Consider the following 144,179-nt stretch of genomic DNA (forward strand, 5'->3'; position numbering starts at 1 on the left):
AGCATGTTGGGATCAGTTAGAAGTCTCTTTCCTATAAAATTCCACCAAGCTATTATTAGGAGGTTGTACATGTGGAATTTCCCAAACATGAATTTTGGGGTTCATTTTTTGGTGCGTGAAATAATTTTCTATTTATTATAAGGTTTTCAAATTCTTTTTGCACACATGAACTCTAAAATTTTCGTTTTCTTGCGATCTTATATCTTTTTTGTTTACGAGGAAAAAAGGGAGAGTGGAAACTCAAGTTTGGATCTGAAGAAAAAAAAAATTTGAACATCCAAAATGGATTCGCACAAATGCTGAGAGAGATAATTCCAATGTATCTGTGATTTTTAAGGATAGGCGAAAAGTGGGTTGTTTTGCTCTGGTAAATATCCAACCACTTGAGAAATTAACTTTTTCTACTCCCCCTAACTTTTGGGCCACTAGGCCACTTGCATCCTCAACATGCTTGTTGCATTCACACCCCCACCACACTTAAAGCATGTTGGGATCAGTTAGAAGTCTCTTTCCTATAAAATTCCACCAAGCTATTATTAGGGGGTTGTATATGTGGAATTTCCAAAACATGGATTTCGGGGGTCATTTTTTGGTGCGTGAAATAATTTTCTATTTATTATATAGTTTTCAAATTCTTTTTGCACACATGAACTCTAAAATTTTCGTTTTGTTGCGATCTTATATCTTTTTTGTTTACGAGGAAAAATGGGAGAGTGGAAACTCAAGTTTGGATCTGAAGAAAAAAAAAATTTGAACATCCAAAATGGGAATGCACAAATCCTGAGAGGGATAATTCCAAAAAGTATCTGTGATTTTTAAGGATAGGCAAAAAGTGGGTTGTTTGGCTCTGGTAAATAGCTTACCACTAGAGAATTTAACTTTTTCTACTCCCCCTAATTTTTGGGCCACTAGGCCACTTGCATCCTCAACATGCTTGTGGGATGCACACCCCCACCACACTTAAAGCATGTTGGGATCAGTTAGAAGTCTCTTTCTTATAAAATTCCACCAAGCTATTATTAGGGGGTTGTACATGTGGAATTTCCCAAACATGGATTTTGGGGGGTTCATTTTTTGGTGCGTGAAATAATTTTCTATTTATTATATAGTTTTCAAATTCTTTTTGCACACATGAACTCTAAAATTTTCGTTTTCTTGCGATCTTATATCGTTTTTGTTTACGAGGAAAAGTGGGAGAGTGGAAACTCAAGTTCGGATGTGAAGAAAAAAAAAATTTTGAACACCCAAAATGGGAATGCACAAATGCTGAGAGAGATAATTCCAAAAAGTATCTGTGATTTTTAAGGATAGGCAAAAAGTGGGTTGTTTTGCTTTGGTAAATATCCAACCACTTGAGAATTTAACTTTTTGTACTCCCCCTAATTTTTGGGCCACTAGGCTAATTGCATCCTCAACATGCTTGTGGCATGCACACCCCCACCACACTTAAAGCATGTTGGGATCAGTTAGAAGTCTCTTTCCTATAAAATTCCACCAAGCTATTATTAGGGGGTTGTACGTGTGGAATTTCCCAAACATGGATTTTGGGGTTCATTTTTTGGTGCGTGAAATAATTTTCTATTTATTATATAGTTTTCAAAATCGTTTTGCACACATGAACTCTAAAATTTTCGTTTTGTTGTGATCTTATATCTTTTTTGTTTACGAGGAAAAATGGGAGAGCGGAAACTCAAGTTTGGATCTGAAGAAAGAAAAAATTTTGAACATCCAAAATGGGAATGCACAAATGCTGAGAGAGATGATTCCAAAAAGTATCTGTGATTTTTAAGGACGGGCAAAAAGTGGGTTGTTTGGCTCTGGTAAATAAATATCCAACCACTTGAGAATTTAACTTTTTCTACTCCCCCAAATTTTTGGGCCACTAGGCCACTTGCATCCTCAACATGCTGCACACCCCCACCACACTTAAAGCATGTTGGGATCAGTTAGAAGTCTCTTTCCTATAAAATTCCACCAAGCTATTATTAGGGGGTTGTACTTGTGGAATTTCCCAAACATGGATTTTGGGGTTCATTTTTTGGTGCGTGAAATAATTTTCTATTTATTATATAGTTTTCAAATTCCTTTTGCACACATGAACTCTAAAATTATCGTTTTGTTGCGATCTTATATCTTTTTTGTTTACGAGGAAAAGTGGGAGAGTGGAAACTCAAGTTTGGATGTGAAGAAAAAAAAAAAATTGAACATCCAAAATGGGAATACACAAATGCTGAGAGAGATAATTCCAAAGAGTATCTGTGATTTTTAAGGATAGGCAAAAAGTGGGTTGTTTTGCTTTGGTAAATATCCAACCACTTGAGAATTTAACTTTTTCTACTCCCCCTAATTTTTGGGCCACTAGGCCAATTGCATGCTCAACATGCTTGTGGCATGCACACCCCCACCACACTTAAAGCATGTTGGGATCAGTTAGAAGTCTCTTTCCTATAAAATTCCACCAAGCTATTATTAGGGGGTTGTACATGTGGAATTTCCCAAACACGGATTTTGGGGTTCATTTTTTGGTGCGTGAAATAATTTTCTATTTATTATATAGTTTTCAAATTCTTTTTGCACACATGAACTCTAAAATTTTCGTTTTCTTGCGATCTTATATCTTTTTTGTTTACGAGGAAAAAAGGGAGAGTGGAAACTCAAGTTTGGATCTGAAGAAAAAAAAAATTTGAACATCCAAAATGACTTCGCACAAATGCTGAGAGAGATAATTCCAAAAAGTATCTTTGATTTTTAAGGATAGGCGAAAAGTGGGTTGTTTGGCTCTGGTAAATATCCAACCACTTGAGAATTTAACTTTTTCTACTCCCCCTAATTTTTGGGCCACTAGGCCACTTGCATCCTCAACATGCTTGTGGCATGCACACCCCCACCACACTTAAAGCATGTTGGGATCAGTTAGAAGTCTCTTTCCTATAAAATTCCACCAAGCTATTATTAGGAGGTTGTACATGTGGAATTTCCCAAACATGAATTTTGGGGTTCATTTTTTGGTGCGTGAAATAATTTTCTATTTATTATATAGTTTTCAAATTCTTTTTGCACACATGAACTCTAAAATTTTTGTTTTCTTGCGATCTTATATCTTTTTTGTTTACGAGGAAAAAAGGGAGAGTGGAAACTCAAGTTTGGATCTGAAGAAAAAAAAAATTTGAACATCCAAAATGGATTCGCACAAATGCTGAGAGAGATAATTCCAATGTATCTGTGATTTTTAAGGATAGGCGAAAAGTGGGTTGTTTTGCTCTGGTAAATATCCAACCACTTGAGAAATTAACTTTTTCTACTCCCCCTAACTTTTGGGCCACTAGGCCACTTGCATCCTCAACATGCTTGTTGCATTCACACCCCCACCACACTTAAAGCATGTTGGGATCAGTTAGAAGTCTCTTTCCTATAAAATTCCACCAAGCTATTATTAGGGGGTTGTATATGTGGAATTTCCAAAACATGGATTTCGGGGGTCATTTTTTGGTGCGTGAAATAATTTTCTATTTATTATATAGTTTTCAAATTCTTTTTGCACACATGAACTCTAAAATTTTCGTTTTGTTGCGATCTTATATCTTTTTTGTTTACGAGGAAAAATGGGAGAGTGGAAACTCAAGTTTGGATCTGAAGAAAAAAAAAATTTGAACATCCAAAATGGGAATGCACAAATCCTGAGAGGGATAATTCCAAAAAGTATCTGTGATTTTTAAGGATAGGCAAAAAGTGGGTTGTTTGGCTCTGGTAAATAGCTTACCACTAGAGAATTTAACTTTTTCTACTCCCCCTAATTTTTGGGCCACTAGGCCACTTGCATCCTCAACATGCTTGTGGGATGCACACCCCCACCACACTTAAAGCATGTTGGGATCAGTTAGAAGTCTCTTTCTTATAAAATTCCACCAAGCTATTATTAGGGGGTTGTACATGTGGAATTTCCCAAACATGGATTTTGGGGGGTTCATTTTTTGGTGCGTGAAATAATTTTCTATTTATTATATAGTTTTCAAATTCTTTTTGCACACATGAACTCTAAAATTTTCGTTTTCTTGCGATCTTATATCGTTTTTGTTTACGAGGAAAAGTGGGAGAGTGGAAACTCAAGTTCGGATGTGAAGAAAAAAAAAATTTTGAACACCCAAAATGGGAATGCGCAAATGCTGAGAGAGATAATTCCAAAAAGTATCTGTGATTTTTAAGGATAGGCAAAAAGTGGGTTGTTTTGCTTTGGTAAATATCCAACCACTTGAGAATTTAACTTTTTGTACTCCCCCTAATTTTTGGGCCACTAGGCTAATTGCATCCTCAACATGCTTGTGGCATGCACACCCCCACCACACTTAAAGCATGTTGGGATCAGTTAGAAGTCTCTTTCCTATAAAATTCCACCAAGCTATTATTAGGGGGTTGTACGTGTGGAATTTCCCAAACATGGATTTTGGGGTTCATTTTTTGGTGCGTGAAATAATTTTCTATTTATTATATAGTTTTCAAAATCGTTTTGCACACATGAACTCTAAAATTTTCGTTTTGTTGTGATCTTATATCTTTTTTGTTTACGAGGAAAAATGGGAGAGCGGAAACTCAAGTTTGGATCTGAAGAAAGAAAAAATTTTGAACATCCAAAATGGGAATGCACAAATGCTGAGAGAGATGATTCCAAAAAGTATCTGTGATTTTTAAGGACGGGCAAAAAGTGGGTTGTTTGGCTCTGGTAAATAAATATCCAACCACTTGAGAATTTAACTTTTTCTACTCCCCCAAATTTTTGGGCCACTAGGCCACTTGCATCCTCAACATGCTGCACACCCCCACCACACTTAAAGCATGTTGGGATCAGTTAGAAGTCTCTTTCCTATAAAATTCCACCAAGCTATTATTAGGGGGTTGTACTTGTGGAATTTCCCAAACATGGATTTTGGGGTTCATTTTTTGGTGCGTGAAATAATTTTCTATTTATTATATAGTTTTCAAATTCCTTTTGCACACATGAACTCTAAAATTATCGTTTTGTTGCGATCTTATATCTTTTTTGTTTACGAGGAAAAGTGGGAGAGTGGAAACTCAAGTTTGGATGTGAAGAAAAAAAAAAAATTGAACATCCAAAATGGGAATACACAAATGCTGAGAGAGATAATTCCAAAGAGTATCTGTGATTTTTAAGGATAGGCAAAAAGTGGGTTGTTTTGCTTTGGTAAATATCCAACCACTTGAGAATTTAACTTTTTCTACTCCCCCTAATTTTTGGGCCACTAGGCCAATTGCATGCTCAACATGCTTGTGGCATGCACACCCCCACCACACTTAAAGCATGTTGGGATCAGTTAGAAGTCTCTTTCCTATAAAATTCCACCAAGCTATTATTAGGGGGTTGTACATGTGGAATTTCCGAAACACGGATTTTGGGGTTCATTTTTTGGTGCGTGAAATAATTTTCTATTTATTATAAGGTTTTCAAATTCTTTTTGCACACATGAACTCTAAAATTTTCGTTTTCTTGCGATCTTATATCTTTTTTGTTTACGAGGAAAAAAGGGAGAGTGGAAACTCAAGTTTGGATCTGAAGAAAAAAAAAATTTGAACATCCAAAATGACTTCGCACAAATGCTGAGAGAGATAATTCCAAAAAGTATCTTTGATTTTTAAGGATAGGCGAAAAGTGGGTTGTTTGGCTCTGGTAAATATCCAACCACTTGAGAATTTAACTTTTTCTACTCCCCCTAATTTTTGGGCCACTAGGCCACTTGCATCCTCAACATGCTTGTGGCATGCACACCCCCACCACACTTAAAGCATGTTGGGATCAGTTAGAAGTCTCTTTCCTATAAAATTCCACCAAGCTATTATTAGGAGGTTGTACATGTGGAATTTCCCAAACATGAATTTTGGGGTTCATTTTTTGGTGCGTGAAATAATTTTCTATTTATTATAAGGTTTTCAAATTCTTTTTGCACACATGAACTCTAAAATTTTCGTTTTCTTGCGATCTTATATCTTTTTTGTTTACGAGGAAAAAAGGGAGAGTGGAAACTCAAGTTTGGATCTGAAGAAAAAAAAAATTTGAACATCCAAAATGGATTCGCACAAATGCTGAGAGAGATAATTCCAATGTATCTGTGATTTTTAAGGATAGGCGAAAAGTGGGTTGTTTTGCTCTGGTAAATATCCAACCACTTGAGAAATTAACTTTTTCTACTCCCCCTAACTTTTGGGCCACTAGGCCACTTGCATCCTCAACATGCTTGTTGCATTCACACCCCCACCACACTTAAAGCATGTTGGGATCAGTTAGAAGTCTCTTTCCTATAAAATTCCACCAAGCTATTATTAGGGGGTTGTATATGTGGAATTTCCAAAACATGGATTTCGGGGGTCATTTTTTGGTGCGTGAAATAATTTTCTATTTATTATATAGTTTTCAAATTCTTTTTGCACACATGAACTCTAAAATTTTCGTTTTGTTGCGATCTTATATCTTTTTTGTTTACGAGGAAAAATGGGAGAGTGGAAACTCAAGTTTGGATCTGAAGAAAAAAAAAATTTGAACATCCAAAATGGGAATGCACAAATCCTGAGAGGGATAATTCCAAAAAGTATCTGTGATTTTTAAGGATAGGCAAAAAGTGGGTTGTTTGGCTCTGGTAAATAGCTTACCACTAGAGAATTTAACTTTTTCTACTCCCCCTAATTTTTGGGCCACTAGGCCACTTGCATCCTCAACATGCTTGTGGGATGCACACCCCCACCACACTTAAAGCATGTTGGGATCAGTTAGAAGTCTCTTTCTTATAAAATTCCACCAAGCTATTATTAGGGGGTTGTACATGTGGAATTTCCCAAACATGGATTTTGGGGGGTTCATTTTTTGGTGCGTGAAATAATTTTCTATTTATTATATAGTTTTCAAATTCTTTTTGCACACATGAACTCTAAAATTTTCGTTTTCTTGCGATCTTATATCGTTTTTGTTTACGAGGAAAAGTGGGAGAGTGGAAACTCAAGTTCGGATGTGAAGAAAAAAAAAATTTTGAACACCCAAAATGGGAATGCACAAATGCTGAGAGAGATAATTCCAAAAAGTATCTGTGATTTTTAAGGATAGGCAAAAAGTGGGTTGTTTTGCTTTGGTAAATATCCAACCACTTGAGAATTTAACTTTTTGTACTCCCCCTAATTTTTGGGCCACTAGGCTAATTGCATCCTCAACATGCTTGTGGCATGCACACCCCCACCACACTTAAAGCATGTTGGGATCAGTTAGAAGTCTCTTTCCTATAAAATTCCACCAAGCTATTATTAGGGGGTTGTACGTGTGGAATTTCCCAAACATGGATTTTGGGGTTCATTTTTTGGTGCGTGAAATAATTTTCTATTTATTATATAGTTTTCAAAATCGTTTTGCACACATGAACTCTAAAATTTTCGTTTTGTTGTGATCTTATATCTTTTTTGTTTACGAGGAAAAATGGGAGAGCGGAAACTCAAGTTTGGATCTGAAGAAAGAAAAAATTTTGAACATCCAAAATGGGAATGCACAAATGCTGAGAGAGATGATTCCAAAAAGTATCTGTGATTTTTAAGGACGGGCAAAAAGTGGGTTGTTTGGCTCTGGTAAATAAATATCCAACCACTTGAGAATTTAACTTTTTCTACTCCCCCAAATTTTTGGGCCACTAGGCCACTTGCATCCTCAACATGCTGCACACCCCCACCACACTTAAAGCATGTTGGGATCAGTTAGAAGTCTCTTTCCTATAAAATTCCACCAAGCTATTATTAGGGGGTTGTACTTGTGGAATTTCCCAAACATGGATTTTGGGGTTCATTTTTTGGTGCGTGAAATAATTTTCTATTTATTATATAGTTTTCAAATTCCTTTTGCACACATGAACTCTAAAATTATCGTTTTGTTGCGATCTTATATCTTTTTTGTTTACGAGGAAAAGTGGGAGAGTGGAAACTCAAGTTTGGATGTGAAGAAAAAAAAAAAATTGAACATCCAAAATGGGAATACACAAATGCTGAGAGAGATAATTCCAAAGAGTATCTGTGATTTTTAAGGATAGGCAAAAAGTGGGTTGTTTTGCTTTGGTAAATATCCAACCACTTGAGAATTTAACTTTTTCTACTCCCCCTAATTTTTGGGCCACTAGGCCAATTGCATGCTCAACATGCTTGTGGCATGCACACCCCCACCACACTTAAAGCATGTTGGGATCAGTTAGAAGTCTCTTTCCTATAAAATTCCACCAAGCTATTATTAGGGGGTTGTACATGTGGAATTTCCCAAACACGGATTTTGGGGTTCATTTTTTGGTGCGTGAAATAATTTTCTATTTATTATATAGTTTTCAAATTCTTTTTGCACACATGAACTCTAAAATTTTCGTTTTCTTGCGATCTTATATCTTTTTTGTTTACGAGGAAAAAAGGGAGAGTGGAAACTCAAGTTTGGATCTGAAGAAAAAAAAAATTTGAACATCCAAAATGACTTCGCACAAATGCTGAGAGAGATAATTCCAAAAAGTATCTTTGATTTTTAAGGATAGGCGAAAAGTGGGTTGTTTGGCTCTGGTAAATATCCAACCACTTGAGAATTTAACTTTTTCTACTCCCCCTAATTTTTGGGCCACTAGGCCACTTGCATCCTCAACATGCTTGTGGCATGCACACCCCCACCACACTTAAAGCATGTTGGGATCAGTTAGAAGTCTCTTTCCTATAAAATTCCACCAAGCTATTATTAGGAGGTTGTACATGTGGAATTTCCCAAACATGAATTTTGGGGTTCATTTTTTGGTGCGTGAAATAATTTTCTATTTATTATAAGGTTTTCAAATTCTTTTTGCACACATGAACTCTAAAATTTTTGTTTTCTTGCGATCTTATATCTTTTTTGTTTACGAGGAAAAAAGGGAGAGTGGAAACTCAAGTTTGGATCTGAAGAAAAAAAAAATTTGAACATCCAAAATGGATTCGCACAAATGCTGAGAGAGATAATTCCAATGTATCTGTGATTTTTAAGGATAGGCGAAAAGTGGGTTGTTTTGCTCTGGTAAATATCCAACCACTTGAGAAATTAACTTTTTCTACTCCCCCTAACTTTTGGGCCACTAGGCCACTTGCATCCTCAACATGCTTGTTGCATTCACACCCCCACCACACTTAAAGCATGTTGGGATCAGTTAGAAGTCTCTTTCCTATAAAATTCCACCAAGCTATTATTAGGGGGTTGTATATGTGGAATTTCCAAAACATGGATTTCGGGGGTCATTTTTTGGTGCGTGAAATAATTTTCTATTTATTATATAGTTTTCAAATTCTTTTTGCACACATGAACTCTAAAATTTTCGTTTTGTTGCGATCTTATATCTTTTTTGTTTACGAGGAAAAATGGGAGAGTGGAAACTCAAGTTTGGATCTGAAGAAAAAAAAAATTTGAACATCCAAAATGGGAATGCACAAATCCTGAGAGGGATAATTCCAAAAAGTATCTGTGATTTTTAAGGATAGGCAAAAAGTGGGTTGTTTGGCTCTGGTAAATAGCTTACCACTAGAGAATTTAACTTTTTCTACTCCCCCTAATTTTTGGGCCACTAGGCCACTTGCATCCTCAACATGCTTGTGGGATGCACACCCCCACCACACTTAAAGCATGTTGGGATCAGTTAGAAGTCTCTTTCTTATAAAATTCCACCAAGCTATTATTAGGGGGTTGTACATGTGGAATTTCCCAAACATGGATTTTGGGGGGTTCATTTTTTGGTGCGTGAAATAATTTTCTATTTATTATATAGTTTTCAAATTCTTTTTGCACACATGAACTCTAAAATTTTCGTTTTCTTGCGATCTTATATCGTTTTTGTTTACGAGGAAAAGTGGGAGAGTGGAAACTCAAGTTCGGATGTGAAGAAAAAAAAAATTTTGAACACCCAAAATGGGAATGCACAAATGCTGAGAGAGATAATTCCAAAAAGTATCTGTGATTTTTAAGGATAGGCAAAAAGTGGGTTGTTTTGCTTTGGTAAATATCCAACCACTTGAGAATTTAACTTTTTGTACTCCCCCTAATTTTTGGGCCACTAGGCTAATTGCATCCTCAACATGCTTGTGGCATGCACACCCCCACCACACTTAAAGCATGTTGGGATCAGTTAGAAGTCTCTTTCCTATAAAATTCCACCAAGCTATTATTAGGGGGTTGTACGTGTGGAATTTCCCAAACATGGATTTTGGGGTTCATTTTTTGGTGCGTGAAATAATTTTCTATTTATTATATAGTTTTCAAAATCGTTTTGCACACATGAACTCTAAAATTTTCGTTTTGTTGTGATCTTATATCTTTTTTGTTTACGAGGAAAAATGGGAGAGCGGAAACTCAAGTTTGGATCTGAAGAAAGAAAAAATTTTGAACATCCAAAATGGGAATGCACAAATGCTGAGAGAGATGATTCCAAAAAGTATCTGTGATTTTTAAGGACGGGCAAAAAGTGGGTTGTTTGGCTCTGGTAAATAAATATCCAACCACTTGAGAATTTAACTTTTTCTACTCCCCCAAATTTTTGGGCCACTAGGCCACTTGCATCCTCAACATGCTGCACACCCCCACCACACTTAAAGCATGTTGGGATCAGTTAGAAGTCTCTTTCCTATAAAATTCCACCAAGCTATTATTAGGGGGTTGTACTTGTGGAATTTCCCAAACATGGATTTTGGGGTTCATTTTTTGGTGCGTGAAATAATTTTCTATTTATTATATAGTTTTCAAATTCCTTTTGCACACATGAACTCTAAAATTATCGTTTTGTTGCGATCTTATATCTTTTTTGTTTACGAGGAAAAGTGGGAGAGTGGAAACTGAAGTTTGGATGTGAAGAAAAAAAAAAAATTGAACATCCAAAATGGGAATACACAAATGCTGAGAGAGATAATTCCAAAGAGTATCTGTGATTTTTAAGGATAGGCAAAAAGTGGGTTGTTTTGCTTTGGTAAATATCCAACCACTTGAGAATTTAACTTTTTCTACTCCCCCTAATTTTTGGGCCACTAGGCCAATTGCATGCTCAACATGCTTGTGGCATGCACACCCCCACCACACTTAAAGCATGTTGGGATCAGTTAGAAGTCTCTTTCCTATAAAATTCCACCAAGCTATTATTAGGGGGTTGTACATGTGGAATTTCCCAAACACGGATTTTGGGGTTCATTTTTTGGTGCGTGAAATAATTTTCTATTTATTATAAGGTTTTCAAATTCTTTTTGCACACATGAACTCTAAAATTTTCGTTTTCTTGCGATCTTATATCTTTTTTGTTTACGAGGAAAAAAGGGAGAGTGGAAACTCAAGTTTGGATCTGAAGAAAAAAAAAATTTGAACATCCAAAATGACTTCGCACAAATGCTGAGAGAGATAATTCCAAAAAGTATCTTTGATTTTTAAGGATAGGCGAAAAGTGGGTTGTTTGGCTCTGGTAAATATCCAACCACTTGAGAATTTAACTTTTTCTACTCCCCCTAATTTTTGGGCCACTAGGCCACTTGCATCCTCAACATGCTTGTGGCATGCACACCCCCACCACACTTAAAGCATGTTGGGATCAGTTAGAAGTCTCTTTCCTATAAAATTCCACCAAGCTATTATTAGGAGGTTGTACATGTGGAATTTCCCAAACATGAATTTTGGGGTTCATTTTTTGGTGCGTGAAATAATTTTCTATTTATTATAAGGTTTTCAAATTCTTTTTGCACACATGAACTCTAAAATTTTTGTTTTCTTGCGATCTTATATCTTTTTTGTTTACGAGGAAAAAAGGGAGAGTGGAAACTCAAGTTTGGATCTGAAGAAAAAAAAAATTTGAACATCCAAAATGGATTCGCACAAATGCTGAGAGAGATAATTCCAATGTATCTGTGATTTTTAAGGATAGGCGAAAAGTGGGTTGTTTTGCTCTGGTAAATATCCAACCACTTGAGAAATTAACTTTTTCTACTCCCCCTAACTTTTGGGCCACTAGGCCACTTGCATCCTCAACATGCTTGTTGCATTCACACCCCCACCACACTTAAAGCATGTTGGGATCAGTTAGAAGTCTCTTTCCTATAAAATTCCACCAAGCTATTATTAGGGGGTTGTATATGTGGAATTTCCAAAACATGGATTTCGGGGGTCATTTTTTGGTGCGTGAAATAATTTTCTATTTATTATATAGTTTTCAAATTCTTTTTGCACACATGAACTCTAAAATTTTCGTTTTGTTGCGATCTTATATCTTTTTTGTTTACGAGGAAAAATGGGAGAGTGGAAACTCAAGTTTGGATCTGAAGAAAAAAAAAATTTGAACATCCAAAATGGGAATGCACAAATCCTGAGAGGGATAATTCCAAAAAGTATCTGTGATTTTTAAGGATAGGCAAAAAGTGGGTTGTTTGGCTCTGGTAAATAGCTTACCACTAGAGAATTTAACTTTTTCTACTCCCCCTAATTTTTGGGCCACTAGGCCACTTGCATCCTCAACATGCTTGTGGGATGCACACCCCCACCACACTTAAAGCATGTTGGGATCAGTTAGAAGTCTCTTTCTTATAAAATTCCACCAAGCTATTATTAGGGGGTTGTACATGTGGAATTTCCCAAACATGGATTTTGGGGGGTTCATTTTTTGGTGCGTGAAATAATTTTCTATTTATTATATAGTTTTCAAATTCTTTTTGCACACATGAACTCTAAAATTTTCGTTTTCTTGCGATCTTATATCGTTTTTGTTTACGAGGAAAAGTGGGAGAGTGGAAACTCAAGTTCGGATGTGAAGAAAAAAAAAATTTTGAACACCCAAAATGGGAATGCACAAATGCTGAGAGAGATAATTCCAAAAAGTATCTGTGATTTTTAAGGATAGGCAAAAAGTGGGTTGTTTTGCTTTGGTAAATATCCAACCACTTGAGAATTTAACTTTTTGTACTCCCCCTAATTTTTGGGCCACTAGGCTAATTGCATCCTCAACATGCTTGTGGCATGCACACCCCCACCACACTTAAAGCATGTTGGGATCAGTTAGAAGTCTCTTTCCTATAAAATTCCACCAAGCTATTATTAGGGGGTTGTACGTGTGGAATTTCCCAAACATGGATTTTGGGGTTCATTTTTTGGTGCGTGAAATAATTTTCTATTTATTATATAGTTTTCAAAATCGTTTTGCACACATGAACTCTAAAATTTTCGTTTTGTTGTGATCTTATATCTTTTTTGTTTACGAGGAAAAATGGGAGAGCGGAAACTCAAGTTTGGATCTGAAGAAAGAAAAAATTTTGAACATCCAAAATGGGAATGCACAAATGCTGAGAGAGATGATTCCAAAAAGTATCTGTGATTTTTAAGGACGGGCAAAAAGTGGGTTGTTTGGCTCTGGTAAATAAATATCCAACCACTTGAGAATTTAACTTTTTCTACTCCCCCAAATTTTTGGGCCACTAGGCCACTTGCATCCTCAACATGCTGCACACCCCCACCACACTTAAAGCATGTTGGGATCAGTTAGAAGTCTCTTTCCTATAAAATTCCACCAAGCTATTATTAGGGGGTTGTACTTGTGGAATTTCCCAAACATGGATTTTGGGGTTCATTTTTTGGTGCGTGAAATAATTTTCTATTTATTATATAGTTTTCAAATTCCTTTTGCACACATGAACTCTAAAATTATCGTTTTGTTGCGATCTTATATCTTTTTTGTTTACGAGGAAAAGTGGGAGAGTGGAAACTGAAGTTTGGATGTGAAGAAAAAAAAAAAATTGAACATCCAAAATGGGAATACACAAATGCTGAGAGAGATAATTCTAAAGAGTATCTGTGATTTTTAAGGATAGGCAAAAAGTGGGTTGTTTTGCTTTGGTAAATATCCAACCACTTGAGAATTTAACTTTTTCTACTCCCCCTAATTTTTGGGCCACTAGGCCAATTGCATGCTCAACATGCTTGTGGCATGCACACCCCCACCACACTTAAAGCATGTTGGGATCAGTTAGAAGTCTCTTTCCTATAAAATTCCACCAAGCTATTATTAGGGGGTTGTACATGTGGAATTTCCCAAACACGGATTTTGGGGTTCATTTTTTGGTGCGTGAAATAATTTTCTATTTATTATAAGGTTTTCAAATTCTTTTTGCACACATGAACTCTAAAATTTTCGTTTTCTTGCGATCTTATATCTTTTTTGTTTACGAGGAAAAAAGGGAGAGTGGAAACTCAAGTTTGGATCTGAAGAAAAAAAAAATTTGAACATCCAAAATGACTTCGCACAAATGCTGAGAGAGATAATTCCAAAAAGTATCTTTGATTTTTAAGGATAGGCGAAAAGTGGGTTGTTTGGCTCTGGTAAATATCCAACCACTTGAGAATTTAACTTTTTCTACTCCCCCTAATTTTTGGGCCACTAGGCCACTTGCATCCTCAACATGCTTGTGGCATGCACACCCCCACCACACTTAAAGCATGTTGGGATCAGTTAGAAGTCTCTTTCCTATAAAATTCCACCAAGCTATTATTAGGAGGTTGTACATGTGGAATTTCCCAAACATGAATTTTGGGGTTCATTTTTTGGTGCGTGAAATAATTTTCTATTTATTATAAGGTTTTCAAATTCTTTTTGCACACATGAACTCTAAAATTTTTGTTTTCTTGCGATCTTATATCTTTTTTGTTTACGAGGAAAAAAGGGAGAGTGGAAACTCAAGTTTGGATCTGAAGAAAAAAAAAATTTGAACATCCAAAATGGATTCGCACAAATGCTGAGAGAGATAATTCCAATGTATCTGTGATTTTTAAGGATAGGCGAAAAGTGGGTTGTTTTGCTCTGGTAAATATCCAACCACTTGAGAAATTAACTTTTTCTACTCCCCCTAACTTTTGGGCCACTAGGCCACTTGCATCCTCAACATGCTTGTTGCATTCACACCCCCACCACACTTAAAGCATGTTGGGATCAGTTAGAAGTCTCTTTCCTATAAAATTCCACCAAGCTATTATTAGGGGGTTGTATATGTGGAATTTCCAAAACATGGATTTCGGGGGTCATTTTTTGGTGCGTGAAATAATTTTCTATTTATTATATAGTTTTCAAATTCTTTTTGCACACATGAACTCTAAAATTTTCGTTTTGTTGCGATCTTATATCTTTTTTGTTTACGAGGAAAAATGGGAGAGTGGAAACTCAAGTTTGGATCTGAAGAAAAAAAAAATTTGAACATCCAAAATGGGAATGCACAAATCCTGAGAGGGATAATTCCAAAAAGTATCTGTGATTTTTAAGGATAGGCAAAAAGTGGGTTGTTTGGCTCTGGTAAATAGCTTACCACTAGAGAATTTAACTTTTTCTACTCCCCCTAATTTTTGGGCCACTAGGCCACTTGCATCCTCAACATGCTTGTGGGATGCACACCCCCACCACACTTAAAGCATGTTGGGATCAGTTAGAAGTCTCTTTCTTATAAAATTCCACCAAGCTATTATTAGGGGGTTGTACATGTGGAATTTCCCAAACATGGATTTTGGGGGGTTCATTTTTTGGTGCGTGAAATAATTTTCTATTTATTATATAGTTTTCAAATTCTTTTTGCACACATGAACTCTAAAATTTTCGTTTTCTTGCGATCTTATATCGTTTTTGTTTACGAGGAAAAGTGGGAGAGTGGAAACTCAAGTTCGGATGTGAAGAAAAAAAAAATTTTGAACACCCAAAATGGGAATGCACAAATGCTGAGAGAGATAATTCCAAAAAGTATCTGTGATTTTTAAGGATAGGCAAAAAGTGGGTTGTTTTGCTTTGGTAAATATCCAACCACTTGAGAATTTAACTTTTTGTACTCCCCCTAATTTTTGGGCCACTAGGCTAATTGCATCCTCAACATGCTTGTGGCATGCACACCCCCACCACACTTAAAGCATGTTGGGATCAGTTAGAAGTCTCTTTCCTATAAAATTCCACCAAGCTATTATTAGGGGGTTGTACGTGTGGAATTTCCCAAACATGGATTTTGGGGTTCATTTTTTGGTGCGTGAAATAATTTTCTATTTATTATATAGTTTTCAAAATCGTTTTGCACACATGAACTCTAAAATTTTCGTTTTGTTGTGATCTTATATCTTTTTTGTTTACGAGGAAAAATGGGAGAGCGGAAACTCAAGTTTGGATCTGAAGAAAGAAAAAATTTTGAACATCCAAAATGGGAATGCACAAATGCTGAGAGAGATGATTCCAAAAAGTATCTGTGATTTTTAAGGACGGGCAAAAAGTGGGTTGTTTGGCTCTGGTAAATAAATATCCAACCACTTGAGAATTTAACTTTTTCTACTCCCCCAAATTTTTGGGCCACTAGGCCACTTGCATCCTCAACATGCTGCACACCCCCACCACACTTAAAGCATGTTGGGATCAGTTAGAAGTCTCTTTCCTATAAAATTCCACCAAGCTATTATTAGGGGGTTGTACTTGTGGAATTTCCCAAACATGGATTTTGGGGTTCATTTTTTGGTGCGTGAAATAATTTTCTATTTATTATATAGTTTTCAAATTCCTTTTGCACACATGAACTCTAAAATTATCGTTTTGTTGCGATCTTATATCTTTTTTGTTTACGAGGAAAAGTGGGAGAGTGGAAACTGAAGTTTGGATGTGAAGAAAAAAAAAAAATTGAACATCCAAAATGGGAATACACAAATGCTGAGAGAGATAATTCTAAAGAGTATCTGTGATTTTTAAGGATAGGCAAAAAGTGGGTTGTTTTGCTTTGGTAAATATCCAACCACTTGAGAATTTAACTTTTTCTACTCCCCCTAATTTTTGGGCCACTAGGCCAATTGCATGCTCAACATGCTTGTGGCATGCACACCCCCACCACACTTAAAGCATGTTGGGATCAGTTAGAAGTCTCTTTCCTATAAAATTCCACCAAGCTATTATTAGGGGGTTGTACATGTGGAATTTCCCAAACACGGATTTTGGGGTTCATTTTTTGGTGCGTGAAATAATTTTCTATTTATTATAAGGTTTTCAAATTCTTTTTGCACACATGAACTCTAAAATTTTCGTTTTCTTGCGATCTTATATCTTTTTTGTTTACGAGGAAAAAAGGGAGAGTGGAAACTCAAGTTTGGATCTGAAGAAAAAAAAAATTTGAACATCCAAAATGACTTCGCACAAATGCTGAGAGAGATAATTCCAAAAAGTATCTTTGATTTTTAAGGATAGGCGAAAAGTGGGTTGTTTGGCTCTGGTAAATATCCAACCACTTGAGAATTTAACTTTTTCTACTCCCCCTAATTTTTGGGCCACTAGGCCACTTGCATCCTCAACATGCTTGTGGCATGCACACCCCCACCACACTTAAAGCATGTTGGGATCAGTTAGAAGTCTCTTTCCTATAAAATTCCACCAAGCTATTATTAGGAGGTTGTACATGTGGAATTTCCCAAACATGAATTTTGGGGTTCATTTTTTGGTGCGTGAAATAATTTTCTATTTATTATAAGGTTTTCAAATTCTTTTTGCACACATGAACTCTAAAATTTTCGTTTTCTTGCGATCTTATATCTTTTTTGTTTACGAGGAAAAAAGGGAGAGTGGAAACTCAAGTTTGGATCTGAAGAAAAAAAAAATTTGAACATCCAAAATGGATTCGCACAAATGCTGAGAGAGATAATTCCAATGTATCTGTGATTTTTAAGGATAGGCGAAAAGTGGGTTGTTTTGCTCTGGTAAATATCCAACCACTTGAGAAATTAACTTTTTCTACTCCCCCTAACTTTTGGGCCACTAGGCCACTTGCATCCTCAACATGCTTGTTGCATTCACACCCCCACCACACTTAAAGCATGTTGGGATCAGTTAGAAGTCTCTTTCCTATAAAATTCCACCAAGCTATTATTAGGGGGTTGTATATGTGGAATTTCCAAAACATGGATTTCGGGGGTCATTTTTTGGTGCGTGAAATAATTTTCTATTTATTATATAGTTTTCAAATTCTTTTTGCACACATGAACTCTAAAATTTTCGTTTTGTTGCGATCTTATATCTTTTTTGTTTACGAGGAAAAATGGGAGAGTGGAAACTCAAGTTTGGATCTGAAGAAAAAAAAAATTTGAACATCCAAAATGGGAATGCACAAATCCTGAGAGGGATAATTCCAAAAAGTATCTGTGATTTTTAAGGATAGGCAAAAAGTGGGTTGTTTGGCTCTGGTAAATAGCTTACCACTAGAGAATTTAACTTTTTCTACTCCCCCTAATTTTTGGGCCACTAGGCCACTTGCATCCTCAACATGCTTGTGGGATGCACACCCCCACCACACTTAAAGCATGTTGGGATCAGTTAGAAGTCTCTTTCTTATAAAATTCCACCAAGCTATTATTAGGGGGTTGTACATGTGGAATTTCCCAAACATGGATTTTGGGGGGTTCATTTTTTGGTGCGTGAAATAATTTTCTATTTATTATATAGTTTTCAAATTCTTTTTGCACACATGAACTCTAAAATTTTCGTTTTCTTGCGATCTTATATCGTTTTTGTTTACGAGGAAAAGTGGGAGAGTGGAAACTCAAGTTCGGATGTGAAGAAAAAAAAAATTTTGAACACCCAAAATGGGAATGCACAAATGCTGAGAGAGATAATTCCAAAAAGTATCTGTGATTTTTAAGGATAGGCAAAAAGTGGGTTGTTTTGCTTTGGTAAATATCCAACCACTTGAGAATTTAACTTTTTGTACTCCCCCTAATTTTTGGGCCACTAGGCTAATTGCATCCTCAACATGCTTGTGGCATGCACACCCCCACCACACTTAAAGCATGTTGGGATCAGTTAGAAGTCTCTTTCCTATAAAATTCCACCAAGCTATTATTAGGGGGTTGTACGTGTGGAATTTCCCAAACATGGATTTTGGGGCTCATTTTTTGGTGCGTGAAATAATTTTCTATTTATTATATAGTTTTCAAAATCGTTTTGCACACATGAACTCTAAAATTTTCGTTTTGTTGTGATCTTATATCTTTTTTGTTTACGAGGAAAAATGGGAGAGCGGAAACTCAAGTTTGGATCTGAAGAAAGAAAAAATTTTGAACATCCAAAATGGGAATGCACAAATGCTGAGAGAGATGATTCCAAAAAGTATCTGTGATTTTTAAGGACGGGCAAAAAGTGGGTTGTTTGGCTCTGGTAAATAAATATCCAACCACTTGAGAATTTAACTTTTTCTACTCCCCCAAATTTTTGGGCCACTAGGCCACTTGCATCCTCAACATGCTGCACACCCCCACCACACTTAAAGCATGTTGGGATCAGTTAGAAGTCTCTTTCCTATAAAATTCCACCAAGCTATTATTAGGGGGTTGTACTTGTGGAATTTCCCAAACATGGATTTTGGGGTTCATTTTTTGGTGCGTGAAATAATTTTCTATTTATTATATAGTTTTCAAATTCCTTTTGCACACATGAACTCTAAAATTATCGTTTTGTTGCGATCTTATATCTTTTTTGTTTACGAGGAAAAGTGGGAGAGTGGAAACTGAAGTTTGGATGTGAAGAAAAAAAAAAAATTGAACATCCAAAATGGGAATACACAAATGCTGAGAGAGATAATTCTAAAGAGTATCTGTGATTTTTAAGGATAGGCAAAAAGTGGGTTGTTTTGCTTTGGTAAATATCCAACCACTTGAGAATTTAACTTTTTCTACTCCCCCTAATTTTTGGGCCACTAGGCCAATTGCATGCTCAACATGCTTGTGGCATGCACACCCCCACCACACTTAAAGCATGTTGGGATCAGTTAGAAGTCTCTTTCCTATAAAATTCCACCAAGCTATTATTAGGGGGTTGTACATGTGGAATTTCCCAAACACGGATTTTGGGGTTCATTTTTTGGTGCGTGAAATAATTTTCTATTTATTATAAGGTTTTCAAATTCTTTTTGCACACATGAACTCTAAAATTTTCGTTTTCTTGCGATCTTATATCTTTTTTGTTTACGAGGAAAAAAGGGAGAGTGGAAACTCAAGTTTGGATCTGAAGAAAAAAAAAATTTGAACATCCAAAATGACTTCGCACAAATGCTGAGAGAGATAATTCCAAAAAGTATCTTTGATTTTTAAGGATAGGCGAAAAGTGGGTTGTTTGGCTCTGGTAAATATCCAACCACTTGAGAATTTAACTTTTTCTACTCCCCCTAATTTTTGGGCCACTAGGCCACTTGCATCCTCAACATGCTTGTGGCATGCACACCCCCACCACACTTAAAGCATGTTGGGATCAGTTAGAAGTCTCTTTCCTATAAAATTCCACCAAGCTATTATTAGGAGGTTGTACATGTGGAATTTCCCAAACATGAATTTTGGGGTTCATTTTTTGGTGCGTGAAATAATTTTCTATTTATTATAAGGTTTTCAAATTCTTTTTGCACACATGAACTCTAAAATTTTCGTTTTCTTGCGATCTTATATCTTTTTTGTTTACGAGGAAAAAAGGGAGAGTGGAAACTCAAGTTTGGATCTGAAGAAAAAAAAAATTTGAACATCCAAAATGGATTCGCACAAATGCTGAGAGAGATAATTCCAATGTATCTGTGATTTTTAAGGATAGGCGAAAAGTGGGTTGTTTTGCTCTGGTAAATATCCAACCACTTGAGAAATTAACTTTTTCTACTCCCCCTAACTTTTGGGCCACTAGGCCACTTGCATCCTCAACATGCTTGTTGCATTCACACCCCCACCACACTTAAAGCATGTTGGGATCAGTTAGAAGTCTCTTTCCTATAAAATTCCACCAAGCTATTATTAGGGGGTTGTATATGTGGAATTTCCAAAACATGGATTTCGGGGGTCATTTTTTGGTGCGTGAAATAATTTTCTATTTATTATATAGTTTTCAAATTCTTTTTGCACACATGAACTCTAAAATTTTCGTTTTGTTGCGATCTTATATCTTTTTTGTTTACGAGGAAAAATGGGAGAGTGGAAACTCAAGTTTGGATCTGAAGAAAAAAAAAATTTGAACATCCAAAATGGGAATGCACAAATCCTGAGAGGGATAATTCCAAAAAGTATCTGTGATTTTTAAGGATAGGCAAAAAGTGGGTTGTTTGGCTCTGGTAAATAGCTTACCACTAGAGAATTTAACTTTTTCTACTCCCCCTAATTTTTGGGCCACTAGGCCACTTGCATCCTCAACATGCTTGTGGGATGCACACCCCCACCACACTTAAAGCATGTTGGGATCAGTTAGAAGTCTCTTTCTTATAAAATTCCACCAAGCTATTATTAGGGGGTTGTACATGTGGAATTTCCCAAACATGGATTTTGGGGGGTTCATTTTTTGGTGCGTGAAATAATTTTCTATTTATTATATAGTTTTCAAATTCTTTTTGCACACATGAACTCTAAAATTTTCGTTTTCTTGCGATCTTATATCGTTTTTGTTTACGAGGAAAAGTGGGAGAGTGGAAACTCAAGTTCGGATGTGAAGAAAAAAAAAATTTTGAACACCCAAAATGGGAATGCACAAATGCTGAGAGAGATAATTCCAAAAAGTATCTGTGATTTTTAAGGATAGGCAAAAAGTGGGTTGTTTTGCTTTGGTAAATATCCAACCACTTGAGAATTTAACTTTTTGTACTCCCCCTAATTTTTGGGCCACTAGGCTAATTGCATCCTCAACATGCTTGTGGCATGCACACCCCCACCACACTTAAAGCATGTTGGGATCAGTTAGAAGTCTCTTTCCTATAAAATTCCACCAAGCTATTATTAGGGGGTTGTACGTGTGGAATTTCCCAAACATGGATTTTGGGGTTCATTTTTTGGTGCGTGAAATAATTTTCTATTTATTATATAGTTTTCAAAATCGTTTTGCACACATGAACTCTAAAATTTTCGTTTTGTTGTGATCTTATATCTTTTTTGTTTACGAGGAAAAATGGGAGAGCGGAAACTCAAGTTTGGATCTGAAGAAAGAAAAAATTTTGAACATCCAAAATGGGAATGCACAAATGCTGAGAGAGATGATTCCAAAAAGTATCTGTGATTTTTAAGGACGGGCAAAAAGTGGGTTGTTTGGCTCTGGTAAATAAATATCCAACCACTTGAGAATTTAACTTTTTCTACTCCCCCAAATTTTTGGGCCACTAGGCCACTTGCATCCTCAACATGCTGCACACCCCCACCACACTTAAAGCATGTTGGGATCAGTTAGAAGTCTCTTTCCTATAAAATTCCACCAAGCTATTATTAGGGGGTTGTACTTGTGGAATTTCCCAAACATGGATTTTGGGGTTCATTTTTTGGTGCGTGAAATAATTTTCTATTTATTATATAGTTTTCAAATTCCTTTTGCACACATGAACTCTAAAATTATCGTTTTGTTGCGATCTTATATCTTTTTTGTTTACGAGGAAAAGTGGGAGAGTGGAAACTCAAGTTTGGATGTGAAGAAAAAAAAAAAATTGAACATCCAAAATGGGAATACACAAATGCTGAGAGAGATAATTCCAAAGAGTATCTGTGATTTTTAAGGATAGGCAAAAAGTGGGTTGTTTTGCTTTGGTAAATATCCAACCACTTGAGAATTTAACTTTTTCTACTCCCCCTAATTTTTGGGCCACTAGGCCAATTGCATGCTCAACATGCTTGTGGCATGCACACCCCCACCACACTTAAAGCATGTTGGGATCAGTTAGAAGTCTCTTTCCTATAAAATTCCACCAAGCTATTATTAGGGGGTTGTACATGTGGAATTTCCGAAACACGGATTTTGGGGTTCATTTTTTGGTGCGTGAAATAATTTTCTATTTATTATAAGGTTTTCAAATTCTTTTTGCACACATGAACTCTAAAATTTTCGTTTTCTTGCGATCTTATATCTTTTTTGTTTACGAGGAAAAAAGGGAGAGTGGAAACTCAAGTTTGGATCTGAAGAAAAAAAAAATTTGAACATCCAAAATGACTTCGCACAAATGCTGAGAGAGATAATTCCAAAAAGTATCTTTGATTTTTAAGGATAGGCGAAAAGTGGGTTGTTTGGCTCTGGTAAATATCCAACCACTTGAGAAATTAACTTTTTCTACTCCCCCTAACTTTTGGGCCACTAGGCCACTTGCATCCTCAACATGCTTGTTGCATTCACACCCCCACCACACTTAAAGCATGTTGGGATCAGTTAGAAGTCTCTTTCCTATAAAATTCCACCAAGCTATTATTAGGGGGTTGTATATGTGGAATTTCCAAAACATGGATTTCGGGGGTCATTTTTTGGTGCGTGAAATAATTTTCTATTTATTATATAGTTTTCAAATTCTTTTTGCACACATGAACTCTAAAATTTTCGTTTTGTTGCGATCTTATATCTTTTTTGTTTACGAGGAAAAATGGGAGAGTGGAAACTCAAGTTTGGATCTGAAGAAAAAAAAAATTTGAACATCCAAAATGGGAATGCACAAATCCTGAGAGAGATAATTCCAAAAAGTATCTGTGATTTTTAAGGATAGGCAAAAAGTGGGTTGTTTGGCTCTGGTAAATATCTAACCACTAGAGAATTTAACTTTTTCTACTCCCCCTAATTTTTGGGCCACTAGGCCACTTGCATCCTCAACATGCTTGTTGCATTCACACCCCCACCACACTTAAAGCATGTTGGGATCAGTTAGAAGTCTCTTTCTTATAAAATTCCACCAAGCTATTATTAGGGGGTTGTACATGTGGAATTTCCCAAACATGGATTTTGGGGGGTTCATTTTTTGGTGCGTGAAATAATTTTCTATTTATTATATAGTTTTCAAATTCTTTTTGCACACATGAACTCTAAAATTTTCGTTTTCTTGCGATCTTATATCGTTTTTGTTTACGAGGAAAAGTGGGAGAGTGGAAACTCAAGTTCGGATGTGAAGAAAAAAAAAATTTTGAACACCCAAAATGGGAATGCACAAATGCTGAGAGAGATAATTCCAAAAAGTATCTGTGATTTTTAAAGACGGGCAAAAAGTGGGTTGTTTGGCTCTGCTAAATATCCAACCACTTGAGAATTTAACTTTTTCTACTCCCCCTAATTTTTGGGCCACTAGGCCACTTGCATCCTCAACATGCTTGTGGCATGCACACCCCCACCACACTTAAAGCATGTTGGGATCAGTTAGAAGTCTCTTTCCTATAAAATTCCACCAAGCTATTATTAGGGGGTTGTACGTGTGGAATTTCCCAAACATGGATTTTAGGGTTCATTTTTTGGTGCGTGAAATAATTTTCTATTCATTATATAGTTTTCAAAATCCTTTTGCACACATGAACTCTAAAATTTTCGTTTTGTTGTGATCTTATATCTTTTTTGTTTACGAGGAAAAATGGGAGAGTGGAAACTCAAGTTTGGATCTGAAGAAAAAAAAAAATTGAACATAAAAAATGGGAATGCGCAAATGCTGAGAGAGATAATTCCAAAAAGTATCTGTGATTTTTAAAGATGGGCAAAAAGTGGGTTGTTTGGCTCTGCTAAATATCCAACCACTTGAGAATTTAACTTTTTGTACTCCCCCTAATTTTTGGGCCACTAGGCTAATTGCATCCTCAACATGCTTGTGGCATGCACACCCCCACCACACTTAAAGCATGTTGGGATCAGTTAGAAGTCTCTTTCCTATAAAATTCCACCAAGCTATTATTAGGGGGTTGTACGTGTGGAATTTCCCAAACATGGATTTTGGGGTTCATTTTTTGGTGCGTGAAATAATTTTCTATTTATTATATAGTTTTCAAAATCGTTTTGCACACATGAACTCTAAAATTTTCGTTTTGTTGTGATCTTATATCTTTTTTGTTTACGAGGAAAAATGGGAGAGCGGAAACTCAAGTTTGGATCTGAAGAAAGAAAAAATTTTGAACATCCAAAATGGGAATGCACAAATGCTGAGAGAGATGATTCCAAAAAGTATCTGTGATTTTTAAGGACGGGCAAAAAGTGGGTTGTTTGGCTCTGGTAAATAAATATCCAACCACTTGAGAATTTAACTTTTTCTACTCCCCCAAATTTTTGGGCCACTAGGCCACTTGCATCCTCAACATGCTGCACACCCCCACCACACTTAAAGCATGTTGGGATCAGTTAGAAGTCTCTTTCCTATAAAATTCCACCAAGCTATTATTAGGGGGTTGTACTTGTGGAATTTCCCAAACATGGATTTTGGGGTTCATTTTTTGGTGCGTGAAATAATTTTCTATTTATTATATAGTTTTCAAATTCCTTTTGCACACATGAACTCTAAAATTATCGTTTTGTTGCGATCTTATATCTTTTTTGTTTACGAGGAAAAGTGGGAGAGTGGAAACTCAAGTTTGGATGTGAAGAAAAAAAAAAAATTGAACATCCAAAATGGGAATACACAAATGCTGAGAGAGATAATTCCAAAGAGTATCTGTGATTTTTAAGGATAGGCAAAAAGTGGGTTGTTTTGCTTTGGTAAATATCCAACCACTTGAGAATTTAACTTTTTCTACTCCCCCTAATTTTTGGGCCACTAGGCCAATTGCATGCTCAACATGCTTGTGGCATGCACACCCCCACCACACTTAAAGCATGTTGGGATCAGTTAGAAGTCTCTTTCCTATAAAATTCCACCAAGCTATTATTAGGGGGTTGTACATGTGGAATTTCCGAAACACGGATTTTGGGGTTCATTTTTTGGTGCGTGAAATAATTTTCTATTTATTATAAGGTTTTCAAATTCTTTTTGCACACATGAACTCTAAAATTTTCGTTTTCTTGCGATCTTATATCTTTTTTGTTTACGAGGAAAAAAGGGAGAGTGGAAACTCAAGTTTGGATCTGAAGAAAAAAAAAATTTGAACATCCAAAATGACTTCGCACAAATGCTGAGAGAGATAATTCCAAAAAGTATCTTTGATTTTTAAGGATAGGCGAAAAGTGGGTTGTTTGGCTCTGGTAAATATCCAACCACTTGAGAATTTAACTTTTTCTACTCCCCCTAATTTTTGGGCCACTAGGCCACTTGCATCCTCAACATGCTTGTGGCATGCACACCCCCACCACACTTAAAGCATGTTGGGATCAGTTAGAAGTCTCTTTCCTATAAAATTCCACCAAGCTATTATTAGGAGGTTGTACATGTGGAATTTCCCAAACATGAATTTTGGGGTTCATTTTTTGGTGCGTGAAATAATTTTCTATTTATTATAAGGTTTTCAAATTCTTTTTGCACACATGAACTCTAAAATTTTCGTTTTCTTGCGATCTTATATCTTTTTTGTTTACGAGGAAAAAAGGGAGAGTGGAAACTCAAGTTTGGATCTGAAGAAAAAAAAAATTTGAACATCCAAAATGGATTCGCACAAATGCTGAGAGAGATAATTCCAATGTATCTGTGATTTTTAAGGATAGGCGAAAAGTGGGTTGTTTTGCTCTGGTAAATATCCAACCACTTGAGAAATTAACTTTTTCTACTCCCCCTAACTTTTGGGCCACTAGGCCACTTGCATCCTCAACATGCTTGTTGCATTCACACCCCCACCACACTTAAAGCATGTTGGGATCAGTTAGAAGTCTCTTTCCTATAAAATTCCACCAAGCTATTATTAGGGGGTTGTATATGTGGAATTTCCAAAACATGGATTTCGGGGGTCATTTTTTGGTGCGTGAAATAATTTTCTATTTATTATATAGTTTTCAAATTCTTTTTGCACACATGAACTCTAAAATTTTCGTTTTGTTGCGATCTTATATCTTTTTTGTTTACGAGGAAAAATGGGAGAGTGGAAACTCAAGTTTGGATCTGAAGAAAAAAAAAATTTGAACATCCAAAATGGGAATGCACAAATCCTGAGAGGGATAATTCCAAAAAGTATCTGTGATTTTTAAGGATAGGCAAAAAGTGGGTTGTTTGGCTCTGGTAAATAGCTTACCACTAGAGAATTTAACTTTTTCTACTCCCCCTAATTTTTGGGCCACTAGGCCACTTGCATCCTCAACATGCTTGTGGGATCCACACCCCCACCACACTTAAAGCATGTTGGGATCAGTTAGAAGTCTCTTTCTTATAAAATTCCACCAAGCTATTATTAGGGGGTTGTACATGTGGAATTTCCCAAACATGGATTTTGGGGGGTTCATTTTTTGGTGCGTGAAATAATTTTCTATTTATTATATAGTTTTCAAATTCTTTTTGCACACATGAACTCTAAAATTTTCGTTTTCTTGCGATCTTATATCGTTTTTGTTTACGAGGAAAAGTGGGAGAGTGGAAACTCAAGTTCGGATGTGAAGAAAAAAAAAATTTTGAACACCCAAAATGGGAATGCACAAATGCTGAGAGAGATAATTCCAAAAAGTATCTGTGATTTTTAAGGATAGGCAAAAAGTGGGTTGTTTTGCTTTGGTAAATATCCAACCACTTGAGAATTTAACTTTTTGTACTCCCCCTAATTTTTGGGCCACTAGGCTAATTGCATCCTCAACATGCTTGTGGCATGCACACCCCCACCACACTTAAAGCATGTTGGGATCAGTTAGAAGTCTCTTTCCTATAAAATTCCACCAAGCTATTATTAGGGGGTTGTACGTGTGGAATTTCCCAAACATGGATTTTGGGGTTCATTTTTTGGTGCGTGAAATAATTTTCTATTTATTATATAGTTTTCAAAATCGTTTTGCACACATGAACTCTAAAATTTTCGTTTTGTTGTGATCTTATATCTTTTTTGTTTACGAGGAAAAATGGGAGAGCGGAAACTCAAGTTTGGATCTGAAGAAAGAAAAAATTTTGAACATCCAAAATGGGAATGCACAAATGCTGAGAGAGATGATTCCAAAAAGTATCTGTGATTTTTAAGGACGGGCAAAAAGTGGGTTGTTTGGCTCTGGTAAATAAATATCCAACCACTTGAGAATTTAACTTTTTCTACTCCCCCAAATTTTTGGGCCACTAGGCCACTTGCATCCTCAACATGCTGCACACCCCCACCACACTTAAAGCATGTTGGGATCAGTTAGAAGTCTCTTTCCTATAAAATTCCACCAAGCTATTATTAGGGGGTTGTACTTGTGGAATTTCCCAAACATGGATTTTGGGGTTCATTTTTTGGTGCGTGAAATAATTTTCTATTTATTATATAGTTTTCAAATTCCTTTTGCACACATGAACTCTAAAATTATCGTTTTGTTGCGATCTTATATCTTTTTTGTTTACGAGGAAAAGTGGGAGAGTGGAAACTCAAGTTTGGATGTGAAGAAAAAAAAAAAATTGAACATCCAAAATGGGAATACACAAATGCTGAGAGAGATAATTCCAAAGAGTATCTGTGATTTTTAAGGATAGGCAAAAAGTGGGTTGTTTTGCTTTGGTAAATATCCAACCACTTGAGAATTTAACTTTTTCTACTCCCCCTAATTTTTGGGCCACTAGGCCAATTGCATGCTCAACATGCTTGTGGCATGCACACCCCCACCACACTTAAAGCATGTTGGGATCAGTTAGAAGTCTCTTTCCTATAAAATTCCACCAAGCTATTATTAGGGGGTTGTACATGTGGAATTTCCGAAACACGGATTTTGGGGTTCATTTTTTGGTGCGTGAAATAATTTTCTATTTATTATAAGGTTTTCAAATTCTTTTTGCACACATGAACTCTAAAATTTTCGTTTTCTTGCGATCTTATATCTTTTTTGTTTACGAGGAAAAAAGGGAGAGTGGAAACTCAAGTTTGGATCTGAAGAAAAAAAAAATTTGAACATCCAAAATGACTTCGCACAAATGCTGAGAGAGATAATTCCAAAAAGTATCTTTGATTTTTAAGGATAGGCGAAAAGTGGGTTGTTTGGCTCTGGTAAATATCCAACCACTTGAGAATTTAACTTTTTCTACTCCCCCTAATTTTTGGGCCACTAGGCCACTTGCATCCTCAACATGCTTGTGGCATGCACACCCCCACCACACTTAAAGCATGTTGGGATCAGTTAGAAGTCTCTTTCCTATAAAATTCCACCAAGCTATTATTAGGAGGTTGTACATGTGGAATTTCCCAAACATGAATTTTGGGGTTCATTTTTTGGTGCGTGAAATAATTTTCTATTTATTATAAGGTTTTCAAATTCTTTTTGCACACATGAACTCTAAAATTTTCGTTTTCTTGCGATCTTATATCTTTTTTGTTTACGAGGAAAAAAGGGAGAGTGGAAACTCAAGTTTGGATCTGAAGAAAAAAAAAATTTGAACATCCAAAATGGATTCGCACAAATGCTGAGAGAGATAATTCCAATGTATCTGTGATTTTTAAGGATAGGCGAAAAGTGGGTTGTTTTGCTCTGGTAAATATCCAACCACTTGAGAAATTAACTTTTTCTACTCCCCCTAACTTTTGGGCCACTAGGCCACTTGCATCCTCAACATGCTTGTTGCATTCACACCCCCACCACACTTAAAGCATGTTGGGATCAGTTAGAAGTCTCTTTCCTATAAAATTCCACCAAGCTATTATTAGGGGGTTGTATATGTGGAATTTCCAAAACATGGATTTCGGGGGTCATTTTTTGGTGCGTGAAATAATTTTCTATTTATTATATAGTTTTCAAATTCTTTTTGCACACATGAACTCTAAAATTTTCGTTTTGTTGCGATCTTATATCTTTTTTGTTTACGAGGAAAAATGGGAGAGTGGAAACTCAAGTTTGGATCTGAAGAAAAAAAAAATTTGAACATCCAAAATGGGAATGCACAAATCCTGAGAGGGATAATTCCAAAAAGTATCTGTGATTTTTAAGGATAGGCAAAAAGTGGGTTGTTTGGCTCTGGTAAATAGCTTACCACTAGAGAATTTAACTTTTTCTACTCCCCCTAATTTTTGGGCCACTAGGCCACTTGCATCCTCAACATGCTTGTGGGATCCACACCCCCACCACACTTAAAGCATGTTGGGATCAGTTAGAAGTCTCTTTCTTATAAAATTCCACCAAGCTATTATTAGGGGGTTGTACATGTGGAATTTCCCAAACATGGATTTTGGGGGGTTCATTTTTTGGTGCGTGAAATAATTTTCTATTTATTATATAGTTTTCAAATTCTTTTTGCACACATGAACTCTAAAATTTTCGTTTTCTTGCGATCTTATATCGTTTTTGTTTACGAGGAAAAGTGGGAGAGTGGAAACTCAAGTTCGGATGTGAAGAAAAAAAAAATTTTGAACACCCAAAATGGGAATGCACAAATGCTGAGAGAGATAATTCCAAAAAGTATCTGTGATTTTTAAGGATAGGCAAAAAGTGGGTTGTTTTGCTTTGGTAAATATCCAACCACTTGAGAATTTAACTTTTTGTACTCCCCCTAATTTTTGGGCCACTAGGCTAATTGCATCCTCAACATGCTTGTGGCATGCACACCCCCACCACACTTAAAGCATGTTGGGATCAGTTAGAAGTCTCTTTCCTATAAAATTCCACCAAGCTATTATTAGGGGGTTGTACGTGTGGAATTTCCCAAACATGGATTTTGGGGTTCATTTTTTGGTGCGTGAAATAATTTTCTATTTATTATATAGTTTTCAAAATCGTTTTGCACACATGAACTCTAAAATTTTCGTTTTGTTGTGATCTTATATCTTTTTTGTTTACGAGGAAAAATGGGAGAGCGGAAACTCAAGTTTGGATCTGAAGAAAGAAAAAATTTTGAACATCCAAAATGGGAATGCACAAATGCTGAGAGAGATGATTCCAAAAAGTATCTGTGATTTTTAAGGACGGGCAAAAAGTGGGTTGTTTGGCTCTGGTAAATAAATATCCAACCACTTGAGAATTTAACTTTTTCTACTCCCCCAAATTTTTGGGCCACTAGGCCACTTGCATCCTCAACATGCTGCACACCCCCACCACACTTAAAGCATGTTGGGATCAGTTAGAAGTCTCTTTCCTATAAAATTCCACCAAGCTATTATTAGGGGGTTGTACTTGTGGAATTTCCCAAACATGGATTTTGGGGTTCATTTTTTGGTGCGTGAAATAATTTTCTATTTATTATATAGTTTTCAAATTCCTTTTGCACACATGAACTCTAAAATTATCGTTTTGTTGCGATCTTATATCTTTTTTGTTTACGAGGAAAAGTGGGAGAGTGGAAACTCAAGTTTGGATGTGAAGAAAAAAAAAAAATTGAACATCCAAAATGGGAATACACAAATGCTGAGAGAGATAATTCCAAAGAGTATCTGTGATTTTTAAGGATAGGCAAAAAGTGGGTTGTTTTGCTTTGGTAAATATCCAACCACTTGAGAATTTAACTTTTTCTACTCCCCCTAATTTTTGGGCCACTAGGCCAATTGCATGCTCAACATGCTTGTGGCATGCACACCCCCACCACACTTAAAGCATGTTGGGATCAGTTAGAAGTCTCTTTCCTATAAAATTCCACCAAGCTATTATTAGGGGGTTGTACATGTGGAATTTCCGAAACACGGATTTTGGGGTTCATTTTTTGGTGCGTGAAATAATTTTCTATTTATTATAAGGTTTTCAAATTCTTTTTGCACACATGAACTCTAAAATTTTCGTTTTCTTGCGATCTTATATCTTTTTTGTTTACGAGGAAAAAAGGGAGAGTGGAAACTCAAGTTTGGATCTGAAGAAAAAAAAAATTTGAACATCCAAAATGACTTCGCACAAATGCTGAGAGAGATAATTCCAAAAAGTATCTTTGATTTTTAAGGATAGGCGAAAAGTGGGTTGTTTGGCTCTGGTAAATATCCAACCACTTGAGAATTTAACTTTTTCTACTCCCCCTAATTTTTGGGCCACTAGGCCACTTGCATCCTCAACATGCTTGTGGCATGCACACCCCCACCACACTTAAAGCATGTTGGGATCAGTTAGAAGTCTCTTTCCTATAAAATTCCACCAAGCTATTATTAGGAGGTTGTACATGTGGAATTTCCCAAACATGAATTTTGGGGTTCATTTTTTGGTGCGTGAAATAATTTTCTATTTATTATAAGGTTTTCAAATTCTTTTTGCACACATGAACTCTAAAATTTTCGTTTTCTTGCGATCTTATATCTTTTTTGTTTACGAGGAAAAAAGGGAGAGTGGAAACTCAAGTTTGGATCTGAAGAAAAAAAAAATTTGAACATCCAAAATGGATTCGCACAAATGCTGAGAGAGATAATTCCAATGTATCTGTGATTTTTAAGGATAGGCGAAAAGTGGGTTGTTTTGCTCTGGTAAATATCCAACCACTTGAGAAATTAACTTTTTCTACTCCCCCTAACTTTTGGGCCACTAGGCCACTTGCATCCTCAACATGCTTGTTGCATTCACACCCCCACCACACTTAAAGCATGTTGGGATCAGTTAGAAGTCTCTTTCCTATAAAATTCCACCAAGCTATTATTAGGGGGTTGTATATGTGGAATTTCCAAAACATGGATTTCGGGGGTCATTTTTTGGTGCGTGAAATAATTTTCTATTTATTATATAGTTTTCAAATTCTTTTTGCACACATGAACTCTAAAATTTTCGTTTTGTTGCGATCTTATATCTTTTTTGTTTACGAGGAAAAATGGGAGAGTGGAAACTCAAGTTTGGATCTGAAGAAAAAAAAAATTTGAACATCCAAAATGGGAATGCACAAATCCTGAGAGAGATAATTCCAAAAAGTATCTGTGATTTTTAAGGATAGGCAAAAAGTGGGTTGTTTGGCTCTGGTAAATAGCTTACCACTAGAGAATTTAACTTTTTCTACTCCCCCTAATTTTTGGGCCACTAGGCCACTTGCATCCTCAACATGCTTGTGGGATGCACACCCCCACCACACTTAAAGCATGTTGGGATCAGTTAGAAGTCTCTTTCTTATAAAATTCCACCAAGCTATTATTAGGGGGTTGTACATGTGGAATTTCCCAAACATGGATTTTGGGGGGTTCATTTTTTGGTGCGTGAAATAATTTTCTATTTATTATATAGTTTTCAAATTCTTTTTGCACACATGAACTCTAAAATTTTCGTTTTCTTGCGATCTTATATCGTTTTTGTTTACGAGGAAAAGTGGGAGAGTGGAAACTCAAGTTCGGATGTGAAGAAAAAAAAAATTTTGAACACCCAAAATGGGAATGCACAAATGCTGAGAGAGATAATTCCAAAAAGTATCTGTGATTTTTAAGGATAGGCAAAAAGTGGGTTGTTTTGCTTTGGTAAATATCCAACCACTTGAGAATTTAACTTTTTGTACTCCCCCTAATTTTTGGGCCACTAGGCTAATTGCATCCTCAACATGCTTGTGGCATGCACACCCCCACCACACTTAAAGCATGTTGGGATCAGTTAGAAGTCTCTTTCCTATAAAATTCCACCAAGCTATTATTAGGGGGTTGTACGTGTGGAATTTCCCAAACATGGATTTTGGGGTTCATTTTTTGGTGCGTGAAATAATTTTCTATTTATTATATAGTTTTCAAAATCGTTTTGCACACATGAACTCTAAAATTTTCGTTTTGTTGTGATCTTATATCTTTTTTGTTTACGAGGAAAAATGGGAGAGCGGAAACTCAAGTTTGGATCTGAAGAAAGAAAAAATTTTGAACATCCAAAATGGGAATGCACAAATGCTGAGAGAGATGATTCCAAAAAGTATCTGTGATTTTTAAGGACGGGCAAAAAGTGGGTTGTTTGGCTCTGGTAAATAAATATCCAACCACTTGAGAATTTAACTTTTTCTACTCCCCCAAATTTTTGGGCCACTAGGCCACTTGCATCCTCAACATGCTGCACACCCCCACCACACTTAAAGCATGTTGGGATCAGTTAGAAGTCTCTTTCCTATAAAATTCCACCAAGCTATTATTAGGGGGTTGTACTTGTGGAATTTCCCAAACATGGATTTTGGGGTTCATTTTTTGGTGCGTGAAATAATTTTCTATTTATTATATAGTTTTCAAATTCCTTTTGCACACATGAACTCTAAAATTATCGTTTTGTTGCGATCTTATATCTTTTTTGTTTACGAGGAAAAGTGGGAGAGTGGAAACTCAAGTTTGGATGTGAAGAAAAAAAAAAAATTGAACATCCAAAATGGGAATACACAAATGCTGAGAGAGATAATTCCAAAGAGTATCTGTGATTTTTAAGGATAGGCAAAAAGTGGGTTGTTTTGCTTTGGTAAATATCCAACCACTTGAGAATTTAACTTTTTCTACTCCCCCTAATTTTTGGGCCACTAGGCCAATTGCATGCTCAACATGCTTGTGGCATGCACACCCCCACCACACTTAAAGCATGTTGGGATCAGTTAGAAGTCTCTTTCCTATAAAATTCCACCAAGCTATTATTAGGGGGTTGTACATGTGGAATTTCCGAAACACGGATTTTGGGGTTCATTTTTTGGTGCGTGAAATAATTTTCTATTTATTATAAGGTTTTCAAATTCTTTTTGCACACATGAACTCTAAAATTTTCGTTTTCTTGCGATCTTATATCTTTTTTGTTTACGAGGAAAAAAGGGAGAGTGGAAACTCAAGTTTGGATCTGAAGAAAAAAAAAATTTGAACATCCAAAATGACTTCGCACAAATGCTGAGAGAGATAATTCCAAAAAGTATCTTTGATTTTTAAGGATAGGCGAAAAGTGGGTTGTTTGGCTCTGGTAAATATCCAACCACTTGAGAATTTAACTTTTTCTACTCCCCCTAATTTTTGGGCCACTAGGCCACTTGCATCCTCAACATGCTTGTGGCATGCACACCCCCACCACACTTAAAGCATGTTGGGATCAGTTAGAAGTCTCTTTCCTATAAAATTCCACCAAGCTATTATTAGGAGGTTGTACATGTGGAATTTCCCAAACATGAATTTTGGGGTTCATTTTTTGGTGCGTGAAATAATTTTCTATTTATTATAAGGTTTTCAAATTCTTTTTGCACACATGAACTCTAAAATTTTCGTTTTCTTGCGATCTTATATCTTTTTTGTTTACGAGGAAAAAAGGGAGAGTGGAAACTCAAGTTTGGATCTGAAGAAAAAAAAAATTTGAACATCCAAAATGGATTCGCACAAATGCTGAGAGAGATAATTCCAATGTATCTGTGATTTTTAAGGATAGGCGAAAAGTGGGTTGTTTTGCTCTGGTAAATATCCAACCACTTGAGAAATTAACTTTTTCTACTCCCCCTAACTTTTGGGCCACTAGGCCACTTGCATCCTCAACATGCTTGTTGCATTCACACCCCCACCACACTTAAAGCATGTTGGGATCAGTTAGAAGTCTCTTTCCTATAAAATTCCACCAAGCTATTATTAGGGGGTTGTATATGTGGAATTTCCAAAACATGGATTTCGGGGGTCATTTTTTGGTGCGTGAAATAATTTTCTATTTATTATATAGTTTTCAAATTCTTTTTGCACACATGAACTCTAAAATTTTCGTTTTGTTGCGATCTTATATCTTTTTTGTTTACGAGGAAAAATGGGAGAGTGGAAACTCAAGTTTGGATCTGAAGAAAAAAAAAATTTGAACATCCAAAATGGGAATGCACAAATCCTGAGAGAGATAATTCCAAAAAGTATCTGTGATTTTTAAGGATAGGCAAAAAGTGGGTTGTTTGGCTCTGGTAAATAGCTTACCACTAGAGAATTTAACTTTTTCTACTCCCCCTAATTTTTGGGCCACTAGGCCACTTGCATCCTCAACATGCTTGTGGGATGCACACCCCCACCACACTTAAAGCATGTTGGGATCAGTTAGAAGTCTCTTTCTTATAAAATTCCACCAAGCTATTATTAGGGGGTTGTACATGTGGAATTTCCCAAACATGGATTTTGGGGGGTTCATTTTTTGGTGCGTGAAATAATTTTCTATTTATTATATAGTTTTCAAATTCTTTTTGCACACATGAACTCTAAAATTTTCGTTTTCTTGCGATCTTATATCGTTTTTGTTTACGAGGAAAAGTGGGAGAGTGGAAACTCAAGTTCGGATGTGAAGAAAAAAAAAATTTTGAACACCCAAAATGGGAATGCACAAATGCTGAGAGAGATAATTCCAAAAAGTATCTGTGATTTTTAAGGATAGGCAAAAAGTGGGTTGTTTTGCTTTGGTAAATATCCAACCACTTGAGAATTTAACTTTTTGTACTCCCCCTAATTTTTGGGCCACTAGGCTAATTGCATCCTCAACATGCTTGTGGCATGCACACCCCCACCACACTTAAAGCATGTTGGGATCAGTTAGAAGTCTCTTTCCTATAAAATTCCACCAAGCTATTATTAGGGGGTTGTACGTGTGGAATTTCCCAAACATGGATTTTGGGGTTCATTTTTTGGTGCGTGAAATAATTTTCTATTTATTATATAGTTTTCAAAATCGTTTTGCACACATGAACTCTAAAATTTTCGTTTTGTTGTGATCTTATATCTTTTTTGTTTACGAGGAAAAATGGGAGAGCGGAAACTCAAGTTTGGATCTGAAGAAAGAAAAAATTTTGAACATCCAAAATGGGAATGCACAAATGCTGAGAGAGATGATTCCAAAAAGTATCTGTGATTTTTAAGGACGGGCAAAAAGTGGGTTGTTTGGCTCTGGTAAATAAATATCCAACCACTTGAGAATTTAACTTTTTCTACTCCCCCAAATTTTTGGGCCACTAGGCCACTTGCATCCTCAACATGCTGCACACCCCCACCACACTTAAAGCATGTTGGGATCAGTTAGAAGTCTCTTTCCTATAAAATTCCACCAAGCTATTATTAGGGGGTTGTACTTGTGGAATTTCCCAAACATGGATTTTGGGGTTCATTTTTTGGTGCGTGAAATAATTTTCTATTTATTATATAGTTTTCAAATTCCTTTTGCACACATGAACTCTAAAATTATCGTTTTGTTGCGATCTTATATCTTTTTTGTTTACGAGGAAAAGTGGGAGAGTGGAAACTCAAGTTTGGATGTGAAGAAAAAAAAAAAATTGAACATCCAAAATGGGAATACACAAATGCTGAGAGAGATAATTCCAAAGAGTATCTGTGATTTTTAAGGATAGGCAAAAAGTGGGTTGTTTTGCTTTGGTAAATATCCAACCACTTGAGAATTTAACTTTTTCTACTCCCCCTAATTTTTGGGCCACTAGGCCAATTGCATGCTCAACATGCTTGTGGCATGCACACCCCCACCACACTTAAAGCATGTTGGGATCAGTTAGAAGTCTCTTTCCTATAAAATTCCACCAAGCTATTATTAGGGGGTTGTACATGTGGAATTTCCGAAACACGGATTTTGGGGTTCATTTTTTGGTGCGTGAAATAATTTTCTATTTATTATAAGGTTTTCAAATTCTTTTTGCACACATGAACTCTAAAATTTTCGTTTTCTTGCGATCTTATATCTTTTTTGTTTACGAGGAAAAAAGGGAGAGTGGAAACTCAAGTTTGGATCTGAAGAAAAAAAAAATTTGAACATCCAAAATGACTTCGCACAAATGCTGAGAGAGATAATTCCAAAAAGTATCTTTGATTTTTAAGGATAGGCGAAAAGTGGGTTGTTTGGCTCTGGTAAATATCCAACCACTTGAGAATTTAACTTTTTCTACTCCCCCTAATTTTTGGGCCACTAGGCCACTTGCATCCTCAACATGCTTGTGGCATGCACACCCCCACCACACTTAAAGCATGTTGGGATCAGTTAGAAGTCTCTTTCCTATAAAATTCCACCAAGCTATTATTAGGAGGTTGTACATGTGGAATTTCCCAAACATGAATTTTGGGGTTCATTTTTTGGTGCGTGAAATAATTTTCTATTTATTATAAGGTTTTCAAATTCTTTTTGCACACATGAACTCTAAAATTTTCGTTTTCTTGCGATCTTATATCTTTTTTGTTTACGAGGAAAAAAGGGAGAGTGGAAACTCAAGTTTGGATCTGAAGAAAAAAAAAATTTGAACATCCAAAATGGATTCGCACAAATGCTGAGAGAGATAATTCCAATGTATCTGTGATTTTTAAGGATAGGCGAAAAGTGGGTTGTTTTGCTCTGGTAAATATCCAACCACTTGAGAAATTAACTTTTTCTACTCCCCCTAACTTTTGGGCCACTAGGCCACTTGCATCCTCAACATGCTTGTTGCATTCACACCCCCACCACACTTAAAGCATGTTGGGATCAGTTAGAAGTCTCTTTCCTATAAAATTCCACCAAGCTATTATTAGGGGGTTGTATATGTGGAATTTCCAAAACATGGATTTCGGGGGTCATTTTTTGGTGCGTGAAATAATTTTCTATTTATTATATAGTTTTCAAATTCTTTTTGCACACATGAACTCTAAAATTTTCGTTTTGTTGCGATCTTATATCTTTTTTGTTTACGAGGAAAAATGGGAGAGTGGAAACTCAAGTTTGGATCTGAAGAAAAAAAAAATTTGAACATCCAAAATGGGAATGCACAAATCCTGAGAGAGATAATTCCAAAAAGTATCTGTGATTTTTAAGGATAGGCAAAAAGTGGGTTGTTTGGCTCTGGTAAATAGCTTACCACTAGAGAATTTAACTTTTTCTACTCCCCCTAATTTTTGGGCCACTAGGCCACTTGCATCCTCAACATGCTTGTGGGATGCACACCCCCACCACACTTAAAGCATGTTGGGATCAGTTAGAAGTCTCTTTCTTATAAAATTCCACCAAGCTATTATTAGGGGGTTGTACATGTGGAATTTCCCAAACATGGATTTTGGGGGGTTCATTTTTTGGTGCGTGAAATAATTTTCTATTTATTATATAGTTTTCAAATTCTTTTTGCACACATGAACTCTAAAATTTTCGTTTTCTTGCGATCTTATATCGTTTTTGTTTACGAGGAAAAGTGGGAGAGTGGAAACTCAAGTTCGGATGTGAAGAAAAAAAAAATTTTGAACACCCAAAATGGGAATGCACAAATGCTGAGAGAGATAATTCCAAAAAGTATCTGTGATTTTTAAGGATAGGCAAAAAGTGGGTTGTTTTGCTTTGGTAAATATCCAACCACTTGAGAATTTAACTTTTTGTACTCCCCCTAATTTTTGGGCCACTAGGCTAATTGCATCCTCAACATGCTTGTGGCATGCACACCCCCACCACACTTAAAGCATGTTGGGATCAGTTAGAAGTCTCTTTCCTATAAAATTCCACCAAGCTATTATTAGGGGGTTGTACGTGTGGAATTTCCCAAACATGGATTTTGGGGTTCATTTTTTGGTGCGTGAAATAATTTTCTATTTATTATATAGTTTTCAAAATCGTTTTGCACACATGAACTCTAAAATTTTCGTTTTGTTGTGATCTTATATCTTTTTTGTTTACGAGGAAAAATGGGAGAGCGGAAACTCAAGTTTGGATCTGAAGAAAGAAAAAATTTTGAACATCCAAAATGGGAATGCACAAATGCTGAGAGAGATGATTCCAAAAAGTATCTGTGATTTTTAAGGACGGGCAAAAAGTGGGTTGTTTGGCTCTGGTAAATAAATATCCAACCACTTGAGAATTTAACTTTTTCTACTCCCCCAAATTTTTGGGCCACTAGGCCACTTGCATCCTCAACATGCTGCACACCCCCACCACACTTAAAGCATGTTGGGATCAGTTAGAAGTCTCTTTCCTATAAAATTCCACCAAGCTATTATTAGGGGGTTGTACTTGTGGAATTTCCCAAACATGGATTTTGGGGTTCATTTTTTGGTGCGTGAAATAATTTTCTATTTATTATATAGTTTTCAAATTCCTTTTGCACACATGAACTCTAAAATTATCGTTTTGTTGCGATCTTATATCTTTTTTGTTTACGAGGAAAAGTGGGAGAGTGGAAACTCAAGTTTGGATGTGAAGAAAAAAAAAAAATTGAACATCCAAAATGGGAATACACAAATGCTGAGAGAGATAATTCCAAAGAGTATCTGTGATTTTTAAGGATAGGCAAAAAGTGGGTTGTTTTGCTTTGGTAAATATCCAACCACTTGAGAATTTAACTTTTTCTACTCCCCCTAATTTTTGGGCCACTAGGCCAATTGCATGCTCAACATGCTTGTGGCATGCACACCCCCACCACACTTAAAGCATGTTGGGATCAGTTAGAAGTCTCTTTCCTATAAAATTCCACCAAGCTATTATTAGGGGGTTGTACATGTGGAATTTCCGAAACACGGATTTTGGGGTTCATTTTTTGGTGCGTGAAATAATTTTCTATTTATTATAAGGTTTTCAAATTCTTTTTGCACACATGAACTCTAAAATTTTCGTTTTCTTGCGATCTTATATCTTTTTTGTTTACGAGGAAAAAAGGGAGAGTGGAAACTCAAGTTTGGATCTGAAGAAAAAAAAAATTTGAACATCCAAAATGACTTCGCACAAATGCTGAGAGAGATAATTCCAAAAAGTATCTTTGATTTTTAAGGATAGGCGAAAAGTGGGTTGTTTGGCTCTGGTAAATATCCAACCACTTGAGAATTTAACTTTTTCTACTCCCCCTAATTTTTGGGCCACTAGGCCACTTGCATCCTCAACATGCTTGTGGCATGCACACCCCCACCACACTTAAAGCATGTTGGGATCAGTTAGAAGTCTCTTTCCTATAAAATTCCACCAAGCTATTATTAGGAGGTTGTACATGTGGAATTTCCCAAACATGAATTTTGGGGTTCATTTTTTGGTGCGTGAAATAATTTTCTATTTATTATAAGGTTTTCAAATTCTTTTTGCACACATGAACTCTAAAATTTTCGTTTTCTTGCGATCTTATATCTTTTTTGTTTACGAGGAAAAAAGGGAGAGTGGAAACTCAAGTTTGGATCTGAAGAAAAAAAAAATTTGAACATCCAAAATGGATTCGCACAAATGCTGAGAGAGATAATTCCAATGTATCTGTGATTTTTAAGGATAGGCGAAAAGTGGGTTGTTTTGCTCTGGTAAATATCCAACCACTTGAGAAATTAACTTTTTCTACTCCCCCTAACTTTTGGGCCACTAGGCCACTTGCATCCTCAACATGCTTGTTGCATTCACACCCCCACCACACTTAAAGCATGTTGGGATCAGTTAGAAGTCTCTTTCCTATAAAATTCCACCAAGCTATTATTAGGGGGTTGTATATGTGGAATTTCCAAAACATGGATTTCGGGGGTCATTTTTTGGTGCGTGAAATAATTTTCTATTTATTATATAGTTTTCAAATTCTTTTTGCACACATGAACTCTAAAATTTTCGTTTTGTTGCGATCTTATATCTTTTTTGTTTACGAGGAAAAATGGGAGAGTGGAAACTCAAGTTTGGATCTGAAGAAAAAAAAAATTTGAACATCCAAAATGGGAATGCACAAATCCTGAGAGGGATAATTCCAAAAAGTATCTGTGATTTTTAAGGATAGGCAAAAAGTGGGTTGTTTGGCTCTGGTAAATAGCTTACCACTAGAGAATTTAACTTTTTCTACTCCCCCTAATTTTTGGGCCACTAGGCCACTTGCATCCTCAACATGCTTGTGGGATGCACACCCCCACCACACTTAAAGCATGTTGGGATCAGTTAGAAGTCTCTTTCTTATAAAATTCCACCAAGCTATTATTAGGGGGTTGTACATGTGGAATTTCCCAAACATGGATTTTGGGGGGTTCATTTTTTGGTGCGTGAAATAATTTTCTATTTATTATATAGTTTTCAAATTCTTTTTGCACACATGAACTCTAAAATTTTCGTTTTCTTGCGATCTTATATCGTTTTTGTTTACGAGGAAAAGTGGGAGAGTGGAAACTCAAGTTCGGATGTGAAGAAAAAAAAAATTTTGAACACCCAAAATGGGAATGCACAAATGCTGAGAGAGATAATTCCAAAAAGTATCTGTGATTTTTAAGGATAGGCAAAAAGTGGGTTGTTTTGCTTTGGTAAATATCCAACCACTTGAGAATTTAACTTTTTGTACTCCCCCTAATTTTTGGGCCACTAGGCTAATTGCATCCTCAACATGCTTGTGGCATGCACACCCCCACCACACTTAAAGCATGTTGGGATCAGTTAGAAGTCTCTTTCCTATAAAATTCCACCAAGCTATTATTAGGGGGTTGTACGTGTGGAATTTCCCAAACATGGATTTTGGGGTTCATTTTTTGGGGTTCAAAATAATTTTCTATTTATTATATAGTTTTCAAAATCGTTTTGCACACATGAACTCTAAAATTTTCGTTTTGTTGTGATCTTATATCTTTTTTGTTTACGAGGAAAAATGGGAGAGCGGAAACTCAAGTTTGGATCTGAAGAAAGAAAAAATTTTGAACATCCAAAATGGGAATGCACAAATGCTGAGAGAGATGATTCCAAAAAGTATCTGTGATTTTTAAGGACGGGCAAAAAGTGGGTTGTTTGGCTCTGGTAAATAAATATCCAACCACTTGAGAATTTAACTTTTTCTACTCCCCCAAATTTTTGGGCCACTAGGCCACTTGCATCCTCAACATGCTGCACACCCCCACCACACTTAAAGCATGTTGGGATCAGTTAGAAGTCTCTTTCCTATAAAATTCCACCAAGCTATTATTAGGGGGTTGTACTTGTGGAATTTCCCAAACATGGATTTTGGGGTTCATTTTTTGGTGCGTGAAATAATTTTCTATTTATTATATAGTTTTCAAATTCCTTTTGCACACATGAACTCTAAAATTATCGTTTTGTTGCGATCTTATATCTTTTTTGTTTACGAGGAAAAGTGGGAGAGTGGAAACTCAAGTTTGGATGTGAAGAAAAAAAAAAAATTGAACATCCAAAATGGGAATACACAAATGCTGAGAGAGATAATTCCAAAGAGTATCTGTGATTTTTAAGGATAGGCAAAAAGTGGGTTGTTTTGCTTTGGTAAATATCCAACCACTTGAGAATTTAACTTTTTCTACTCCCCCTAATTTTTGGGCCACTAGGCCAATTGCATGCTCAACATGCTTGTGGCATGCACACCCCCACCACACTTAAAGCATGTTGGGATCAGTTAGAAGTCTCTTTCCTATAAAATTCCACCAAGCTATTATTAGGGGGTTGTACATGTGGAATTTCCGAAACACGGATTTTGGGGTTCATTTTTTGGTGCGTGAAATAATTTTCTATTTATTATAAGGTTTTCAAATTCTTTTTGCACACATGAACTCTAAAATTTTCGTTTTCTTGCGATCTTATATCTTTTTTGTTTACGAGGAAAAAAGGGAGAGTGGAAACTCAAGTTTGGATCTGAAGAAAAAAAAAATTTGAACATCCAAAATGACTTCGCACAAATGCTGAGAGAGATAATTCCAAAAAGTATCTTTGATTTTTAAGGATAGGCGAAAAGTGGGTTGTTTGGCTCTGGTAAATATCCAACCACTTGAGAATTTAACTTTTTCTACTCCCCCTAATTTTTGGGCCACTAGGCCACTTGCATCCTCAACATGCTTGTGGCATGCACACCCCCACCACACTTAAAGCATGTTGGGATCAGTTAGAAGTCTCTTTCCTATAAAATTCCACCAAGCTATTATTAGGAGGTTGTACATGTGGAATTTCCCAAACATGAATTTTGGGGTTCATTTTTTGGTGCGTGAAATAATTTTCTATTTATTATAAGGTTTTCAAATTCTTTTTGCACACATGAACTCTAAAATTTTCGTTTTCTTGCGATCTTATATCTTTTTTGTTTACGAGGAAAAAAGGGAGAGTGGAAACTCAAGTTTGGATCTGAAGAAAAAAAAAATTTGAACATCCAAAATGGATTCGCACAAATGCTGAGAGAGATAATTCCAATGTATCTGTGATTTTTAAGGATAGGCGAAAAGTGGGTTGTTTTGCTCTGGTAAATATCCAACCACTTGAGAAATTAACTTTTTCTACTCCCCCTAACTTTTGGGCCACTAGGCCACTTGCATCCTCAACATGCTTGTTGCATTCACACCCCCACCACACTTAAAGCATGTTGGGATCAGTTAGAAGTCTCTTTCCTATAAAATTCCACCAAGCTATTATTAGGGGGTTGTATATGTGGAATTTCCAAAACATGGATTTCGGGGGTCATTTTTTGGTGCGTGAAATAATTTTCTATTTATTATATAGTTTTCAAATTCTTTTTGCACACATGAACTCTAAAATTTTCGTTTTGTTGCGATCTTATATCTTTTTTGTTTACGAGGAAAAATGGGAGAGTGGAAACTCAAGTTTGGATCTGAAGAAAAAAAAAATTTGAACATCCAAAATGGGAATGCACAAATCCTGAGAGGGATAATTCCAAAAAGTATCTGTGATTTTTAAGGATAGGCAAAAAGTGGGTTGTTTGGCTCTGGTAAATAGCTTACCACTAGAGAATTTAACTTTTTCTACTCCCCCTAATTTTTGGGCCACTAGGCCACTTGCATCCTCAACATGCTTGTGGGATGCACACCCCCACCACACTTAAAGCATGTTGGGATCAGTTAGAAGTCTCTTTCTTATAAAATTCCACCAAGCTATTATTAGGGGGTTGTACATGTGGAATTTCCCAAACATGGATTTTGGGGGGTTCATTTTTTGGTGCGTGAAATAATTTTCTATTTATTATATAGTTTTCAAATTCTTTTTGCACACATGAACTCTAAAATTTTCGTTTTCTTGCGATCTTATATCGTTTTTGTTTACGAGGAAAAGTGGGAGAGTGGAAACTCAAGTTCGGATGTGAAGAAAAAAAAAATTTTGAACACCCAAAATGGGAATGCACAAATGCTGAGAGAGATAATTCCAAAAAGTATCTGTGATTTTTAAGGATAGGCAAAAAGTGGGTTGTTTTGCTTTGGTAAATATCCAACCACTTGAGAATTTAACTTTTTGTACTCCCCCTAATTTTTGGGCCACTAGGCTAATTGCATCCTCAACATGCTTGTGGCATGCACACCCCCACCACACTTAAAGCATGTTGGGATCAGTTAGAAGTCTCTTTCCTATAAAATTCCACCAAGCTATTATTAGGGGGTTGTACGTGTGGAATTTCCCAAACATGGATTTTGGGGTTCATTTTTTGGGGTTCAAAATAATTTTCTATTTATTATATAGTTTTCAAAATCGTTTTGCACACATGAACTCTAAAATTTTCGTTTTGTTGTGATCTTATATCTTTTTTGTTTACGAGGAAAAATGGGAGAGCGGAAACTCAAGTTTGGATCTGAAGAAAGAAAAAATTTTGAACATCCAAAATGGGAATGCACAAATGCTGAGAGAGATGATTCCAAAAAGTATCTGTGATTTTTAAGGACGGGCAAAAAGTGGGTTGTTTGGCTCTGGTAAATAAATATCCAACCACTTGAGAATTTAACTTTTTCTACTCCCCCAAATTTTTGGGCCACTAGGCCACTTGCATCCTCAACATGCTGCACACCCCCACCACACTTAAAGCATGTTGGGATCAGTTAGAAGTCTCTTTCCTATAAAATTCCACCAAGCTATTATTAGGGGGTTGTACTTGTGGAATTTCCCAAACATGGATTTTGGGGTTCATTTTTTGGTGCGTGAAATAATTTTCTATTTATTATATAGTTTTCAAATTCCTTTTGCACACATGAACTCTAAAATTATCGTTTTGTTGCGATCTTATATCTTTTTTGTTTACGAGGAAAAGTGGGAGAGTGGAAACTCAAGTTTGGATGTGAAGAAAAAAAAAAAATTGAACATCCAAAATGGGAATACACAAATGCTGAGAGAGATAATTCCAAAGAGTATCTGTGATTTTTAAGGATAGGCAAAAAGTGGGTTGTTTTGCTTTGGTAAATATCCAACCACTTGAGAATTTAACTTTTTCTACTCCCCCTAATTTTTGGGCCACTAGGCCAATTGCATGCTCAACATGCTTGTGGCATGCACACCCCCACCACACTTAAAGCATGTTGGGATCAGTTAGAAGTCTCTTTCCTATAAAATTCCACCAAGCTATTATTAGGGGGTTGTACATGTGGAATTTCCGAAACACGGATTTTGGGGTTCATTTTTTGGTGCGTGAAATAATTTTCTATTTATTATAAGGTTTTCAAATTCTTTTTGCACACATGAACTCTAAAATTTTCGTTTTCTTGCGATCTTATATCTTTTTTGTTTACGAGGAAAAAAGGGAGAGTGGAAACTCAAGTTTGGATCTGAAGAAAAAAAAAATTTGAACATCCAAAATGACTTCGCACAAATGCTGAGAGAGATAATTCCAAAAAGTATCTTTGATTTTTAAGGATAGGCGAAAAGTGGGTTGTTTGGCTCTGGTAAATATCCAACCACTTGAGAATTTAACTTTTTCTACTCCCCCTAATTTTTGGGCCACTAGGCCACTTGCATCCTCAACATGCTTGTGGCATGCACACCCCCACCACACTTAAAGCATGTTGGGATCAGTTAGAAGTCTCTTTCCTATAAAATTCCACCAAGCTATTATTAGGAGGTTGTACATGTGGAATTTCCCAAACATGAATTTTGGGGTTCATTTTTTGGTGCGTGAAATAATTTTCTATTTATTATAAGGTTTTTAAATTCTTTTTGCACACATGAACTCTAAAATTTTCGTTTTCTTGCGATCTTATATCTTTTTTGTTTACGAGGAAAAAAGGGAGAGTGGAAACTCAAGTTTGGATCTGAAGAAAAAAAAAATTTGAACATCCAAAATGGATTCGCACAAATGCTGAGAGAGATAATTCCAATGTATCTGTGATTTTTAAGGATAGGCGAAAAGTGGGTTGTTTTGCTCTGGTAAATATCCAACCACTTGAGAAATTAACTTTTTCTACTCCCCCTAACTTTTGGGCCACTAGGCCACTTGCATCCTCAACATGCTTGTTGCATTCACACCCCCACCACACTTAAAGCATGTTGGGATCAGTTAGAAGTCTCTTTCCTATAAAATTCCACCAAGCTATTATTAGGGGGTTGTATATGTGGAATTTCCAAAACATGGATTTCGGGGGTCATTTTTTGGTGCGTGAAATAATTTTCTATTTATTATATAGTTTTCAAATTCTTTTTGCACACATGAACTCTAAAATTTTCATTTTGTTGCGATCTTATATCTTTTTTGTTTACGAGGAAAAATGGGAGAGTGGAAACTCAAGTTTGGATCTGAAGAAAAAAAAAATTTGAACATCCAAAATGGGAATGCACAAATCCTGAGAGGGATAATTCCAAAAAGTATCTGTGATTTTTAAGGATAGGCAAAAAGTGGGTTGTTTGGCTCTGGTAAATAGCTTACCACTAGAGAATTTAACTTTTTCTACTCCCCCTAATTTTTGGGCCACTAGGCCACTTGCATCCTCAACATGCTTGTGGGATGCACACCCCCACCACACTTAAAGCATGTTGGGATCAGTTAGAAGTCTCTTTCTTATAAAATTCCACCAAGCTATTATTAGGGGGTTGTACATGTGGAATTTCCCAAACATGGATTTTGGGGGGTTCATTTTTTGGTGCGTGAAATAATTTTCTATTTATTATATAGTTTTCAAATTCTTTTTGCACACATGAACTCTAAAATTTTCGTTTTCTTGCGATCTTATATCGTTTTTGTTTACGAGGAAAAGTGGGAGAGTGGAAACTCAAGTTCGGATGTGAAGAAAAAAAAAATTTTGAACACCCAAAATGGGAATGCACAAATGCTGAGAGAGATAATTCCAAAAAGTATCTGTGATTTTTAAGGATAGGCAAAAAGTGGGTTGTTTTGCTTTGGTAAATATCCAACCACTTGAGAATTTAACTTTTTGTACTCCCCCTAATTTTTGGGCCACTAGGCTAATTGCATCCTCAACATGCTTGTGGCATGCACACCCCCACCACACTTAAAGCATGTTGGGATCAGTTAGAAGTCTCTTTCCTATAAAATTCCACCAAGCTATTATTAGGGGGTTGTACGTGTGGAATTTCCCAAACATGGATTTTGGGGTTCATTTTTTGGTGCGTGAAATAATTTTCTATTTATTATATAGTTTTCAAAATCGTTTTGCACACATGAACTCTAAAATTTTCGTTTTGTTGTGATCTTATATCTTTTTTGTTTACGAGGAAAAATGGGAGAGCGGAAACTCAAGTTTGGATCTGAAGAAAGAAAAAATTTTGAACATCCAAAATGGGAATGCACAAATGCTGAGAGAGATGATTCCAAAAAGTATCTGTGATTTTTAAGGACGGGCAAAAAGTGGGTTGTTTGGCTCTGGTAAATAAATATCCAACCACTTGAGAATTTAACTTTTTCTACTCCCCCAAATTTTTGGGCCACTAGGCCACTTGCATCCTCAACATGCTGCACACCCCCACCACACTTAAAGCATGTTGGGATCAGTTAGAAGTCTCTTTCCTATAAAATTCCACCAAGCTATTATTAGGGGGTTGTACTTGTGGAATTTCCCAAACATGGATTTTGGGGTTCATTTTTTGGTGCGTGAAATAATTTTCTATTTATTATATAGTTTTCAAATTCCTTTTGCACACATGAACTCTAAAATTATCGTTTTGTTGCGATCTTATATCTTTTTTGTTTACGAGGAAAAGTGGGAGAGTGGAAACTCAAGTTTGGATGTGAAGAAAAAAAAAAAATTGAACATCCAAAATGGGAATACACAAATGCTGAGAGAGATAATTCCAAAGAGTATCTGTGATTTTTAAGGATAGGCAAAAAGTGGGTTGTTTTGCTTTGGTAAATATCCAACCACTTGAGAATTTAACTTTTTCTACTCCCCCTAATTTTTGGGCCACTAGGCCAATTGCATGCTCAACATGCTTGTGGCATGCACACCCCCACCACACTTAAAGCATGTTGGGATCAGTTAGAAGTCTCTTTCCTATAAAATTCCACCAAGCTATTATTAGGGGGTTGTACATGTGGAATTTCCGAAACACGGATTTTGGGGTTCATTTTTTGGTGCGTGAAATAATTTTCTATTTATTATAAGGTTTTCAAATTCTTTTTGCACACATGAACTCTAAAATTTTCGTTTTCTTGCGATCTTATATCTTTTTTGTTTACGAGGAAAAAAGGGAGAGTGGAAACTCAAGTTTGGATCTGAAGAAAAAAAAAATTTGAACATCCAAAATGACTTCGCACAAATGCTGAGAGAGATAATTCCAAAAAGTATCTTTGATTTTTAAGGATAGGCGAAAAGTGGGTTGTTTGGCTCTGGTAAATATCCAACCACTTGAGAATTTAACTTTTTCTACTCCCCCTAATTTTTGGGCCACTAGGCCACTTGCATCCTCAACATGCTTGTGGCATGCACACCCCCACCACACTTAAAGCATGTTGGGATCAGTTAGAAGTCTCTTTCCTATAAAATTCCACCAAGCTATTATTAGGAGGTTGTACATGTGGAATTTCCCAAACATGAATTTTGGGGTTCATTTTTTGGTGCGTGAAATAATTTTCTATTTATTATAAGGTTTTCAAATTCTTTTTGCACACATGAACTCTAAAATTTTCGTTTTCTTGCGATCTTATATCTTTTTTGTTTACGAGGAAAAAAGGGAGAGTGGAAACTCAAGTTTGGATCTGAAGAAAAAAAAAATTTGAACATCCAAAATGGATTCGCACAAATGCTGAGAGAGATAATTCCAATGTATCTGTGATTTTTAAGGATAGGCGAAAAGTGGGTTGTTTTGCTCTGGTAAATATCCAACCACTTGAGAAATTAACTTTTTCTACTCCCCCTAACTTTTGGGCCACTAGGCCACTTGCATCCTCAACATGCTTGTTGCATTCACACCCCCACCACACTTAAAGCATGTTGGGATCAGTTAGAAGTCTCTTTCCTATAAAATTCCACCAAGCTATTATTAGGGGGTTGTATATGTGGAATTTCCAAAACATGGATTTCGGGGGTCATTTTTTGGTGCGTGAAATAATTTTCTATTTATTATATAGTTTTCAAATTCTTTTTGCACACATGAACTCTAAAATTTTCGTTTTGTTGCGATCTTATATCTTTTTTGTTTACGAGGAAAAATGGGAGAGTGGAAACTCAAGTTTGGATCTGAAGAAAAAAAAAATTTGAACATCCAAAATGGGAATGCACAAATCCTGAGAGGGATAATTCCAAAAAGTATCTGTGATTTTTAAGGATAGGCAAAAAGTGGGTTGTTTGGCTCTGGTAAATAGCTTACCACTAGAGAATTTAACTTTTTCTACTCCCCCTAATTTTTGGGCCACTAGGCCACTTGCATCCTCAACATGCTTGTGGGATGCACACCCCCACCACACTTAAAGCATGTTGGGATCAGTTAGAAGTCTCTTTCTTATAAAATTCCACCAAGCTATTATTAGGGGGTTGTACATGTGGAATTTCCCAAACATGGATTTTGGGGGGTTCATTTTTTGGTGCGTGAAATAATTTTCTATTTATTATATAGTTTTCAAATTCTTTTTGCACACATGAACTCTAAAATTTTCGTTTTCTTGCGATCTTATATCGTTTTTGTTTACGAGGAAAAGTGGGAGAGTGGAAACTCAAGTTCGGATGTGAAGAAAAAAAAAATTTTGAACACCCAAAATGGGAATGCACAAATGCTGAGAGAGATAATTCCAAAAAGTATCTGTGATTTTTAAGGATAGGCAAAAAGTGGGTTGTTTTGCTTTGGTAAATATCCAACCACTTGAGAATTTAACTTTTTGTACTCCCCCTAATTTTTGGGCCACTAGGCTAATTGCATCCTCAACATGCTTGTGGCATGCACACCCCCACCACACTTAAAGCATGTTGGGATCAGTTAGAAGTCTCTTTCCTATAAAATTCCACCAAGCTATTATTAGGGGGTTGTACGTGTGGAATTTCCCAAACATGGATTTTGGGGTTCATTTTTTGGTGCGTGAAATAATTTTCTATTTATTATATAGTTTTCAAAATCGTTTTGCACACATGAACTCTAAAATTTTCGTTTTGTTGTGATCTTATATCTTTTTTGTTTACGAGGAAAAATGGGAGAGCGGAAACTCAAGTTTGGATCTGAAGAAAGAAAAAATTTTGAACATCCAAAATGGGAATGCACAAATGCTGAGAGAGATGATTCCAAAAAGTATCTGTGATTTTTAAGGACGGGCAAAAAGTGGGTTGTTTGGCTCTGGTAAATAAATATCCAACCACTTGAGAATTTAACTTTTTCTACTCCCCCAAATTTTTGGGCCACTAGGCCACTTGCATCCTCAACATGCTGCACACCCCCACCACACTTAAAGCATGTTGGGATCAGTTAGAAGTCTCTTTCCTATAAAATTCCACCAAGCTATTATTAGGGGGTTGTACTTGTGGAATTTCCCAAACATGGATTTTGGGGTTCATTTTTTGGTGCGTGAAATAATTTTCTATTTATTATATAGTTTTCAAATTCCTTTTGCACACATGAACTCTAAAATTATCGTTTTGTTGCGATCTTATATCTTTTTTGTTTACGAGGAAAAGTGGGAGAGTGGAAACTCAAGTTTGGATGTGAAGAAAAAAAAAAAATTGAACATCCAAAATGGGAATACACAAATGCTGAGAGAGATAATTCCAAAGAGTATCTGTGATTTTTAAGGATAGGCAAAAAGTGGGTTGTTTTGCTTTGGTAAATATCCAACCACTTGAGAATTTAACTTTTTCTACTCCCCCTAATTTTTGGGCCACTAGGCCAATTGCATGCTCAACATGCTTGTGGCATGCACACCCCCACCACACTTAAAGCATGTTGGGATCAGTTAGAAGTCTCTTTCCTATAAAATTCCACCAAGCTATTATTAGGGGGTTGTACATGTGGAATTTCCGAAACACGGATTTTGGGGTTCATTTTTTGGTGCGTGAAATAATTTTCTATTTATTATAAGGTTTTCAAATTCTTTTTGCACACATGAACTCTAAAATTTTCGTTTTCTTGCGATCTTATATCTTTTTTGTTTACGAGGAAAAAAGGGAGAGTGGAAACTCAAGTTTGGATCTGAAGAAAAAAAAAATTTGAACATCCAAAATGACTTCGCACAAATGCTGAGAGAGATAATTCCAAAAAGTATCTTTGATTTTTAAGGATAGGCGAAAAGTGGGTTGTTTGGCTCTGGTAAATATCCAACCACTTGAGAATTTAACTTTTTCTACTCCCCCTAATTTTTGGGCCACTAGGCCACTTGCATCCTCAACATGCTTGTGGCATGCACACCCCCACCACACTTAAAGCATGTTGGGATCAGTTAGAAGTCTCTTTCCTATAAAATTCCACCAAGCTATTATTAGGAGGTTGTACATGTGGAATTTCCCAAACATGAATTTTGGGGTTCATTTTTTGGTGCGTGAAATAATTTTCTATTTATTATAAGGTTTTCAAATTCTTTTTGCACACATGAACTCTAAAATTTTCGTTTTCTTGCGATCTTATATCTTTTTTGTTTACGAGGAAAAAAGGGAGAGTGGAAACTCAAGTTTGGATCTGAAGAAAAAAAAAATTTGAACATCCAAAATGGATTCGCACAAATGCTGAGAGAGATAATTCCAATGTATCTGTGATTTTTAAGGATAGGCGAAAAGTGGGTTGTTTTGCTCTGGTAAATATCCAACCACTTGAGAAATTAACTTTTTCTACTCCCCCTAACTTTTGGGCCACTAGGCCACTTGCATCCTCAACATGCTTGTTGCATTCACACCCCCACCACACTTAAAGCATGTTGGGATCAGTTAGAAGTCTCTTTCCTATAAAATTCCACCAAGCTATTATTAGGGGGTTGTATATGTGGAATTTCCAAAACATGGATTTCGGGGGTCATTTTTTGGTGCGTGAAATAATTTTCTATTTATTATATAGTTTTCAAATTCTTTTTGCACACATGAACTCTAAAATTTTCGTTTTGTTGCGATCTTATATCTTTTTTGTTTACGAGGAAAAATGGGAGAGTGGAAACTCAAGTTTGGATCTGAAGAAAAAAAAAATTTGAACATCCAAAATGGGAATGCACAAATCCTGAGAGGGATAATTCCAAAAAGTATCTGTGATTTTTAAGGATAGGCAAAAAGTGGGTTGTTTGGCTCTGGTAAATAGCTTACCACTAGAGAATTTAACTTTTTCTACTCCCCCTAATTTTTGGGCCACTAGGCCACTTGCATCCTCAACATGCTTGTGGGATGCACACCCCCACCACACTTAAAGCATGTTGGGATCAGTTAGAAGTCTCTTTCTTATAAAATTCCACCAAGCTATTATTAGGGGGTTGTACATGTGGAATTTCCCAAACATGGATTTTGGGGGGTTCATTTTTTGGTGCGTGAAATAATTTTCTATTTATTATATAGTTTTCAAATTCTTTTTGCACACATGAACTCTAAAATTTTCGTTTTCTTGCGATCTTATATCGTTTTTGTTTACGAGGAAAAGTGGGAGAGTGGAAACTCAAGTTCGGATGTGAAGAAAAAAAAAATTTTGAACACCCAAAATGGGAATGCACAAATGCTGAGAGAGATAATTCCAAAAAGTATCTGTGATTTTTAAGGATAGGCAAAAAGTGGGTTGTTTTGCTTTGGTAAATATCCAACCACTTGAGAATTTAACTTTTTGTACTCCCCCTAATTTTTGGGCCACTAGGCTAATTGCATCCTCAACATGCTTGTGGCATGCACACCCCCACCACACTTAAAGCATGTTGGGATCAGTTAGAAGTCTCTTTCCTATAAAATTCCACCAAGCTATTATTAGGGGGTTGTACGTGTGGAATTTCCCAAACATGGATTTTGGGGTTCATTTTTTGGTGCGTGAAATAATTTTCTATTTATTATATAGTTTTCAAAATCGTTTTGCACACATGAACTCTAAAATTTTCGTTTTGTTGTGATCTTATATCTTTTTTGTTTACGAGGAAAAATGGGAGAGCGGAAACTCAAGTTTGGATCTGAAGAAAGAAAAAATTTTGAACATCCAAAATGGGAATGCACAAATGCTGAGAGAGATGATTCCAAAAAGTATCTGTGATTTTTAAGGACGGGCAAAAAGTGGGTTGTTTGGCTCTGGTAAATAAATATCCAACCACTTGAGAATTTAACTTTTTCTACTCCCCCAAATTTTTGGGCCACTAGGCCACTTGCATCCTCAACATGCTGCACACCCCCACCACACTTAAAGCATGTTGGGATCAGTTAGAAGTCTCTTTCCTATAAAATTCCACCAAGCTATTATTAGGGGGTTGTACTTGTGGAATTTCCCAAACATGGATTTTGGGGTTCATTTTTTGGTGCGTGAAATAATTTTCTATTTATTATATAGTTTTCAAATTCCTTTTGCACACATGAACTCTAAAATTATCGTTTTGTTGCGATCTTATATCTTTTTTGTTTACGAGGAAAAGTGGGAGAGTGGAAACTCAAGTTTGGATGTGAAGAAAAAAAAAAAATTGAACATCCAAAATGGGAATACACAAATGCTGAGAGAGATAATTCCAAAGAGTATCTGTGATTTTTAAGGATAGGCAAAAAGTGGGTTGTTTTGCTTTGGTAAATATCCAACCACTTGAGAATTTAACTTTTTCTACTCCCCCTAATTTTTGGGCCACTAGGCCAATTGCATGCTCAACATGCTTGTGGCATGCACACCCCCACCACACTTAAAGCATGTTGGGATCAGTTAGAAGTCTCTTTCCTATAAAATTCCACCAAGCTATTATTAGGGGGTTGTACATGTGGAATTTCCGAAACACGGATTTTGGGGTTCATTTTTTGGTGCGTGAAATAATTTTCTATTTATTATAAGGTTTTCAAATTCTTTTTGCACACATGAACTCTAAAATTTTCGTTTTCTTGCGATCTTATATCTTTTTTGTTTACGAGGAAAAAAGGGAGAGTGGAAACTCAAGTTTGGATCTGAAGAAAAAAAAAATTTGAACATCCAAAATGACTTCGCACAAATGCTGAGAGAGATAATTCCAAAAAGTATCTTTGATTTTTAAGGATAGGCGAAAAGTGGGTTGTTTGGCTCTGGTAAATATCCAACCACTTGAGAATTTAACTTTTTCTACTCCCCCTAATTTTTGGGCCACTAGGCCACTTGCATCCTCAACATGCTTGTGGCATGCACACCCCCACCACACTTAAAGCATGTTGGGATCAGTTAGAAGTCTCTTTCCTATAAAATTCCACCAAGCTATTATTAGGAGGTTGTACATGTGGAATTTCCCAAACATGAATTTTGGGGTTCATTTTTTGGTGCGTGAAATAATTTTCTATTTATTATAAGGTTTTCAAATTCTTTTTGCACACATGAACTCTAAAATTTTCGTTTTCTTGCGATCTTATATCTTTTTTGTTTACGAGGAAAAAAGGGAGAGTGGAAACTCAAGTTTGGATCTGAAGAAAAAAAAAATTTGAACATCCAAAATGGATTCGCACAAATGCTGAGAGAGATAATTCCAATGTATCTGTGATTTTTAAGGATAGGCGAAAAGTGGGTTGTTTTGCTCTGGTAAATATCCAACCACTTGAGAAATTAACTTTTTCTACTCCCCCTAACTTTTGGGCCACTAGGCCACTTGCATCCTCAACATGCTTGTTGCATTCACACCCCCACCACACTTAAAGCATGTTGGGATCAGTTAGAAGTCTCTTTCCTATAAAATTCCACCAAGCTATTATTAGGGGGTTGTATATGTGGAATTTCCAAAACATGGATTTCGGGGGTCATTTTTTGGTGCGTGAAATAATTTTCTATTTATTATATAGTTTTCAAATTCTTTTTGCACACATGAACTCTAAAATTTTCGTTTTGTTGCGATCTTATATCTTTTTTGTTTACGAGGAAAAATGGGAGAGTGGAAACTCAAGTTTGGATCTGAAGAAAAAAAAAATTTGAACATCCAAAATGGGAATGCACAAATCCTGAGAGGGATAATTCCAAAAAGTATCTGTGATTTTTAAGGATAGGCAAAAAGTGGGTTGTTTGGCTCTGGTAAATAGCTTACCACTAGAGAATTTAACTTTTTCTACTCCCCCTAATTTTTGGGCCACTAGGCCACTTGCATCCTCAACATGCTTGTGGGATGCACGCCCCCACCACACTTAAAGCATGTTGGGATCAGTTAGAAGTCTCTTTCTTATAAAATTCCACCAAGCTATTATTAGGGGGTTGTACATGTGGAATTTCCCAAACATGGATTTTGGGGGGTTCATTTTTTGGTGCGTGAAATAATTTTCTATTTATTATATAGTTTTCAAATTCTTTTTGCACACATGAACTCTAAAATTTTCGTTTTCTTGCGATCTTATATCGTTTTTGTTTACGAGGAAAAGTGGGAGAGTGGAAACTCAAGTTCGGATGTGAAGAAAAAAAAAATTTTGAACACCCAAAATGGGAATGCACAAATGCTGAGAGAGATAATTCCAAAAAGTATCTGTGATTTTTAAGGATAGGCAAAAAGTGGGTTGTTTTGCTTTGGTAAATATCCAACCACTTGAGAATTTAACTTTTTGTACTCCCCCTAATTTTTGGGCCACTAGGCTAATTGCATCCTCAACATGCTTGTGGCATGCACACCCCCACCACACTTAAAGCATGTTGGGATCAGTTAGAAGTCTCTTTCCTATAAAATTCCACCAAGCTATTATTAGGGGGTTGTACGTGTGGAATTTCCCAAACATGGATTTTGGGGTTCATTTTTTGGTGCGTGAAATAATTTTCTATTTATTATATAGTTTTCAAAATCGTTTTGCACACATGAACTCTAAAATTTTCGTTTTGTTGTGATCTTATATCTTTTTTGTTTACGAGGAAAAATGGGAGAGCGGAAACTCAAGTTTGGATCTGAAGAAAGAAAAAATTTTGAACATCCAAAATGGGAATGCACAAATGCTGAGAGAGATGATTCCAAAAAGTATCTGTGATTTTTAAGGACGGGCAAAAAGTGGGTTGTTTGGCTCTGGTAAATAAATATCCAACCACTTGAGAATTTAACTTTTTCTACTCCCCCAAATTTTTGGGCCACTAGGCCACTTGCATCCTCAACATGCTGCACACCCCCACCACACTTAAAGCATGTTGGGATCAGTTAGAAGTCTCTTTCCTATAAAATTCCACCAAGCTATTATTAGGGGGTTGTACTTGTGGAATTTCCCAAACATGGATTTTGGGGTTCATTTTTTGGTGCGTGAAATAATTTTCTATTTATTATATAGTTTTCAAATTCCTTTTGCACACATGAACTCTAAAATTATCGTTTTGTTGCGATCTTATATCTTTTTTGTTTACGAGGAAAAGTGGGAGAGTGGAAACTCAAGTTTGGATGTGAAGAAAAAAAAAAAATTGAACATCCAAAATGGGAATACACAAATGCTGAGAGAGATAATTCCAAAGAGTATCTGTGATTTTTAAGGATAGGCAAAAAGTGGGTTGTTTTGCTTTGGTAAATATCCAACCACTTGAGAATTTAACTTTTTCTACTCCCCCTAATTTTTGGGCCACTAGGCCAATTGCATGCTCAACATGCTTGTGGCATGCACACCCCCACCACACTTAAAGCATGTTGGGATCAGTTAGAAGTCTCTTTCCTATAAAATTCCACCAAGCTATTATTAGGGGGTTGTACATGTGGAATTTCCGAAACACGGATTTTGGGGTTCATTTTTTGGTGCGTGAAATAATTTTCTATTTATTATAAGGTTTTCAAATTCTTTTTGCACACATGAACTCTAAAATTTTCGTTTTCTTGCGATCTTATATCTTTTTTGTTTACGAGGAAAAAAGGGAGAGTGGAAACTCAAGTTTGGATCTGAAGAAAAAAAAAATTTGAACATCCAAAATGACTTCGCACAAATGCTGAGAGAGATAATTCCAAAAAGTATTTTTGATTTTTAAGGATAGGCGAAAAGTGGGTTGTTTGGCTCTGGTAAATATCCAACCACTTGAGAATTTAACTTTTTCTACTCCCCCTAATTTTTGGGCCACTAGGCCACTTGCATCCTCAACATGCTTGTGGCATGCACACCCCCACCACACTTAAAGCATGTTGGGATCAGTTAGAAGTCTCTTTCCTATAAAATTCCACCAAGCTATTATTAGGAGGTTGTACATGTGGAATTTCCCAAACATGAATTTTGGGGTTCATTTTTTGGTGCGTGAAATAATTTTCTATTTATTATAAGGTTTTCAAATTCTTTTTGCACACATGAACTCTAAAATTTTCGTTTTCTTGCGATCTTATATCTTTTTTGTTTACGAGGAAAAAAGGGAGAGTGGAAACTCAAGTTTGGATCTGAAGAAAAAAAAAATTTGAACATCCAAAATGGATTCGCACAAATGCTGAGAGAGATAATTCCAATGTATCTGTGATTTTTAAGGATAGGCGAAAAGTGGGTTGTTTTGCTCTGGTAAATATCCAACCACTTGAGAAATTAACTTTTTCTACTCCCCCTAACTTTTGGGCCACTAGGCCACTTGCATCCTCAACATGCTTGTTGCATTCACACCCCCACCACACTTAAAGCATGTTGGGATCAGTTAGAAGTCTCTTTCCTATAAAATTCCACCAAGCTATTATTAGGGGGTTGTATATGTGGAATTTCCAAAACATGGATTTCGGGGGTCATTTTTTGGTGCGTGAAATAATTTTCTATTTATTATATAGTTTTCAAATTCTTTTTGCACACATGAACTCTAAAATTTTCGTTTTGTTGCGATCTTATATCTTTTTTGTTTACGAGGAAAAATGGGAGAGTGGAAACTCAAGTTTGGATCTGAAGAAAAAAAAAATTTGAACATCCAAAATGGGAATGCACAAATCCTGAGAGGGATAATTCCAAAAAGTATCTGTGATTTTTAAGGATAGGCAAAAAGTGGGTTGTTTGGCTCTGGTAAATAGCTTACCACTAGAGAATTTAACTTTTTCTACTCCCCCTAATTTTTGGGCCACTAGGCCACTTGCATCCTCAACATGCTTGTGGGATGCACGCCCCCACCACACTTAAAGCATGTTGGGATCAGTTAGAAGTCTCTTTCTTATAAAATTCCACCAAGCTATTATTAGGGGGTTGTACATGTGGAATTTCCCAAACATGGATTTTGGGGGGTTCATTTTTTGGTGCGTGAAATAATTTTCTATTTATTATATAGTTTTCAAATTCTTTTTGCACACATGAACTCTAAAATTTTCGTTTTCTTGCGATCTTATATCGTTTTTGTTTACGAGGAAAAGTGGGAGAGTGGAAACTCAAGTTCGGATGTGAAGAAAAAAAAAATTTTGAACACCCAAAATGGGAATGCACAAATGCTGAGAGAGATAATTCCAAAAAGTATCTGTGATTTTTAAGGATAGGCAAAAAGTGGGTTGTTTTGCTTTGGTAAATATCCAACCACTTGAGAATTTAACTTTTTGTACTCCCCCTAATTTTTGGGCCACTAGGCTAATTGCATCCTCAACATGCTTGTGGCATGCACACCCCCACCACACTTAAAGCATGTTGGGATCAGTTAGAAGTCTCTTTCCTATAAAATTCCACCAAGCTATTATTAGGGGGTTGTACGTGTGGAATTTCCCAAACATGGATTTTGGGGTTCATTTTTTGGTGCGTGAAATAATTTTCTATTTATTATATAGTTTTCAAAATCGTTTTGCACACATGAACTCTAAAATTTTCGTTTTGTTGTGATCTTATATCTTTTTTGTTTACGAGGAAAAATGGGAGAGCGGAAACTCAAGTTTGGATCTGAAGAAAGAAAAAATTTTGAACATCCAAAATGGGAATGCACAAATGCTGAGAGAGATGATTCCAAAAAGTATCTGTGATTTTTAAGGACGGGCAAAAAGTGGGTTGTTTGGCTCTGGTAAATAAATATCCAACCACTTGAGAATTTAACTTTTTCTACTCCCCCAAATTTTTGGGCCACTAGGCCACTTGCATCCTCAACATGCTGCACACCCCCACCACACTTAAAGCATGTTGGGATCAGTTAGAAGTCTCTTTCCTATAAAATTCCACCAAGCTATTATTAGGGGGTTGTACTTGTGGAATTTCCCAAACATGGATTTTGGGGTTCATTTTTTGGTGCGTGAAATAATTTTCTATTTATTATATAGTTTTCAAATTCCTTTTGCACACATGAACTCTAAAATTATCGTTTTGTTGCGATCTTATATCTTTTTTGTTTACGAGGAAAAGTGGGAGAGTGGAAACTCAAGTTTGGATGTGAAGAAAAAAAAAAAATTGAACATCCAAAATGGGAATACACAAATGCTGAGAGAGATAATTCCAAAGAGTATCTGTGATTTTTAAGGATAGGCAAAAAGTGGGTTGTTTTGCTTTGGTAAATATCCAACCACTTGAGAATTTAACTTTTTCTACTCCCCCTAATTTTTGGGCCACTAGGCCAATTGCATGCTCAACATGCTTGTGGCATGCACACCCCCACCACACTTAAAGCATGTTGGGATCAGTTAGAAGTCTCTTTCCTATAAAATTCCACCAAGCTATTATTAGGGGGTTGTACATGTGGAATTTCCGAAACACGGATTTTGGGGTTCATTTTTTGGTGCGTGAAATAATTTTCTATTTATTATAAGGTTTTCAAATTCTTTTTGCACACATGAACTCTAAAATTTTCGTTTTCTTGCGATCTTATATCTTTTTTGTTTACGAGGAAAAAAGGGAGAGTGGAAACTCAAGTTTGGATCTGAAGAAAAAAAAAATTTGAACATCCAAAATGACTTCGCACAAATGCTGAGAGAGATAATTCCAAAAAGTATCTTTGATTTTTAAGGATAGGCGAAAAGTGGGTTGTTTGGCTCTGGTAAATATCCAACCACTTGAGAATTTAACTTTTTCTACTCCCCCTAATTTTTGGGCCACTAGGCCACTTGCATCCTCAACATGCTTGTGGCATGCACACCCCCACCACACTTAAAGCATGTTGGGATCAGTTAGAAGTCTCTTTCCTATAAAATTCCACCAAGCTATTATTAGGAGGTTGTACATGTGGAATTTCCCAAACATGAATTTTGGGGTTCATTTTTTGGTGCGTGAAATAATTTTCTATTTATTATAAGGTTTTCAAATTCTTTTTGCACACATGAACTCTAAAATTTTCGTTTTCTTGCGATCTTATATCTTTTTTGTTTACGAGGAAAAAAGGGAGAGTGGAAACTCAAGTTTGGATCTGAAGAAAAAAAAAATTTGAACATCCAAAATGGATTCGCACAAATGCTGAGAGAGATAATTCCAATGTATCTGTGATTTTTAAGGATAGGCGAAAAGTGGGTTGTTTTGCTCTGGTAAATATCCAACCACTTGAGAAATTAACTTTTTCTACTCCCCCTAACTTTTGGGCCACTAGGCCACTTGCATCCTCAACATGCTTGTTGCATTCACACCCCCACCACACTTAAAGCATGTTGGGATCAGTTAGAAGTCTCTTTCCTATAAAATTCCACCAAGCTATTATTAGGGGGTTGTATATGTGGAATTTCCAAAACATGGATTTCGGGGGTCATTTTTTGGTGCGTGAAATAATTTTCTATTTATTATATAGTTTTCAAATTCTTTTTGCACACATGAACTCTAAAATTTTCGTTTTGTTGCGATCTTATATCTTTTTTGTTTACGAGGAAAAATGGGAGAGTGGAAACTCAAGTTTGGATCTGAAGAAAAAAAAAATTTGAACATCCAAAATGGGAATGCACAAATCCTGAGAGGGATAATTCCAAAAAGTATCTGTGATTTTTAAGGATAGGCAAAAAGTGGGTTGTTTGGCTCTGGTAAATAGCTTACCACTAGAGAATTTAACTTTTTCTACTCCCCCTAATTTTTGGGCCACTAGGCCACTTGCATCCTCAACATGCTTGTGGGATGCACACCCCCACCACACTTAAAGCATGTTGGGATCAGTTAGAAGTCTCTTTCTTATAAAATTCCACCAAGCTATTATTAGGGGGTTGTACATGTGGAATTTCCCAAACATGGATTTTGGGGGGTTCATTTTTTGGTGCGTGAAATAATTTTCTATTTATTATATAGTTTTCAAATTCTTTTTGCACACATGAACTCTAAAATTTTCGTTTTCTTGCGATCTTATATCGTTTTTGTTTACGAGGAAAAGTGGGAGAGTGGAAACTCAAGTTCGGATGTGAAGAAAAAAAAAATTTTGAACACCCAAAATGGGAATGCACAAATGCTGAGAGAGATAATTCCAAAAAGTATCTGTGATTTTTAAGGATAGGCAAAAAGTGGGTTGTTTTGCTTTGGTAAATATCCAACCACTTGAGAATTTAACTTTTTGTACTCCCCCTAATTTTTGGGCCACTAGGCTAATTGCATCCTCAACATGCTTGTGGCATGCACACCCCCACCACACTTAAAGCATGTTGGGATCAGTTAGAAGTCTCTTTCCTATAAAATTCCACCAAGCTATTATTAGGGGGTTGTACGTGTGGAATTTCCCAAACATGGATTTTGGGGTTCATTTTTTGGTGCGTGAAATAATTTTCTATTTATTATATAGTTTTCAAAATCGTTTTGCACACATGAACTCTAAAATTTTCGTTTTGTTGTGATCTTATATCTTTTTTGTTTACGAGGAAAAATGGGAGAGCGGAAACTCAAGTTTGGATCTGAAGAAAGAAAAAATTTTGAACATCCAAAATGGGAATGCACAAATGCTGAGAGAGATGATTCCAAAAAGTATCTGTGATTTTTAAGGACGGGCAAAAAGTGGGTTGTTTGGCTCTGGTAAATAAATATCCAACCACTTGAGAATTTAACTTTTTCTACTCCCCCAAATTTTTGGGCCACTAGGCCACTTGCATCCTCAACATGCTGCACACCCCCACCACACTTAAAGCATGTTGGGATCAGTTAGAAGTCTCTTTCCTATAAAATTCCACCAAGCTATTATTAGGGGGTTGTACTTGTGGAATTTCCCAAACATGGATTTTGGGGTTCATTTTTTGGTGCGTGAAATAATTTTCTATTTATTATATAGTTTTCAAATTCCTTTTGCACACATGAACTCTAAAATTATCGTTTTGTTGCGATCTTATATCTTTTTTGTTTACGAGGAAAAGTGGGAGAGTGGAAACTCAAGTTTGGATGTGAAGAAAAAAAAAAAATTGAACATCCAAAATGGGAATACACAAATGCTGAGAGAGATAATTCCAAAGAGTATCTGTGATTTTTAAGGATAGGCAAAAAGTGGGTTGTTTTGCTTTGGTAAATATCCAACCACTTGAGAATTTAACTTTTTCTACTCCCCCTAATTTTTGGGCCACTAGGCCAATTGCATGCTCAACATGCTTGTGGCATGCACACCCCCACCACACTTAAAGCATGTTGGGATCAGTTAGAAGTCTCTTTCCTATAAAATTCCACCAAGCTATTATTAGGGGGTTGTACATGTGGAATTTCCGAAACACGGATTTTGGGGTTCATTTTTTGGTGCGTGAAATAATTTTCTATTTATTATAAGGTTTTCAAATTCTTTTTGCACACATGAACTCTAAAATTTTCGTTTTCTTGCGATCTTATATCTTTTTTGTTTACGAGGAAAAAAGGGAGAGTGGAAACTCAAGTTTGGATCTGAAGAAAAAAAAAATTTGAACATCCAAAATGACTTCGCACAAATGCTGAGAGAGATAATTCCAAAAAGTATCTTTGATTTTTAAGGATAGGCGAAAAGTGGGTTGTTTGGCTCTGGTAAATATCCAACCACTTGAGAATTTAACTTTTTCTACTCCCCCTAATTTTTGGGCCACTAGGCCACTTGCATCCTCAACATGCTTGTGGCATGCACACCCCCACCACACTTAAAGCATGTTGGGATCAGTTAGAAGTCTCTTTCCTATAAAATTCCACCAAGCTATTATTAGGAGGTTGTACATGTGGAATTTCCCAAACATGAATTTTGGGGTTCATTTTTTGGTGCGTGAAATAATTTTCTATTTATTATAAGGTTTTCAAATTCTTTTTGCACACATGAACTCTAAAATTTTCGTTTTCTTGCGATCTTATATCTTTTTTGTTTACGAGGAAAAAAGGGAGAGTGGAAACTCAAGTTTGGATCTGAAGAAAAAAAAAATTTGAACATCCAAAATGGATTCGCACAAATGCTGAGAGAGATAATTCCAATGTATCTGTGATTTTTAAGGATAGGCGAAAAGTGGGTTGTTTTGCTCTGGTAAATATCCAACCACTTGAGAAATTAACTTTTTCTACTCCCCCTAACTTTTGGGCCACTAGGCCACTTGCATCCTCAACATGCTTGTTGCATTCACACCCCCACCACACTTAAAGCATGTTGGGATCAGTTAGAAGTCTCTTTCCTATAAAATTCCACCAAGCTATTATTAGGGGGTTGTATATGTGGAATTTCCAAAACATGGATTTCGGGGGTCATTTTTTGGTGCGTGAAATAATTTTCTATTTATTATATAGTTTTCAAATTCTTTTTGCACACATGAACTCTAAAATTTTCGTTTTGTTGCGATCTTATATCTTTTTTGTTTACGAGGAAAAATGGGAGAGTGGAAACTCAAGTTTGGATCTGAAGAAAAAAAAAATTTGAACATCCAAAATGGGAATGCACAAATCCTGAGAGGGATAATTCCAAAAAGTATCTGTGATTTTTAAGGATAGGCAAAAAGTGGGTTGTTTGGCTCTGGTAAATAGCTTACCACTAGAGAATTTAACTTTTTCTACTCCCCCTAATTTTTGGGCCACTAGGCCACTTGCATCCTCAACATGCTTGTGGGATGCACACCCCCACCACACTTAAAGCATGTTGGGATCAGTTAGAAGTCTCTTTCTTATAAAATTCCACCAAGCTATTATTAGGGGGTTGTACATGTGGAATTTCCCAAACATGGATTTTGGGGGGTTCATTTTTTGGTGCGTGAAATAATTTTCTATTTATTATATAGTTTTCAAATTCTTTTTGCACACATGAACTCTAAAATTTTCGTTTTCTTGCGATCTTATATCGTTTTTGTTTACGAGGAAAAGTGGGAGAGTGGAAACTCAAGTTCGGATGTGAAGAAAAAAAAAATTTTGAACACCCAAAATGGGAATGCACAAATGCTGAGAGAGATAATTCCAAAAAGTATCTGTGATTTTTAAGGATAGGCAAAAAGTGGGTTGTTTTGCTTTGGTAAATATCCAACCACTTGAGAATTTAACTTTTTGTACTCCCCCTAATTTTTGGGCCACTAGGCTAATTGCATCCTCAACATGCTTGTGGCATGCACACCCCCACCACACTTAAAGCATGTTGGGATCAGTTAGAAGTCTCTTTCCTATAAAATTCCACCAAGCTATTATTAGGGGGTTGTACGTGTGGAATTTCCCAAACATGGATTTTGGGGTTCATTTTTTGGTGCGTGAAATAATTTTCTATTTATTATATAGTTTTCAAAATCGTTTTGCACACATGAACTCTAAAATTTTCGTTTTGTTGTGATCTTATATCTTTTTTGTTTACGAGGAAAAATGGGAGAGCGGAAACTCAAGTTTGGATCTGAAGAAAGAAAAAATTTTGAACATCCAAAATGGGAATGCACAAATGCTGAGAGAGATGATTCCAAAAAGTATCTGTGATTTTTAAGGACGGGCAAAAAGTGGGTTGTTTGGCTCTGGTAAATAAATATCCAACCACTTGAGAATTTAACTTTTTCTACTCCCCCAAATTTTTGGGCCACTAGGCCACTTGCATCCTCAACATGCTGCACACCCCCACCACACTTAAAGCATGTTGGGATCAGTTAGAAGTCTCTTTCCTATAAAATTCCACCAAGCTATTATTAGGGGGTTGTACTTGTGGAATTTCCCAAACATGGATTTTGGGGTTCATTTTTTGGTGCGTGAAATAATTTTCTATTTATTATATAGTTTTCAAATTCCTTTTGCACACATGAACTCTAAAATTATCGTTTTGTTGCGATCTTATATCTTTTTTGTTTACGAGGAAAAGTGGGAGAGTGGAAACTCAAGTTTGGATGTGAAGAAAAAAAAAAAATTGAACATCCAAAATGGGAATACACAAATGCTGAGAGAGATAATTCCAAAGAGTATCTGTGATTTTTAAGGATAGGCAAAAAGTGGGTTGTTTTGCTTTGGTAAATATCCAACCACTTGAGAATTTAACTTTTTCTACTCCCCCTAATTTTTGGGCCACTAGGCCAATTGCATGCTCAACATGCTTGTGGCATGCACACCCCCACCACACTTAAAGCATGTTGGGATCAGTTAGAAGTCTCTTTCCTATAAAATTCCACCAAGCTATTATTAGGGGGTTGTACATGTGGAATTTCCGAAACACGGATTTTGGGGTTCATTTTTTGGTGCGTGAAATAATTTTCTATTTATTATAAGGTTTTCAAATTCTTTTTGCACACATGAACTCTAAAATTTTCGTTTTCTTGCGATCTTATATCTTTTTTGTTTACGAGGAAAAAAGGGAGAGTGGAAACTCAAGTTTGGATCTGAAGAAAAAAAAAATTTGAACATCCAAAATGACTTCGCACAAATGCTGAGAGAGATAATTCCAAAAAGTATCTTTGATTTTTAAGGATAGGCGAAAAGTGGGTTGTTTGGCTCTGGTAAATATCCAACCACTTGAGAATTTAACTTTTTCTACTCCCCCTAATTTTTGGGCCACTAGGCCACTTGCATCCTCAACATGCTTGTGGCATGCACACCCCCACCACACTTAAAGCATGTTGGGATCAGTTAGAAGTCTCTTTCCTATAAAATTCCACCAAGCTATTATTAGGAGGTTGTACATGTGGAATTTCCCAAACATGAATTTTGGGGTTCATTTTTTGGTGCGTGAAATAATTTTCTATTTATTATAAGGTTTTCAAATTCTTTTTGCACACATGAACTCTAAAATTTTCGTTTTCTTGCGATCTTATATCTTTTTTGTTTACGAGGAAAAAAGGGAGAGTGGAAACTCAAGTTTGGATCTGAAGAAAAAAAAAATTTGAACATCCAAAATGGATTCGCACAAATGCTGAGAGAGATAATTCCAATGTATCTGTGATTTTTAAGGATAGGCGAAAAGTGGGTTGTTTTGCTCTGGTAAATATCCAACCACTTGAGAAATTAACTTTTTCTACTCCCCCTAACTTTTGGGCCACTAGGCCACTTGCATCCTCAACATGCTTGTTGCATTCACACCCCCACCACACTTAAAGCATGTTGGGATCAGTTAGAAGTCTCTTTCCTATAAAATTCCACCAAGCTATTATTAGGGGGTTGTATATGTGGAATTTCCAAAACATGGATTTCGGGGGTCATTTTTTGGTGCGTGAAATAATTTTCTATTTATTATATAGTTTTCAAATTCTTTTTGCACACATGAACTCTAAAATTTTCGTTTTGTTGCGATCTTATATCTTTTTTGTTTACGAGGAAAAATGGGAGAGTGGAAACTCAAGTTTGGATCTGAAGAAAAAAAAAATTTGAACATCCAAAATGGGAATGCACAAATCCTGAGAGGGATAATTCCAAAAAGTATCTGTGATTTTTAAGGATAGGCAAAAAGTGGGTTGTTTGGCTCTGGTAAATAGCTTACCACTAGAGAATTTAACTTTTTCTACTCCCCCTAATTTTTGGGCCACTAGGCCACTTGCATCCTCAACATGCTTGTGGGATGCACACCCCCACCACACTTAAAGCATGTTGGGATCAGTTAGAAGTCTCTTTCTTATAAAATTCCACCAAGCTATTATTAGGGGGTTGTACATGTGGAATTTCCCAAACATGGATTTTGGGGGGTTCATTTTTTGGTGCGTGAAATAATTTTCTATTTATTATATAGTTTTCAAATTCTTTTTGCACACATGAACTCTAAAATTTTCGTTTTCTTGCGATCTTATATCGTTTTTGTTTACGAGGAAAAGTGGGAGAGTGGAAACTCAAGTTCGGATGTGAAGAAAAAAAAAATTTTGAACACCCAAAATGGGAATGCACAAATGCTGAGAGAGATAATTCCAAAAAGTATCTGTGATTTTTAAGGATAGGCAAAAAGTGGGTTGTTTTGCTTTGGTAAATATCCAACCACTTGAGAATTTAACTTTTTGTACTCCCCCTAATTTTTGGGCCACTAGGCTAATTGCATCCTCAACATGCTTGTGGCATGCACACCCCCACCACACTTAAAGCATGTTGGGATCAGTTAGAAGTCTCTTTCCTATAAAATTCCACCAAGCTATTATTAGGGGGTTGTACGTGTGGAATTTCCCAAACATGGATTTTGGGGTTCATTTTTTGGTGCGTGAAATAATTTTCTATTTATTATATAGTTTTCAAAATCGTTTTGCACACATGAACTCTAAAATTTTCGTTTTGTTGTGATCTTATATCTTTTTTGTTTACGAGGAAAAATGGGAGAGCGGAAACTCAAGTTTGGATCTGAAGAAAGAAAAAATTTTGAACATCCAAAATGGGAATGCACAAATGCTGAGAGAGATGATTCCAAAAAGTATCTGTGATTTTTAAGGACGGGCAAAAAGTGGGTTGTTTGGCTCTGGTAAATAAATATCCAACCACTTGAGAATTTAACTTTTTCTACTCCCCCAAATTTTTGGGCCACTAGGCCACTTGCATCCTCAACATGCTGCACACCCCCACCACACTTAAAGCATGTTGGGATCAGTTAGAAGTCTCTTTCCTATAAAATTCCACCAAGCTATTATTAGGGGGTTGTACTTGTGGAATTTCCCAAACATGGATTTTGGGGTTCATTTTTTGGTGCGTGAAATAATTTTCTATTTATTATATAGTTTTCAAATTCCTTTTGCACACATGAACTCTAAAATTATCGTTTTGTTGCGATCTTATATCTTTTTTGTTTACGAGGAAAAGTGGGAGAGTGGAAACTCAAGTTTGGATGTGAAGAAAAAAAAAAAATTGAACATCCAAAATGGGAATACACAAATGCTGAGAGAGATAATTCCAAAGAGTATCTGTGATTTTTAAGGATAGGCAAAAAGTGGGTTGTTTTGCTTTGGTAAATATCCAACCACTTGAGAATTTAACTTTTTCTACTCCCCCTAATTTTTGGGCCACTAGGCCAATTGCATGCTCAACATGCTTGTGGCATGCACACCCCCACCACACTTAAAGCATGTTGGGATCAGTTAGAAGTCTCTTTCCTATAAAATTCCACCAAGCTATTATTAGGGGGTTGTACATGTGGAATTTCCGAAACACGGATTTTGGGGTTCATTTTTTGGTGCGTGAAATAATTTTCTATTTATTATAAGGTTTTCAAATTCTTTTTGCACACATGAACTCTAAAATTTTCGTTTTCTTGCGATCTTATATCTTTTTTGTTTACGAGGAAAAAAGGGAGAGTGGAAACTCAAGTTTGGATCTGAAGAAAAAAAAAATTTGAACATCCAAAATGACTTCGCACAAATGCTGAGAGAGATAATTCCAAAAAGTATCTTTGATTTTTAAGGATAGGCGAAAAGTGGGTTGTTTGGCTCTGGTAAATATCCAACCACTTGAGAATTTAACTTTTTCTACTCCCCCTAATTTTTGGGCCACTAGGCCACTTGCATCCTCAACATGCTTGTGGCATGCACACCCCCACCACACTTAAAGCATGTTGGGATCAGTTAGAAGTCTCTTTCCTATAAAATTCCACCAAGCTATTATTAGGAGGTTGTACATGTGGAATTTCCCAAACATGAATTTTGGGGTTCATTTTTTGGTGCGTGAAATAATTTTCTATTTATTATAAGGTTTTCAAATTCTTTTTGCACACATGAACTCTAAAATTTTCGTTTTCTTGCGATCTTATATCTTTTTTGTTTACGAGGAAAAAAGGGAGAGTGGAAACTCAAGTTTGGATCTGAAGAAAAAAAAAATTTGAACATCCAAAATGGATTCGCACAAATGCTGAGAGAGATAATTCCAATGTATCTGTGATTTTTAAGGATAGGCGAAAAGTGGGTTGTTTTGCTCTGGTAAATATCCAACCACTTGAGAAATTAACTTTTTCTACTCCCCCTAACTTTTGGGCCACTAGGCCACTTGCATCCTCAACATGCTTGTTGCATTCACACCCCCACCACACTTAAAGCATGTTGGGATCAGTTAGAAGTCTCTTTCCTATAAAATTCCACCAAGCTATTATTAGGGGGTTGTATATGTGGAATTTCCAAAACATGGATTTCGGGGGTCATTTTTTGGTGCGTGAAATAATTTTCTATTTATTATATAGTTTTCAAATTCTTTTTGCACACATGAACTCTAAAATTTTCGTTTTGTTGCGATCTTATATCTTTTTTGTTTACGAGGAAAAATGGGAGAGTGGAAACTCAAGTTTGGATCTGAAGAAAAAAAAAATTTGAACATCCAAAATGGGAATGCACAAATCCTGAGAGGGATAATTCCAAAAAGTATCTGTGATTTTTAAGGATAGGCAAAAAGTGGGTTGTTTGGCTCTGGTAAATAGCTTACCACTAGAGAATTTAACTTTTTCTACTCCCCCTAATTTTTGGGCCACTAGGCCACTTGCATCCTCAACATGCTTGTGGGATCCACACCCCCACCACACTTAAAGCATGTTGGGATCAGTTAGAAGTCTCTTTCTTATAAAATTCCACCAAGCTATTATTAGGGGGTTGTACATGTGGAATTTCCCAAACATGGATTTTGGGGGGTTCATTTTTTGGTGCGTGAAATAATTTTCTATTTATTATATAGTTTTCAAATTCTTTTTGCACACATGAACTCTAAAATTTTCGTTTTCTTGCGATCTTATATCGTTTTTGTTTACGAGGAAAAGTGGGAGAGTGGAAACTCAAGTTCGGATGTGAAGAAAAAAAAAATTTTGAACACCCAAAATGGGAATGCACAAATGCTGAGAGAGATAATTCCAAAAAGTATCTGTGATTTTTAAGGATAGGCAAAAAGTGGGTTGTTTTGCTTTGGTAAATATCCAACCACTTGAGAATTTAACTTTTTGTACTCCCCCTAATTTTTGGGCCACTAGGCTAATTGCATCCTCAACATGCTTGTGGCATGCACACCCCCACCACACTTAAAGCATGTTGGGATCAGTTAGAAGTCTCTTTCCTATAAAATTCCACCAAGCTATTATTAGGGGGTTGTACGTGTGGAATTTCCCAAACATGGATTTTGGGGTTCATTTTTTGGTGCGTGAAATAATTTTCTATTTATTATATAGTTTTCAAAATCGTTTTGCACACATGAACTCTAAAATTTTCGTTTTGTTGTGATCTTATATCTTTTTTGTTTACGAGGAAAAATGGGAGAGCGGAAACTCAAGTTTGGATCTGAAGAAAGAAAAAATTTTGAACATCCAAAATGGGAATGCACAAATGCTGAGAGAGATGATTCCAAAAAGTATCTGTGATTTTTAAGGACGGGCAAAAAGTGGGTTGTTTGGCTCTGGTAAATAAATATCCAACCACTTGAGAATTTAACTTTTTCTACTCCCCCAAATTTTTGGGCCACTAGGCCACTTGCATCCTCAACATGCTGCACACCCCCACCACACTTAAAGCATGTTGGGATCAGTTAGAAGTCTCTTTCCTATAAAATTCCACCAAGCTATTATTAGGGGGTTGTACTTGTGGAATTTCCCAAACATGGATTTTGGGGTTCATTTTTTGGTGCGTGAAATAATTTTCTATTTATTATATAGTTTTCAAATTCCTTTTGCACACATGAACTCTAAAATTATCGTTTTGTTGCGATCTTATATCTTTTTTGTTTACGAGGAAAAGTGGGAGAGTGGAAACTCAAGTTTGGATGTGAAGAAAAAAAAAAAATTGAACATCCAAAATGGGAATACACAAATGCTGAGAGAGATAATTCCAAAGAGTATCTGTGATTTTTAAGGATAGGCAAAAAGTGGGTTGTTTTGCTTTGGTAAATATCCAACCACTTGAGAATTTAACTTTTTCTACTCCCCCTAATTTTTGGGCCACTAGGCCAATTGCATGCTCAACATGCTTGTGGCATGCACACCCCCACCACACTTAAAGCATGTTGGGATCAGTTAGAAGTCTCTTTCCTATAAAATTCCACCAAGCTATTATTAGGGGGTTGTACATGTGGAATTTCCGAAACACGGATTTTGGGGTTCATTTTTTGGTGCGTGAAATAATTTTCTATTTATTATAAGGTTTTCAAATTCTTTTTGCACACATGAACTCTAAAATTTTCGTTTTCTTGCGATCTTATATCTTTTTTGTTTACGAGGAAAAAAGGGAGAGTGGAAACTCAAGTTTGGATCTGAAGAAAAAAAAAATTTGAACATCCAAAATGACTTCGCACAAATGCTGAGAGAGATAATTCCAAAAAGTATCTTTGATTTTTAAGGATAGGCGAAAAGTGGGTTGTTTGGCTCTGGTAAATATCCAACCACTTGAGAATTTAACTTTTTCTACTCCCCCTAATTTTTGGGCCACTAGGCCACTTGCATCCTCAACATGCTTGTGGCATGCACACCCCCACCACACTTAAAGCATGTTGGGATCAGTTAGAAGTCTCTTTCCTATAAAATTCCACCAAGCTATTATTAGGAGGTTGTACATGTGGAATTTCCCAAACATGAATTTTGGGGTTCATTTTTTGGTGCGTGAAATAATTTTCTATTTATTATAAGGTTTTCAAATTCTTTTTGCACACATGAACTCTAAAATTTTCGTTTTCTTGCGATCTTATATCTTTTTTGTTTACGAGGAAAAAAGGGAGAGTGGAAACTCAAGTTTGGATCTGAAGAAAAAAAAAATTTGAACATCCAAAATGGATTCGCACAAATGCTGAGAGAGATAATTCCAATGTATCTGTGATTTTTAAGGATAGGCGAAAAGTGGGTTGTTTTGCTCTGGTAAATATCCAACCACTTGAGAAATTAACTTTTTCTACTCCCCCTAACTTTTGGGCCACTAGGCCACTTGCATCCTCAACATGCTTGTTGCATTCACACCCCCACCACACTTAAAGCATGTTGGGATCAGTTAGAAGTCTCTTTCCTATAAAATTCCACCAAGCTATTATTAGGGGGTTGTATATGTGGAATTTCCAAAACATGGATTTCGGGGGTCATTTTTTGGTGCGTGAAATAATTTTCTATTTATTATATAGTTTTCAAATTCTTTTTGCACACATGAACTCTAAAATTTTCGTTTTGTTGCGATCTTATATCTTTTTTGTTTACGAGGAAAAATGGGAGAGTGGAAACTCAAGTTTGGATCTGAAGAAAAAAAAAATTTGAACATCCAAAATGGGAATGCACAAATCCTGAGAGGGATAATTCCAAAAAGTATCTGTGATTTTTAAGGATAGGCAAAAAGTGGGTTGTTTGGCTCTGGTAAATAGCTTACCACTAGAGAATTTAACTTTTTCTACTCCCCCTAATTTTTGGGCCACTAGGCCACTTGCATCCTCAACATGCTTGTGGGATCCACACCCCCACCACACTTAAAGCATGTTGGGATCAGTTAGAAGTCTCTTTCTTATAAAATTCCACCAAGCTATTATTAGGGGGTTGTACATGTGGAATTTCCCAAACATGGATTTTGGGGGGTTCATTTTTTGGTGCGTGAAATAATTTTCTATTTATTATATAGTTTTCAAATTCTTTTTGCACACATGAACTCTAAAATTTTCGTTTTCTTGCGATCTTATATCGTTTTTGTTTACGAGGAAAAGTGGGAGAGTGGAAACTCAAGTTCGGATGTGAAGAAAAAAAAAATTTTGAACACCCAAAATGGGAATGCACAAATGCTGAGAGAGATAATTCCAAAAAGTATCTGTGATTTTTAAGGATAGGCAAAAAGTGGGTTGTTTTGCTTTGGTAAATATCCAACCACTTGAGAATTTAACTTTTTGTACTCCCCCTAATTTTTGGGCCACTAGGCTAATTGCATCCTCAACATGCTTGTGGCATGCACACCCCCACCACACTTAAAGCATGTTGGGATCAGTTAGAAGTCTCTTTCCTATAAAATTCCACCAAGCTATTATTAGGGGGTTGTACGTGTGGAATTTCCCAAACATGGATTTTGGGGTTCATTTTTTGGTGCGTGAAATAATTTTCTATTTATTATATAGTTTTCAAAATCGTTTTGCACACATGAACTCTAAAATTTTCGTTTTGTTGTGATCTTATATCTTTTTTGTTTACGAGGAAAAATGGGAGAGCGGAAACTCAAGTTTGGATCTGAAGAAAGAAAAAATTTTGAACATCCAAAATGGGAATGCACAAATGCTGAGAGAGATGATTCCAAAAAGTATCTGTGATTTTTAAGGACGGGCAAAAAGTGGGTTGTTTGGCTCTGGTAAATAAATATCCAACCACTTGAGAATTTAACTTTTTCTACTCCCCCAAATTTTTGGGCCACTAGGCCACTTGCATCCTCAACATGCTGCACACCCCCACCACACTTAAAGCATGTTGGGATCAGTTAGAAGTCTCTTTCCTATAAAATTCCACCAAGCTATTATTAGGGGGTTGTACTTGTGGAATTTCCCAAACATGGATTTTGGGGTTCATTTTTTGGTGCGTGAAATAATTTTCTATTTATTATATAGTTTTCAAATTCCTTTTGCACACATGAACTCTAAAATTATCGTTTTGTTGCGATCTTATATCTTTTTTGTTTACGAGGAAAAGTGGGAGAGTGGAAACTCAAGTTTGGATGTGAAGAAAAAAAAAAAATTGAACATCCAAAATGGGAATACACAAATGCTGAGAGAGATAATTCCAAAGAGTATCTGTGATTTTTAAGGATAGGCAAAAAGTGGGTTGTTTTGCTTTGGTAAATATCCAACCACTTGAGAATTTAACTTTTTCTACTCCCCCTAATTTTTGGGCCACTAGGCCAATTGCATGCTCAACATGCTTGTGGCATGCACACCCCCACCACACTTAAAGCATGTTGGGATCAGTTAGAAGTCTCTTTCCTATAAAATTCCACCAAGCTATTATTAGGGGGTTGTACATGTGGAATTTCCGAAACACGGATTTTGGGGTTCATTTTTTGGTGCGTGAAATAATTTTCTATTTATTATAAGGTTTTCAAATTCTTTTTGCACACATGAACTCTAAAATTTTCGTTTTCTTGCGATCTTATATCTTTTTTGTTTACGAGGAAAAAAGGGAGAGTGGAAACTCAAGTTTGGATCTGAAGAAAAAAAAAATTTGAACATCCAAAATGACTTCGCACAAATGCTGAGAGAGATAATTCCAAAAAGTATCTTTGATTTTTAAGGATAGGCGAAAAGTGGGTTGTTTGGCTCTGGTAAATATCCAACCACTTGAGAATTTAACTTTTTCTACTCCCCCTAATTTTTGGGCCACTAGGCCACTTGCATCCTCAACATGCTTGTGGCATGCACACCCCCACCACACTTAAAGCATGTTGGGATCAGTTAGAAGTCTCTTTCCTATAAAATTCCACCAAGCTATTATTAGGAGGTTGTACATGTGGAATTTCCCAAACATGAATTTTGGGGTTCATTTTTTGGTGCGTGAAATAATTTTCTATTTATTATAAGGTTTTCAAATTCTTTTTGCACACATGAACTCTAAAATTTTCGTTTTCTTGCGATCTTATATCTTTTTTGTTTACGAGGAAAAAAGGGAGAGTGGAAACTCAAGTTTGGATCTGAAGAAAAAAAAAATTTGAACATCCAAAATGGATTCGCACAAATGCTGAGAGAGATAATTCCAATGTATCTGTGATTTTTAAGGATAGGCGAAAAGTGGGTTGTTTTGCTCTGGTAAATATCCAACCACTTGAGAAATTAACTTTTTCTACTCCCCCTAACTTTTGGGCCACTAGGCCACTTGCATCCTCAACATGCTTGTTGCATTCACACCCCCACCACACTTAAAGCATGTTGGGATCAGTTAGAAGTCTCTTTCCTATAAAATTCCACCAAGCTATTATTAGGGGGTTGTATATGTGGAATTTCCAAAACATGGATTTCGGGGGTCATTTTTTGGTGCGTGAAATAATTTTCTATTTATTATATAGTTTTCAAATTCTTTTTGCACACATGAACTCTAAAATTTTCGTTTTGTTGCGATCTTATATCTTTTTTGTTTACGAGGAAAAATGGGAGAGTGGAAACTCAAGTTTGGATCTGAAGAAAAAAAAAATTTGAACATCCAAAATGGGAATGCACAAATCCTGAGAGGGATAATTCCAAAAAGTATCTGTGATTTTTAAGGATAGGCAAAAAGTGGGTTGTTTGGCTCTGGTAAATAGCTTACCACTAGAGAATTTAACTTTTTCTACTCCCCCTAATTTTTGGGCCACTAGGCCACTTGCATCCTCAACATGCTTGTGGGATGCACACCCCCACCACACTTAAAGCATGTTGGGATCAGTTAGAAGTCTCTTTCTTATAAAATTCCACCAAGCTATTATTAGGGGGTTGTACATGTGGAATTTCCCAAACATGGATTTTGGGGGGTTCATTTTTTGGTGCGTGAAATAATTTTCTATTTATTATATAGTTTTCAAATTCTTTTTGCACACATGAACTCTAAAATTTTCGTTTTCTTGCGATCTTATATCGTTTTTGTTTACGAGGAAAAGTGGGAGAGTGGAAACTCAAGTTCGGATGTGAAGAAAAAAAAAATTTTGAACACCCAAAATGGGAATGCACAAATGCTGAGAGAGATAATTCCAAAAAGTATCTGTGATTTTTAAGGATAGGCAAAAAGTGGGTTGTTTTGCTTTGGTAAATATCCAACCACTTGAGAATTTAACTTTTTGTACTCCCCCTAATTTTTGGGCCACTAGGCTAATTGCATCCTCAACATGCTTGTGGCATGCACACCCCCACCACACTTAAAGCATGTTGGGATCAGTTAGAAGTCTCTTTCCTATAAAATTCCACCAAGCTATTATTAGGGGGTTGTACGTGTGGAATTTCCCAAACATGGATTTTGGGGTTCATTTTTTGGTGCGTGAAATAATTTTCTATTTATTATATAGTTTTCAAAATCGTTTTGCACACATGAACTCTAAAATTTTCGTTTTGTTGTGATCTTATATCTTTTTTGTTTACGAGGAAAAATGGGAGAGCGGAAACTCAAGTTTGGATCTGAAGAAAGAAAAAATTTTGAACATCCAAAATGGGAATGCACAAATGCTGAGAGAGATGATTCCAAAAAGTATCTGTGATTTTTAAGGACGGGCAAAAAGTGGGTTGTTTGGCTCTGGTAAATAAATATCCAACCACTTGAGAATTTAACTTTTTCTACTCCCCCAAATTTTTGGGCCACTAGGCCACTTGCATCCTCAACATGCTGCACACCCCCACCACACTTAAAGCATGTTGGGATCAGTTAGAAGTCTCTTTCCTATAAAATTCCACCAAGCTATTATTAGGGGGTTGTACTTGTGGAATTTCCCAAACATGGATTTTGGGGTTCATTTTTTGGTGCGTGAAATAATTTTCTATTTATTATATAGTTTTCAAATTCCTTTTGCACACATGAACTCTAAAATTATCGTTTTGTTGCGATCTTATATCTTTTTTGTTTACGAGGAAAAGTGGGAGAGTGGAAACTCAAGTTTGGATGTGAAGAAAAAAAAAAAATTGAACATCCAAAATGGGAATACACAAATGCTGAGAGAGATAATTCCAAAGAGTATCTGTGATTTTTAAGGATAGGCAAAAAGTGGGTTGTTTTGCTTTGGTAAATATCCAACCACTTGAGAATTTAACTTTTTCTACTCCCCCTAATTTTTGGGCCACTAGGCCAATTGCATGCTCAACATGCTTGTGGCATGCACACCCCCACCACACTTAAAGCATGTTGGGATCAGTTAGAAGTCTCTTTCCTATAAAATTCCACCAAGCTATTATTAGGGGGTTGTACATGTGGAATTTCCGAAACACGGATTTTGGGGTTCATTTTTTGGTGCGTGAAATAATTTTCTATTTATTATAAGGTTTTCAAATTCTTTTTGCACACATGAACTCTAAAATTTTCGTTTTCTTGCGATCTTATATCTTTTTTGTTTACGAGGAAAAAAGGGAGAGTGGAAACTCAAGTTTGGATCTGAAGAAAAAAAAAATTTGAACATCCAAAATGACTTCGCACAAATGCTGAGAGAGATAATTCCAAAAAGTATCTTTGATTTTTAAGGATAGGCGAAAAGTGGGTTGTTTGGCTCTGGTAAATATCCAACCACTTGAGAATTTAACTTTTTCTACTCCCCCTAATTTTTGGGCCACTAGGCCACTTGCATCCTCAACATGCTTGTGGCATGCACACCCCCACCACACTTAAAGCATGTTGGGATCAGTTAGAAGTCTCTTTCCTATAAAATTCCACCAAGCTATTATTAGGAGGTTGTACATGTGGAATTTCCCAAACATGAATTTTGGGGTTCATTTTTTGGTGCGTGAAATAATTTTCTATTTATTATAAGGTTTTCAAATTCTTTTTGCACACATGAACTCTAAAATTTTCGTTTTCTTGCGATCTTATATCTTTTTTGTTTACGAGGAAAAAAGGGAGAGTGGAAACTCAAGTTTGGATCTGAAGAAAAAAAAAATTTGAACATCCAAAATGGATTCGCACAAATGCTGAGAGAGATAATTCCAATGTATCTGTGATTTTTAAGGATAGGCGAAAAGTGGGTTGTTTTGCTCTGGTAAATATCCAACCACTTGAGAAATTAACTTTTTCTACTCCCCCTAACTTTTGGGCCACTAGGCCACTTGCATCCTCAACATGCTTGTTGCATTCACACCCCCACCACACTTAAAGCATGTTGGGATCAGTTAGAAGTCTCTTTCCTATAAAATTCCACCAAGCTATTATTAGGGGGTTGTATATGTGGAATTTCCAAAACATGGATTTCGGGGGTCATTTTTTGGTGCGTGAAATAATTTTCTATTTATTATATAGTTTTCAAATTCTTTTTGCACACATGAACTCTAAAATTTTCGTTTTGTTGCGATCTTATATCTTTTTTGTTTACGAGGAAAAATGGGAGAGTGGAAACTCAAGTTTGGATCTGAAGAAAAAAAAAATTTGAACATCCAAAATGGGAATGCACAAATCCTGAGAGAGATAATTCCAAAAAGTATCTGTGATTTTTAAGGATAGGCAAAAAGTGGGTTGTTTGGCTCTGGTAAATAGCTTACCACTAGAGAATTTAACTTTTTCTACTCCCCCTAATTTTTGGGCCACTAGGCCACTTGCATCCTCAACATGCTTGTGGGATGCACACCCCCACCACACTTAAAGCATGTTGGGATCAGTTAGAAGTCTCTTTCTTATAAAATTCCACCAAGCTATTATTAGGGGGTTGTACATGTGGAATTTCCCAAACATGGATTTTGGGGGGTTCATTTTTTGGTGCGTGAAATAATTTTCTATTTATTATATAGTTTTCAAATTCTTTTTGCACACATGAACTCTAAAATTTTCGTTTTCTTGCGATCTTATATCGTTTTTGTTTACGAGGAAAAGTGGGAGAGTGGAAACTCAAGTTCGGATGTGAAGAAAAAAAAAATTTTGAACACCCAAAATGGGAATGCACAAATGCTGAGAGAGATAATTCCAAAAAGTATCTGTGATTTTTAAGGATAGGCAAAAAGTGGGTTGTTTTGCTTTGGTAAATATCCAACCACTTGAGAATTTAACTTTTTGTACTCCCCCTAATTTTTGGGCCACTAGGCTAATTGCATCCTCAACATGCTTGTGGCATGCACACCCCCACCACACTTAAAGCATGTTGGGATCAGTTAGAAGTCTCTTTCCTATAAAATTCCACCAAGCTATTATTAGGGGGTTGTACGTGTGGAATTTCCCAAACATGGATTTTGGGGTTCATTTTTTGGTGCGTGAAATAATTTTCTATTTATTATATAGTTTTCAAAATCGTTTTGCACACATGAACTCTAAAATTTTCGTTTTGTTGTGATCTTATATCTTTTTTGTTTACGAGGAAAAATGGGAGAGCGGAAACTCAAGTTTGGATCTGAAGAAAGAAAAAATTTTGAACATCCAAAATGGGAATGCACAAATGCTGAGAGAGATGATTCCAAAAAGTATCTGTGATTTTTAAGGACGGGCAAAAAGTGGGTTGTTTGGCTCTGGTAAATAAATATCCAACCACTTGAGAATTTAACTTTTTCTACTCCCCCAAATTTTTGGGCCACTAGGCCACTTGCATCCTCAACATGCTGCACACCCCCACCACACTTAAAGCATGTTGGGATCAGTTAGAAGTCTCTTTCCTATAAAATTCCACCAAGCTATTATTAGGGGGTTGTACTTGTGGAATTTCCCAAACATGGATTTTGGGGTTCATTTTTTGGTGCGTGAAATAATTTTCTATTTATTATATAGTTTTCAAATTCCTTTTGCACACATGAACTCTAAAATTATCGTTTTGTTGCGATCTTATATCTTTTTTGTTTACGAGGAAAAGTGGGAGAGTGGAAACTCAAGTTTGGATGTGAAGAAAAAAAAAAAATTGAACATCCAAAATGGGAATACACAAATGCTGAGAGAGATAATTCCAAAGAGTATCTGTGATTTTTAAGGATAGGCAAAAAGTGGGTTGTTTTGCTTTGGTAAATATCCAACCACTTGAGAATTTAACTTTTTCTACTCCCCCTAATTTTTGGGCCACTAGGCCAATTGCATGCTCAACATGCTTGTGGCATGCACACCCCCACCACACTTAAAGCATGTTGGGATCAGTTAGAAGTCTCTTTCCTATAAAATTCCACCAAGCTATTATTAGGGGGTTGTACATGTGGAATTTCCGAAACACGGATTTTGGGGTTCATTTTTTGGTGCGTGAAATAATTTTCTATTTATTATAAGGTTTTCAAATTCTTTTTGCACACATGAACTCTAAAATTTTCGTTTTCTTGCGATCTTATATCTTTTTTGTTTACGAGGAAAAAAGGGAGAGTGGAAACTCAAGTTTGGATCTGAAGAAAAAAAAAATTTGAACATCCAAAATGACTTCGCACAAATGCTGAGAGAGATAATTCCAAAAAGTATCTTTGATTTTTAAGGATAGGCGAAAAGTGGGTTGTTTGGCTCTGGTAAATATCCAACCACTTGAGAATTTAACTTTTTCTACTCCCCCTAATTTTTGGGCCACTAGGCCACTTGCATCCTCAACATGCTTGTGGCATGCACACCCCCACCACACTTAAAGCATGTTGGGATCAGTTAGAAGTCTCTTTCCTATAAAATTCCACCAAGCTATTATTAGGAGGTTGTACATGTGGAATTTCCCAAACATGAATTTTGGGGTTCATTTTTTGGTGCGTGAAATAATTTTCTATTTATTATAAGGTTTTCAAATTCTTTTTGCACACATGAACTCTAAAATTTTCGTTTTCTTGCGATCTTATATCTTTTTTGTTTACGAGGAAAAAAGGGAGAGTGGAAACTCAAGTTTGGATCTGAAGAAAAAAAAAATTTGAACATCCAAAATGGATTCGCACAAATGCTGAGAGAGATAATTCCAATGTATCTGTGATTTTTAAGGATAGGCGAAAAGTGGGTTGTTTTGCTCTGGTAAATATCCAACCACTTGAGAAATTAACTTTTTCTACTCCCCCTAACTTTTGGGCCACTAGGCCACTTGCATCCTCAACATGCTTGTTGCATTCACACCCCCACCACACTTAAAGCATGTTGGGATCAGTTAGAAGTCTCTTTCCTATAAAATTCCACCAAGCTATTATTAGGGGGTTGTATATGTGGAATTTCCAAAACATGGATTTCGGGGGTCATTTTTTGGTGCGTGAAATAATTTTCTATTTATTATATAGTTTTCAAATTCTTTTTGCACACATGAACTCTAAAATTTTCGTTTTGTTGCGATCTTATATCTTTTTTGTTTACGAGGAAAAATGGGAGAGTGGAAACTCAAGTTTGGATCTGAAGAAAAAAAAAATTTGAACATCCAAAATGGGAATGCACAAATCCTGAGAGAGATAATTCCAAAAAGTATCTGTGATTTTTAAGGATAGGCAAAAAGTGGGTTGTTTGGCTCTGGTAAATAGCTTACCACTAGAGAATTTAACTTTTTCTACTCCCCCTAATTTTTGGGCCACTAGGCCACTTGCATCCTCAACATGCTTGTGGGATGCACACCCCCACCACACTTAAAGCATGTTGGGATCAGTTAGAAGTCTCTTTCTTATAAAATTCCACCAAGCTATTATTAGGGGGTTGTACATGTGGAATTTCCCAAACATGGATTTTGGGGGGTTCATTTTTTGGTGCGTGAAATAATTTTCTATTTATTATATAGTTTTCAAATTCTTTTTGCACACATGAACTCTAAAATTTTCGTTTTCTTGCGATCTTATATCGTTTTTGTTTACGAGGAAAAGTGGGAGAGTGGAAACTCAAGTTCGGATGTGAAGAAAAAAAAAATTTTGAACACCCAAAATGGGAATGCACAAATGCTGAGAGAGATAATTCCAAAAAGTATCTGTGATTTTTAAGGATAGGCAAAAAGTGGGTTGTTTTGCTTTGGTAAATATCCAACCACTTGAGAATTTAACTTTTTGTACTCCCCCTAATTTTTGGGCCACTAGGCTAATTGCATCCTCAACATGCTTGTGGCATGCACACCCCCACCACACTTAAAGCATGTTGGGATCAGTTAGAAGTCTCTTTCCTATAAAATTCCACCAAGCTATTATTAGGGGGTTGTACGTGTGGAATTTCCCAAACATGGATTTTGGGGTTCATTTTTTGGTGCGTGAAATAATTTTCTATTTATTATATAGTTTTCAAAATCGTTTTGCACACATGAACTCTAAAATTTTCGTTTTGTTGTGATCTTATATCTTTTTTGTTTACGAGGAAAAATGGGAGAGCGGAAACTCAAGTTTGGATCTGAAGAAAGAAAAAATTTTGAACATCCAAAATGGGAATGCACAAATGCTGAGAGAGATGATTCCAAAAAGTATCTGTGATTTTTAAGGACGGGCAAAAAGTGGGTTGTTTGGCTCTGGTAAATAAATATCCAACCACTTGAGAATTTAACTTTTTCTACTCCCCCAAATTTTTGGGCCACTAGGCCACTTGCATCCTCAACATGCTGCACACCCCCACCACACTTAAAGCATGTTGGGATCAGTTAGAAGTCTCTTTCCTATAAAATTCCACCAAGCTATTATTAGGGGGTTGTACTTGTGGAATTTCCCAAACATGGATTTTGGGGTTCATTTTTTGGTGCGTGAAATAATTTTCTATTTATTATATAGTTTTCAAATTCCTTTTGCACACATGAACTCTAAAATTATCGTTTTGTTGCGATCTTATATCTTTTTTGTTTACGAGGAAAAGTGGGAGAGTGGAAACTCAAGTTTGGATGTGAAGAAAAAAAAAAAATTGAACATCCAAAATGGGAATACACAAATGCTGAGAGAGATAATTCCAAAGAGTATCTGTGATTTTTAAGGATAGGCAAAAAGTGGGTTGTTTTGCTTTGGTAAATATCCAACCACTTGAGAATTTAACTTTTTCTACTCCCCCTAATTTTTGGGCCACTAGGCCAATTGCATGCTCAACATGCTTGTGGCATGCACACCCCCACCACACTTAAAGCATGTTGGGATCAGTTAGAAGTCTCTTTCCTATAAAATTCCACCAAGCTATTATTAGGGGGTTGTACATGTGGAATTTCCGAAACACGGATTTTGGGGTTCATTTTTTGGTGCGTGAAATAATTTTCTATTTATTATAAGGTTTTCAAATTCTTTTTGCACACATGAACTCTAAAATTTTCGTTTTCTTGCGATCTTATATCTTTTTTGTTTACGAGGAAAAAAGGGAGAGTGGAAACTCAAGTTTGGATCTGAAGAAAAAAAAAATTTGAACATCCAAAATGACTTCGCACAAATGCTGAGAGAGATAATTCCAAAAAGTATCTTTGATTTTTAAGGATAGGCGAAAAGTGGGTTGTTTGGCTCTGGTAAATATCCAACCACTTGAGAATTTAACTTTTTCTACTCCCCCTAATTTTTGGGCCACTAGGCCACTTGCATCCTCAACATGCTTGTGGCATGCACACCCCCACCACACTTAAAGCATGTTGGGATCAGTTAGAAGTCTCTTTCCTATAAAATTCCACCAAGCTATTATTAGGAGGTTGTACATGTGGAATTTCCCAAACATGAATTTTGGGGTTCATTTTTTGGTGCGTGAAATAATTTTCTATTTATTATAAGGTTTTCAAATTCTTTTTGCACACATGAACTCTAAAATTTTCGTTTTCTTGCGATCTTATATCTTTTTTGTTTACGAGGAAAAAAGGGAGAGTGGAAACTCAAGTTTGGATCTGAAGAAAAAAAAAATTTGAACATCCAAAATGGATTCGCACAAATGCTGAGAGAGATAATTCCAATGTATCTGTGATTTTTAAGGATAGGCGAAAAGTGGGTTGTTTTGCTCTGGTAAATATCCAACCACTTGAGAAATTAACTTTTTCTACTCCCCCTAACTTTTGGGCCACTAGGCCACTTGCATCCTCAACATGCTTGTTGCATTCACACCCCCACCACACTTAAAGCATGTTGGGATCAGTTAGAAGTCTCTTTCCTATAAAATTCCACCAAGCTATTATTAGGGGGTTGTATATGTGGAATTTCCAAAACATGGATTTCGGGGGTCATTTTTTGGTGCGTGAAATAATTTTCTATTTATTATATAGTTTTCAAATTCTTTTTGCACACATGAACTCTAAAATTTTCGTTTTGTTGCGATCTTATATCTTTTTTGTTTACGAGGAAAAATGGGAGAGTGGAAACTCAAGTTTGGATCTGAAGAAAAAAAAAATTTGAACATCCAAAATGGGAATGCACAAATCCTGAGAGAGATAATTCCAAAAAGTATCTGTGATTTTTAAGGATAGGCAAAAAGTGGGTTGTTTGGCTCTGGTAAATAGCTTACCACTAGAGAATTTAACTTTTTCTACTCCCCCTAATTTTTGGGCCACTAGGCCACTTGCATCCTCAACATGCTTGTGGGATGCACACCCCCACCACACTTAAAGCATGTTGGGATCAGTTAGAAGTCTCTTTCTTATAAAATTCCACCAAGCTATTATTAGGGGGTTGTACATGTGGAATTTCCCAAACATGGATTTTGGGGGGTTCATTTTTTGGTGCGTGAAATAATTTTCTATTTATTATATAGTTTTCAAATTCTTTTTGCACACATGAACTCTAAAATTTTCGTTTTCTTGCGATCTTATATCGTTTTTGTTTACGAGGAAAAGTGGGAGAGTGGAAACTCAAGTTCGGATGTGAAGAAAAAAAAAATTTTGAACACCCAAAATGGGAATGCACAAATGCTGAGAGAGATAATTCCAAAAAGTATCTGTGATTTTTAAGGATAGGCAAAAAGTGGGTTGTTTTGCTTTGGTAAATATCCAACCACTTGAGAATTTAACTTTTTGTACTCCCCCTAATTTTTGGGCCACTAGGCTAATTGCATCCTCAACATGCTTGTGGCATGCACACCCCCACCACACTTAAAGCATGTTGGGATCAGTTAGAAGTCTCTTTCCTATAAAATTCCACCAAGCTATTATTAGGGGGTTGTACGTGTGGAATTTCCCAAACATGGATTTTGGGGTTCATTTTTTGGTGCGTGAAATAATTTTCTATTTATTATATAGTTTTCAAAATCGTTTTGCACACATGAACTCTAAAATTTTCGTTTTGTTGTGATCTTATATCTTTTTTGTTTACGAGGAAAAATGGGAGAGCGGAAACTCAAGTTTGGATCTGAAGAAAGAAAAAATTTTGAACATCCAAAATGGGAATGCACAAATGCTGAGAGAGATGATTCCAAAAAGTATCTGTGATTTTTAAGGACGGGCAAAAAGTGGGTTGTTTGGCTCTGGTAAATAAATATCCAACCACTTGAGAATTTAACTTTTTCTACTCCCCCAAATTTTTGGGCCACTAGGCCACTTGCATCCTCAACATGCTGCACACCCCCACCACACTTAAAGCATGTTGGGATCAGTTAGAAGTCTCTTTCCTATAAAATTCCACCAAGCTATTATTAGGGGGTTGTACTTGTGGAATTTCCCAAACATGGATTTTGGGGTTCATTTTTTGGTGCGTGAAATAATTTTCTATTTATTATATAGTTTTCAAATTCCTTTTGCACACATGAACTCTAAAATTATCGTTTTGTTGCGATCTTATATCTTTTTTGTTTACGAGGAAAAGTGGGAGAGTGGAAACTCAAGTTTGGATGTGAAGAAAAAAAAAAAATTGAACATCCAAAATGGGAATACACAAATGCTGAGAGAGATAATTCCAAAGAGTATCTGTGATTTTTAAGGATAGGCAAAAAGTGGGTTGTTTTGCTTTGGTAAATATCCAACCACTTGAGAATTTAACTTTTTCTACTCCCCCTAATTTTTGGGCCACTAGGCCAATTGCATGCTCAACATGCTTGTGGCATGCACACCCCCACCACACTTAAAGCATGTTGGGATCAGTTAGAAGTCTCTTTCCTATAAAATTCCACCAAGCTATTATTAGGGGGTTGTACATGTGGAATTTCCGAAACACGGATTTTGGGGTTCATTTTTTGGTGCGTGAAATAATTTTCTATTTATTATAAGGTTTTCAAATTCTTTTTGCACACATGAACTCTAAAATTTTCGTTTTCTTGCGATCTTATATCTTTTTTGTTTACGAGGAAAAAAGGGAGAGTGGAAACTCAAGTTTGGATCTGAAGAAAAAAAAAATTTGAACATCCAAAATGACTTCGCACAAATGCTGAGAGAGATAATTCCAAAAAGTATCTTTGATTTTTAAGGATAGGCGAAAAGTGGGTTGTTTGGCTCTGGTAAATATCCAACCACTTGAGAATTTAACTTTTTCTACTCCCCCTAATTTTTGGGCCACTAGGCCACTTGCATCCTCAACATGCTTGTGGCATGCACACCCCCACCACACTTAAAGCATGTTGGGATCAGTTAGAAGTCTCTTTCCTATAAAATTCCACCAAGCTATTATTAGGAGGTTGTACATGTGGAATTTCCCAAACATGAATTTTGGGGTTCATTTTTTGGTGCGTGAAATAATTTTCTATTTATTATAAGGTTTTCAAATTCTTTTTGCACACATGAACTCTAAAATTTTCGTTTTCTTGCGATCTTATATCTTTTTTGTTTACGAGGAAAAAAGGGAGAGTGGAAACTCAAGTTTGGATCTGAAGAAAAAAAAAATTTGAACATCCAAAATGGATTCGCACAAATGCTGAGAGAGATAATTCCAATGTATCTGTGATTTTTAAGGATAGGCGAAAAGTGGGTTGTTTTGCTCTGGTAAATATCCAACCACTTGAGAAATTAACTTTTTCTACTCCCCCTAACTTTTGGGCCACTAGGCCACTTGCATCCTCAACATGCTTGTTGCATTCACACCCCCACCACACTTAAAGCATGTTGGGATCAGTTAGAAGTCTCTTTCCTATAAAATTCCACCAAGCTATTATTAGGGGGTTGTATATGTGGAATTTCCAAAACATGGATTTCGGGGGTCATTTTTTGGTGCGTGAAATAATTTTCTATTTATTATATAGTTTTCAAATTCTTTTTGCACACATGAACTCTAAAATTTTCGTTTTGTTGCGATCTTATATCTTTTTTGTTTACGAGGAAAAATGGGAGAGTGGAAACTCAAGTTTGGATCTGAAGAAAAAAAAAATTTGAACATCCAAAATGGGAATGCACAAATCCTGAGAGAGATAATTCCAAAAAGTATCTGTGATTTTTAAGGATAGGCAAAAAGTGGGTTGTTTGGCTCTGGTAAATAGCTTACCACTAGAGAATTTAACTTTTTCTACTCCCCCTAATTTTTGGGCCACTAGGCCACTTGCATCCTCAACATGCTTGTGGGATGCACACCCCCACCACACTTAAAGCATGTTGGGATCAGTTAGAAGTCTCTTTCTTATAAAATTCCACCAAGCTATTATTAGGGGGTTGTACATGTGGAATTTCCCAAACATGGATTTTGGGGGGTTCATTTTTTGGTGCGTGAAATAATTTTCTATTTATTATATAGTTTTCAAATTCTTTTTGCACACATGAACTCTAAAATTTTCGTTTTCTTGCGATCTTATATCGTTTTTGTTTACGAGGAAAAGTGGGAGAGTGGAAACTCAAGTTCGGATGTGAAGAAAAAAAAAATTTTGAACACCCAAAATGGGAATGCACAAATGCTGAGAGAGATAATTCCAAAAAGTATCTGTGATTTTTAAGGATAGGCAAAAAGTGGGTTGTTTTGCTTTGGTAAATATCCAACCACTTGAGAATTTAACTTTTTGTACTCCCCCTAATTTTTGGGCCACTAGGCTAATTGCATCCTCAACATGCTTGTGGCATGCACACCCCCACCACACTTAAAGCATGTTGGGATCAGTTAGAAGTCTCTTTCCTATAAAATTCCACCAAGCTATTATTAGGGGGTTGTACGTGTGGAATTTCCCAAACATGGATTTTGGGGTTCATTTTTTGGTGCGTGAAATAATTTTCTATTTATTATATAGTTTTCAAAATCGTTTTGCACACATGAACTCTAAAATTTTCGTTTTGTTGTGATCTTATATCTTTTTTGTTTACGAGGAAAAATGGGAGAGCGGAAACTCAAGTTTGGATCTGAAGAAAGAAAAAATTTTGAACATCCAAAATGGGAATGCACAAATGCTGAGAGAGATGATTCCAAAAAGTATCTGTGATTTTTAAGGACGGGCAAAAAGTGGGTTGTTTGGCTCTGGTAAATAAATATCCAACCACTTGAGAATTTAACTTTTTCTACTCCCCCAAATTTTTGGGCCACTAGGCCACTTGCATCCTCAACATGCTGCACACCCCCACCACACTTAAAGCATGTTGGGATCAGTTAGAAGTCTCTTTCCTATAAAATTCCACCAAGCTATTATTAGGGGGTTGTACTTGTGGAATTTCCCAAACATGGATTTTGGGGTTCATTTTTTGGTGCGTGAAATAATTTTCTATTTATTATATAGTTTTCAAATTCCTTTTGCACACATGAACTCTAAAATTATCGTTTTGTTGCGATCTTATATCTTTTTTGTTTACGAGGAAAAGTGGGAGAGTGGAAACTCAAGTTTGGATGTGAAGAAAAAAAAAAAATTGAACATCCAAAATGGGAATACACAAATGCTGAGAGAGATAATTCCAAAGAGTATCTGTGATTTTTAAGGATAGGCAAAAAGTGGGTTGTTTTGCTTTGGTAAATATCCAACCACTTGAGAATTTAACTTTTTCTACTCCCCCTAATTTTTGGGCCACTAGGCCAATTGCATGCTCAACATGCTTGTGGCATGCACACCCCCACCACACTTAAAGCATGTTGGGATCAGTTAGAAGTCTCTTTCCTATAAAATTCCACCAAGCTATTATTAGGGGGTTGTACATGTGGAATTTCCGAAACACGGATTTTGGGGTTCATTTTTTGGTGCGTGAAATAATTTTCTATTTATTATAAGGTTTTCAAATTCTTTTTGCACACATGAACTCTAAAATTTTCGTTTTCTTGCGATCTTATATCTTTTTTGTTTACGAGGAAAAAATGGAGAGTGGAAACTCAAGTTTGGATCTGAAGAAAAAAAAAATTTGAACATCCAAAATGACTTCGCACAAATGCTGAGAGAGATAATTCCAAAAAGTATCTTTGATTTTTAAGGATAGGCGAAAAGTGGGTTGTTTGGCTCTGGTAAATATCCAACCACTTGAGAATTTAACTTTTTCTACTCCCCCTAATTTTTGGGCCACTAGGCCACTTGCATCCTCAACATGCTTGTGGCATGCACACCCCCACCACACTTAAAGCATGTTGGGATCAGTTAGAAGTCTCTTTCCTATAAAATTCCACCAAGCTATTATTAGGAGGTTGTACATGTGGAATTTCCCAAACATGAATTTTGGGGTTCATTTTTTGGTGCGTGAAATAATTTTCTATTTATTATAAGGTTTTCAAATTCTTTTTGCACACATGAACTCTAAAATTTTCGTTTTCTTGCGATCTTATATCTTTTTTGTTTACGAGGAAAAAAGGGAGAGTGGAAACTCAAGTTTGGATCTGAAGAAAAAAAAAATTTGAACATCCAAAATGGATTCGCACAAATGCTGAGAGAGATAATTCCAATGTATCTGTGATTTTTAAGGATAGGCGAAAAGTGGGTTGTTTTGCTCTGGTAAATATCCAACCACTTGAGAAATTAACTTTTTCTACTCCCCCTAACTTTTGGGCCACTAGGCCACTTGCATCCTCAACATGCTTGTTGCATTCACACCCCCACCACACTTAAAGCATGTTGGGATCAGTTAGAAGTCTCTTTCCTATAAAATTCCACCAAGCTATTATTAGGGGGTTGTATATGTGGAATTTCCAAAACATGGATTTCGGGGGTCATTTTTTGGTGCGTGAAATAATTTTCTATTTATTATATAGTTTTCAAATTCTTTTTGCACACATGAACTCTAAAATTTTCGTTTTGTTGCGATCTTATATCTTTTTTGTTTACGAGGAAAAATGGGAGAGTGGAAACTCAAGTTTGGATCTGAAGAAAAAAAAAATTTGAACATCCAAAATGGGAATGCACAAATCCTGAGAGAGATAATTCCAAAAAGTATCTGTGATTTTTAAGGATAGGCAAAAAGTGGGTTGTTTGGCTCTGGTAAATAGCTTACCACTAGAGAATTTAACTTTTTCTACTCCCCCTAATTTTTGGGCCACTAGGCCACTTGCATCCTCAACATGCTTGTGGGATGCACACCCCCACCACACTTAAAGCATGTTGGGATCAGTTAGAAGTCTCTTTCTTATAAAATTCCACCAAGCTATTATTAGGGGGTTGTACATGTGGAATTTCCCAAACATGGATTTTGGGGGGTTCATTTTTTGGTGCGTGAAATAATTTTCTATTTATTATATAGTTTTCAAATTCTTTTTGCACACATGAACTCTAAAATTTTCGTTTTCTTGCGATCTTATATCGTTTTTGTTTACGAGGAAAAGTGGGAGAGTGGAAACTCAAGTTCGGATGTGAAGAAAAAAAAAATTTTGAACACCCAAAATGGGAATGCACAAATGCTGAGAGAGATAATTCCAAAAAGTATCTGTGATTTTTAAGGATAGGCAAAAAGTGGGTTGTTTTGCTTTGGTAAATATCCAACCACTTGAGAATTTAACTTTTTGTACTCCCCCTAATTTTTGGGCCACTAGGCTAATTGCATCCTCAACATGCTTGTGGCATGCACACCCCCACCACACTTAAAGCATGTTGGGATCAGTTAGAAGTCTCTTTCCTATAAAATTCCACCAAGCTATTATTAGGGGGTTGTACGTGTGGAATTTCCCAAACATGGATTTTGGGGTTCATTTTTTGGTGCGTGAAATAATTTTCTATTTATTATATAGTTTTCAAAATCGTTTTGCACACATGAACTCTAAAATTTTCGTTTTGTTGTGATCTTATATCTTTTTTGTTTACGAGGAAAAATGGGAGAGCGGAAACTCAAGTTTGGATCTGAAGAAAGAAAAAATTTTGAACATCCAAAATGGGAATGCACAAATGCTGAGAGAGATGATTCCAAAAAGTATCTGTGATTTTTAAGGACGGGCAAAAAGTGGGTTGTTTGGCTCTGGTAAATAAATATCCAACCACTTGAGAATTTAACTTTTTCTACTCCCCCAAATTTTTGGGCCACTAGGCCACTTGCATCCTCAACATGCTGCACACCCCCACCACACTTAAAGCATGTTGGGATCAGTTAGAAGTCTCTTTCCTATAAAATTCCACCAAGCTATTATTAGGGGGTTGTACTTGTGGAATTTCCCAAACATGGATTTTGGGGTTCATTTTTTGGTGCGTGAAATAATTTTCTATTTATTATATAGTTTTCAAATTCCTTTTGCACACATGAACTCTAAAATTATCGTTTTGTTGCGATCTTATATCTTTTTTGTTTACGAGGAAAAGTGGGAGAGTGGAAACTCAAGTTTGGATGTGAAGAAAAAAAAAAAATTGAACATCCAAAATGGGAATACACAAATGCTGAGAGAGATAATTCCAAAGAGTATCTGTGATTTTTAAGGATAGGCAAAAAGTGGGTTGTTTTGCTTTGGTAAATATCCAACCACTTGAGAATTTAACTTTTTCTACTCCCCCTAATTTTTGGGCCACTAGGCCAATTGCATGCTCAACATGCTTGTGGCATGCACACCCCCACCACACTTAAAGCATGTTGGGATCAGTTAGAAGTCTCTTTCCTATAAAATTCCACCAAGCTATTATTAGGGGGTTGTACATGTGGAATTTCCGAAACACGGATTTTGGGGTTCATTTTTTGGTGCGTGAAATAATTTTCTATTTATTATAAGGTTTTCAAATTCTTTTTGCACACATGAACTCTAAAATTTTCGTTTTCTTGCGATCTTATATCTTTTTTGTTTACGAGGAAAAAATGGAGAGTGGAAACTCAAGTTTGGATCTGAAGAAAAAAAAAATTTGAACATCCAAAATGACTTCGCACAAATGCTGAGAGAGATAATTCCAAAAAGTATCTTTGATTTTTAAGGATAGGCGAAAAGTGGGTTGTTTGGCTCTGGTAAATATCCAACCACTTGAGAATTTAACTTTTTCTACTCCCCCTAATTTTTGGGCCACTAGGCCACTTGCATCCTCAACATGCTTGTGGCATGCACACCCCCACCACACTTAAAGCATGTTGGGATCAGTTAGAAGTCTCTTTCCTATAAAATTCCACCAAGCTATTATTAGGAGGTTGTACATGTGGAATTTCCCAAACATGAATTTTGGGGTTCATTTTTTGGTGCGTGAAATAATTTTCTATTTATTATAAGGTTTTCAAATTCTTTTTGCACACATGAACTCTAAAATTTTCGTTTTCTTGCGATCTTATATCTTTTTTGTTTACGAGGAAAAAAGGGAGAGTGGAAACTCAAGTTTGGATCTGAAGAAAAAAAAAATTTGAACATCCAAAATGGATTCGCACAAATGCTGAGAGAGATAATTCCAATGTATCTGTGATTTTTAAGGATAGGCGAAAAGTGGGTTGTTTTGCTCTGGTAAATATCCAACCACTTGAGAAATTAACTTTTTCTACTCCCCCTAACTTTTGGGCCACTAGGCCACTTGCATCCTCAACATGCTTGTTGCATTCACACCCCCACCACACTTAAAGCATGTTGGGATCAGTTAGAAGTCTCTTTCCTATAAAATTCCACCAAGCTATTATTAGGGGGTTGTATATGTGGAATTTCCAAAACATGGATTTCGGGGGTCATTTTTTGGTGCGTGAAATAATTTTCTATTTATTATATAGTTTTCAAATTCTTTTTGCACACATGAACTCTAAAATTTTCGTTTTGTTGCGATCTTATATCTTTTTTGTTTACGAGGAAAAATGGGAGAGTGGAAACTCAAGTTTGGATCTGAAGAAAAAAAAAATTTGAACATCCAAAATGGGAATGCACAAATCCTGAGAGAGATAATTCCAAAAAGTATCTGTGATTTTTAAGGATAGGCAAAAAGTGGGTTGTTTGGCTCTGGTAAATAGCTTACCACTAGAGAATTTAACTTTTTCTACTCCCCCTAATTTTTGGGCCACTAGGCCACTTGCATCCTCAACATGCTTGTGGGATGCACACCCCCACCACACTTAAAGCATGTTGGGATCAGTTAGAAGTCTCTTTCTTATAAAATTCCACCAAGCTATTATTAGGGGGTTGTACATGTGGAATTTCCCAAACATGGATTTTGGGGGGTTCATTTTTTGGTGCGTGAAATAATTTTCTATTTATTATATAGTTTTCAAATTCTTTTTGCACACATGAACTCTAAAATTTTCGTTTTCTTGCGATCTTATATCGTTTTTGTTTACGAGGAAAAGTGGGAGAGTGGAAACTCAAGTTCGGATGTGAAGAAAAAAAAAATTTTGAACACCCAAAATGGGAATGCACAAATGCTGAGAGAGATAATTCCAAAAAGTATCTGTGATTTTTAAGGATAGGCAAAAAGTGGGTTGTTTTGCTTTGGTAAATATCCAACCACTTGAGAATTTAACTTTTTGTACTCCCCCTAATTTTTGGGCCACTAGGCTAATTGCATCCTCAACATGCTTGTGGCATGCACACCCCCACCACACTTAAAGCATGTTGGGATCAGTTAGAAGTCTCTTTCCTATAAAATTCCACCAAGCTATTATTAGGGGGTTGTACGTGTGGAATTTCCCAAACATGGATTTTGGGGTTCATTTTTTGGTGCGTGAAATAATTTTCTATTTATTATATAGTTTTCAAAATCGTTTTGCACACATGAACTCTAAAATTTTCGTTTTGTTGTGATCTTATATCTTTTTTGTTTACGAGGAAAAATGGGAGAGCGGAAACTCAAGTTTGGATCTGAAGAAAGAAAAAATTTTGAACATCCAAAATGGGAATGCACAAATGCTGAGAGAGATGATTCCAAAAAGTATCTGTGATTTTTAAGGACGGGCAAAAAGTGGGTTGTTTGGCTCTGGTAAATAAATATCCAACCACTTGAGAATTTAACTTTTTCTACTCCCCCAAATTTTTGGGCCACTAGGCCACTTGCATCCTCAACATGCTGCACACCCCCACCACACTTAAAGCATGTTGGGATCAGTTAGAAGTCTCTTTCCTATAAAATTCCACCAAGCTATTATTAGGGGGTTGTACTTGTGGAATTTCCCAAACATGGATTTTGGGGTTCATTTTTTGGTGCGTGAAATAATTTTCTATTTATTATATAGTTTTCAAATTCCTTTTGCACACATGAACTCTAAAATTATCGTTTTGTTGCGATCTTATATCTTTTTTGTTTACGAGGAAAAGTGGGAGAGTGGAAACTCAAGTTTGGATGTGAAGAAAAAAAAAAAATTGAACATCCAAAATGGGAATACACAAATGCTGAGAGAGATAATTCCAAAGAGTATCTGTGATTTTTAAGGATAGGCAAAAAGTGGGTTGTTTTGCTTTGGTAAATATCCAACCACTTGAGAATTTAACTTTTTCTACTCCCCCTAATTTTTGGGCCACTAGGCCAATTGCATGCTCAACATGCTTGTGGCATGCACACCCCCACCACACTTAAAGCATGTTGGGATCAGTTAGAAGTCTCTTTCCTATAAAATTCCACCAAGCTATTATTAGGGGGTTGTACATGTGGAATTTCCGAAACACGGATTTTGGGGTTCATTTTTTGGTGCGTGAAATAATTTTCTATTTATTATAAGGTTTTCAAATTCTTTTTGCACACATGAACTCTAAAATTTTCGTTTTCTTGCGATCTTATATCTTTTTTGTTTACGAGGAAAAAATGGAGAGTGGAAACTCAAGTTTGGATCTGAAGAAAAAAAAAATTTGAACATCCAAAATGACTTCGCACAAATGCTGAGAGAGATAATTCCAAAAAGTATCTTTGATTTTTAAGGATAGGCGAAAAGTGGGTTGTTTGGCTCTGGTAAATATCCAACCACTTGAGAATTTAACTTTTTCTACTCCCCCTAATTTTTGGGCCACTAGGCCACTTGCATCCTCAACATGCTTGTGGCATGCACACCCCCACCACACTTAAAGCATGTTGGGATCAGTTAGAAGTCTCTTTCCTATAAAATTCCACCAAGCTATTATTAGGAGGTTGTACATGTGGAATTTCCCAAACATGAATTTTGGGGTTCATTTTTTGGTGCGTGAAATAATTTTCTATTTATTATAAGGTTTTCAAATTCTTTTTGCACACATGAACTCTAAAATTTTCGTTTTCTTGCGATCTTATATCTTTTTTGTTTACGAGGAAAAAAGGGAGAGTGGAAACTCAAGTTTGGATCTGAAGAAAAAAAAAATTTGAACATCCAAAATGGATTCGCACAAATGCTGAGAGAGATAATTCCAATGTATCTGTGATTTTTAAGGATAGGCGAAAAGTGGGTTGTTTTGCTCTGGTAAATATCCAACCACTTGAGAAATTAACTTTTTCTACTCCCCCTAACTTTTGGGCCACTAGGCCACTTGCATCCTCAACATGCTTGTTGCATTCACACCCCCACCACACTTAAAGCATGTTGGGATCAGTTAGAAGTCTCTTTCCTATAAAATTCCACCAAGCTATTATTAGGGGGTTGTATATGTGGAATTTCCAAAACATGGATTTCGGGGGTCATTTTTTGGTGCGTGAAATAATTTTCTATTTATTATATAGTTTTCAAATTCTTTTTGCACACATGAACTCTAAAATTTTCGTTTTGTTGCGATCTTATATCTTTTTTGTTTACGAGGAAAAATGGGAGAGTGGAAACTCAAGTTCGGATGTGAAGAAAAAAAAAATTTTGAACACCCAAAATGGGAATGCACAAATGCTGAGAGAGATAATTCCAAAAAGTATCTGTGATTTTTAAGGATAGGCAAAAAGTGGGTTGTTTTGCTTTGGTAAATATCCAACCACTTGAGAATTTAACTTTTTGTACTCCCCCTAATTTTTGGGCCACTAGGCTAATTGCATCCTCAACATGCTTGTGGCATGCACACCCCCACCACACTTAAAGCATGTTGGGATCAGTTAGAAGTCTCTTTCCTATAAAATTCCACCAAGCTATTATTAGGGGGTTGTACGTGTGGAATTTCCCAAACATGGATTTTGGGGTTCATTTTTTGGTGCGTGAAATAATTTTCTATTTATTATGTAGTTTTCAAAATCGTTTTGCACACATGAACTCTAAAATTTTCGTTTTGTTGTGATCTTATATCTTTTTTGTTTACGAGGAAAAATGGGAGAGCGGAAACTCAAGTTTGGATCTGAAGAAAGAAAAAATTTTGAACATCCAAAATGGGAATGCACAAATGCTGAGAGAGATGATTCCAAAAAGTATCTGTGATTTTTAAGGACGGGCAAAAAGTGGGTTGTTTGGCTCTGGTAAATAAATATCCAACCACTTGAGAATTTAACTTTTTCTACTCCCCCAAATTTTTGGGCCACTAGGCCACTTGCATCCTCAACATGCTGCACACCCCCACCACACTTAAAGCATGTTGGGATCAGTTAGAAGTCTCTTTCCTATAAAATTCCACCAAGCTATTATTAGGGGGTTGTACTTGTGGAATTTCCCAAACATGGATTTTGGGGTTCATTTTTTGGTGCGTGAAATAATTTTCTATTTATTATATAGTTTTCAAATTCTTTTTGCACACATGAACTCTAAAATTTTCGTTTTCTTGCGATCTTATATCGTTTTTGTTTACGAGGAAAAGTGGGAGAGTGGAAACTCAAGTTCGGATGTGAAGAAAAAAAAAATTTTGAACACCCAAAATGGGAATGCACAAATGCTGAGAGAGATAATTCCAAAAAGTATCTGTGATTTTTAAAGACGGGCAAAAAGTGGGTTGTTTGGCTCTGCTAAATATCCAACCACTTGAGAATTTAACTTTTTCTACTCCCCCTAATTTTTGGGCCACTAGGCCACTTGCATCCTCAACATGCTTGTGGCATGCACACCCCCACCACACTTAAAGCATGTTGGGATCAGTTAGAAGTCTCTTTCCTATAAAATTCCACCAAGCTATTATTAGGGGGTTGTACGTGTGGAATTTCCCAAACATGGATTTTAGGGTTCATTTTTTGGTGCGTGAAATAATTTTCTATTCATTATATAGTTTTCAAAATCCTTTTGCACACATGAACTCTAAAATTTTCGTTTTGTTGTGATCTTATATCTTTTTTGTTTACGAGGAAAAATGGGAGAGTGGAAACTCAAGTTTGGATCTGAAGAAAAAAAAAAATTGAACATAAAAAATGGGAATGCGCAAATGCTGAGAGAGATAATTCCAAAAAGTATCTGTGATTTTTAAAGATGGGCAAAAAGTGGGTTGTTTGGCTCTGCTAAATATCCAACCACTTGAGAATTTAACTTTTTGTACTCCCCCTAATTTTTGGGCCACTAGGCTAATTGCATCCTCAACATGCTTGTGGCATGCACACCCCCACCACACTTAAAGCATGTTGGGATCAGTTAGAAGTCTCTTTCCTATAAAATTCCACCAAGCTATTATTAGGGGGTTGTACGTGTGGAATTTCCCAAACATGGATTTTGGGGTTCATTTTTTGGTGCGTGAAATAATTTTCTATTTATTATATAGTTTTCAAAATCGTTTTGCACACATGAACTCTAAAATTTTCGTTTTGTTGTGATCTTATATCTTTTTTGTTTACGAGGAAAAATGGGAGAGCGGAAACTCAAGTTTGGATCTGAAGAAAGAAAAAATTTTGAACATCCAAAATGGGAATGCACAAATGCTGAGAGAGATGATTCCAAAAAGTATCTGTGATTTTTAAGGACGGGCAAAAAGTGGGTTGTTTGGCTCTGGTAAATAAATATCCAACCACTTGAGAATTTAACTTTTTCTACTCCCCCAAATTTTTGGGCCACTAGGCCACTTGCATCCTCAACATGCTGCACACCCCCACCACACTTAAAGCATGTTGGGATCAGTTAGAAGTCTCTTTCCTATAAAATTCCACCAAGCTATTATTAGGGGGTTGTACTTGTGGAATTTCCCAAACATGGATTTTGGGGTTCATTTTTTGGTGCGTGAAATAATTTTCTATTTATTATATAGTTTTCAAATTCCTTTTGCACACATGAACTCTAAAATTATCGTTTTGTTGCGATCTTATATCTTTTTTGTTTACGAGGAAAAGTGGGAGAGTGGAAACTCAAGTTTGGATGTGAAGAAAAAAAAAAAATTGAACATCCAAAATGGGAATACACAAATGCTGAGAGAGATAATTCCAAAGAGTATCTGTGATTTTTAAGGATAGGCAAAAAGTGGGTTGTTTTGCTTTGGTAAATATCCAACCACTTGAGAATTTAACTTTTTCTACTCCCCCTAATTTTTGGGCCACTAGGCCAATTGCATGCTCAACATGCTTGTGGCATGCACACCCCCACCACACTTAAAGCATGTTGGGATCAGTTAGAAGTCTCTTTCCTATAAAATTCCACCAAGCTATTATTAGGGGGTTGTACATGTGGAATTTCCGAAACACGGATTTTGGGGTTCATTTTTTGGTGCGTGAAATAATTTTCTATTTATTATAAGGTTTTCAAATTCTTTTTGCACACATGAACTCTAAAATTTTCGTTTTCTTGCGATCTTATATCTTTTTTGTTTACGAGGAAAAAAGGGAGAGTGGAAACTCAAGTTTGGATCTGAAGAAAAAAAAAATTTGAACATCCAAAATGACTTCGCACAAATGCTGAGAGAGATAATTCCAAAAAGTATCTTTGATTTTTAAGGATAGGCGAAAAGTGGGTTGTTTGGCTCTGGTAAATATCCAACCACTTGAGAATTTAACTTTTTCTACTCCCCCTAATTTTTGGGCCACTAGGCCACTTGCATCCTCAACATGCTTGTGGCATGCACACCCCCACCACACTTAAAGCATGTTGGGATCAGTTAGAAGTCTCTTTCCTATAAAATTCCACCAAGCTATTATTAGGAGGTTGTACATGTGGAATTTCCCAAACATGAATTTTGGGGTTCATTTTTTGGTGCGTGAAATAATTTTCTATTTATTATAAGGTTTTCAAATTCTTTTTGCACACATGAACTCTAAAATTTTCGTTTTCTTGCGATCTTATATCTTTTTTGTTTACGAGGAAAAAAGGGAGAGTGGAAACTCAAGTTTGGATCTGAAGAAAAAAAAAATTTGAACATCCAAAATGGATTCGCACAAATGCTGAGAGAGATAATTCCAATGTATCTGTGATTTTTAAGGATAGGCGAAAAGTGGGTTGTTTTGCTCTGGTAAATATCCAACCACTTGAGAAATTAACTTTTTCTACTCCCCCTAACTTTTGGGCCACTAGGCCACTTGCATCCTCAACATGCTTGTTGCATTCACACCCCCACCACACTTAAAGTATGTTGGGATCAGTTAGAAGTCTCTTTCCTATAAAATTCCACCAAGCTATTATTAGGGGGTTGTATATGTGGAATTTCCAAAACATGGATTTCGGGGGTCATTTTTTGGTGCGTGAAATAATTTTCTATTTATTATATAGTTTTCAAATTCTTTTTGCACACATGAACTCTAAAATTTTCGTTTTGTTGCGATCTTATATCTTTTTTGTTTACGAGGAAAAATGGGAGAGTGGAAACTCAAGTTTGGATCTGAAGAAAAAAAAAATTTGAACATCCAAAATGGGAATGCACAAATCCTGAGAGAGATAATTCCAAAAAGTATCTGTGATTTTTAAGGATAGGCAAAAAGTGGGTTGTTTGGCTCTGGTAAATAGCTTACCACTAGAGAATTTAACTTTTTCTACTCCCCCTAATTTTTGGGCCACTAGGCCACTTGCATCCTCAACATGCTTGTGGGATGCACACCCCCACCACACTTAAAGCATGTTGGGATCAGTTAGAAGTCTCTTTCTTATAAAATTCCACCAAGCTATTATTAGGGGGTTGTACATGTGGAATTTCCCAAACATGGATTTTGGGGGGTTCATTTTTTGGTGCGTGAAATAATTTTCTATTTATTATATAGTTTTCAAATTCTTTTTGCACACATGAACTCTAAAATTTTCGTTTTCTTGCGATCTTATACCGTTTTTGTTTACGAGGAAAAGTGGGAGAGTGGAAACTCAAGTTCGGATGTGAAGAAAAAAAAAATTTTGAACACCCAAAATGGGAATGCACAAATGCTGAGAGAGATAATTCCAAAAAGTATCTGTGATTTTTAAGGATAGGCAAAAAGTGGGTTGTTTTGCTTTGGTAAATATCCAACCACTTGAGAATTTAACTTTTTGTACTCCCCCTAATTTTTGGGCCACTAGGCTAATTGCATCCTCAACATGCTTGTGGCATGCACACCCCCACCACACTTAAAGCATGTTGGGATCAGTTAGAAGTCTCTTTCCTATAAAATTCCACCAAGCTATTATTAGGGGGTTGTACGTGTGGAATTTCCCAAACATGGATTTTGGGGTTCATTTTTTGGTGCGTGAAATAATTTTCTATTTATTATATAGTTTTCAAAATCGTTTTGCACACATGAACTCTAAAATTTTCGTTTTGTTGTGATCTTATATCTTTTTTGTTTACGAGGAAAAATGGGAGAGCGGAAACTCAAGTTTGGATCTGAAGAAAGAAAAAATTTTGAACATCCAAAATGGGAATGCACAAATGCTGAGAGAGATGATTCCAAAAAGTATCTGTGATTTTTAAGGACGGGCAAAAAGTGGGTTGTTTGGCTCTGGTAAATAAATATCCAACCACTTGAGAATTTAACTTTTTCTACTCCCCCAAATTTTTGGGCCACTAGGCCACTTGCATCCTCAACATGCTGCACACCCCCACCACACTTAAAGCATGTTGGGATCAGTTAGAAGTCTCTTTCCTATAAAATTCCACCAAGCTATTATTAGGGGGTTGTACTTGTGGAATTTCCCAAACATGGATTTTGGGGTTCATTTTTTGGTGCGTGAAATAATTTTCTATTTATTATATAGTTTTCAAATTCCTTTTGCACACATGAACTCTAAAATTATCGTTTTGTTGCGATCTTATATCTTTTTTGTTTACGAGGAAAAGTGGGAGAGTGGAAACTCAAGTTTGGATGTGAAGAAAAAAAAAAAATTGAACATCCAAAATGGGAATACACAAATGCTGAGAGAGATAATTCCAAAGAGTATCTGTGATTTTTAAGGATAGGCAAAAAGTGGGTTGTTTTGCTTTGGTAAATATCCAACCACTTGAGAATTTAACTTTTTCTACTCCCCCTAATTTTTGGGCCACTAGGCCAATTGCATGCTCAACATGCTTGTGGCATGCACACCCCCACCACACTTAAAGCATGTTGGGATCAGTTAGAAGTCTCTTTCCTATAAAATTCCACCAAGCTATTATTAGGGGGTTGTACATGTGGAATTTCCGAAACACGGATTTTGGGGTTCATTTTTTGGTGCGTGAAATAATTTTCTATTTATTATAAGGTTTTCAAATTCTTTTTGCACACATGAACTCTAAAATTTTCGTTTTCTTGCGATCTTATATCTTTTTTGTTTACGAGGAAAAAAGGGAGAGTGGAAACTCAAGTTTGGATCTGAAGAAAAAAAAAAATTTGAACATCCAAAATGACTTCGCACAAATGCTGAGAGAGATAATTCCAAAAAGTATCTTTGATTTTTAAGGATAGGCGAAAAGTGGGTTGTTTGGCTCTGGTAAATATCCAACCACTTGAGAATTTAACTTTTTCTACTCCCCCTAATTTTTGGGCCACTAGGCCACTTGCATCCTCAACATGCTTGTGGCATGCACACCCCCACCACACTTAAAGCATGTTCGGATCAGTTAGAAGTCTCTTTCCTATAAAATTCCACCAAGCTATTATTAGGAGGTTGTACATGTGGAATTTCCCAAACATGAATTTTGGGGTTCATTTTTTGGTGCGTGAAATAATTTTCTATTTATTATAAGGTTTTCAAATTCTTTTTGCACACATGAACTCTAAAATTTTCGTTTTCTTGCGATCTTATATCTTTTTTGTTTACGAGGAAAAAAGGGAGAGTGGAAACTCAAGTTTGGATCTGAAGAAAAAAAAAATTTAAACATCCAAAATGGATTCGCACAAATGCTGAGAGAGATAATTCCAATGTATCTGTGATTTTTAAGGATAGGCGAAAAGTGGGTTGTTTTGCTCTGGTAAATATCCAACCACTTGAGAAATTAACTTTTTCTACTCCCCCTAACTTTTGGGCCACTAGGCCACTTGCATCCTCAACATGCTTGTTGCATTCACACCCCCACCACACTTAAAGCATGTTGGGATCAGTTAGAAGTCTCTTTCCTATAAAATTCCACCAAGCTATTATTAGGGGGTTGTATATGTGGAATTTCCAAAACATGGATTTCGGGGGTCATTTTTTGGTGCGTGAAATAATTTTCTATTTATTATATAGTTTTCAAATTCTTTTTGCACACATGAACTCTAAAATTTTCGTTTTGTTGCGATCTTATATCTTTTTTGTTTACGAGGAAAAATGGGAGAGTGGAAACTCAAGTTTGGATCTGAAGAAAAAAAAAATTTGAACATCCAAAATGGGAATGCACAAATCCTGAGAGAGATAATTCCAAAAAGTATCTGTGATTTTTAAGGATAGGCAAAAAGTGGGTTGTTTGGCTCTGGTAAATAGCTTACCACTAGAGAATTTAACTTTTTCTACTCCCCCTAATTTTTGGGCCACTAGGCCACTTGCATCCTCAACATGCTTGTGGGATGCACACCCCCACCACACTTAAAGCATGTTGGGATCAGTTAGAAGTCTCTTTCTTATAAAATTCCACCAAGCTATTATTAGGGGGTTGTACATGTGGAATTTCCCAAACATGGATTTTGGGGGGTTCATTTTTTGGTGCGTGAAATAATTTTCTATTTATTATATAGTTTTCAAATTCTTTTTGCACACATGAACTCTAAAATTTTCGTTTTCTTGCGATCTTATATCGTTTTTGTTTACGAGGAAAAGTGGGAGAGTGGAAACTCAAGTTCGGATGTGAAGAAAAAAAAAATTTTGAACACCCAAAATGGGAATGCACAAATGCTGAGAGAGATAATTCCAAAAAGTATCTGTGATTTTTAAGGATAGGCAAAAAGTGGGTTGTTTTGCTTTGGTAAATATCCAACCACTTGAGAATTTAACTTTTTGTACTCCCCCTAATTTTTGGGCCACTAGGCTAATTGCATCCTCAACATGCTTGTGGCATGCACACCCCCACCACACTTAAAGCATGTTGGGATCAGTTAGAAGTCTCTTTCCTATAAAATTCCACCAAGCTATTATTAGGGGGTTGTACGTGTGGAATTTCCCAAACATGGATTTTGGGGTTCATTTTTTGGTGCGTGAAATAATTTTCTATTTATTATATAGTTTTCAAAATCGTTTTGCACACATGAACTCTAAAATTTTCGTTTTGTTGTGATCTTATATCTTTTTTGTTTACGAGGAAAAATGGGAGAGCGGAAACTCAAGTTTGGATCTGAAGAAAGAAAAAATTTTGAACATCCAAAATGGGAATGCACAAATGCTGAGAGAGATGATTCCAAAAAGTATCTGTGATTTTTAAGGACGGGCAAAAAGTGGGTTGTTTGGCTCTGGTAAATAAATATCCAACCACTTGAGAATTTAACTTTTTCTACTCCCCCAAATTTTTGGGCCACTAGGCCACTTGCATCCTCAACATGCTGCACACCCCCACCACACTTAAAGCATGTTGGGATCAGTTAGAAGTCTCTTTCCTATAAAATTCCACCAAGCTATTATTAGGGGGTTGTACTTGTGGAATTTCCCAAACATGGATTTTGGGGTTCATTTTTTGGTGCGTGAAATAATTTTCTATTTATTATATAGTTTTCAAATTCCTTTTGCACACATGAACTCTAAAATTATCGTTTTGTTGCGATCTTATATCTTTTTTGTTTACGAGGAAAATTGGGAGAGTGGAAACTCAAGTTTGGATGTGAAGAAAAAAAAAAAATTGAACATCCAAAATGGGAATACACAAATGCTGAGAGAGATAATTCCAAAGAGTATCTGTGATTTTTAAGGATAGGCAAAAAGTGGGTTGTTTTGCTTTGGTAAATATCCAACCACTTGAGAATTTAACTTTTTCTACTCCCCCTAATTTTTGGGCCACTAGGCCAATTGCATGCTCAACATGCTTGTGGCATGCACACCCCCACCACACTTAAAGCATGTTGGGATCAGTTAGAAGTCTCTTTCCTATAAAATTCCACCAAGCTATTATTAGGGGGTTGTACATGTGGAATTTCCGAAACACGGATTTTGGGGTTCATTTTTTGGTGGGTGAAATAATTTTCTATTTATTATAAGGTTTTCAAATTCTTTTTGCACACATGAACTCTAAAATTTTCGTTTTCTTGCGATCTTATATCTTTTTTGTTTACGAGGAAAAAAGGGAGAGTGGAAACTCAAGTTTGGATCTGAAGAAAAAAAAAATTTGAACATCCAAAATGACTTCGCACAAATGCTGAGAGAGATAATTCCAAAAAGTATCTTTGATTTTTAAGGATAGGCGAAAAGTGGGTTGTTTGGCTCTGGTAAATATCCAACCACTTGAGAATTTAACTTTTTCTACTCCCCCTAATTTTTGGGCCACTAGGCCACTTGCATCCTCAACATGCTTGTGGCATGCACACCCCCACCACACTTAAAGCATGTTGGGATCAGTTAGAAGTCTCTTTCCTATAAAATTCCACCAAGCTATTATTAGGAGGTTGTACATGTGGAATTTCCCAAACATGAATTTTGGGGTTCATTTTTTGGTGCGTGAAATAATTTTCTATTTATTATAAGGTTTTCAAATTCTTTTTGCACACATGAACTCTAAAATTTTCGTTTTCTTGCGATCTTATATCTTTTTTGTTTACGAGGAAAAAAGGGAGAGTGGAAACTCAAGTTTGGATCTGAAGAAAAAAAAAATTTGAACATCCAAAATGGATTCGCACAAATGCTGAGAGAGATAATTCCAATGTATCTGTGATTTTTAAGGATAGGCGAAAAGTGGGTTGTTTTGCTCTGGTAAATATCCAACCACTTGAGAAATTAACTTTTTCTACTCCCCCTAACTTTTGGGCCACTAGGCCACTTGCATCCTCAACATGCTTGTTGCATTCACACCCCCACCACACTTAAAGCATGTTGGGATCAGTTAGAAGTCTCTTTCCTATAAAATTCCACCAAGCTATTATTAGGGGGTTGTATATGTGGAATTTCCAAAACATGGATTTCGGGGGTCATTTTTTGGTGCGTGAAATAATTTTCTATTTATTATATAGTTTTCAAATTCTTTTTGCACACATGAACTCTAAAATTTTCGTTTTGTTGCGATCTTATATCTTTTTTGTTTACGAGGAAAAATGGGAGAGTGGAAACTCAAGTTTGGATCTGAAGAAAAAAAAAATTTGAACATCCAAAATGACTTCGCACAAATCCTGAGAGAGATAATTCCAAAAAGTATCTGTGATTTTTAAGGATAGGCAAAAAGTGGGTTGTTTGACTCTGGTAAATAGCTTACCACTAGAGAATTTAACTTTTTCTACTCCCCCTAATTTTTGGGCCACTAGGCCACTTGCATCCTCAACATGCTTGTGGGATGCACACCCCCACCACACTTAAAGCATGTTGGGATCAATTAGAAGTCTCTTTCTTATAAAATTCCACCAAGCTATTATTAGGGGGTTGTACATGTGGAATTTCCCAAACATGGATTTTGGGGGGTTCATTTTTTGGTGCGTGAAATAATTTTCTATTTATTATATAGTTTTCAAATTCTTTTTGCACACATGAACTCTAAAATTTTCGTTTTCTTGCGATCTTATATCGTTTTTGTTTACGAGGAAAAGTGGGAGAGTGGAAACTCAAGTTCGGATGTGAAGAAAAAAAAAATTTTGAACACCCAAAATGGGAATGCACAAATGCTGAGAGAGATAATTCCAAAAAGTATCTGTGATTTTTAAGGATAGGCAAAAAGTGGGTTGTTTTGCTTTGGTAAATATCCAACCACTTGAGAATTTAACTTTTTGTACTCCCCCTAATTTTTGGGCCACTAGGCTAATTGCATCCTCAACATGCTTGTGGCATGCACACCCCCACCACACTTAAAGCATGTTGGGATCAGTTAGAAGTCTCTTTCCTATAAAATTCCACCAAGCTATTATTAGGGGGTTGTACGTGTGGAATTTCCCAAACATGGATTTTCGGGTTCATTTTTTGGTGCGTGAAATAATTTTCTATTTATTATATAGTTTTCAAAATCGTTTTGCACACATGAACTCTAAAATTTTCGTTTTGTTGTGATCTTATATCTTTTTTGTTTACGAGGAAAAATGGGAGAGCGGAAACTCAAGTTTGGATCTGAAGAAAGAAAAAATTTTGAACATCCAAAATGGGAATGCACAAATGCTGAGAGAGATGATTCCAAAAAGTATCTGTGATTTTTAAGGACGGGCAAAAAGTGGGTTGTTTGGCTCTGGTAAATAAATATCCAACCACTTGAGAATTTAACTTTTTCTACTCCCCCAAATTTTTGGGCCACTAGGCCACTTGCATCCTCAACATGCTGCACACCCCCACCACACTTAAAGCATGTTGGGATCAGTTAGAAGTCTCTTTCCTATAAAATTCCACCAAGCTATTATTAGGGGGTTGTACTTGTGGAATTTCCCAAACATGGATTTTGGGGTTCATTTTTTGGTGCGTGAAATAATTTTCTATTTATTATATAGTTTTCAAATTCCTTTTGCACACATGAACTCTAAAATTATCGTTTTGTTGCGATCTTATATCTTTTTTGTTTACGAGGAAAAGTGGGAGAGTGGAAACTCAAGTTTGGATGTGAAGAAAAAAAAAAATTGAACATCCAAAATGGGAATACACAAATGCTGAGAGAGATAATTCCAAAGAGTATCTGTGATTTTTAAGGATAGGCAAAAAGTGGGTTGTTTTGCTTTGGTAAATATCCAACCACTTGAGAATTTAACTTTTTCTACTCCCCCTAATTTTTGGGCCACTAGGCCAATTGCATGCTCAACATGCTTGTGGCATGCACACCCCCACCACACTTAAAGCATGTTGGGATCAGTTAGAAGTCTCTTTCCTATAAAATTCCACCAAGCTATTATTAGGGGGTTGTACATGTGGAATTTCCGAAACACGGATTTTGGGGTTCATTTTTTGGTGCGTGAAATAATTTTCTATTTATTATAAGGTTTTCAAATTCTTTTTGCACACATGAACTCTAAAATTTTCGTTTTCTTGCGATCTTATATCTTTTTTGTTTACGAGGAAAAAAGGGTGAGTGGAAACTCAAGTTTGGATCTGAAGAAAAAAAAAATTTGAACATCCAAAATGACTTCGCACAAATGCTGAGAGAGATAATTCCAAAAAGTATCTTTGATTTTTAAGGATAGGCGAAAAGTGGGTTGTTTGGCTCTGGTAAATATCCAACCACTTGAGAATTTAACTTTTTCTACTCCCCCTAATTTTTGGGCCACTAGGCCACTTGCATCCTCAACATGCTTGTGGCATGCACACCCCCACCACACTTAAAGCATGTTGGGATCAGTTAGAAGTCTCTTTCCTATAAAATTCCACCAAGCTATTATTAGGAGGTTGTACATGTGGAATTTCCCAAACATGAATTTTGGGGTTCATTTTTTGGTGCGTGAAATAATTTTCTATTTATTATAAGGTTTTCAAATTCTTTTTGCACACATGAACTCTAAAATTTTCGTTTTCTTGCGATCTTATATCTTTTTTGTTTACGAGGAAAAAAGGGAGAGTGGAAACTCAAGTTTGGATCTGAAGAAAAAAAAAATTTGAACATCCAAAATGGATTCGCACAAATGCTGAGAGAGATAATTCCAATGTATCTGTGATTTTTAAGGATAGGCGAAAAGTGGGTTGTTTTGCTCTGGTAAATATCCAACCACTTGAGAAATTAACTTTTTCTACTCCCCCTAACTTTTGGGCCACTAGGCCACTTGCATCCTCAACATGCTTGTTGCATTCACACCCCCACCACACTTAAAGCATGTTGGGATCAGTTAGAAGACTCTTTCCTATAAAATTCCACCAAGCTATTATTAGGGGGTTGTATATGTGGAATTTCCAAAACATGGATTTCGGGGGTCATTTTTTGGTGCGTGAAATAATTTTCTATTTATTATATAGTTTTCAAATTCTTTTTGCACACATGAACTCTAAAATTTTCGTTTTGTTGCGATCTTATATCTTTTTTGTTTACGAGGAAAAATGGGAGAGTGGAAACTCAAGTTTGGATCTGAAGAAAAAAAAAATTTGAACATCCAAAATGGGAATGCACAAATCCTGAGAGAGATAATTCCAAAAAGTATCTGTGATTTTTAAGGATAGGCAAAAAGTGGGTTGTTTGGCTCTGGTAAATATCTAACCACTAGAGAATTTAACTTTTTCTACTCCCCCTAATTTTTGGGCCACTAGGCCACTTGCATCCTCAACATGCTTGTGGGATGCACACCCCCACCACACTTAAAGCATGTTGGGATCAGTTAGAAGTCTCTTTCTTATAAAATTCCACCAAGCTATTATTAGGGGGTTGTACATGTGGAATTTCCCAAACATGGATTTTGGGGGGTTCATTTTTTGGTGCGTGAAATAATTTTCTATTTATTATATAGTTTTCAAATTCTTTTTGCACACATGAACTCTAAAATTTTCGTTTTCTTGCGATCTTATATCGTTTTTGTTTACGAGGAAAAGTGGGAGAGTGGAAACTCAAGTTCGGATGTGAAGAAAAAAAAAATTTTGAACACCCAAAATGGGAATGCACAAATGCTGAGAGAGATAATTCCAAAAAGTATCTGTGATTTTTAAAGACGGGCAAAAAGTGGGTTGTTTGGCTCTGCTATATATCCAACCACTTGAGAATTTAACTTTTTCTACTCCCCCTAATTTTTGGGCCACTAGGCCACTTGCATCCTCAACATGCTTGTGGCATGCACACCCCCACCACACTTAAAGCATGTTGGGATCAGTTAGAAGTCTCTTTCCTATAAAATTCCACCAAGCTATTATTAGGGGGTTGTACGTGTGGAATTTCCCAAACATGGATTTTGGGGTTCATTTTTTGGTGCGTGAAATAATTTTCTATTTATTATATAGTTTTCAAAATCGTTTTGCACACATGAACTCTAAAATTTTCGTTTTGTTGTGATCTTATATCTTTTTTGTTTACGAGGAAAAATGGGAGAGCGGAAACTCAAGTTTGGATCTGAAGAAAGAAAAAATTTTGAACATCCAAAATGGGAATGCACAAATGCTGAGAGAGATAATTCCAAAGAGTATCTGTGATTTTTAAGGATCGGCAAAAAGTGGGTTGTTTTGCTTTGGTAAATATCCAACCACTTGAGAATTTATCTTTTTCTACTCCCCCTAATTTTTGGGCCACTAGGCCAATTGCATGCTCAACATGCTTGTGGCATGCACACCCCCACCACACTTAAAGCATGTTGGGATCAGTTAGAAGTCTCTTTCCTATAAAATTCCACCAAGCTATTATTAGGGGGTTGTACATGTGGAATTTCCCAAACACGGATTTTGGGGTTCATTTTTTGGTGCGTGAAATAATTTTCTATTTATTATATAGTTTTAAAATTCTTTTTGCACACATGAACTCTAAAATTTTCGTTTTCTTGCGATCTTATATCTTTTTTGTTTACGAGGAAAAAAGGGAGAGCGGAAACTCAAGTTTGGATCTGAAGAAAGAAAAAATTTTGAACATCCAAAATGGGAATGCTCAAATGCTGAGAGAGATGATTCCAAAAAGTATCTGTGATTTTTAAGGACGGGCAAAAAGTGGGTTGTTTGGCTCTGGTAAATAAATATCCAACCACTTGAGAATTTAACTTTTTCTACTCCCCCAAATTTTTGGGCCACTAGGCCACTTGCATCCTCAACATGCTGCACACCCCCACCACACTTAAAGCATGTTGGGATCAGTTAGAAGTCTCTTTCCTATAAAATTCCACCAAGCTATTATTAGGGGGTTGTACTTGTGGAATTTCCCAAACATGGATTTTGGGGTTCATTTTTTGGTGCGTGAAATAATTTTCTATTTATTATATAGTTTTCAAATTCCTTTTGCACACATGAACTCTAAAATTATCGTTTTGTTGCGATCTTATATCTTTTTTGTTTACGAGGAAAAGTGGGAGAGTGGAAACTCAAGTTTGGATGTGAAGAAAAAAAAAAAATTGAACATCCAAAATGGGAATACACAAATGCTGAGAGAGATAATTCCAAAGAGTATCTGTGATTTTTAAGGATAGGCAAAAAGTGGGTTGTTTTGCTTTGGTAAATATCCAACCACTTGAGAATTTAACTTTTTCTACTCCCCCTAATTTTTGGGCCACTAGGCCAATTGCATGCTCAACATGCTTGTGGCATGCACACCCCCACCACACTTAAAGCATGTTGGGATCAGTTAGAAGTCTCTTTCCTATAAAATTCCACCAAGCTATTATTAGGGGGTTGTACATGTGGAATTTCCCAAACACGGATTTTGGGGTTCATTTTTTGGTGCGTGAAATAATTTTCTATTTATTATATAGTTTTCAAATTCTTTTTGCACACATGAACTCTAAAATTTTCGTTTTCTTGCGATCTTATATCTTTTTTGTTTACGAGGAAAAAAGGGAGAGTGGAAACTCAAGTTTGGATCTGAAGAAAAAAAAAATTTGAACATCCAAAATGACTTCGCACAAATGCTGAGAGAGATAATTCCAAAAAGTATCTTTGATTTTTAAGGATAGGCGAAAAGTGGGTTGTTTGGCTCTGGTAAATATCCAACCACTTGAGAATTTAACTTTTTCTACTCCCCCTAATTTTTGGGCCACTAGGCCACTTGCATCCTCAACATGCTTGTGGCATGCACACCCCCACCACACTTAAAGCATGTTGGGATCAGTTAGAAGTCTCTTTCCTATAAAATTCCACCAAGCTATTATTAGGAGGTTGTACATGTGGAATTTCCCAAACATGAATTTTGGGGTTCATTTTTTGGAGCGTGAAATAATTTTCTATTTATTATATAGTTTTCAAATTCTTTTTGCACACATGAACTCTAAAATTTTCGTTTTCTTGCGATCTTATATCTTTTTTGTTTACGAGGAAAAAAGGGAGAGTGGAAACTCAAGTTTGGATCTGAAGAAAAAAAAAATTTGAACATCCAAAATGGATTCGCACAAATGCTGAGAGAGATAATTCCAATGTATCTGTGATTTTTAAGGATAGGCGAAAAGTGGGTTGTTTTGCTCTGGTAAATATCCAACCACTTGAGAAATTAACTTTTTCTACTCCCCCTAACTTTTGGGCCACTAGGCCACTTGCATCCTCAACATGCTTGTTGCATTCACACCCCCACCACACTTAAAGCATGTTGGGATCAGTTAGAAGTCCCTTTCCTATAAAATTCCACCAAGCTATTATTAGGGGGTTGTATATGTGGAATTTCCAAAACATGGATTTCGGGGGTCATTTTTTGGTGCGTGAAATAATTTTCTATTTATTATATAGTTTTCAAATTCTTTTTGCACACATGAACTCTAAAATTTTCGTTTTGTTGCGATCTTATATCTTTTTTGTTTACGAGAAAAAATGGGAGAGTGGAAACTCAAGTTTGGATCTGAAGAAAAAAAAAATTTGAACATCCAAAATGGGAATGCACAAATCCTGAGAGAGATAATTCCAAAAAGTATCTGTGATTTTTAAGGATAGGCAAAAAGTGGGTTGTTTGGCTCTGGTAAATATCTAACCACTAGAGAATTTAACTTTTTCTACTCCCCCTAATTTTTGGGCCACTAGGCCACTTGCATCCTCAACATGCTTGTGGGATGCACACCCCCACCACACTTAAAGCATGTTGGGATCAGTTAGAAGTCTCTTTCTTATAAAATTCCACCAAGCTATTATTAGGGGGTTGTACATGTGGAATTTCCCAAACATGGATTTTGGGGGGTTCATTTTTTGGCGCGTGAAATAATTTTCTATTTATTATATAGTTTTCAAATTCTTTTTGCACACATGAACTCTAAAATTTTCGTTTTCTTGCGATCTTATATCGTTTTTGTTTACGAGGAAAAGTGGGAGAGTGGAAACTCAAGTTCGGATGTGAAGAAAAAAAAAATTTTGAACACCCAAAATGGGAATGCACAAATGCTGAGAGAGATAATTCCAAAAAGTATCTGTGATTTTTAAAGACGGGCAAAAAGTGGGTTGTTTGGCTCTGCTAAATATCCAACCACTTGAGAATTTAACTTTTTCTACTCCCCCTAATTTTTGGGCCACTAGGCCACTTGCATCCTCAACATGCTTGTGGCATGCACACCCCCACCACACTTAAAGCATGTTGGGATCAGTTAGAAGTCTCTTTCTTATAAAATTCCACCAAGCTATTATTAGGGGGTTGTACGTGTGGAATTTCCCAAACATGGATTTTGGGGTTCATTTTTTGGTGCGTGAAATAATTTTCTATTCATTATATAGTTTTCAAAATCCTTTTGCACACATGAACTCTAAAATTTTCGTTTTGTTGTGATCTTATATCTTTTTTGTTTACGAGGAAAAGTGGGAGAGTGGAAACTCAAGTTTGGATGTGAAGAAAAAAAAAAAACTGAACATCCAAAATGGGAATACACAAATGCTGAGAGAGATAATTCCAAAGAGTATCTGTGATTTTTAAGGATCGGCAAAAAGTGGGTTGTTTTGCTTTGGTAAATATCCAACCACTTGAGAATTTAACTTTTTCTACTCCCCCTAATTTTTGGGCCACTAGGCCAATTGCATGCTCAACATGCTTGTGGCATGCACACCCCCACCACACTTAAAGCATGTTGGGATCAGTTAGAAGTCTCTTTCCTATAAAATTCCACCAAGCTATTATTAGGGGGTTGTACATGTGGAATTTCCCAAACACGGATTTTGGCGTTCATTTTTTGGTGCGTGAAATAATTTTCTATTTATTATATAGTTTTCAAATTCTTTTTGCACACATGAACTCTAAAATTTTCGTTTTCTTGCGATCTTATATCTTTTTTGTTTACGAGGAAAAAAGGGAGAGCGGAAACTCAAGTTTGGATCTGCAGAAAGAAAAAATTTTGAACATCCAAAATGGGAATGCACAAATGCTGAGAGAGATGATTCCAAAAAGTATCTGTGATTTTTAAGGACGGGCAAAAAGTGGGTTGTTTGGCTCTGGTAAATAAATATCCAACCACTTGAGAATTTAACTTTTTCTACTCCCCCAAATTTTTGGGCCACTAGGCCACTTGCATCCTCAACATGCTGCACACCCCCACCACACTTAAAGCATGTTGGGATCAGTTAGAAGTCTCTTTCCTATAAAATTCCACCAAGCTATTATTAGGGGGTTGTACTTGTGGAATTTCCCAAACATGGATTTTGGGGTTCATTTTTTGGTGCGTGAAATAATTTTCTATTTATTATATAGTTTTCAAATTCCTTTTGCACACATGAACTCTAAAATTATCGTTTTGTTGTGATCTTATATCTTTTTTGTTTACGAGGAAAAGTGGGAGAGTGGAAACTCAAGTTTGGATGTGAAGAAAAAAAAAAAATTGAACATCCAAAATGGGAATACACAAATGCTGAGAGAGATAATTCCAAAGAGTATCTGTGATTTTTAAGGATAGGCAAAAAGTGGGTTGTTTTGCTTTGGTAAATATCCAACCACTTGAGAATTTAACTTTTTCTACTCCCCCTAATTTTTGGGCCACTAGGCCAATTGCATGCTCAACATGCTTGTGGCATGCACACCCCCACCACACTTAAAGCATGTTGGGATCAGTTAGAAGTCTCTTTCCTATAAAATTCCACCAAGCTATTATTAGGGGGTTGTACATGTGGAATTTCCCAAACACGGATTTTGGGGTTCATTTTTTGGTGCGTGAAATAATTTTCTATTTATTATATAGTTTTCAAATTCTTTTTGCACACATGAACTCTAAAATTTTCGTTTTCTTGTGATCTTATATCTTTTTTGTTTACGAGGAAAAAAGGGAGAGTGGAAACTCAAGTTTGGATCTGAAGAAAAAAAAAATTTGAATATCCAAAATGACTTCGCACAAATGCTGAGAGAGATAATTCCAAAAAGTATCTTTGATTTTTAAGGATAGGCGAAAAGTGGGTTGTTTGGCTCTGGTAAATATCCAACCACTTGAGAATTTAACTTTTTCTACTCCCCCTAATTTTTGGGCCACTAGGCCACTTGCATCCTCAACATGCTTGTGGCATGCACACCCCCACCACACTTAAAGCATGTTGGGATCAGTTAGAAGTCTCTTTCCTATAAAATTCCACCAAGCTATTATTAGGAGGTTGTACATGTGGAATTTCCCAAACATGAATTTTGGGGTTCATTTTTTGGTGCGTGAAATAATTTTCTATTTATTATATAGTTTTCAAATTCTTTTTGCACACATGAACTCTAAAATTTTCGTTTTCTTGCGATCTTATATCTTTTTTGTTTACGGGGAAAAAAGGGAGAGTGGAAACTCAAGTTTGGATCTGAAGAAAAAAAAAATTTGAACATCCAAAATGGATTCGCACAAATGCTGAGAGAGATAATTCCAATGTATCTGTGATTTTTAAGGATAGGCGAAAAGTGGGTTGTTTTGCTCTGGTAAATATCCAACCACTTGAGAAATTAACTTTTTCTACTCCCCCTAACTTTTGGGCCACTAGGCCACTTGCATCCTCAACATGCTTGTTGCATTCACACCCCCACCACACTTAAAGCATGTTGGGATCAGTTAGAAGTCTCTTTCCTATAAAATTCCACCAAGCTATTATTAGGGGGTTGTATATGTGGAATTTCCAAAACATGGATTTCGGGGGTCATTTTTTGGTGCGTGAAATAATTTTCTATTTATTATATAGTTTTCAAATTCTTTTTGCACACATGAACTCTAAAATTTTCGTTTTCTTGCGATCTTATATCGTTTTTGTTTACGAGGAAAAGTGGGAGAGTGGAAACTCAAGTTCGGATGTGAAGAAAAAAAAAATTTTGAACACCCAAAATAGGAATGCACAAATGCTGAGAGAGATAATTCCAAAAAGTATCTGTGATTTTTAAGGATAGGCAAAAAGTGGGTTGTTTTGCTTTGGTAAATATCCAACCACTTGAGAATTTAACTTTTTCTACTCCCCCTAATTTTTGGGCCACTAGGCCACTTGCATCCTCAACATGCTTGTGGCATGCACACCCCCACCACACTTAAAGCATGTTGGGATCAGTTAGAAGTCTCTTTCCTATAAAATTCCACCAAGCTATTATTAGGGGGTTGTACGTGTGGAATTTCCCAAACATGGATTTTGGGGTTCATTTTTTGGTGCGTGAAATAATTTTCTATTCATTATATAGTTTTCAAAATCCTTTTGCACACATGAACTCCAAAATTTTCGTTTTGTTGTGATCTTATATCTTTTTTGTTTACGAGGAAAAATGGGAGAGTGGAAACTCAAGTTTGGATCTGAAGAAAAAAAAAATTGAACATAAAAAATGGGAATGCACAAATGCTGAGAGAGATAATTCCAAAAAGTATCTGTGATTTTTAAAGATGGGCAAAAAGTGGGTTGTTTGGCTCTGCTAAATATCCAACAACTTGAGAATTTAACTTTTTGTACTCCCCCTAATTTTTGGGCCACTAGGCTAATTGCATCCTCAACATGCTTGTGGCATGCACACCCCCACCACACTTAAAGCATGTTGGGATCAGTTAGAAGTCTCTTTCCTATAAAATTCCACCAAGCTATTATTAGGGGGTTGTACGTGTGGAATTTCCCAAACATGGATTTTGGGGTTCATTTTTTGGTGCGTGAAATAATTTTCTATTTATTATATAGTTTTCAAAATCGTTTTGCACACATGAACTCTAAAATTTTCGTTTTGTTGTGATCTTATATCTTTTTTGTTTACGAGGAAAAATGGGAGAGCGGAAACTCAAGTTTGGATCTGAAGAAAGAAAAAATTTTGAACATCCAAAATGGGAATGCACAAATGCTGAGAGAGATGATTCCAAAAAGTATCTGTGATTTTTAAGGACGGGCAAAAAGTGGGTTGTTTGGCTCTGGTAAATAAATATCCAACCACTTGAGAATTTAACTTTTTCTACTCCCCCAAATTTTTGGGCCACTAGGCCACTTGCATCCTCAACATGCTGCACACCCCCACCACACTTAAAGCATGTTGGGATCAGTTAGAAGTCTCTTTCCTATAAAATTCCACCAAGCTATTATTAGGGGGTTGTACTTGTGGAATTTCCCAAACATGGATCTTGGGGTTCATTTTTTGGTGCGTGAAATAATTTTCTATTTATTATATAGTTTTCAAATTCCTTTTGCACACATGAACTCTAAAATTATCGTTTTGTTGCGATCTTATATCTTTTTTGTTTACGAGGAAAAATGGGAGAGTGGAAACTCAAGTTTGGATCTGATGAAAAAAAAAATTTGAACATCCAAATTGGGAATGCACAAATCCTGAGAGAGATAATTCCAAAAAGTATCTGTGATTTTTAAGGATAGGCAAAAAGTGGGTTGTTTGGCTCTGGTAAATATCTAACCACTAGAGAATTTAACTTTTTCTACTCCCCCTAATTTTTGGGCCACTAGGCCACTTGCATCCTCAACATGCTTGTGGGATGCACACCCCCACCACACTTAAAGCATGTTGGGATCAGTTAGAAGTCTCTTTCTTATAAAATTCCACCAAGCTATTATTAGGGGGTTGTACATGTGGAATTTCCCAAACATGGATTTTGGGGGGTTCATTTTTTGGTGCGTGAAATAATTTTCTATTTATTATATAGTTTTCAAAATCGTTTTGCACACATGAACTCTAAAATTTTCGTTTTGTTGTGATCTTATATCTTTTTTGTTTACGAGGAAAAATGGGAGAGCGGAAACTCAAGTTTGGATCTGAAGACAGAAAAAATTTTGAACATCCAAAATGGGAATGCACAAATGCTGAGAGAGATGATTCCAAAAAGTATCTGTGATTTTTAAGGACGGGCAAAAAGTGGGTTGTTTGGCTCTGGTAAATAAATATCCAACCACTTGAGAATTTAACTTTTTCTACTCCCCCAAATTTTTGGGCCACTAGGCCACTTGCATCCTCAACATGCTGCACACCCCCACCACACTTAAAGCATGTTGGGATCAGTTAGAAGTCTCTTTCCTATAAAATTCCACCAAGCTATTATTAGGGGGTTGTACTTGTGGAATTTCCCAAACATGGATTTTGGGGTTCATTTTTTTGTGCGTGAAATAATTTTCTATTTATTATATAGTTTTCAAATTCCTTTTGCACACATGAACTCTAAAATTATCTTTTTGTTGCGATCTTATATCTTTTTTGTTTACGAGGAAAAGTGGGAGAGTGGAAACTCAAGTTTGGATGTGAAGAAAAAAAAAAAACTGAACATCCAAAATGGGAATACACAAATGCTGAGAGAGATAATTCCAAAGAGTATCTGTGATTTTTAAGGATAGTCAAAAAGTGGGTTGTTTTGCTTTGGTAAATATCCAACCACTTGAGAATTTAACTTTTTCTACTCCCCCTAATTTTTGGGCCACTAGGCCAATTGCATGCTCAACATGCTTGTGGCATGCACACCCCCACCACACTTAAAGCATGTTGGGATCAGTTAGAAGTCTCTTTCCTATAAAATTCCACCAAGCTATTATTAAGGGGTTGTACATGTGGAATTTCCCAAACACTGATTTTGGGGTTCATTTTTTGGTGCGTGAAATAATTTTCTATTTATTATATAGTTTTCAAATTCTTTTTGCACACATGAACTCTAAAATTTTCGTTTTCTTGCGATCTTATATCTTTTTTGTTTACGAGGAAAAAAGGGAGAGCGGAAACTCAAGTTTGGATCTGAAGAAAGAAAAAATTTTGAACATCCAAAATGGGAATGCACAAATGCTGAGAGAGATGATTCCAAAAAGTATCTGTGATTTTTAAGGACGGGCAAAAAGTGGGTTGTTTGGCTCTGGTAAATAAATATCCAACCACTTGAGAATTTAACTTTTTCTACTCCCCCAAATTTTTGGGCCACTAGGCCACTTGCATCCTCAACATGCTGCACACCCCCACCACACTTAAAGCATGTTGGGATCAGTTAGAAGTCTCTTTCCTATAAAATTCCACCAAGCTATTATTAGGGGGTTGTACTTGTGGAATTTCCCAAACATGGATTTTGGGGTTCATTTTTTGGTGCGTGAAATAATTTTCTATTTATTATATAGTTTTCAAATTCCTTTTGCACACATGAACTCTAAAATTATCGTTTTGTTGCGATCTTATATCTTTTTTGTTTACGAGGAAAAGTGGGAGAGTGGAAACTCAAGTTTGGATGTGAAGAAAAAAAAAAAAATTGAACATCCAAAATGGGAATACACAAATGCTGAGAGAGATAATTCCAAAGAGTATCTGTGATTTTTAAGGATAGGCAAAAAGTGGGTTGTTTTGCTTTGGTAAATATCCAACCACTTGAGAATTTAACTTTTTCTGCTCCCCCTAATTTTTGGGCCACTAGGCCAATTGCATGCTCAACATGCTCGTGGCATGCACACCCCCACCACACTTAAAGCATGTTGGGATCAGTTAGAAGTCTCTTTCCTATAAAATTCCAACAAGCTATTATTAGGGGGTTGTACATGTGGAATTTCCCAAACACGGATTTTGGGGTTCATTTTTTGGTGCGTGAAATAGTTTTCTATTTATTATATAGTTTTCAAATTCTTTTTGCACACATGAACTCTAAAATTTTCGTTTTCTTGCGATCTTATATCTTTTTTGTTTACGAGGAAAAAAGGGAGAGCGGAAACTCAAGTTTGGATCTGAAGAAAGAAAAAATTTTGAACATCCAAAATGGGAATGCACAAATGCTGAGAGAGATGATTCCAAAAAGTATCTGTGATTTTTAAGGACGGGCAAAAAGTGGGTTGTTTGGCTCTGGTAAATAAATATCCAACCACTTGAGAATTTAACTTTTTCTACTCCCCCAAATTTTTGGGCCACTAGGCCACTTGCATCCTCAACATGCTGCACACCCCCACCACACTTAAAGCATGTTGGGATCAGTTAGAAGTCTCTTTCCTATAAAATTCCACCAAGCTATTATTAGGGGGTTGTACTTGTGGAATTTCCCAAACACGGATTTTGGGGTTCATTTTTTGGTGCGTGAAATAATTTTCTATTTATTATATAGTTTTCAAATTCTTTTTGCACACATGAACTCTAAAATTTTCGTTTTCTTGCGATCTTATATCTTTTTTGTTTACGAGGAAAAAAGGGAGAGTGGAAACTCAAGTTTGGATCTGAAGAAAAAAAAAATTTGAACATCCAAAATGGATTCGCACAAATGCTGAGAGAGATAATTCCAATGTATCTGTGATTTTTAAGGATAGGCGAAAAGTGGGTTGTTTTGCTCTGGTAAATATCCAACCACTTGAGAAATTAACTTTTTCTACTCCCCCTAACTTTTGGGCCACTAGGCCACTTGCATCCTCAACATGCTTGTTGCATTCACACCCCCACCACACTTAAAGCATGTTGGGATCAGTTAGAAGTCTCTTTCCTATAAAATTCCACCAAGCTATTATTAGGGGGTTGTATATGTGGAATTTCCAAAACATGGATTTCGGGGGTCATTTTTTGATGCGTGAAATAATTTTCTATTTATTATATAGTTTTCAAATTCTTTTTGCACACATGAACTCTAAAATTTTCGTTTTCTTGCGATCTTATATCTTTTTTGTTTACGAGGAAAAATGGGAGAGTGGAAACTCAAGTTTGGATCTGAAGAAAAAAAAAATTTGAACATCCAAAATGGGAATGCACAAATCCTGAGAGAGATAATTCCAAAAAGTATCTGTGATTTTTAAGGATAGGCAAAAAGTGGGTTGTTTGGCTCTGGTAAATATCTAACCACTAGAGAATTTAACTTTTTCTACTCCCCCTAATTTTTGGGCCACTAGGCCACTTGCATCCTCAACATGCTTGTGGGATGCACACCCCCACCACACTTAAAGCATGTTGGGATCAGTTAGAAGTCTCTTTCCTATAAAATTCCACCAAGCTATTATTAGGGGGTTGTACGTGTGGAATTTCCCAAACATGGATTTTGGGGTTCATTTTTTGGTGCGTGAAATAATTTTCTATTCATTATATAGTTTTCAAAATCCTTTTGCACACATGAACTCTAAAATTTTCGTTTTGTTGTGATCTTATATCTTTTTTGTTTACGAGGAAAAATGGGAGAGTGGAAACTCAAGTTTGGATCTGAAGAAAAAAAAAAATTGAACATAAAAAATGGGAATGCACAAATGCTGAGAGAGAAAATTCCAAAAAGTATCTGTGATTTTTAAAGATGGGCAAAAAGTGGGTTGTTTGGCTCTGCTAAATATCCAACCACTTGAGAATTTAACTTTTTATACTCCCCCTAATTTTTGGGCCACTAGGCTAATTGCATCCTCAACATGCTTGTGGCATGCACACCCCCACCACACTTAAAGCATGTTGGGATCAGTTAGAAGTCTCTTTCCTATAAAATTCCACCAAGCTATTATTAGGGGGTTGTACGTGTGGAATTTCCCAAACATGGATTTGGGGTTCATTTTTTGGTGCGTGAAATAATTTTCTATTTATTATATAGTTTTCAAAATCGTTTTGCACACATGAACTCTAAAATTTTCGTTTTGTTGTGATCTTATATCTTTTTTGTTGACGAGGAAAAATGGGAGAGCGGAAACTCAAGTTTGGATCTGAAGAAAGAAAAAATTTTGAACATCCAAAATGGGAATGCACAAATGCTGAGAGAGATGATTCCAAAAAGTATCTGTGATTTTTAAGGACGGGCAAAAAGTGGGTTGTTTGGCTCTGGTAAATAAATATCCAACCACTTGAGAATTTAACTTTTTCTACTCCCCCAAATTTTTGGGCCACTAGGCCACTTGCATCCTCAACATGCTGCACACCCCCACCACACTTAAAGCATGTTGGGATCAGTTAGAAGTCTTTTTCCTATAAAATTCCACCAAGCTATTATTAGGGGGTTGTACTTGTGGAATTTCCCAAACATGGATTTTGGGGTTCATTTTTTGGTGCGTGAAATAATTTTCTATTTATTATATAGTTTTCAAATTCCTTTTGCACACATGAACTCTAAAATTATCGTTTTGTTGCGATCTTATATCTTTTTTGTTTACGAGGAAAAGTGGGAGAGTGGAAACTCAAGTTTGGATGTGAAGAAAAAAAAAAATTGAACATCCAAAATGGGAATACACAAATGCTGAGAGAGATAATTCCAAAGAGTATCTGTGATTTTTAAGGATAGGCAAAAAGTGGGTTGTTTTGCTTTGGTAAATATCCAACCACTTGAGAATTTAACTTTTTCTACTCCCCCTAATTTTTGGGCCACTAGGCCAATTGCATGCTCAACATGCTTGTGGCATGCACACCCCCACCACACTTAAAGCATGTTGGGATCAGTTAGAAGTCTCTTTCCTATAAAATTCCACCAAGCTATTATTAGGAGGTTGTACATGTGGAATTTCCCAAACATGAATTTTGGGGTTCATTTTTTGGTGCGTGAAATAATTTTCTATTTATTATATAGTTTTCAAATTCTTTTTGCACACATGAACTCTAAAATTTTCGTTTTGTTGCGATCTTATATCTTTTTTGTTTACGAGGAAAAATGGGAGAGTGGAAACTCAAGTTTGGATCTGAAGAAAAAAAAAATTTGAACATCCAAAATGGGAATGCACAAATCCTGAGAGAGATAATTCCAAAAAGTATCTGTGATTTTTAAGGATAGGCAAAAAGTGGGTTGTTTGGCTCTGGTAAATATCTAACCACTAGAGAATTTAACTTTTTCTACTCCCCCTAATTTTTGGGCCACTAGGCCACTTGCATCCTCAACATGCTTGTGGGATGCACACCCCCACCACACTTAAAGCATGTTGGGATCAGTTAGAAGTCTCTTTCTTATAAAATTCCACCAAGCTATTATTAGGGGGTTGTACATGTGGAATTTCCCAAACATGGATTTTGGGGGGTTCATTTTTTGGTGCGTGAAATAATTTTCTATTTATTATATAGTTTTCAAATTCTTTTTGCACACATGAACTCTAAAATTTTCGTTTTGTTGCGATCTTATATCTTTTTTGTTTACGAGGAAAAATGGGAGAGTGGAAACTCAATTTCGGATGTGAAGAAAAAAAAAATTTTGAACACCCAAAATGGGAATGCACAAATGCTGAGAGAGATAATTCCAAAAAGTATCTGTGATTTTTAAGGATAGGCAAAAAGTGGGTTGTTTTGCTTTGGTAAATATCCAACCACTTGAGAATTTAACTTTTTCTACTCCCCCTAATTTTTGGGCCACTAGGCCACTTGCATCCTCAACATGCTTGTGGCATGCACACCCCCACCACACTTAAAGCATGTTGGGATCAGTTAGAAGTCTCTTTCCTATAAAATTCCACCAAGCTATTATTAGGGGGTTGTACGTGTGGAATTTCCCAAACATGGATTTTGGGGTTCATTTTTTGGTGCGTGAAATAATTTTCTATTCATTATATAGTTTTCAAAATCCTTTTGCACACATGAACTCTAAAATTTTCGCTTTGTTGTGATCTTATATCTTTTTTGTTTACAAGGAAAAATGGGAGAGTGGAAACTCAAGTTTGGATCTGAAGAAAAAAAAAATTGAACATAAAAAATGGGAATGCACAAATGCTGAGAGAGATAATTCCAAAAAGTATCTGTGGTTTTTAAAGATGGGCAAAAAGTGGGTTGTTTGGCTCTGCTAAATGTCCAACCACTTGAGAATTTAACTTTTTGTACTCCCCCTAATTTTTGGGCCACTAGGCTAATTGCATCCTCAACATGCTTGTGGCATGCACACCCCCACCACACTTAAAGCATGTTGGGATCAGTTAGAAGTCTCTTTCCTATAAAATTCCACCAAGCTATTATTAGGGGGTTGTACGTGTGGAATTTCCCAAACATGGATTTTGGGGTTCATTTTTTGGTGCGTGAAATAATTTTCTATTTATTATATAGTTTTCAAAATCGTTTTGCACACATGAACTCTAAAATTTTCGTTTTGTTGTGATCTTATATCTTTTTTGTTTACGAGGAAAAATGGGAGAGCGGAAACTCAAGTTTGGATCTGAAGAAAGAAAAAATTTTGAACATCCAAAATGGGAATGCACAAATGCTGAGAGAGATGATTCCAAAAAGTATCTGTGATTTTTAAGGACGGGCAAAAAGTGGGTTGTTTGGCTCTGGTAAATAAATATCCAACCACTTGAGAATTTAACTTTTTCTACTCCCCCTAATTTTTGGGCCACTAGGCCACTTGCATCCTCAACATGCTGCACACCCCCACCACACTTAAAGCATGTTGGGATCAGTTAGAAGTCTCTTTCCTATAAAATTCCACCAAGCTATTATTAGGGGGTTGTACTTGTGGAATTTCCCAAACATGGATTTTGGGGTTCATTTTTTGGTGCGTGAAATAATTTTCTATTTATTATATAGTTTTCAAATTCCTTTTGCACACATGAACTCTAAAATTATCGTTTTGTTGCGATCTTATATCTTTTTTGTTTACGAGGAAAAGTGGGAGAGTGGAAACTCAAGTTTGGATGTGAAGAAAAAAAAAAAATTGAACATCCAAAATGGGAATACACAAATGCTGAGAGAGATAATTCCAAAGAGTATCTGTGATTTTTAAGGATAGGCAAAAAGTGGGTTGTTTTGCTTTGGTAAATATCCAACCACTTGAGAATTTAACTTTTTCTACTCCCCCTAATTTTTGGGCCACTAGGCCAATTGCATGCTCAACATGCTTGTGGCATGCACACCCCCACCACACTTAAAGCATGTTGGGATCAGTTAGAAGTCTCTTTCCTATAAAATTCCACCAAGCTATTATTAGGGGGTTGTACATGTGGAATTTCCCAAACACGGATTTTGGGGTTCATTTTTTGGTGCATGAAATAATTTTCTATTTATTATATAGTTTTCAAATTCTTTTTGCACACATGAACTCTAAAATTTTCGTTTTCTTGCGATCTTATATCTTTTTTGTTTACGAGGAAAAAAGGGAGAGTGGAAACTCAAGTTTGGATCTGAAGAAAAAAAAAATTTGAACATCCAAAATGACTTCGCACAAATGCTGAGAGAGATAATTCCAAACAGTATCTTTGATTTTTAAGGATAGGCGAAAAGTGGGTTGTTTGGCTCTGGTAAATATCCAACCACTTGAGAATTTAACTTTTTCTACTCCCCCTAATTTTTGGGCCACTAGGCCACTTGCATCCTCAACATGCTTGTGGCATGCACACCCCCACCACACTTAAAGCATGTTGGGATCAGTTAGAAGTCTCTTTCCTATAAAATTCTACCAAGCTATTATTAGGGGGTTGTACATGTGGAATTTCCCAAACACGGATTTTGGGGTTCATTTTTTGGTGCGTGAAATAATTTTCTATTTATTATATAGTTTTCAAATTCTTTTTGCACACATGAACTCTAAAATTTTCGTTTTCTTGCGATCTTATATCTTTTTTGTTTACGAGCAAAAAAGGGAGAGTGGAAACTCAAGTTTGGATCTGAAGAAAAAAAAAATTTGAACATCCAAAATGACTTCGCACAAATGCTGAGAGAGATAATTCCAATGTATCTGTGATTTTTAAGGATAGGCGAAAAGTGGGTTGTTTTGCTCTGGTAAATATCCAACCACTTGAGAAATTAACTTTTTCTACTCCCCCTAACTTTTGGGCCACTAGGCCACTTGCATCCTCAACATGCTTGTTGCATTCACACCCCCACCACACTTAAAGCATGTTGGGATCAGTTAGAAGTCTCTTTCCTATAAAATTCCACCAAGCTATTATTAGGGGGTTGTATATGTGGAATTTCCAAAACATGGATTTCGGGGGTCATTTTTTGGTGCGTGAAATAATTTTCTATTTATTATATAGTTTTCAAATTCTTTTTGCACACATGAACTCTAAAATTTTCGTTTTCTTGCGATCTTATATCTTTTTTGTTTACGAGGAAAAATGGGAGAGTGGAAACTCAAGTTTGGATCTGAAGAAAAAAAAAATTTGAACATCCAAAATGGGAATGCACAAATCCTGAGAGAGATAATTCCAAAAAGTATCTGTGATTTTTAAGGATAGGCAAAAAGTGGGTTGTTTGGCTCTGGTAAATATCTAACCACTAGAGAATTTAACTTTTTCTACTCCCCCTAATTTTTGGGCCACTAGGCCACTTGCATCCTCAACATGCTTGTGGGATGCACACCCCCACCACACTTAAAGCATGTTGGGATCAGTTAGAAGTCTCTTTCCTATAAAATTCCACCAAGCTATTATTAGGGGGTTGTACGTGTGGAATTTCCCAAACATGGATTTTGGGGTTCATTTTTTGGTGCGTGAAATAATTTTCTATTCATTATATAGTTTTCAAAATCCTTTTGCACACATGAACTCTAAAATTTTCGTTTTGTTGTGATCTTATATCTTTTTTGTTTACGAGGAAAAATGGGAGAGTGGAAACTCAAGTTTGGATCTGAAGAAAAAAAAAAATTGAACATAAAAAATGGGAATGCACAAATGCTGAGAGAGAAAATTCCAAAAAGTATCTGTGATTTTTAAAGATGGGCAAAAAGTGGGTTGTTTGGCTCTGCTAAATATCCAACCACTTGAGAATTTAACTTTTTATACTCCCCCTAATTTTTGGGCCACTAGGCTAATTGCATCCTCAACATGCTTGTGGCATGCACACCCCCACCACACTTAAAGCATGTTGGGATCAGTTAGAAGTCTCTTTCCTATAAAATTCCACCAAGCTATTATTAGGGGGTTGTACGTGTGGAATTTCCCAAACATGGATTTTGGGGTTCATTTTTTGGTGCGTGAAATAATTTTCTATTCATTATATAGTTTTCAAAATCCTTTTGCACACATGAACTCTAAAATTTTCGCTTTGTTGTGATCTTATATCTTTTTTGTTTACGAGGAAAAATGGGAGAGTGGAAACTCAAGTTTGGATCTGAAGAAAAAAAAAATTGAACATAAAAAATGGGAATGCACAAATGCTGAGAGAGATAATTCCAAAAAGTATCTGTGATTTTTAAAGATGGGCAAAAAGTGGGTTGTTTGGCTCTGCTAAATGTCCAACCACTTGAGAATTTAACTTTTTGTACTCCCCCTAATTTTTGGGCCACTAGGCTAATTGCATCCTCAACATGCTTGTGGCATGCACACCCCCACCACACTTAAAGCATGTTGGGATCAGTTAGAAGTCTCTTTCCTATAAAATTCCACCAAGCTATTATTAGGGGGTTGTACGTGTGGAATTTCCCAAACATGGATTTTGGGGTTCATTTTTTGGTGCGTGAAATAATTTTCTATTTATTATATAGTTTTCAAAATCGTTTTGCACACATGAACTCTAAAATTTTCGTTTTGTTGTGATCTTATATCTTTTTTGTTTACGAGGAAAAATGGGAGAGCGGAAACTCAAGTTTGGATCTGAAGAAAGAAAAAATTTTGAACATCCAAAATGGGAATGCACAAATCCTGAGAGAGATGATTCCAAAAAGTATCTGTGATTTTTAAGGACGGGCAAAAAGTGGGTTGTTTGGCTCTGGTAAATAAATATCCAACCACTTGAGAATTTAACTTTTTCTACTCCCCCAAATTTTTGGGCCACTAGGCCACTTGCATCCTCAACATGCTGCACACCCCCACCACACTTAAAGCATGTTGGGATCAGTTAGAAGTCTCTTTCCTATAAAATTCCACCAAGCTATTATTAGGGGGTTGTACATGTGGAATTTCCCAAACACGGATTTTGGGGTTCATTTTTTGGTGCGTGAAATAATTTTCTATTTATTATATAGTTTTCAAATTCTTTTTGCACACATGAACTCTAAAATTTTCGTTTTCTTGCGATCTTATATCTTTTTTGTTTACGAGCAAAAAAGGGAGAGTGGAAACTCAAGTTTGGATCTGAAGAAAAAAAAAATTTGAACATCCAAAATGACTTCGCACAAATGCTGAGAGAGATAATTCCAATGTATCTGTGATTTTTAAGGATAGGCGAAAAGTGGGTTGTTTTGCTCTGGTAAATATCCAACCACTTGAGAAATTAACTTTTTCTACTCCCCCTAACTTTTGGGCCACTAGGCCACTTGCATCCTCAACATGCTTGTTGCATTCACACCCCCACCACACTTAAAGCATGTTGGGATCAGTTAGAAGTCTCTTTCCTATAAAATTCCACCAAGCTATTATTAGGGGGTTGTATATGTGGAATTTCCAAAACATGGATTTCGGGGGTCATTTTTTGGTGCGTGAAATAATTTTCTATTTATTATATAGTTTTCAAATTCTTTTTGCACACATGAACTCTAAAATTTTCGTTTTCTTGCGATCTTATATCTTTTTTGTTTACGAGGAAAAATGGGAGAGTGGAAACTCAAGTTTGGATCTGAAGAAAAAAAAAATTTGAACATCCAAAATGGGAATGCACAAATCCTGAGAGAGATAATTCCAAAAAGTATCTGTGATTTTTAAGGATAGGCAAAAAGTGGGTTGTTTGGCTCTGGTAAATATCTAACCACTAGAGAATTTAACTTTTTCTACTCCCCCTAATTTTTGGGCCACTAGGCCACTTGCATCCTCAACATGCTTGTGGGATGCACACCCCCACCACACTTAAAGCATGTTGGGATCAGTTAGAAGTCTCTTTCTTATAAAATTCCACCAAGCTATTATTAGGGGGTTGTACATGTGGAATTTCCCAAACATGGATTTTGGGGGGTTCATTTTTTGGTGCGTGAAATAATTTTCTATTTATTATATAGTTTTCAAATTCTTTTTGCACACATGAACTCTAAAATTTTCGTTTTCTTGCGATCTTTTATCGTTTTTGTTTACGAGGAAAAGTGGGAGAGTGGAAACTCAAGTTCAGATGTGAAGAAAAAAAAAATTTTGAACACCCAAAATGGGAATGCACAAATGCTGAGAGAGATAATTCCAAAAAGTATCTGTGATTTTTAAGGATAGGCAAAAAGTGGGTTGTTTTGCTTTGGTAAATATCCAACCACTTGAGAATTTAACTTTTTCTACTCCCCCTAATTTTTGGGCCACTAGGCCACTTGCATCCTCAACATGCTTGTGGCATGCACACCCCCACCACACTTAAAGCATGTTGGGATCAGTTAGAAGTCTCTTTCCTATAAAATTCCACCAAGCTATTATTAGGGGGTTGTACGTGTGGAATTTCCCAAACATGGATTTTGGGGTTCATTTTTTGGTGCGTGAAATAATTTTCTATTCATTATATAGTTTTCAAAATCCTTTTGCACACATGAACTCTAAAATTTTCGCTTTGTTGTGATCTTATATCTTTTTTGTTTACGAGGAAAAATGGGAGAGTGGAAACTCAAGTTTGGATCTGAAGAAAAAAAAAATTGAACATAAAAAATGGGAATGCACAAATGCTGAGAGAGATAATTCCAAAAAGTATCTGTGATTTTTAAAGATGGGCAAAAAGTGGGTTGTTTGGCTCTGCTAAATGTCCAACCACTTGAGAATTTAACTTTTTGTACTCCCCCTAATTTTTGGGCCACTAGGCTAATTGCATCCTCAACATGCTTGTGGCATGCACACCCCCACCACACTTAAAGCATGTTGGGATCAGTTAGAAGTCTCTTTCCTATAAAATTCCACCAAGCTATTATTAGGGGGTTGTACGTGTGGAATTTCCCAAACATGGATTTTGGGGTTCATTTTTTGGTGCGTGAAATAATTTTCTATTTATTATATAGTTTTCAAAATCGTTTTGCACACATGAACTCTAAAATTTTCGTTTTGTTGTGATCTTATATCTTTTTTGTTTACGAGGAAAAATGGGAGAGCGGAAACTCAAGTTTGGATCTGAAGAAAGAAAAAATTTTGAACATCCAAAATGGGAATGCACAAATCCTGAGAGAGATGATTCCAAAAAGTATCTGTGATTTTTAAGGACGGGCAAAAAGTGGGTTGTTTGGCTCTGGTAAATAAATATCCAACCACTTGAGAATTTAACTTTTTCTACTCCCCCAAATTTTTGGGCCACTAGGCCACTTGCATCCTCAACATGCTGCACACCCCCACCACACTTAAAGCATGTTGGGATCAGTTAGAAGTCTCTTTCCTATAAAATTCCACCAAGCTATTATTAGGGGGTTGTACATGTGGAATTTCCCAAACACGGATTTTGGGGTTCATTTTTTGGTGCGTGAAATAATTTTCTATTTATTATATAGTTTTCAAATTCTTTTTGCACACATGAACTCTAAAATTTTCGTTTTCTTGCGATCTTATATCTTTTTTGTTTACGAGCAAAAAAGGGAGAGTGGAAACTCAAGTTTGGATCTGAAGAAAAAAAAAATTTGAACATCCAAAATGACTTCGCACAAATGCTGAGAGAGATAATTCCAATGTATCTGTGATTTTTAAGGATAGGCGAAAAGTGGGTTGTTTTGCTCTGGTAAATATCCAACCACTTGAGAAATTAACTTTTTCTACTCCCCCTAACTTTTGGGCCACTAGGCCACTTGCATCCTCAACATGCTTGTTGCATTCACACCCCCACCACACTTAAAGCATGTTGGGATCAGTTAGAAGTCTCTTTCCTATAAAATTCCACCAAGCTATTATTAGGGGGTTGTACATGTGGAATTTCCCAAACATGGATTTTGGGGGGTTCATTTTTTGGTGCCTGAAATAATTTTCTATTTATTATATAGTTTTCAAATTCTTTTTGCACACATGAACTCTAAAATTTTCGTTTTCTTGCGATCTTATATCGTTTTTGTTTACGAGGAAAAGTGGGAGAGTGGAAACTCAAGTTCGGATGTGAAGAAAAAAAAAATTTTGAACACCCAAAATGGGAATGCACAAATGCTGAGAGAGATAATTCCAAAAAGTATCTGTGATTATTAAGGATAGGCAAAAAGTGGGTTGTTTTGCTTTGGTAAATATCCAACCACTTGAGAATTTAACTTTTTCTAGTCCCCCTAATTTTTGGGCCACTAGGCCACTTGCATCCTCAACATGCTTGTGGCATGCACACCCCCACCACACTTAAAGCATGTTGGGATCAGTTAGAAGTCTCTTTCCTATAAAATTCCACCAAGCTATTATTAGGGGGTTGTACGTGTGGAATTTCCCAAACATGGATTTTGGGGTTCATTTTTTGGTGCGTGAAATAATTTTCTATTCATTATATAGTTTTCAAAATCCTTTTGCACACATGAACTCTAAAATTTTCGTTTTGTTGTGATCTTATATCTTTTTTGTTTACGAGGAAAAATGGGAGAGTGGAAACTCAAGTTTGGATCTGAAGAAAAAAAAAAATTGAACATAAAAAATGGGAATGCACAAATGCTGAGAGAGAAAATTCCAAAAAGTATCTGTGATTTTTAAAGATGGGCAAAAAGTGGGTTGTTTGGCTCTGCTAAATATCCAACCACTTGAGAATTTAACTTTTTGTACTCCCCCTAATTTTTGGGCCACTAGGCTAATTGCATCCTCAACATGCTTGTGGCATGCACACCCCCACCACACTTAAAGCATGTTGGGATCAGTTAGAAGTCTCTTTCCTATAAAATTCCACCAAGCTATTATTAGGGGGTTGTACGTGTGGAATTTCCCAAACATGGATTTGGGGTTCATTTTTTGGTGCGTGAAATAATTTTCTATTTATTATATAGTTTTCAAAATCGTTTTGCACACATGAACTCTAAAATTTTCGTTTTGTTGTGATCTTATATCTTTTTTGTTGACGAGGAAAAATGGGAGAGCGGAAACTCAAGTTTGGATCTGAAGAAAGAAAAAATTTTGAACATCCAAAATGGGAATGCACAAATGCTGAGAGAGATGATTCCAAAAAGTATCTGTGATTTTTAAGGACGGGCAAAAAGTGGGTTGTTTGGCTCTGGTAAATAAATATCCAACCACTTGAGAATTTAACTTTTTCTACTCCCCCAAATTTTTGGGCCACTAGGCCACTTGCATCCTCAACATGCTGCACACCCCCACCACACTTAAAGCATGTTGGGATCAGTTAGAAGTCTCTTTCCTATAAAATTCCACCAAGCTATTATTAGGGGGTTGTACTTGTGGAATTTCCCAAACATGGATTTTGGGGTTCATTTTTTGGTGCGTGAAATAATTTTCTATTTATTATATAGTTTTCAAATTCCTTTTGCACACATGAACTCTAAAATTATCGTTTTGTTGCGATCTTATATCTTTTTTGTTTACGAGGAAAAGTGGGAGAGTGGAAACTCAAGTTTGGATGTGAAGAAAAAAAAAAATTGAACATCCAAAATGGGAATACACAAATGCTGAGAGAGATAATTCCAAAGAGTATCTGTGATTTTTAAGGATAGGCAAAAAGTGGGTTGTTTTGCTTTGGTAAATATCCAACCACTTGAGAATTTAACTTTTTCTACTCCCCCTAATTTTTGGGCCACTAGGCCAATTGCATGCTCAACATGCTTGTGGCATGCACACCCCCACCACACTTAAAGCATGTTGGGATCAGTTAGAAGTCTCTTTCCTATAAAATTCCACCAAGCTATTATTAGGAGGTTGTACATGTGGAATTTCCCAAACATGAATTTTGGGGTTCATTTTTTGGTGCGTGAAATAATTTTCTATTTATTATATAGTTTTCAAATTCTTTTTGCACACATGAACTCTAAAATTTTCGTTTTGTTGCGATCTTATATCTTTTTTGTTTACGAGGAAAAATGGGAGAGTGGAAACTCAAGTTTGGATCTGAAGAAAAAAAAAATTTGAACATCCAAAATGGGAATGCACAAATCCTGAGAGAGATAATTCCAATCTATCTGTGATTTTTAAGGATAGGCGAAAGGTGGGTTGTTTTGCTCTGGTAAATATCCAACCACTTGAGAAATTAACTTTTTCTACTCCCCCTAACTTTTGGGCCACTAGGCCACTTGCATCCTCAACATGCTTGTTGCATTCACACCCCCACCACACTTAAAGCATGTTGGGATCAGTTAGAAGTCTCTTTCCTATAAAATTCCACCAAGCTATTATTAGGGGGTTGTATATGTGGAATTTCCAAAACATGGATTTCGGGGGTCATTTTTTGGTGCGTGAAATAATTTTCTATTTATTATATAGTTTTCAAATTCTTTTTGCACACATGAACTCTAAAATTTTCGTTTTGTTGCGATCTTATATCTTTTTTGTTTACGAGGAAAAATGGGAGAGTGGAAACTCAAGTTTGGATCTGAAGAAAAAAAAAATTTGAACATCCAAAATGGGAATGCACAAATCCTGAGAGAGATAATTCCAAAAAGTATCTGTGATTTTTAAGGATAGGCAAAAAGTGGGTTGTTTGGCTCTGGTAAATATCTAACCACTAGAGAATTTAACTTTTTCTACTCCCCCTAATTTTTGGGCCACTAGGCCACTTGCATCCTCAACATGCTTGTGGGATGCACACCCCCACCACACTTAAAGCATGATGGGATCAGTTAGAAGTCTCTTTCTTATAAAATTCCACCAAGCTATTATTAGGGGGTTGTACATGTGGAATTTCCCAAACATGGATTTTGGGGGGTTCATTTTTTGGTGCGTGAAATAATTTTCTATTTATTATATAGTTTTCAAATTCTTTTTGCACACATGAACTCTAAAATTTTCGTTTTCTTGCGATCTTATATCGTTTTTGTTTACGAGGAAAAGTGGGAGAGTGGAAACTCAAGTTCGGATGTGAAGAAAAAAAAAATTTTGAACACCCAAAATGGGAATGCACAAATGCTGAGAGAGATAATTCCAAAAAGTATCTGTGATTTTTAAGGATAGGCAAAAAGTGGGTTGTTTTGCTTTGGTAAATATCCAACCACTTGAGAATTTAACTTTTTCTACTCCCCCTAATTTTTGGGCCACTAGGCCACTTGCATCCTCAACATGCTTGTGGCATGCACACCCCCACCACACTTAAAGCATGTTGGGATCAGTTAGAAGTCTCTTTCCTATAAAATTCCACCAAGCTATTATTAGGGGGTTGTACGTGTGGAATTTCCCAAACATGGATTTTGGGGTTCATTTTTTGGTGCGTGAAATAATTTTCTATTCATTATATAGTTTTCAAAATCCTTTTGCACACATGAACTCTAAAATTTTCGCTTTGTTGTGATCTTATATCTTTTTTGTTTACGAGGAAAAATGGGAGAGTGGAAACTCAAGTTTGGATCTGAAGAAAAAAAAAATTGAACATAAAAAATGGGAATGCACAAATGCTGAGAGAGATAATTCCAAAAAGTATCTGTGATTTTTAAAGATGGGCAAAAAGTGGGTTGTTTGGCTCTGCTAAATGTCCAACCACTTGAGAATTTAACTTTTTGTACTCCCCCTAATTTTTGGGCCACTAGGCTAATTGCATCCTCAACATGCTTGTGGCATGCACACCCCCACCACACTTAAAGCATGTTGGGATCAGTTAGAAGTCTCTTTCCTATAAAATTCCACCAAGCTATTATTAGGGGGTTGTACGTGTGGAATTTCCCAAACATGGATTTTGGGGTTCATTTTTTGGTGCGTGAAATAATTTTCTATTTATTATATAGTTTTCAAAATCGTTTTGCACACATGAACTCTAAAATTTTCGTTTTGTTGTGATCTTATATCTTTTTTGTTTACGAGGAAAAATGGGAGAGCGGAAACTCAAGTTTGGATCTGAAGAAAGAAAAAATTTTGAACATCCAAAATGGGAATGCACAAATGCTGAGAGAGATGATTCCAAAAAGTATCTGTGATTTTTAAGGACGGGCAAAAAGTGGGTTGTTTGGCTCTGGTAAATAAATATCCAACCACTTGAGAATTTAACTTTTTCTACTCCCCCTAATTTTTGGGCCACTAGGCCACTTGCATCCTCAACATGCTGCACACCCCCACCACACTTAAAGCATGTTGGGATCAGTTAGAAGTCTCTTTCCTATAAAATTCCACCAAGCTATTATTAGGGGGTTGTACTTGTGGAATTTCCCAAACATGGATTTTGGGGTTCATTTTTTGGTGCGTGAAATAATTTTCTATTTATTATATAGTTTTCAAATTTCTTTTGCACACATGAACTCTAAAATTATCGTTTTGTTGCGATCTTATATCTTTTTTGTTTACGAGGAAAAGTGGGAGAGTGGAAACTCAAGTTTGGATGTGAAGAAAAAAAAAAAATTGAACATCCAAAATGGGAATACACAAATGCTGAGAGAGATAATTCCAAAGAGTATCTGTGATTTTTAAGGATAGGCAAAAAGTGGGTTGTTTTGCTTTGGTAAATATCCAACCACTTGAGAATTTAACTTTTTCTACTCCCCCTAATTTTTGGGCCACTAGGCCAATTGCATGCTCAACATGCTTGTGGCATGCACACCCCCACCACACTTAAAGCATGTTGGGATCAGTTAGAAGTCTCTTTCCTATAAAATTCCACCAAGCTATTATTAGGGGGTTGTACATGTGGAATTTCCCAAACACGGATTTTGGGGTTCATTTTTTGGTGCGTGAAATAATTTTCTATTTATTATATAGTTTTCAAATTCCTTTTGCACACATGAACTCTAAAATTATCGTTTTGTTGCGATCTTATATCTTTTTTGTTTACGAGGAAAAGTGGGAGAGTGGAAACTCAAGTTTGGATCTGAAGAAAAAAAAAATTTGAACATCCAAAATGACTTCGCACAAATGCTGAGAGAGATAATTCCAAAAAGTATCTTTGATTTTTAAGGATAGGCGAAAAGTGGGTTGTTTGGCTCTGGTAAATATCCAACCACTTGAGAATTTAACTTTTTCTACTCCCCCTAATTTTTGGGCCACTAGGCCACTTGCATCCTCAACATGCTTGTGGCATGCACACCCCCACCACACTTAAAGCATGTTGGGATCAGTTAGAAGTCTCTTTCCTATAAAATTCCACCAAGCTATTATTAGGAGGTTGTACATGTGGAATTTCCCAAACATGAATTTTGGGGTTCATTTTTTGGTGCGTGAAATAATTTTCTATTTATTATATAGTTTTCAAATTCTTTTTGCACACATGAACTCTAAAATTTTCGTTTTGTTGCGATCTTATATCTTTTTTGTTTACGAGGAAAAATGGGAGAGTGGAAACTCAAGTTTGGATCTGAAGAAAAAAAAAATTTGAACATCCAAAATGGGAATGCACAAATCCTGAGAGAGATAATTCCAATCTATCTGTGATTTTTAAGGATAGGCGAAAGGTGGGTTGTTTTGCTCTGGTAAATATCCAACCACTTGAGAAATTAACTTTTTCTACTCCCCCTAACTTTTGGGCCACTAGGCCACTTGCATCCTCAACATGCTTGTTGCATTCACACCCCCACCACACTTAAAGCATGTTGGGATCAGTTAGAAGTCTCTTTCCTATAAAATTCCACCAAGCTATTATTAGGGGGTTGTATATGTGGAATTTCCAAAACATGGATTTCGGGGGTCATTTTTTGGTGCGTGAAATAATTTTCTATTTATTATATAGTTTTCAAATTCTTTTTGCACACATGAACTCTAAAATTTTCGTTTTGTTGCGATCTTATATCTTTTTTGTTTACGAGGAAAAATGGGAGAGTGGAAACTCAAGTTTGGACCTGAAGAAAAAAAAAATTTGAACATCCAAAATGGGAATGCACAAATCCTGAGAGAGATAATTCCAAAAAGTATCTGTGATTTTTAAGGATAGGCAAAAAGTGGGTTGTTTGGCTCTGGTAAATATCTAACCACTAGAGAATTTAACTTTTTCTACTCCCCCTAATTTTTGGGCCACTAGGCCACTTGCATCCTCAACATGCTTGTGGGATGCACACCCCCACCACACTTAAAGCATGTTGGGATCAGTTAGAAGTCTCTTTCTTATAAAATTCCACCAAGCTATTATTAGGGGGTTGTACATGTGGAATTTCCCAAACATGGATTTTGGGGGGTTCATTTTTTGGTGCGTGAAATAATTTTCTATTTATTATATAGTTTTCAAATTCTTTTTGCACACATGAACTCTAAAATTTTCGTTTTCTTGCGATCTTATATCGTTTTTGTTTACGAGGAAAAGTGGGAGAGTGGAAACTCAAGTTCGGATGTGAAGAAAAAAAAAATTTTGAACACCCAAAATGGGAATGCACAAATGCTGAGAGAGATAATTCCAAAAAGTATCTGTGATTTTTAAGGATAGGCAAAAAGTGGGTTGTTTTGCTTTGGTAAATATCCAACCACTTGAGAATTTAACTTTTTCTACTCCCCCTAATTTTTGGGCCACTAGGCCACTTGCATCCTCAACATGCTTGTGGCATGCACACCCCCACCACACTTAAAGCATGTTGGGATCAGTTAGAAGTCTCTTTCCTATAAAATTCCACCAAGCTATTATTAGGGGGTTGTACGTGTGGAATTTCCCAAACATGGATTTTGGGGTTCATTTTTTGGTGCGTGAAATAATTTTCTATTCATTATATAGTTTTCAAAATCCTTTTGCACACATGAACTCTAAAATTTTCGCTTTGTTGTGATCTTATATCTTTTTTGTTTACGAGGAAAAATGGGAGAGTGGAAACTCAAGTTTGGATCTGAAGAAAAAAAAAATTGAACATAAAAAATGGGAATGCACAAATGCTGAGAGAGATAATTCCAAAAAGTATCTGTGATTTTTAAAGATGGGCAAAAAGTGGGTTGTTTGGCTCTGCTAAATATCCAACCACTTGAGAATTTAACTTTTTGTACTCCCCCTAATTTTTGGGCCACTAGGCTAATTGCATCCTCAACATGCTTGTGGCATGCACACCCCCACCACACTTAAAGCATGTTGGGATCAGTTAGAAGTCTCTTTCCTATAAAATTCCACCAAGCTATTATTAGGGGGTTGTACGTGTGGAATTTCCCAAACATGGATTTTGGGGTTCATTTTTTGGTGCGTGAAATAATTTTCTATTTATTATATAGTTTTCAAAATCGTTTTGCACACATGAACTCTAAAATTTTCGTTTTGTTGTGATCTTATATCTTTTTTGTTTACGAGGAAAAATGGGAGAGCGGAAACTCAAGTTTGGATCTGAAGAAAGAAAAAATTTTGAACATCCAAAATGGGAATGCACAAATGCTGAGAGAGATGATTCCAAAAAGTATCTGTGATTTTTAAGGACGGGCAAAAAGTGGGTTGTTTGGCTCTGGTAAATAAATATCCAACCACTTGAGAATTTAACTTTTTCTACTCCCCCAAATTTTTGGGCCACTAGGCCACTTGCATCCTCAACATGCTGCACACCCCCACCACACTTAAAGCATGTTGGGATCAGTTAGAAGTCTCTTTCCTATAAAATTCCACCAAGCTATTATTAGGGGGTTGTACTTGTGGAATTTCCCAAACATGGATTTTGGGGTTCATTTTTTGGTGCGTGAAATAATTTTCTATTTATTATATAGTTTTCAAATTCCTTTTGCACACATGAACTCTAAAATTATCGTTTTGTTGCGATCTTATATCTTTTTTGTTTACGAGGAAAAGTGGGAGAGTGGAAACTCAAGTTTGGATGTGAAGAAAAAAAAAAATTGAACATCCAAAATGGGAATACACAAATGCTGAGAGAGATAATTCCAAAGAGTATCTGTGATTTTTAAGGATAGGCAAAAAGTGGGTTGTTTTGCTTTGGTAAATATCCAACCACTTGAGAACTTAACTTTTTCTACTCCCCCTAATTTTTGGGCCACTAGGCCAATTGCATGCTCAACATGCTTGTGGCATGCACACCCCCACCACACTTAAAGCATGTTGGGATCAGTTAGAAGTCTCTTTCCTATAAAATTCCACCAAGCTATTATTAGGGGGTTGTACATGTGGAATTTCCCAAACACGGATTTTGGGGTTCATTTTTTGGTGCGTGAAATAATTTTCTATTTATTATATAGTTTTCAAATTCTATTTGCACACATGAACTCTAAAATTTTCGTTTTCTTGCGATCTTATATCTTTTTTGTTTACGAGGAAAAAAGGGAGAGTGGAAACTCAAGTTTGGATCTGAAGAAAAAAAAAATTTGAACATCCAAAATGACTTCGCACAAATGCTGAGAGAGATAATTCCAAAAAGTATCTTTGATTTTTAAGGATAGGCGAAAAGTGGGTTGTTTGGCTCTGGTAAATATCCAACCACTTGAGAATTTAACTTTTTCTACTCCCCCTAATTTTTGGGCCACTAGGCCACTTGCATCCTCAACATGCTTGTGGCATGCACACCCCCACCACACTTAAAGCATGTTGGGATCAGTTAGAAGTCTCTTTCCTATAAAATTCCACCAAGCTATTATTAGGAGGTTGTACATGTGGAATTTCCCAAACATGAATTTTGGGGTTCATTTTTTGGTGCGTGAAATAATTTTCTATTTATTATATAGTTTTCAAATTCTTTTTGCACACATGAACTCAAAAATTTTCGTTTTCTTGCGATCTTATATCTTTTTTGTTTACGAGGAAAAAAAGGGAGAGTGGAAACTCAAGTTTGGATCTGAAGAAAAAAAAAATTTGAACATCCAAAATGGATTCGCACAAATGCTGAGAGAGATAATTCCAATGTATCTGTGATTTTTAAGGATAGGCGAAAAGTGGGTTGTTTTGCTCTGGTAAATATCCAACCACTTGAGAAATTAACTTTTTCTACTCCCCCTAACTTTTGGGCCACTAGGCCACTTGCATCCTCAACATGCTTGTTGCATTCACACCCCCACCACACTTAAAGCATGTTGGGATCAGTTAGAAGTCTCTTTCCTATAAAATTCCACCAAGCTATTATTAGGGGGTTGTATATGTGGAATTTCCAAAACATGGATTTCGGGGGTCATTTTTTGGTGCGTGAAATAATTTTCTATTTATTATATAGTTTTCAAATTCTTTTTGCACACATGAACTCTAAAATTTTCGTTTTGTTGCGATCTTATATCTTTTTTGTTTACGAGGAAAAATGGGAGAGTGGAAACTCAAGTTTGGATCTGAAGAAAAAAAAAATTTGAACATCCAAAATAGGAATGCACAAATCCTGAGAGAGATAATTCCAAAAAGTATCTGTGATTTTTAAGGATAGGCAAAAAGTGGGTTGTTTGGCTCTGGTAAATATCTAACCACTAGAGAATTTAACTTTTTCTACTCCCCCAAATTTTTGGGCCACTAGGCCACTTGCATCCTCAACATGCTTGTGGGATGCACACCCCCACCACACTTAAAGCATGTTGGGATCAGTTAGAAGTCTCTTTCTTATAAAATTCCACCAAGCTATTATTAGGGGGTTGTACATGTGGAATTTCCCAAACATGGATTTTGGGGGGTTCATTTTTTGGTGCGTGAAATAATTTTCTATTTATTATATAGTTTTCAAATTCTTTTTGCACACATGAACTCTAAAATTTTCGTTTTCTTGCGATCTTATATCGTTTTTGTTTACGAGGAAAAGTGGGAGAGTGGAAACTCAAGTTTGGATGTGAAGAAAAAAAAAATTTTGAACACCCAAAATGGGAATGCACAAATGCTGAGAGAGATAATTCCAAAAAGTATCTGTGATTTTTAAGGATAGGCAAAAAGTGGGTTGTTTTGCTTTGGTAAATATCCAACCACTTGAGAATTTAACTTTTTCTACTCCCCCTAATTTTTGGGCCACTAGGCCACTTGCATCCTCAACATGCTTGTGGCATGCACACCCCCACCACACTTAAAGCATGTTGGGATCAGTTAGAAGTCTCTTTCCTATAAAATTCCACCAAGCTATTATTAGGGGGTTGTACGTGTGGAATTTCCCAAACATGGATTTTGGGGTTCATTTTTTGGTGCGTGAAATAATTTTCTATTCATTATATAGTTTTCAAAATCCTTTTGCACACATGAACTCTAAAATTTTCGCTTTGTTGTGATCTTATATCTTTTTTGTTTACGAGGAAAAATGGGAGAGTGGAAACTCAAGTTTGGATCTGAAGAAAAAAAAAATTGAACATAAAAAATGGGAATGCACAAATGCTGAGAGAGATAATTCCAAAAAGTATCTGTGATTTTTAAAGATGGGCAAAAAGTGGGTTGTTTGGCTCTGCTAAATATCCAACCACTTGAGAATTTAACTTTTTGTACTCCCCCTAATTTTTGGGCCACTAGGCTAATTGCATCCTCAACATGCTTGTGGCATGCACACCCCCACCACACTTAAAGCATGTTGGGATCAGTTAGAAGTCTCTTTCCTATAAAATTCCACCAAGCTATTATTAGGGGGTTGTACGTGTGGAATTTCCCAAACATGGATTTTGGGGTTCATTTTTTGGTGCGTGAAATAATTTTCTATTTATTATATAGTTTTCAAAATCGTTTTGCACACATGAACTCTAAAATTTTCGTTTTGTTGTGATCTTATATCTTTTTTGTTTACGAGGAAAAATGGGAGAGCGGAAACTCAAGTTTGGATCTGAAGAAAGAAAAAATTTTGAACATCCAAAATGGGAATGCACAAATGCTGAGAGAGATGATTCCAAAAAGTATCTGTGATTTTTAAGGACGGGCAAAAAGTGGGTTGTTTGGCTCTGGTAAATAAATATCCAACCACTTGAGAATTTAACTTTTTCTACTCCCCCAAATTTTTGGGCCACTAGGCCACTTGCATCCTCAACATGCTGCACACCCCCACCACACTTAAAGCATGTTGGGATCAGTTAGAAGTCTCTTTCCTATAAAATTCCACCAAGCTATTATTAGGGGGTTGTACTTGTGGAATTTCCCAAACATGGATTTTGGGGTTCATTTTTTGGTGCGTGAAATAATTTTCTATTTATTATATAGTTTTCAAATTCCTTTTGCACACATGAACTCTAAAATTATCGTTTTGTTGCGATCTTATATCTTTTTTGTTTACGAGGAAAAGTGGGAGAGTGGAAACTCAAGTTTGGATGTGAAGAAAAAAAAAAAATTGAACATCCAAAATGGGAATACACAAATGCTGAGAGAGATAATTCCAAAGAGTATCTGTGATTTTTAAGGATAGGCAAAAAGTGGGTTGTTTTGCTTTGGTAAATATCCAACCACTTGAGAACTTAACTTTTTCTACTCCCCCTAATTTTTGGGCCACTAGGCCAATTGCATGCTCAACATGCTTGTGGCATGCACACCCCCACCACACTTAAAGCATGTTGGGATCAGTTAGAAGTCTCTTTCCTATAAAATTCCACCAAGCTATTATTAGGGGGTTGTACATGTGGAATTTCCCAAACACGGATTTTGGGGTTCATTTTTTGGTGCGTGAAATAATTTTCTATTTATTATATAGTTTTCAAATTCTTTTTGCACACATGAACTCTAAAATTTTCGTTTTCTTGCGATCTTATATCTTTTTTGTTTACGAGGAAAAAAGGGAGAGTGGAAACTCAAGTTTGGATCTGAAGCAAAAAAAAATTTGAACATCCAAAATGACTTCGCACAAATGCTGAGAGAGATAATTCCAAAAAGTATCTTTGATTTTTAAGGATAGGCGAAAAGTGGGTTGTTTGGCTCTGGTAAATATCCAACCACTTGAGAATTTAACTTTTTCTACTCCCCCTAATTTTTGGGCCACTAGGCCACTTGCATCCTCAACATGCTTGTGGCATGCACACCCCCACCACACTTAAAGCATGTTGGGATCAGTTAGAAGTCTCTTTCCTATAAAATTCCACCAAGCTATTATTAGGAGGTTGTACATGTGGAATTTCCCAAACATGAATTTTGGGGTTCATTTTTTGGTGCGTGAAATAATTTTCTATTTATTATATAGTTTTCAAATTCTTTTTGCACACATGAACTCTAAAATTTTCGTTTTCTTGCGATCTTATATCTTTTTTGTTTACGAGGAAAAAAGGGTGAGTGGAAACTCAAGTTTGGATCTGAAGAAAAAAAAAATTTGAACATCCAAAATGGATTCGCACAAATGCTGAGAGAGATAATTCCAATGTATCTGTGATTTTTAAGGATAGGCGAAAAGTGGGTTGTTTTGCTCTGGTAAATATCCAACCACTTGAGAAATTAACTTTTTCTACTCCCCCTAACTTTTGGGCCACTAGGCCACTTGCATCCTCAACATGCTTGTTGCATTCACACCCCCACCACACTTAAAGCATGTTGGGATCAGTTAGAAGTCTCTTTCCTATAAAATTCCACCAAGCTATTATTAGGGGGTTGTATATGTGGAATTTCCAAAACATGGATTTCGGGGGTCATTTTTTGGTGCGTGAAATAATTTTCTATTTATTATATAGTTTTCAAATTCTTTTTGCACACATGAACTCTAAAATTTTCGTTTTGTTGCGATCTTATATCTTTTTTGTTTACGAGGAAAAATGGGAGAGTGGAAACTCAAGTTTGGATCTGAAGAAAAAAAAAATTTGAACACCCAAAATGGGAATGCACAAATCCTGAGAGAGATAATTCCAAAAAGTATCTGTGATTTTTAAGGATAGGCAAAAAGTGGGTTGTTTGGCTCTGGTAAATATCTAACCACTAGAGAATTTAACTTTTTCTACTCCCCCTAATTTTTGGGCCACTAGGCCACTTGCATCCTCAACATGCTTGTGGGATGCACACCCCCACCACACTTAAAGCATGTTGGGATCAGTTAGAAGTCTCTTTCTTATAAAATTCCACCAAGCTATTATTAGGGGGTTGTACATGTGGAATTTCCCAAACATGGATTTTGGGGGGTTCATTTTCTGGTGCGTGAAATAATTTTCTATTTATTATATAGTTTTCAAATTCTTTTTGCACACATGAACTCTAAAATTTTCGTTTTCTTGCGATCTTATATCGTTTTTGTTTACGAGGAAAAGTGGGAGAGTGGAAACTCAAGTTCGGATGTGAAGAAAAAAAAAATTTTGAACACCCAAAATGGGAATGCACAAATGCTGAGAGAGATAATTCCAAAAAGTATCTGTGATTTTTAAGGATAGGCAAAAAGTGGGTTGTTTTGCTTTGGTAAATATCCAACCACTTGAGAATTTAACTTTTTCTACTCCCCCTAATTTTTGGGCCACTAGGCCACTTGCATCCTCAACATGCTTGTGGCATGCACACCCCCACCACACTTAAAGCATGTTGGGATCAGTTAGAAGTCTCTTTCCTATAAAATTCCACCAAGCTATTATTAGGGGGTTGTACGTGTGGAATTTCCCAAACATGGATTTTGGGGTTCATTTTTTGGTGCGTGAAATAATTTTCTATTCATTATATAGTTTTCAAAATCCTTTTGCACACATGAACTCTAAAATTTTTGCTTTGTTGTGATCTTATATCTTTTTTGTTTACGAGGAAAAATGGGAGAGTGGAAACTCAAGTTTGGATCTGAAGAAAAAAAAAATTGAACATAAAAAATGGGAATGCACAAATGCTGAGAGAGATAATTCCA

Source organism: Aristolochia californica, unplaced genomic scaffold (genome assembly GCF_029961685.1).
Source record: "Aristolochia californica isolate CCGP_79_NKW_82.1479 unplaced genomic scaffold, dmAriCali1.0.hap1 SCAF_2, whole genome shotgun sequence".
NCBI lineage: Eukaryota > Viridiplantae > Streptophyta > Magnoliopsida > Piperales > Aristolochiaceae > Aristolochia > Aristolochia californica.